The following is a 109,678-nucleotide window of genomic DNA, read 5'->3' as shown; positions in this document are numbered from 1 at the left end:
GTAGACAGTATCCACTTCAGCACTGCAATGTTGCTTTACTCATGACTTTAATGTTACAAATGCCTTTGTTGTTTTTATGCTTTGCTTTTTTGCATGTCATCATCCAATGTGTTTACCATGTCATGTGCATCTGTATGGACTAATGGCCGACAATGGACGGGTAAGTATGTATATAGCTGTGTTTGACTACACATCTTAGATTAGGAAGGAATGCATCTGGACCATATATGACAAAGACCGACTTTTTGTAGTTATCTGCATGCTTTTCTGTATACCAGCTGTTGTGTCTTATATCTGTGTTTTAATCTGTGTTCACCCTTGAAAAAAGAGTTGTCTGCCTTAAAGAGACTGCAAAAGACCTTCAAGCCTCTGTTATCTTGTCAATATTCATGTTTGATGTTACATCTCACCTCTCAGTTGACTGACAAACTAATAGATCCCAGAGACCTCAATGCTACACCGTTGGTGGAGACAGAACACTTTCATTCCACAGTGACAAGTGGTTATGATGAGCTTATACCAGATATAAGATAGTCCAGTAAATGCAAGGTCAATACTCTCACAAAGCTTAGCACGGGGATGCGGACTAGCAGAGAGACAGTCAAAGACAACACAGAGGTTGAGTATAATGCTGTCTGATATGAAGGGTACAAAAGTGCTGATTTGCAAATTGCGGCAATGGACTGAAATGACCCTGAAAGAGCAACACGAACTGTGCTGCAAAACAAGCATGGGGACTTCAGGGGACAAACGAATGAGGGGGGAGAGTGGAGTGTTGTGTTCCCTTCCCCCTCCAAAGCTGCAATGTCCATCTCTCAAAATGACTCTCATATACTGTACAGTACAGCACTGCAGATGTTACCCATTCACATGACTTGTTGTATATTAACAATGAATTGTTTTTTGATACAGGGATGTATCCAATTTAGATTTTTTGGCTTGTTATCCTAATCTGTTCAACACCCACTGGACCAAAAAGACCAACATTATAAACAGAATGAGTAATGCATGATGACTCTACTTGACATCACTGATAATTTGACTGACGGCCCCCCTTTTGAACAGCTTTGGCGCCATCTGCTGGTGTATCTGAGGGTTACATTATTTTAGGTACTAAATATTAATGAGGACCACACCATTTCTGTCCGTTGAAGACCGAGGGTGAATGCGGGTTTTATGTGCATGTCTCATTACCAGCAAAAACTGTAACTAGTTCTGGTTAAAAAGGACAGGAAGCCACTGATTGGTTGGGGGACCATGTGATGGGGTGTGTCCAGGGTGAATATCAGTGTTCAAATCCGTTGTCATCCACCAGACAGACACACCTCTCTCTCCATTGTCTGTGGATCTCACACACACACACACACATAACATTGTGGCAACTGACTATAAGGCTACAGCTCAGCTGAATGTCACCATGGTACTTTATAATGATCTCCACTGTTTATGGGGGGTGGAGGAGAGGTGTAGTGTATTTTATTGAGTCAGATGGCTGAGCGGTGAGGGAGTCGGGCTAGAAATCAGAGGGTTGCCGGATCGATTCCCCGCCGTGTCAAATGACGTTGTGACCTTGGGCAAGGCACTTCACCCTACTTGCCTCGGGGGGAATGTCCCTGTACTTACTGTAAATCGCTCTGGATTAGAGCGTCTGCTAAATGACTAAATGTAAATGTATTGTATTCTGTGCATTGTATACATTGTACATTGTGTTGTGTAACAGTTGTGTAACAATGGTGTTATGTGTAAATAACAATTTTGGGTTATTGTTATACTGCCATGTCACCTGGAACTGCACCCAATACTTTCACGCACTCTTGCATTTGTGCATATGGTTGAGGGACAATAATATCATTTGATTCATTTGATTTGATCCCTGGACAATGCAACAAGTATCTTGCAAAACATTCAAGAACATTTAAAACCTGTTTCTGCAACACGTAGCTATTTGAGCAAACAAACAAGTCCAGAAAAAAAGCTTAGGATCAGTTAACTGTATAACATTAAACAATACTACTGATAAAATACAGATACAGTTTCAAATACTTCTGCAGATAATGTTTCAAAGACTGCAACCCAAAATACTTACAGTAATATAATTTTTGAATGTGTAAGGTAAACATGCTATATGACTAACACCCTCACCAGACTGAATTGCAAAATAAACCTAAGCTCAAAACTATATTTGGTTGAAGTATTTCACAATAACTATATCCACATGTCCTAGACATTGAAATAAAAATCAATAGGCATTTTACTAACTTAAATTTGGACAAATCCAGTCCAATAAAACAAAGAGACGAGCTTGAAGGAAGGTTTGCAGGTTGTGTAAGTTCATTACCAGATGGCCTGAGATACATCATCCAAAAGCATTTTGAGGAAAAACAATAGGACCCATTGACTATGTAAAAGTGATCTTTAAAAAAAAACTTGTACAGGACAACATTCTAAGGACTGCTGAAAGCAACTGCTGTGATTGTGCTCCTGTGGGCTACAGGGTTAATAGATAAATCACCCCACACCAGTGCAACAGTACTTCACCTCCACTATTGCCATAACACTTTCCCAGTCACTCTAACACTCTACACAGTAAAGTGACACTGACACTGTGAAACTTTAATCTTTGGTATATCATCTGAACTGTATCAGCTGTTTACACTGTGTTTCTCATACCTGCGAACGTGTCACTTTTCAGTAAAAATAGCCGTTTTCTGGGCTGCATAAAATGTCACCTTTTTCAGCTCTTCAGAGTTTGCAGGTATGGTTTCTGTTCATTGTATTAGTTGTTGGCAAATCTATCCTTTTATAGCTTTATATAAGCCTACATTGATTTTCATGTTCATATTTTAGTTTATATTTTAACCCTGGTCAAATTTGCTCATATCCTTACGCTTGCCCACTTTCCAGTTTTTTAAACACATCAACTTTGAGGACAACATTTTCACTTTTATGCTTCAATGACTGACAAGCGCCATGATAACAATATAATCAGTGTTATTCATTTCACCTGTTAGTGGTCATGATGTTATAGCTGACTGGTGTTTACAGATGTCCACTAGAGTTATCTGTTTTCCCTTTGTCTAGGACCACACCTGTTCAGCCTACCTGCCAATGCACCTGTCTACGTGTTGGCCTGCCTGCCTGTCTGTTGCCTACCATACCTTACTGCTCTTCACTCACTCACTCACTCACTCACTCACTCACTCACTCACTCACTCTATTGGAATAAAGTCCTATAATTGTTGTTACAAAAATAGGTAGGTCTACTAGTATCTAATTCACATTTCTTACTAATCCAACCAGTCCAAGTTACTATTCTAAGAGTTACTTATAACAAAAAATATAAACTAGTATTAAAAACAGTGTTAGGGTACAAGTAGGCAACATTTTGAGGATTAAAGATTCATTAAAGTTGAAAACGGCTTGCCATATGCAATAGTTGGCTAACGTTTTAGAACAGCCCATCCGCGTGCACGTGTGCATCAACTGTATAAATTCGGAAGGTTTTTAATAAGCCAATTGCAAGTGCCAGCTGTGTTGGAAATACGCGGATTGGACCAGGGACCCTCGAATGATCCGCTTGGAATTTGGGTGAACTGTCCGTGCATGGTGCACGCAATGACACACTAATGCTGAAATGTTAGTGAGAGACCGTTCTCCAAGAATAGCGAGGTAAATCTTTTTGCTTATTTCTTGTATATTTGTGTGGATTTAGATTCAAAGGCGTTGTGAGAGGTGGTAATAATGTTTTGCATGTATAGCCCAAATTACAGCATCTGTATTTGTTGAAATGGTACAGTATTGGCATTTTTTCTTTTAGAACACGAATGTAGGCTTGATTATTCATCTATATAACGGATAGCTTAAAGCTAATTGTTCTGTCGGCTCTATTTTACCATTGGGCCTTTTTAAAATAAAAAAGTATTTAGTTAAAAAGATGCCATAAAAAATGTCGCGTCTCATTAATTGATGAATAGGCCTACCTTGCCCTTTGTTTGTGTTGCAAGAAGTCGGATAAAGTACAACAGACTGTGAGGACCATAAATGTCCGTGAAAAATCTCAGACTCTGTACTCACATCACGCCATTTCGTCTGATATAGGTGAGACGTGCAGCTGCATTTGAAATATCTTGACTGCGCCCTGCTGAGGACTGGTCTTAAGAGTGCACGTTACCTCAGACCTGATCCAATACCAGTAAGGATGGGTCTCGGGAAACATTTGAAAGACCCAGACCTCACAAACAATGGCAAGCAAGGAGGTGGTAATGTCTTCACGTGGGAGGAGATACAGAGGCATGCGAACAAGAATGATCAGTGGCTCGTCATTGACAGGAAAGTGTACAACATCACCAACTGGACCAAGAGGCATCCTGGCGGAATAAGAGTCATCAGTCACTATGCTGGGGAGGATGCCACAGTAAATATGCTTCTTGATTACATTTAGTCATTTAGCAGACGCTCTTATCCAGAGCGATTTACAGTAAGTACAGGGACATTCCCCCCCCCCCCCCCAGGCAAGTAGGGTGAAGTGCCTTGCCCAAGGACACAACGTAATTTGCCACGGCCGGGAATCGATCTGGCAACCTTCAGATTACTAGTCCGATTCCCTAACCGTTTAGCCATCTGACTCCTTCTTGATATTTGTAATGTTTTCATGCTTTATGTTGTGACCTGACATAGTTGTTGGCATATGAGGTTAAAAAACTAATCTTCCATAAAACTCTTGTCCTGTTTGCACCCTATGTAAAGATCAGTCTTTTTAGTCTGCAAATCTGTTTAGATGTCAAAGCTATAGTATTTTAAACCGGATTATCCTGTGTTTTAATATATCCCTGTTCTCTAGGAAGCATTCACAGCTTTTCATCCTGATCCAACCTTTGTGAGAAAATTTCTGAAGCCCTTGTTGGTTGGTGAACTGGCAGCATCTGAACCTTGTCATGATCACGACAAGAGTGTGAGTCAATGAAATACTGTAGATTCTGTACTTTATTAAACCTGTGAAATTGCCCATGATTTATATCTATAATTCTCTCTTTCTGTCATCTGTTTCTCTCCCTCCTTGCCCACTTCTTAACCCCAATCTTGTTTCCTTGATCCTCACTCAAACACTTTTTTCTTTCTTTTATTCTATGCAGGAAAATATTGTTCAGGACTTCCGTAATTTGCGTGACCATGCAGAAAAAGAAGGGCTGTTTCAAGCCAAGCCTCTTTTTTTCTGCCTTCATCTGGGGCACATTCTGTTACTGGAAGTCCTGGCTTTGCTGCTTCTGTGGACCTGCGAAACCAACTGGACTTCAACACTGCTTTGCTGTGTCATTCTGGCCACATCCCAGGTAATATGTCTCTATTATAGTCAGTGCCATAGATAACCACAAGCCATACTGTTAATTGATTATTTTCAGTCCCAAGATGGATGGTTGCAGCATGATTTTGCCCATCTGTCTGTCTTCAAGAAGCCCAGATGGACTAATTTACTTCACAAATTTACCATTGGTCACCTAATGGCCTTGGACAATAATGGATTTCTTGTATTTTCAGTCCCAAGCCGGATGGTTGCAGCATGATTTTGCCCACCTGTCTGTCTTCAAGAAATCCAGATGGAATCATTTACTTCAAAAATTTACTATTGGTCACTTAAAGGTATTGAACAATAACAAAGTTCTTCTATTTTATTAATGTCATGCATAAATATTTTTATAATTTATTATTCACCATTATCCATTAGCATTGGGTTCTCTAGCAGAGAAAATCTAGTGAACAAAACATTTGTGTTCAAAGGGAGCTTCTGCCTGCTGGTGGAACCATCGTCACTTCCAGCATCATGCCAAGCCCAATGTGATCCGTAAGGACCCTGACATCAACATGCTCCACATGTTTGTATTAGGAGACACACAGCCAGTGGAGGCAAGTATGAGTGATGTCATAGATTTAATAAATAGGATAAAATGTATCCCATAATACTTGGGCAGTAGAAAATGTGACCATCTGATTCTCCTTCCACTTTAGTATGGAATAAAGAAGCTCAAGTATTTGCCTTACAACCACCAACACAAATACTTCTTTTTGGGTAACCTTCTTATGTTGATGCTGTATGATTATATATATTTTAGTGTCAAAGATGATCAATTTTAAAATATCAACATTCAATTGTTTTCTCTTTCTCTTAGTTGGCCCCCCTCTGCTTATTCCAGTGTTTTTCCACATTCAGATTCTAAAAACCATGTTTTCGCATCGTCTCTGGGAGGTGAGATTTAATGTCAACTGCTGGGATCATCATTTTATCATAGTTAATAACTGATTTTCTATAAAAAATGTATGTCTCTCCTGCTCTTCTATCAAGGACATAGCCTGGTGGATAACCTTTCAAATTCGCTACTTCCTATGCTATGTTCCCTTCTTTGGTTTTCTTGGTTCAGTCCTTCTATTAAGCGTTGTCAGGTAAAGAATAATCTGAGATGTTCCTCAAAGAATATCTAATACAAAACCTTTCATATAAGAAATAATTGTGATGCAGTGATGGCCACATGCTTGATGTATGCAGGTTTCTGGAGAGCCACTGGTTTGTATGGGTGACACAGATGAGCCACATTCCAAAGGACATTGAATATGACAACCACCAAGACTGGCTGACCATGCAGGTACCATTGTCAGTGAACCCCACATCTGTCAGTCTAGGTACATAATGGTGCATGTACATAATGTGTGCATTTCTCTTTCTGGTGTAGTTGAATTCCACCTGCAATATTGAGCAGTCATTCTTCAATGACTGGTTCAGTGGGCACCTTAACTTTCAGGTTGAACACCAGTAAGTGACATTTTGGACACATTTCCACACCAATATCGACTTTGCTTAAAATTAACCTTATTATGATACAACTTGTCATGTGGAACAAACATGGTGCCCTAGGTCATATGTACATCAATTATGTCAGATAAATAATCTTTAACCCAGTTTTGTTTTGTTTGTCAGGGTATCTTATACTGTAGTTATATTTAGACACTATAGTGTGAATGGGGTACACATTTTGGATGTCATGTGTGGTGTCACTTTGTCTTTCTCTCTCAGCCTTTTCCCCACCATGCCACGTCACAACTTCCATCGGATTGCTCCAATGGTGCGTGCTTTGTGTAAGAAACATGGCCTTTCCTACGAGGTGAAGACATTGGGACAAGGTTTTGCAGATGTTGTGAGGTAACAGTTTTACTTATAACAAACAATACATATTACTGTAGATGCAGTATGCTTTAACAATACATGCACAATGCCTGTGTGTCCCTTGGACTCGAATAAAACAGAAGTAACCTTCTGCCCCTCCCAGATCACTGAAGAAGTCTGGGTGCCTGTGGCTTGATGCTTATCTACATAAATGATGAAGAAATAACCGTCTGACAGACTTGAGTTGGTCACCAAAAAGTGAATTTTGTCATTCACTTAATGCAGTTGCCATTCTTATGTAAATAAATGTGCTGTATTTTGTCCCAATATTGACAGGGTGTTGCTTTTGAATAGTGGTCAAATTGCAACCAATAACATAATCCACAGCATGTTATTTAGCAGAAAACGTGGAATTCCCTCTGTGAGTCTGTCTATGCTTCGCCTAACTTGTTGGTCTAATTGTGGGGTGGTTTTTGTTGTTGTCTCTAAGCTTGTTTTGGTGATCCAAGCTGTTTTTTGTGATTCGTTCTGTCTGTAAAAAGGGAGCTGATCTTTTAATGAAACTTAACACTACTCCCATATTAATCTTTGTTCCGACAAGAATAAAACTATTTGGACTGATTCCTTTTGCTGTTGGCTCATTATTGCCATTTCTTCCTGCCGAAATGCCTCCTCAGAAATGCATGTATGACTTGAAGTAAACACCACATTATTTATTTACTTTTCAGATGATTCTGCATTGACATTTACAATGGTATAATGCACCACATCACAAGTCTTGTTTGCTAATTTCAGTGCTCTAAATAAACTTTTTTACTCGGTAGCTGTCATGTGATGTCATGCGTGATATTGTTTACGTTCACTAGATGGCACCTATGCGCATGTACTCGCTTAGACCATTTTGGATTAGGCCTACATTAAAGAGATGTTCCCGCATGAATAAGATCCATTCGTTGTTGAACACAATTTGCCTGCAGCCTGGCTGACTTGAAGCAGCCAATGGCATTCTCAGCTTCAAGGCGGCCGGCTTCAGCCGGCTGTCGGCGCCGCTGGTGCTGCATGAAGTCGAACACACCTATAACTGAGTCCTGTTAGGTGACAAACGGCACAGTAGCACTGGTGCTTCCAAATTTTAAAAATGGCAAAAGATAAGAGCACCCACCCGAAGAAGTGGGTCCTAATTTGCGCCAAAGAGTGATTGACAGCTAATATCTAATATCTGCATGAAAGTTAAGAACGTAAACAGGCCCGTAAGACTCACGCCTTTCAGCCATTTGATTTGTCACGCTCTCACGCAACAATTTGTATTTCTCACGCATGTTTACAATTTCTCACACTGAGAAGTAAGGGAACTGGTCCCGCTTTGTACAATAACAGATGAGGCGCAGGTATACTTATTTATCTCAAGTTAAACAGAGTTTAATGCCAATCAGAAAACATCACCAGTACCAAAATGGTGGCATAATCGAGCCCCGGATTGTTACTGAATAAACGTTAAATGACATAATGTCGTTTTGAAGGGAGAACAATATGCTTAAGGGGTACCCCTTGAACATATGCGTGTTAAAAAGGGTCCCAATCAAATATTAACGGACTGTTATTGATAGAGACATTGCCCTTTGCTTGTGATGCAATAAATCGCGTGGTTAAGGAAGGGTACAACAGGTGAAGACCATTTCCATGAGCCACTTTTTAGACTATGCACTCACATCACACCATCATTTCATGGGACAGATGTAAGGCCTATTATTTCGCAATTTACGTTCCGGTATTAGCCTACAACTCTTTAAAATATTGTCAGTTTATTTTTCTAGAACATTTCAAAATCAGTGTGAAGGTGCACGCACTATATAATGATGAAGATGTAAAACCCTTGAACAATAATACACATATAAATGTACTGCTGTACAGGGGAAAATCTGATAAAGTAATCTGTGGAACCATCGAGATAATCGGGATATTACCTAGGATTGTTGGAAAGGGTGAAATCGGCCCAGATTTTCCTGTGGTGTCCCCCCCCAGCATTAGCCAATGTCTATATTGAGCTTCAGTACGGTGTACACCCTGTGGTTGATTCACAGTCCACTATAGCAATCCATCTTTCATGAATCACAATTTGTGACATATCTTAGTGTGCTGAACACTGCTCCTTTAAGCTGACTTCTTGGGTTGTGTCTACTGGACTTGGACAGAAAACATACCTGCCGGCCCAACTTCCTCTGCAGTGGTGGTCTTTATCCGTTGGCTAATGACATCCACCACTTTATTGATTGTGTTTATTGACGGCAGGGTAATTACAGGTCATCTGGCCTTTGCACCAGATTCATGCTGCTTCTTACTATTGTCAATACAACTGTTTACATGCTGTTGGAGGCAAATATCATATTTGCTAAAGAGTACAATCAATTCTAGGACAATGCCATGATTAACAGTAGCGTTTTCTAAGCTATAAGAAGCCTCTATTTTACCTCTACTGTAGCTAACTTTGATGACGTCCATTGACCTCATGTTTCCTCTTTGGCTCACTATGTAATGATGACATTTGGTTGCTGGTGTGGAAGGAAAAAATAACCAATCAGTGTCTTTCTCATTTGTATCAGCACACAGTGTTGGCAATAATCAGAAACCTCCATCCAGTCTTGTGGGTGGGGAGGCTGGAACACCTGGTCCTGGAACCCCAGGACCTGGAACACCTGGTCCTGGAACACCTGGTCCTGGAACCCCAGGACCTGGAACACCTGGTCCTGGAACACCTGGTCCTGGAACACCTGGTCCTGGAACCCCAGGACCTGGAACACCTGGTCCTGGAACACCTGGTCCTGGAACACCTGGTCCTGGAACCCCAGGACCTGGAACACCTGGTCCTGGAACACCTGGTCCTGGAACCCCAGGACCTGGAACACCTGGTCCACCTTTTCTGAGACCCCTTTTAGTGGTTACACAGAATAATAGTTGTACATAAAGTCTATGTCTGTCATCTTTACAATCACACTTCTACTAAGTTCCATTACCTGACCTTTCATGCCTAATTTTTCTGAAAGGTGGCCTAACCAAAGGTGCAAATGCCAAATAGACAGTACAGTTATCATTTTGTTTTTTTTCACAGTAAGCTAACTGTTTATGGTTGGGTCCATCTTTGCTGTTGAAAACCTTTGGTATTGGAAGTTTGGTTTTTGTTGAGGATAACCAAAAACATATTTATATCCTGCAAATGAAGGAAAGCAAAATAACCAAAACAATCAACACGTGTCTTGCTTGTGGGTCAAGGGTCTGCAGCTGAGCTGTTGTTGCCAAGCTGTTGTGATCTTAAGCTAACGTAATGCTAGTCATAATACTATGCCCGACCATGGTATAAAGATGCTTACGTAACTAACAGCATTGATAAAATATATGGTGGGCTATTACCAATAACAACTTTAGTGCGCTAATAACATGACTCTTGATTGGACGAATGTCATTCCACTTGGCTGCAGTGGACTCAGTTCTCTTTGTGAATAGTCACACACCACCTCCTGGTGGCTCCACTGGAACGAGCTGTGTAGGAAACAAGGCCTTTCCTACGAGGTCAAGACATTGGGAAGGGACTTTGTGGATGTTGTGAGGTAAGAGTTGACACTGATATATTATTACACATGTTCCTACGTGCACAATGCCTGTTGGTTCTTTGGACACACATAACTCTCACACATAACTGGCATTATGCTCTCTGCTCTGTTTTGCCTGTTTAGTGTGGTTCTTTCTTTCTGTTAAAAAGGAACTCATTATCAAGTTGACTGTTTGTGAAAAAAGTTTATACAAATATTTTGAAATGTTACCTGTTCTAACTATAATTTGAAAAAAGCACTGAAGTTACATGTCCTGCAGGAGGATTTTGGTCATCTCAGTTTAAACTGTTCCAAGAATTGCTGTTTAATAAAACAGGAAGACAGAAACTATTTTCAAAAAGCAAGCATAAGAACAGTATGCATCGGTATTTAGCAAGTATATTTATTTTTTATTACGACCATTCAAACTCGATCCCTTATTTGTATTTACACAACTATGTGAACTCATTTGACATATAACTGAAAAAGACATTGCATGTAACATTTATATTTTTCCAAAACTGGAGTAATCATTTATTCTCTGGTTTTGTCTTATAATTAATGAGTTTCAAACATTTATCACAAGGACAATACAGTCATATTGGTAATAAGATCTTACGGACAATTGCAATATACAGAAACTTTTATAGTATAGCCTACAGACAGTACATGCAAAGCACTGTTGTCACATTAGTGTGATTACACTGAAATATGCATATGTTTATCAAGGTTTACTAATACATGTGTATGACATATTTGTAATTACAAAGAACATTTAATTTTGTAGATGCTTTAATCGGATTATAAAAACAAACAAAAAAATGTTGATGCAATAAACAACATTATTCATGTGCGAAGGCATGGTTGCACTTCTAGAGTGACTGTACACATTCTGTAGCATTATGAAACTGATTCATTACATATCTTAAAGACTATTTCATAGAGTCTGGCACAGAGAATTAGATTGTTAGGCTGTTCAGGGTAAGTAAACAAGTTATCAAGTAAACAACTGTGATGAAGACATTATTGAGTGATCATACCCCTGCATACAGGCACACAAACATACACCAATGTATAAGTATATACACACAAACGCTCCCATGCACTAAAGAGTTCTCCAATTAAAAGGTTTCTCTTTCATACAGTGCACACCCCATATTGTACACATATCCAGATGCATTGTCAGACAAAATAACAAAAAGCCACTGAACAAGAAAAAAAAAAACTGAACAAGAAATTACATTTAGTCATTTAGCTGACGCTCTTATCCAAGAAATAAAAATACATATGGATTTGAAATATAAATAAATATACAATTAAAAATGCATATTACAACAAAGCCAGCATTATCTTTAGATTTTCAGGCTAAAAAGCTGCTGTTGCTGATGTACTACAAGGAGGAGGGCTGTTTCTGGATAGGCTGCACTGGTTGGATGGTGACCAGCTATGAAGGACGATGATTGGTTGAACGTGAGAGCAAGGATGTTCAGTCCTTGCTGGATGACCCAACCTTATTTTTTCTCTGTTTCATGATCTGTTCCAACTCTGTTTCTCCACCAGTCTTCTGTAAATGGAAATTCAATTTTGATCAGAATTCAATACTATTTAAATAACACGAGGAAAACACAACCTTTTCCCCCATTGATGCTGTCATGTTTTCAGCTGGGCGTGTGTGTGTGTGTGTATGACTCACCTCTAGCTGAGCTTTCTGCACAGTGACCTGGCTGTAGACACGAGGCCCCTCATCCCCACACACAGCCTTCAGCTCCTCCTTATTGAGAGAGAAGAGCTGAGCCCCTGTTAGGATGCCCAAGCACTCCACAGTCCTACAGAACAACAGACAAACACAGAGACAAATTGGAGATTCTTAAAACGACTCAAATAACAACACAGCCTGCATACAAACACACACCGACAGGCAGTGATGTGAGAACCAGAGTGACTCACGGTTTGGAAAACCCTTTGGAGTTGAGCCAGACGGTGACTTGCTGGGGATTGGAGTCAAAGGTTAGTGGCACGGTGCTGCTAGAGGGTCGCTCAACACGGAACTTACGGCCCGGAGGCTGAGTCTTGTCAGCGGTGATCATCTTCAGAAGCTCATCATTGACCTCATCCATGGGGTTATTCCAAGATGCTACAAAGGGATTCGGAGACGACAGATTGTTACCGAAGGCTGTGATAAGAGCCGGCTAGATGACAACCAAGGCTGTTCACAAGCACGCTTTTCTGTGCTGTGCTTGTCTTAGTTAACATGAACATAAAAACTCTTGGAATCGAATGTGTGATGTGCACTGATGAAATGAATGCCGAGGTGCTGCTCGTGTCACTCACAGTGGTTTGGGCGGGCCATGTCAAAGCTCTCCCCATGGCCCAGGGAACTGGAGGGATGTCCAGGCTAGGGACACACACAATCATACACACGCAGGTCAACATGTGCATGCATGCACACAGGAGTAAAAACTTAAGAAATAGGCAGGGAAGGAGAAAATGGACCGTGTGTGTGTAAAGGTATGTGAGTCTGTCTCTGGCTGTGTGGTCAGCGGATTACCTGGCTGTAGAGAGGCTCCGCCATGCCGTGTGGTTCCTCGAGCTTGACCACGTCCAGCATGTTGTACGGTACATATCCTGCCTGACCGCTGCGGTTTCTCAGCTTCCACCACTGCTTGTCATCCTCGATCACCTGCAAATGCCCCACATAACGCCCAGGTCAAGTCTTCATCGAAGGTAATCAGCAAACGTATTCTAGTGATCCCTTGGTACAGATTTATGTGCCTTCTGTGTGGAAATCATCAGAGTTATCCCTAAGCCCCGCCCCCCCTCTCCTCCAAGCCACCCCCCCTCCTCCTCCCCCCCCACCCTGGCCCTGCTTTACCTCTAGAACCTCGTCCTGCAGTACCGACAACTCATTGGCGTTGCGGGCCACAAAGTGATAGCGTATCTTGGCGTATTTTCGAGAGGAGGCCAGACCGTTGTAAGACCTATTTAAGGAAGGGAGGGTTATGTAAGGTTGGACATGACACACGTTTACGAATGCTAAGGGAGGACATTTGTTATCAGCAAGCAGTGGTTGAAATAAACAATGCCATTTCCACTCACCCATTGGATGAGCTGGACGACTGAGTCCCATAGAACTAACAGAGAAAAGACACAAAGGCAAATGTTAGAAACCATGACGACGCTACAGCCAATGAGAAACGAGTTGAGAAACGTGAAAGAACTAGAAGCCGTGTCTCCTGCCCCACACCTCCTCTGAGGGTTTCCTGTAGCTGGGACCGGTGGGGGACATGGGGGGTCCCAAACACTCTGTCTCCCACGGCGATGTCCTAAACATCTCTGCTGGGGGCTCCCAGCCATTCCGAAATTTAGGGTAGTAAGGAGGGGCACACTGTTCCCTGGGCCAGTCCGCCCTGCACAGAGACATAGACCATGTGACCTAGGCACATACCTTAACAGACAATGCATTGAGCATTCATACACAAAAGCCCTGAAGGTCCTGCATGTCCTTCTGGACGAGACCCAATTTATATCCACACAGTCACAAAACATTTGACAGTATGAAACCTGGGACCATGCGCTACCTGGGTCTGGTCCAGCCATCTCCGAGCAGCTCAAAGATGGTCATCTCTTTAGGGGAGAGGTGTCCCTTGAGGAAATCCACAGTGTCTCTGGAGAGGTGAGGGGAGATGATGGAGCGAGGCAGCTCAGGACTACCGCAGCTCTGGAGCACCTGCAGGTCACAAGCAAGCACAGCATTCAAGAGTTACGGAAGATACATCGGTTGGATATTCGAATGCCAGGACCGGTTTTTAGAATAGACAATGAACAGACGTTTCCTTGTTTCCTCTCTGGGAAACATCTGGGAGAGACCTACAACAGTAACAACAAGATACATAAGATACTAAAAAAATACCACAACAGAGGACATCAATGAAACTCAAACCCAGACTGTGTTGTGATCAAGTTTGAGTTACATAAACAAGCATTTAAGATTCCATCCCACTTCCTCCCATCCTTGCCGCCTGACTAAATGGCACCTTCTGGGGAACATTTCCAGTCTCAGTGTTCAGTGTTGTGGTGATGTGTTGAGTTGCTATCAGCCCATGGGCAGCCTGAGGTAGGCAATTTTCTATCATCAATATGTAAGTTTGGCTGCACCTGCAGTGGAGCTGAAAACCACATAGCTCCGGTCTGGTTAGTCCTGAAAGCATTGTGATGAGTGTGGGTGCGGTACATCATGCACAACAATAGAGGGGATGTAGGCTATATGACGTCTGATCGGTTCTCATTCTATCAACTTCTACTGATTGTTGAATGAGGGATTAAATCAATGTAAGTATTGCAGTACCATACGCACTTTGTAAACGGGTTGAGTCAACAAAATGATTCCCTTTTCACATTAGATTTTGGATTGCGTAACACAAACTTACCCTTTTGTTAAAAAAAAAAAACTGTTGACATAATTACTAGAATCGTCATTCATTCTCATGACTATAAATTGTCCTTTGAGGCCGCAGGACCCAGAATCTGCCTCAGTTTAATACATGGGCTGCTTGAGGTCAAACACTTTGGCTGCAATGCAACACGTATGGGCCTGGTGGTGACTCACCAGCTCCAGGGGACCAAAGAGAAAGTGAACCAGCTCAGATGCACTTGGATTCTGGATGTGCTTCTTCAGTTTGGCCTGCAGAGGGAGGAAATCCAAACTCAGTGTTAGAGCCAGTTCACAAGGCCCAACAGGTGAGTCAGGTAGCTGAGCGGTTAGGGAATCGGGCTATTAATCTGAAGGTTGCTAGTTCGATTCCCGGCCGTGCCAAATGACGTTGTGTCCTTGGTCAAGGCACTTCACCCTTCTTGCTTCAGGGGGGAATGTCCCTGTACTTACTGTAAGTCGCTCTGGATAAGAGCGTCTGCTAAATGACTAAATGTAATAGTCAAGCAGCTGCATTAGGAGGGAACTCACCAGCAGGTTGAAGGCCAGCTTCAGTTTCTGTAGGCTATCGATGAACTCGGCCTCAGAGGGGGGTTTAGCCCTCAGGGTCAGCATGCCCTCTGTCAACAAGGAGGTCAGAGCAACAGCAATCACCACACACAGCCTCCAGAGTTACACCTCCACACAGTCAGTCCAGTGGGACACAATCAACCCAGTGGGAAACAGTCAGTCCAGTGGGACACAGTCTTGCACGTTTTGCGGCAAACACAAACATCCAGAAGCCTTATTCATTCAACAATCAGCTGCATACATGCCAAGATGGAAAGGTGTTTAACCCTGGGCCTGAAAGAGGAGAGGTCAAACCGAGGCAGAAACAGACAGTGGACAATAACGACTGTATTGTTCCACCTCATAGAGAAGAAAGGGAGACAGACCTGCTGGTCCTTTCTTCTTATTCTTCTTACTCTTGTTGCGCTGGTTTAGCTGAGAGAACGCCTCTGCGGCTTTCTGCAGTCGCGCCACAAAGATCTCGATGTCGTCCAAGGCACTGTTGAGGATTTGCTGTTGAGGAGAGGGGCCGAACGAAAAACACAAATGGACAAGAAGCGGGAAAACCGAGAAAGAGAAAAAGAGACAGAGGTGATTTTTAAAATTAACCCTTCAGCTGAGCAGCACCGATTCTGGTGCACGGTAAACCAATTATGACAAATCGCCGAAAACATGACAAACTCACCACGTCCTTCTCAATGCGCTGAGCCAGCTTGTCATGTGACTCGGCGTCCTGCTGTGCTAAGCCTCGCCTCTCCACATCTGGGTACACAGAGCCAACCTCAGCGGTTAACAGGTACGTTACCATCGGTAACGTGCGCAAGTCATGTTAACAGAACCTGTACGTTGCAACATGTGTGCATGTGTGCCTGTATTTGGGGGTCTTTCGGCCAGCATGTGTGCGGGGGGTGGGCTCACCCTGCATGTTCATGGCAGCCACTCGCCCCTTCCCCCCAGGGGGCGGGCCCTTGGGGACCGAGGGGGGGATGATAGTTTCTCGATGCCGTTTCATTTTTTCCTGGTTCATCCTAAGGGGGGGGGGGGAGGGGGGTCAACTGTATACATGAGAGTGTGTTCACACGTACAGCAGGCAGATCACTGTGGGAATAACGGTACTCACCTCAATGTCTGTGGACGCATTTTCTTTCCGTGCTTGTTGTCACCCAGAGCACTGTCTATGTCTGCATGAACCATCTCAGCCTGGGACGACAGAAGAAGCATTTAACACCTTCAGACAACGAATGCCCTCCAGCGTGTCCATCTGCTCCAGGGACCCCCCAGCAAAGGGACTCACCTCGACCTCGTCGCAGTGGAAGAAGTGGATGTCAGGCCTGTGCTGCTCGCTGTCCTGACACAACAGCAGCAGCACGGAGGGATAGCGCGTCTGATTCAAGACGGTCTGACTGTGGTGAATGGTCGGGAGAGGGAAATTTTCCAACTCTTCCTAAAGAGGTAGAGAGAGGGGGCAGGAGAGCAATTTAGACAGAGAGGGTAGAACAAGGACATGAAAGATAGAGTAATTGTACCCTTAAAGGCTAAAGGTCTAAATGTAATGCATTGGTTATAAATATCTTTTTGCACTACAATTTTTACCCCTTTTCTCCATTCTCCAGTATTTAATGTATTTATTCTCTAAGTTGAACGGACATTGGGCACAAAGAGTTTCATTACTGATAAATGCTGTTTATGAGTATATGATAATAAACTTGAACTTGAACTTAAAACAAAGGCATTATCACAGTGTGCTGTTGGATATTATCACATTGCAATAAAACTCTATACAATCCACCCTCTAAACCTTTTGAATTGAGGTTGTATAGTGTATGGTGCAACGGCAACCTTGCGTTGGCCTTTGAACCTCTGGGGTCATCTGAACTAGCCGTTGTCATATATTTGAATAGATAACCATTACCGTGCAAGTTATTGACCATCTAGTCATTTACCAGTGAGCAAGTCAGATGGGAGGGTTTTCTGAACTATCAAGTGGAACACAGCACTGGGTTCTTTATTCAAGGTTAGTAGTTCACACAGACGAGATCAAGTCATAAAGAAGCAAGGCGTAGACAGCAGATTAAGCCTTACCTGCGTGTCACAGTCCAGCAAGCGGACAGCCTTGTCGCTGACCTGTAGCAACATCTCCTGGGTCCAAATCTTGTCTTTAGAGTCCAGGAGGGCCAGCTTTTTGATGGCATCATCCACTGTGGTGATGGATTCTGCCTTGTCCATCATGAAGGTGGAGAGATGCTGAGAGGGGAGAGAGATTTTTATTGTATGTTTTATTTTAATTCTAAATTCCCTTAGTATTGCTTGACTATGTACCTTAGTATAGTTAGTCCATACATTTAAGTCCTTAAGATTCCTTTATGTTTAATGTATGCACCTTTCTGCCAAAGTAAATTCATTGTCTGGGCAAACTTTCATGGCGATTAAAACCCTTTCTGATTCTGATTCTGAGATGCTGAGGGGCCTTGAACATGGAGGGAGATGTACTGGTTGACACTGCACTGGTAAAACCCAGTCCCAGGGAGGCATTGAAGGCACTTAATATACAAAAGGTGCTTGTGTATATGGCTGTGTCTCTGTGTGTATGCTCCCAGAACATTTCTGTTATCTATTATTACCTGATTAGTAACAACCCTTTCAATGAAGTCTGAACATCAAACGTGCACAGAACTAAGTTCAACCCTGCAGAGCAAAGACTTCTCTCCCCGACTCAAATCTCCCAGTCCTGGACTTCAACATATCCATGGTAGTCCGATCACCCGGTATCATGGCTTCTTTTATTTTGTTAACCACACCTTCTATCTGGAGATAATTAAACATTAACCTGACCACCAACCTTTGTGTTCATGGATCCACACTTGCATTAAACAAGTCCAAGACAGTCTAAACTTAAAATGTTAGGATATGTTATGTTAAGGATACATGAAAGAGATTCTAGCTACTATGAGTGTTTAAGTGAATCTAAGTGTTTCACTTGGATTCCGTACGTCATGACAGAGAGAACTTAAGAACCTTACCTCCACATGGTATTGGGACGTCTCCTGCATGATAACATTAGAGTTGGAGTATTTCTTACGCTGCTCTGTTTGGTCAAGAAGAGAGAAGTTTATGAGCAGCAGTTTAAACAAATGACATCCATGACATCATTTCCACATTCCAAAAAAAAGCTTGTACAATACTACAGATTCCCAGTCCGTCCTCCAGTGCTCAGGAGAACAGATATATGAGATTAACCTGGTATGACATTATATGAACAGAAGCAACAGCTAAGGACCATAAGGAAGTGATCCGAACTGCTCATGTGCGCATGTCCAAGGACAGACGTGTGTGTGTGCACGCACGCACGCACACACACATACACACACACACACACAGCTAAGTATACGAACACACTCAGAGAAGATAAAACACCATACTTCACTAGTCAAATGGGCATCCACTGTATCCCTAAGCCACTACAACTAATGGTCCTAAAACGGAGGTGCTGTTGGTACTTCAGAAAAGTTATTTGGGAGGTTTGGAGTGGTTTGTTAGATCTGTATCGCTAGATAGACTTCTACTGCCAACATTTTACAAATATATTTTTCAAACTGTCCAAATCAAACATGGACATTCCTCTTTCTTCAGTTGGTCCAACTTAAGAATCATCGATGTTATGTCAGATAAAACCTTCAGGAAACACAGGGGTATGACATCATGGCTAGGCTGAAGGCAGTGATCCAGTCAGTACACTCCCCACAAAATGACATAGGGATCAAAGGTCACTTTTTATGCACATTCACTTCCTCATGTACTTGCTGATTGGTGCGCCAGTGGGTCAAACGATCATTGTTTACTTTAATGGACTTTAAAATAAGGTGAAAGGTTTGATTATGAGCTTTGCTGGGTCAACAGGTAGGGTAGACAAGGAGAAACAGCAACCGAAACTATGGATTTCTTTAAGTTTCCATAGCAATGGTTTCCATAGCCCCTTCATGTTTTATGCTGTTCAATAAATCTGTTGCTAAAAGCATCTGATAAATGTATGAAATATAAATATATGCTGTTACACTCAAAGAAACATTCTCAAATGAGCAACAGCACCAGTAATGATTACCACCATCATAGTTGAATACTAAGCAATTGAGATACAAGAAATTGAGATAAATAAAAAAAAACTATTACAAAAATATACATGCATTAAAAAATGTACTTGGTTACACTTACATACTACTGTATGTGATTGTAGCTCCGCTCTTACCTTTCTCTCACTGCAACAGCTTATGCTGAGGTCATTGCTTTTCTGTAGCCCGAATGTTAGAAGCATGTGCCAGTGTTTGTGTGGCTCATTGACCTATTCTCCAGGTGAATGGTCTGCAGGTAACAATTACGGGTAAACGAGAACTTGTTCCGATCAATTCTACGGCCAGATCTCATATCACGGCTCTGGGTTCTCTCCCCATACCAACTGAATCAACATTTTTGTAGCACGCTCTACCTCTCTCTCTCTCTCTCTCTCTCTCTCTCTCTCTCTCTCTCTCTGCCTCTGGTAAATAGGGGACTTTACAAAATAGAAATGTAAAGTTATTAAAATAAAGCATTTTTCATAAAATGTAATACATTCTACTAATGCCTTATAAGATAACAAAAAGTTATTACAAATTTGAAAAAACCGGACCATGCCAGTTTTCTCATTTAGTTTTCACTCTAACATCTATGGACTCTAAAACTTGAAGAGATAAATTAAAAAAATACTGTAAGTTTGAAAGGATGCAAAATAGATTCCTTATCTAGACCTGAGAGCAACCTATTTTATTTGAGTGCCCAGAATGACACAGGAAACATGCAGGTACTTTCCTGTTTCCTCAATTTCCTCTCTCTCTCTCTCTCTCTCTCTTTCTCTCTCTCTCTCTCTCTCTCTCTCTCTCTCTCTCTCTCTCTCTCTCTCTCTCTCTCTCTCTCTCACCCTCTCTCTCTCTCTCTCTCTCTCTCTCTCTCTCTCTCTCTCTCTCTCTCTCTCTCTCTCTCTCTCTCTCTCCCTCTCTCTCTTTCTCTCTTTTGCTCTGCCATTCACCATCTCTCTTCCCCCCCTGCTCCCTTCCTCCCTGGCTCTCTAGTCCTGCTTGGCTCCCTGCAGGTGAAACACAAGCACAGGTGTCTTTGTGAAAGTCGAGCTCGCCCCATGTCTTATTAATGAATGACATTTATGCCAATCAATTCACAGCGCTGTGACAGCTTGCACTGAGAGCCACTTAGCAGGCAGATGGGCAGATCCACAGACGTCTTCTAAGGCTGAGGCCGATAACAAACATGGCTGGCTGGCAGAACATCAGTATCCGAATCGTTAGGAAGATTTTAAGTGGCCTGACAACAACTTCAAGTTTAACAATGCCCCCAGAGACTCTCAAAACACACAGACTAGGTCCTCTCTTCACTTTACTGTAAATAACCACTGTGTACTTTGTAGAAAATTTTCTAGGAATAAAAAAATTGAGTAAGTTCCAACAGTGATGCAATCTTGTCATTTATGTCTTCATATTTCCCACACTCAAGGAATCAGATCACACATGAGTGTTTAAACATTAACCGATTTTTGGCAAGCTAATGTTGCATGACTGTTCAGGCTCATTGTGTTGCCCAAAATTAAAACCTCTGCTGTTTGGCTTGGCAGTACAGCAATCAGCTGGACTGTACGGTATGCCTGAAAGAAGTGCAGCTGAATCCGTGTAGATTTTTATCCACCAAAATTCTGAGCTTAATATCAGCATTAGGGATCCAAACATTTCAGTTTGATCTCAAAGGTGTTTACTCCGGCCATATGATTAACAAAACAGATGGCATTATGTGACAAAAAAAAGATTACAAAGACAGAATGTATAAGGTAGAACAATGACAAAAGATTGCAAACTAAAAGATAATTTAGTAATAGAAAAACATAAGGCATTACTGGCTTGAACACACATTCAAACAAATAATAAGAAAGCATGATAAAACATAAACAAATACAGAGAGTAGGAACAGAGAGCAGCTATCATCAGCCAAGCCTCCTATAGACACACTGAGGTCCCAGCTAACTTTCAATTAGTTGTAGTACCTGATAAAGACATGCTCCCCCCTTGATACCAAGTGATTTAAGAAGGTCTGTTGGTCGTCCGAAGCCCAAGACAGCTTGGTTCCTATGAGGCCCCTATGTCTGCACCCCTTCATCCTCTATTCTGCCTCGATGCTCCCGATAACAGAGCAGGTGGGAGGAGGCCTGTTGTAGATTTGCATGACTTGTTTCCTGCCCTAAATCATGAGTGATTGGAAGATTTTTGCATGAGAGAGGAAAGTGATATAAGCATGGCAGAGATTGAGACGGAACTTTTCCTGTTTCACCTCTACCCTTTAGATTCAACAGTACTACTATATTTACATTTAGTCATTTAGCAGGCGCTCTTATCCAGAGCGACTTACAGTAAGTACAGGGACATTCCCCCCGAGGGAAGTAGGATGAAGTAACTTGCCCAAGAACGCAACGTCAATTTGCACGGCCGGGAATCGAACCGACAACCTTCTGATTAATAGCCCGATTCCCTAACCACTCAGCCACCGGACTACTGACACAGTATCAAAATAGCTTTACCGAGTGGCGTTCTACTGAAACAATACCCATATAGATTGACCAAGGAGAGAGTACTACTGACACAACGTCCTTATAGATTAAACAAGGCACTGATCACATATCTCTTTTTACCTCCACAGCGAGGTGAGCATGCTGTCCCTGGCTACCGCACAGTGAGACTGTCACAGTGACCATCTGCCACACAGGATAGCAGGAGCCAGGGAACATAGCTTCAGTTCCTCACTCATGCAGCAAGGCATATCAATACCAAATGAAAGCTGGATCACAGTGCGATATATTGTATAGATACTGTAGTGTACTGTTCATGCTTAACACAAGACACTATGATATATCACAATACTGGCAGAATAGTAACAGGGAAAATATTTATAATGAACACCATAACAATTAGGTTATTCTAATTTAAAATGGTTAGGCCAGATATACTTGTCATCCTTGATTTAGGCAAGTTTGTGATTTGTCCAGTACAAGGGCTCTTTATTCAGTCAAGCTGGAAGGTGGTGCTGGAGGTGACCAGTGAGCTCATGTCTGAAGCCTGGTAGGGAGGGGCAGGGGTGGGGCTGTTCCAGACTGACTGGTACAGACCATGCCCCTCGCTCTCCCCTTTTCAATGCCTCTTTCATTCACCTGCAAGACCAGGCTGTCCACACCCTGTTCCAACCACACACTAAAAACAGACACACCCATCCATAGCTGCTAATGTAATATTGTACATTTGGCAACACATGGACATGGGCAAACAGTCTCCACACAAAGCTGTAAAGTTTACAAGCATTGACATTGTTTCCATTATCTTTAATCCACTGGAGCCATATGGATCAATAGGGACCAGAAACGTAGTCTGGCTGACAATGTAGCACACATGCATATCTACAGCTGCACACACACACACACACACTAAAATCATCTGATTACATTTTTGACAAGCCCCTAGCATGTTTTCTCAACCTAGCCCCCTCTAGCCCCCCCCCCCCCCCCTCAACTGGATCAGGAGGCCCTCAGATCTCTAGTACCTTTCCCAGAGAGACCTGTCAAGCGTATCAGATACAGCAGTTGCCCCTGGACGGGGGTAGCTGCTGGATCGGGCGCTTCAGCAGGACCCCTGGAACCTTGGCCCCCTCTTATCAGCGTGGGAGGGTGGGGGTTGGGACGGAGGTGGTTGTCCAGTGAAGCCGTGATGGGGCCACGACACCACAGCGCCAGATAATCATAACAGAGAGAGAGCTGTATTTCCTTGCACAGTCATTTGCCTAGCAAATTGACGATTGTTATGATTTGCCTTGATTACAATATTGTGTGAGCTTGACTTTTTTCAATGAATGGTGTTGCTGCTTAAGAGTAGTACCAATATTATGTTAAGCAATACATCAGACTAATTTATACCAGGTATCTACAGTCCTGTGACTTATCATTTTTATGAAAGCACTATGAGACAATGGTACGCACAGTGTGCATAATGACAGATAGGCATACATGGGTATGAGGAAAACATGAAACATGAAAACAAGAAAAAGGGCCCGAGTCATACACACGGACTATGAAACAAATATCTCCTCCACACGTTTGTAGAACTTACCGTACAGGGCCTTGGCACTTATCTTGCTGTCCGATCGGGCCACTCCACTGCAATGAGAAGAAGAGGAGGCATGGTTATGCTGCCTTCCCTTCATATTCGCTTGGACTCCCCTAAATGTCAGTGTCTCACTGGACTGCAAACACTTCCAGTGCCTAAATCCTAAGCATGCACAGAGCTGAGTGTAAAATGGTAAATGTGTTCGACCGGACAGGGAAAGACTGGATGAGATTGGCCTGAGATTTGGAGCATATGGACAAGTCTGAGAGAGAGAGAGAGAGAGAGAGAGAGAGAGAGAGAGAGAGAGAGAGAGAGAGAGAGGGGGGGGGGGGGGGGGATAGAGAGAGGGAGAGAAAAAGAGAGGGAGAGAGAGAGAGAGAGAGAGAGAGAGAGAGGGGGGGGGGGGGGAGAGAGAGAGAGAAAGAGAGAGGGGGAGAGAGAGAGAGGGACAGAAAGAGAGAGGGATAGAGAGCATGTGGCTTGAAGCACAGGGGAGATAGAAAGACTGGAGCCAGGAACGCAGGCAAAGCAAACATTCACCAACAGAGCAGCTCTGTACATGGGGACCCTGACCCACACCTCCTCTCACACACGGTTAGCTATTTCTTCCCTGTTTCCCAGTGAGTAACCCAAGTGCAGTGAGTGCTGGTTTAGGACCCTGGGTAATTGATGAAAAGGTAAACGTGCAAGGGGTTAATGCAGTAAGGTGCACCACTTACTTGTCCTGCCTGGTCTGAGGTCCCAGGATACTCATGTTTTAAGACATGCACCTGTAAGAGAGGAATAACATGGAAGGAAGCGGGGTTAGAGAGGGAGGGCAGGGGGAGCGACACAGTCTCACAGCACAACAAGACATGATGCATTATTTATTTCAAACTACCTATAGACAGACGCCAGCAGTGACAAATCAGCCACTGTTTGTTTCACTTTTCCACCTTACCTAATTATGCATCTCCCCGTACTCTACACGGGCAAATAAGAAAAATAAAAAAAGGACAACAGACCAAGTATATTGGTTCTGTACCTTAAGGTAACAAAGATATTCTAGAAGTCGCTCGTCTGGTTCAGAGGAGAGTCAGGTGTTGGGCCTGTATTGTTGCCATTTAGGGGCCTGCGGAGGTACAATAGCAAACAGCAGGGTACCATGCACAGGGTAATAAGATCCAGTCTATTGAGGAAGATATGAGAATAGCTCCAATTAATTAAAATGTAAGCAGTTTTATACACAGTCTGGTTAACAATTTGGTAATTACTGCGCCTCACAAAAGACATTGTCTGTGACAAACTAAGGGGTAGTAGAGCAGGGCATCGGAATCAGAAACGCGCAGATTAAAAGTCAAGAAATTTCCCAGAGGAAACTCTTACCAGACCCTCAAGATATTCCCATTTTAGGTATGGTGTGTGCACTATGGCTCACTATGATGTGTTCAAGCCTTCTACACAAAAAGAAGGATTATGTAGTGAGAGAAAGAGAGAGCGAGAGAGAGAGAGAGTCTGTTTAAATGATGTTTAAAAGATCCCATGACAGTTGCTAGGATATGAACTGACATGAATGGTCAGTCCTGTCAGATATTGAATGATTGGTATCCTCTGTAGTTCTGGACAAAGTAAGTAGAGGGATTCCTGACAATGGGATCAAGAATATTGTATGAGAGTATATATATTTTATACATTTATACATATTTTATATATATATTTTTGAGCAATTAGATCTTGTGAATGCACACATTACATTTAATGACAAAACAATGTTTCTCATTAAATTAAGTTTCACTTCTAATAACCAAAACTGTAAAATTACAGTTTAGGTAGCTTAAGGTGAACTGATGATAATAACTCCAAGGATTATGCTTTATCTATCCAGATCCATAACTACATAGTTAAGGCAGCAGGCGTGTGTTGCTTAGGCGCCGCCTTAACTGAAAAGTGCTGCGGGAATCCCCGCATAAATGATATCTAAATGATATCTAAGTTATACATTATATCGATAAGAGGCACATAGCTCCACATGATCTTGTAGGACAGTCATTCAGATGACCAAGTCCCATCTGTGGTTCTAAAGCATGGACAGCAACAACATGCATTACAAGGTCAAAGGGGACAGGACAGTTGAATACAGCCAGGCGGCACAAATACGGCATTTCCTCTTTCGGTTCTTATCTCTCCAGCCATTTTCTCCGAACCATTGTTCTGGGCACACTTCCAGGTTTCAAGAGGAAGGTGCAACAAGAGCTGCAAAGGGTGTCATGTGTTGTCGCCCCAATGGTGGCAGTGTGTCCCCTGGACAGTTCTGAACAGGTTTGTTGACTATAAACATATAATTTGTCCTTCGTTCACTACCACACAATTGTCATGGTGAGATGATTAGTACTACCCTGGAGTTGCAAGTCGTTTGCTGAGGTGGATAACAACAGGTGGATAACAGACTCTCAACCTCATAAACATCTATGGTCACATTAATGTCTGTGGAATGCACCGTAAGCATACTTAATCACGCTGATATAAGAATGTAAGCAAACAAAATGTAGTGATAAGATAATGATTCCTATGCAACTTTGTTTTCTATGACCGGTATTCAATATAGACTTTGACCCTTAAACACAGTAATTTTACAATACAAGTTGTTAAATTAATGTATTTTTTGTCAAAATACTAGTCATAGTATAGCATCCAAAATGAAGTTAAGGTCATTTACAACCAACTAATCACACAAAATGTAAGGTAATTTACAAACAACTAATCACACACACTAATCACACCAATGGGGGAAGATTTCAAAAGATAGATCGAGTTAAAGAATCACTTAAATGGTTTTACATTATTAAAAGCACTGCTTGTATATATATTATGTATATTGTGTATATATAGTATAAGCATACAAATGTACAGTAACCAAAGAAAATGTACTAAAGTTCACACAAGTGTCAGCAAGATTGTTTTGAGCCCTTTATTATACCCTCTCTGAAGTAGCTGGATAAGCTGACAAGCCAGTTCTGAAGTCACCTCAAATGACACAAAGTTCAGTCTAAGACTGTAGGGCCTAAATGTTAATACCCAGCCCTGAAGTACTGCATGCTTATTAGAAGCACTGTAGAAATCATTTCATGTGTGTCCATTCTCAGGATTTCTTGGTGTTGTATTGACTTGGCATGTCTACATTTTCAATAAACATTCCCCTGATACCAGACCAACCTGCTCTCGTCTGAATTTCCAAAACATTATGACACACCAAACACACGTGGACCGTACACAAACCAAAGCTTTTCTTGTACTGTTATTAATACTAATAGTACAGTTTAACTTTAGACTGTAGATAGACAGAAGTATACTTTCAGACTGTAAAGGGTAAACCAAACAGACAAGCTTGCTGTGGTAAAGGCCATCTGAACGTAGTCCTGTTTTTATGAATACACATTTTGGAATAGATAAAATATGTTATTTGGTTCTGTATCACGTGTAAGCCTACCCCCATTCAGACTGCAATTGTGTATTTGTGTATATAGAATGGAAAGTAGCCTATGTTTGTGAATCAGGGCATAATGGCCTGATTGCCTTTACTCGATACTAGGTCACATTTCACTGGTTGGGTCAAAGTGTTATTGATTTACTTCTGGGTTGGTTGGCACACTTTTCACTGTCTGCTATATTTCTCTGGCATCATTCATGTTAGAATATTCTCACTAGCAGCAAATTAAATGTTAAGGTCTATGCTATAATTATGTTTAAATATACACAAATATTTTCTAAAATATGGTGATTTGTGATTAAAGTCATGTTATGCATTTGTACCATCCAGCACCATTAGGAGGTTGTTTGGCACACAATATGGGGTTGTTTGGCACAATGTTAAAATGCTATAGAAGCAACCAATAGAAACTATTTGAAGTTGTAAATAGTATATTTTAAGCTATTAATCATTTACTGAAATCTTGTATTCAATTAATTAGAAGGAATGTATATTTGAACCCTAACTCTATCCCTAATCCTCAGGATTAGGCAACAAGAATGAAGACCGGAATGTTGATAACAATGTTTTTATTAGACAACATTTAAAGGGACAGTAACCACAACAGGAACCTAACATTAGCCCTCCTAGTGGCCCCCTCCCCCATCACACCTATATACAGGTCTTACCACTTTTGTATTAAATTCCTATATCTTCAAAATCCCGGTGCCAACCAACCTCACTCAAATTTAACCCAACTTTGTGATAAAATGATGATGGCCAGCTACCATCCCTCATTACAGACTTTCACATTTTAAATGAAAATGTAACTGATTCCTATGTCTATTAACTACACATTTCCAATATCTTCATCTGACACAATTTTAATACATGTTAGTCCACAGACCACTGTTTAACTTTTGATACCATAAAAGTTAAATGTTTGTGATTTTCAGATGTTTTAACATAGTAGATGAGTGCAGGTCAAGAAAGCAAACATTTTGATGTTACAATTTTGTTTCTGTGACTTTTAAAAGAACCAGAAAAATGCTGTGTGCCAACCAACCCCTTTTGCCAGCCACTAACACAATATGTCAGTGATGTAATTCCCTAGATAAGACAGATATAAGACAGATATAAGACAACAATTTGTTGACATGTTGTCAAACATGATTGTCAAAATCAACTGCCCCACTTGGCACATGGATAATAGTTCATCCTTGTGATACGCAAATAACTAAGCATGAATTCAGATGGACGTAATCCTATATTGATGACCAGCCATTCAGCATTTACTGCACAACGCTGACCCAAATATACCTTGTGAAATGCGTGAAAATAAAAAAAAACATCAAAATAAAACACAACATCTACAACGTCGTTCAAAAGTATTCATTCTTACCCAGCGCCGAACTCTACACCGTTGTTTTCTTAGTTTGGTGCTGGCAAGGTTACAAAGGTTTTAAGTCCAACGAATTGACTGAACAATCAATCTTCCATCTCACGTATCACTGTATGTTATTACTGAACTTTGACGCAAAACCCCTTAAGTCAAAACAATCCAATTAAATTGGAGGCAAATAGTTTTCTAATTCATTCGTTGATCGATTCTCTTAATCGCGCGTTCGGGAGACAGCACAGGTGCGGGTATGTGACAGGTGACAGCATAGGCAACGTACACAGCCTGTAGAAAAGGGGAGAGGCAGAGGCAGTGAGAGAGTCTGCTCCTGCGACAATCTTCGAGTTTGTGAGGAATTAATCTTTTCAAAAGAGACCTTTTGCTGCTTTCCTTTTCCATTGTTTCTTGATACTGTTAATTAAGACTATTGAATGTCTGTTATACCAATAAATTGATCAATGACGGCAATAAGACATCTGACACAGAATATCATCCTTTTTTGTAAAATACACATAATATCTCGAAAAACATCCTATAAAACTTTTCTATCAGTTGTATTACTATGGGTGGCAACCATGAACTTTCAATTTACTAGCAATATTTTTAAGTCAACCTTAGTCCACTTTGTAAATCAAGGGAGAGGCTGTTTCAATAGGGGAATGACAAGAGCAAGAACACAGGCCTGGTTTTAATGTCCAAGACATTAGATAACATTGGCCCTTTTGCCAATGAGCTTCCTGCTCCTAGCCAAATTCACATAGACAAGGCATAGCCTACTATGGGCCATGACATGGGCCATCCCCAAACATGCACATTATTGAAAGGTATTGTTCAGTTTCGGGTTTAGACAGGTGTTGTCCTGTATCACCTAATCACATATCAGTCCATATACAAAAACAAACTGCAGCATGCATTTTTTTCATGCTTGCTCATACACTGACCTAACCTGTGCTAGTGATGCAAGTGTACTTACAGGGATAGCTTAAATACAAGCACAGTGGATTTTAATGTGTTTAGTCTGGTTACTTTGGAAACCTTGACTTTGGGGCTGATTATTAACTGCAGCTGTCACTGCTGAGAAATTAGTTGTTTAAAGAGGGCATTTTAGAGGGCAGCCGGGGAACATGAATAGTAAACAAAGAATAACTTCTGACACCATTTCACATCTGAAATGATATGCCCGTTATATCATAATTTTGGAGTTATGCTTACCAACAAGCCCTAGAGAAACATGGTTAAATGGTGTATTTTGAGAAGATACAAACTTTGAAACTTTCACACCACCAATTATAAAATTACTTTTACTTTATAGAAAGTAAATTAATGTACAATTTTACAATATCAAATCACAGTTCCTACCATTGAAAATGTCACCTTTTCTGCCCTCTACTGGAGAAATGTTATTTTATTGTTAGACAGGCATCTGCAGTCTGTACACAGAAAGTCACAAAACAAAGTTGTTCAAGTATAAAATATAAAGGACTTAATGTTTAATAGATCTTTCATGTTTACACTTAAACTACAGTACTAAGACATCCTCATTATCCTGTTACTTACAGCTCAAACCTTTGTATCTTTTAATGTCACATATTTAGTAATATCGTACTCCTATCCCGTTCATTAACCTGAATATCTTCACTGATTTTCAGTCAAACACTGTTGTGGAAAAAATGACCTTCCATTGGGAACCATAGTGACAATTGTCCTGGATGTGTCCATGGTACAGAGTTGCTGTTATGCACACACAGAGTTGTCCTGGAAACAGCTCCCTTATGTATAGGCACTGCAAAACACAAATCAACATGGTGACACGGGTTAATGTTATACGTTTTAAGTTTGAATTCACAGAACATATTCAACAAGTCTTCTCGTTCCTGCCTAATTTAATATTCTACTTTTCCATGAGCCATCAGATATTTTTAGCAGATTTTTCTCAGAAGGAAATTTTACAGGCATGACGGCATTGGTCCAGGTATACAGTAACCCTTTGATGAATGAAACCCAAATCAATTATTCAAACAAGCCCTGAAGAACCTGGGCTTATTCATTCATCAACAATGGAGGGCACAAAAGGGCTGTTCAATGCAGTCAGGCCAATCAGAACAAATGTAGACGAGACCAATTACTTGGACAACTCATGTCAATATATAATCTTTTTTTGTTACAATGTATGATGACATTCAAACAGTATTCAAACTAAAACCTATAAAAGTACAAGCACACTAGTCTTTTGACACCCAAGTACTCAAGACATCTGGACCATAAGATTGTAAATGTCCATATCACCTAAATAATGAATGTGGATCACTATTTACAATGAAATATGATAGGAAAGGATATGATAAAGGGTAGCTTTAGCTCTGGTATGAGATTCTAACCTGGTGAAGCGGGCCAATGTGATGAAAGCCAGGAGTCCACCTAGCCCATACATACTAAGCAGCAAAGCATTGACTATGACGTCAGCCCGCAGCACGTAGGTTTGCCAGATCAAGAAGTAAACAGACAGCATGACTGTAGGCACAGTCAAAACCATGTTTATCCCGACATAGCCCTCCCTCTCCTGTAGGTTGCCCCTCATACCTGGACGAAGACAATTGACAACAACAACAAAAATAGAAAGTGGAGATATTAAGTCATTTTCAAGGTAGTTGTAGGACAGTCTGTTCAGGGGTGTTAACTGTTTGAGATGTCATGGTTGCAGACAGGGGCGTGGACAGAATAATCTTTTTGGGTAGACCTGGAAAATATGGATAGGCATCTTTTTTTTTTTTTTACTTATTTACTTTGCGATGTGCACCCGGTGCATAATTTTTTCTGAGATATTTGCGTTTTTGGTTAGGCCTTAGAACAAATCGGGTGGGCCTGTGACTACCAGGCCTACCCATGGCTACGCCCCTGCTTGCAGATCAGACAGGTGACAAGACCCCAGTCCCTGGTTTACCAGAGTACAAGCGGAGCATCTCCAGACCAGCCATGAGGAAGAGAAGGCACACTTCTAGGGTGAGGTTGTCTCCAGGGTAGCTGAGGACACGGCCTGGAAAGAACAGGGACCAGTATATTGACAAAGGATAAGAAACTGGAGTCAAATAAGGTTGAAATTATTACACATATAGACCGTAGGTTCTCACTTTTATAGATGAGCATGCCCAGTGTCGACAGGAAGTAGAAGACATAGTAGACTCCTGTTAGGTACAGTATCAGCTGGAGAGGGGCAGATGAGAGCTACAGGGGCAGTTATTAAGGGATACCTGTTATGGTGTTTGACAGTGGCCAATGCTTTTGGTTTATAGTGTAGGTCTAGAAGCAAGTAAGAAAACTCTTTGCGTTGTAACTGTTCAGAATGCTTGAATCCCAAAGCATGCTGTAAAAGGATACCACAATAGCTGATTTGCCTGAAAAAGAAACACATAGACATTCACCATGGATTCACTACAAGGATAAGAGATGTTCTATTTTACTTAGCCTCCCTTTTCTTCCCATATTTTCGCACACAGACATACTGCAGACATACTACAGACATAGCTACATAGTACAGATTGATAAGAGTACTGTACTGTACAGTAGTCTGGATAGCAAGCTGTACTAACAGACGTCGAAGCTAGCGAGATAGGCTAACTAAACTGATTCAGAAGTTTTGTCAGTCATTTCGAATTTAACTATATAGCTAGATGGTTCTGTGGTCAAACTGTTTGTTAGGTAGCTATGAAGATAGTCAGCTCTATATCAATTTTTTATCCAAATGTACGTTCAACTAAACCCGTGTCTATGGCAACGCGTCCACCAACCTGGTCTGTTCATCGCCATCTTGATTGTCCTTCTTTGCCTCCTCTATGCACGGTAAATAAACCCGATATCAGATATCGCCACACAGTGGATTGGAATAAGAACTACAGACCGAAAGCTCAAGCGCACGATGCGAATGCGCGCAGGCAGGCAAACACACAGATGCATACACACACGCTCACTTTCATATTACATACCAGGCCACAACGCACTGCATATTATCAAAAGATAACATACTGAAGGAATGTGTTATGTCAAAAAAAAAGTGTTAACAGCAAAAGCTAGGAGGAAAGTTAGGCTACACAGCATAAGTCCACCGTTAGGTTGTCAGTCCTTTTGAGAATGTAAAACAAAAGAACAGAGAAACGGATAGCCACAGTTTTATAATTTTCCATTGTATTGCAATGTCAATTTACATATCTACATACAAAATACAAAATACCAAAATGAACCTCATGAACATGCCCAGCTGTTTCATTGTCACTTGCAGCCTCAATTTCTCTCTCTCTCTGTCTTTTGCCTGTGTCCTCGGAAACAATCTGCATAGTGTGGTAGAAATAACGGAGGCGTTGTTTGGGTTGAACAGAGGAAAAGAGGGGAAGACAGGGAAAGAGAGAGGCTCCAGCTGTGGGGGACAAGACAACAAAACAGCATCTCACACGCAGGGGGAGGGTCGGGGGGAGGGTCGGGGGGGGGTCAGAGGGGGCTGCACACAGTGGCTTTGTTTGAGGGGGGTGGGTTGTAGCTGATAAGGATGAGAGAAATGGATCATCCTTTCCTCCCATGGGAGATCTCTACAAACTTTCTGGAGAGGTGCATGAGGGTTAGAACATGAGGAATTCAATAGACACATGACCCTGTGTGTAAGTTAAATATGACTGAATGTGACACCACGCACAGTTCCGGGGAGTTAAATTATCTACATGTCCCTCCTATTGTTAGACTTATAGCCTACAATAAACACGACTGTCTGGATATCTATGGTCACATACAAAAGCAAAGTATACTGTAGTGTATCTAACTCTTCAATACAATCATAAATGGAATATGTTACAAACTGTTTTTACTGTACAAATTGTCTTGCACCTCGAAGCGTCAGGACTTGCTTCTCATGCTAGAAGGAAAAACGATTGAATTGTTGGTGACAAAGTATGACTTTACCAGTTACTGCCAAGTAATAACTTCCTCACACAGCTTCTCAAGAGGCCAACCATTTAATGAATGTAGATGGCACGTGGACCTAACGGCATTTTTTTTTTATACACATTTCTAGAGACAATTGATTTGGACCAGTGATTTCCCTCTTAAACAGCTGACGTGTTCACGGCGGGGTACATCTCCATCAGTGGAGGAGGTACACCTGTGCTGTCCCAACTCCTCTACTCCAAGTCCCCCGGAACACATTGTATGACTCAGTTGCGCGTACGTCCCATCAACAAGGGAGAGGCGACGAAGGGAGGGAATTGGTTAAGTCGTAGTCTTCCAACGAATTACTTCAGTAAAGAACCTGCGTTCAACTTCAAATATAATTAACCTCCAATACGAAATTGGATAATTAATTAATCAGAATAATGCTTGAATGATTTTCGTACGATGTATTTGACTAAGTGTCATGATGTCAACATAACCTACCTGTTGGGTTTCAGCTAGTAAAATTGTTTTTCTAAAACACCTAACATAGGAGGCGTTTTGTTTCAACACTATTGTAGAGGACGGGAATATTTAGCTCGAAATCGTGAAGCCTATTCATAGGACAAGTGGTCGCCGAGAAGGCTAGTGGATTTCCTTAAGACAATAATTGCACCTAAGTCCAGCCACGGAGCCATTTGAATCCGGGATGTATCTGTGAGAATTTCCCCGATACGAAACTATTTCGTTCGGACAAGGGGAGACGTTCATGGATTTTTTAAGTGGGACCCGCTAGGATGGACGTGGTTGATGAAACTGAAGCGTTACAGAGATTTTTTGAAGGTAAGGAAAGTTCGTATTTCTTATCACACATTTTTACTAGGCCAATTTTAAAACATTGGTAAAAGTGTGCGTTAAATACTGTTATGCGCCTGAATACACACCCTTCTCCCAGAGACTGTCAGTACATTTCAATGTTAGGAAAACGTTGTTTTCTAATGTTTTCTTATTATAGAAATTATTTCGATACGTTCTTCATTATTTACAAATCACGAAATAACGGTAGGCATACTAGTGGTTGTCAATTCTGTGAATGTTCAAAAGTAATTTTTACATTAATAATTGTTTATAAAAAAGTTCTCCCTATTTGCCTACAACCCCTTCATCTGCTCTCAATTGCATTTGAAAGTTGTCCTGCCATTCAAGAGTTGTAGAAGCCTGCGTTAGATTACTGTGATTTACTACTTTGGACCACAGGTGGTTAGCAGCATGGATAACTACTCCAGGATCTCGGTCCATTTCTCTGTGCATGATAAGTTTATTAAGGCATTTGACCTCTGGCCTTGATAGGACTACCACGCTATTGGTCTGTGTTTCAGTTACACTGGGGTCACAGAAAGTTGGGGGTCCCTGAAAGAATTTCTTAAATGCTGAGAAAAACAAAACGAGCGAAAGGAGAGAGGTTAACGGGTAACCTACATGGAGCAAAAGTGATGGTGACGAGTAGCAGAAGTTGGAAGATGGAGTGACTGAATAGTCTTGCATGAATAAGAGAGTGGAGGAAGAGAAAGGGGGCAGGGATAGGAATGCAAGTAAAGATAAATGGTGTGTTGTAAGGGCTATGTAGAGGTGCAAGGGAGAAAGAAAAAACCTGAGCCATTACAATTTTGTATTGTCCCTATACATCGGCAGTAGTGTCCATAGGTTTGACACCACTTGTGGTTGGACATCAATTGCGGTTGGTTACACAGTTGTCACCTTTGTGTGTGTGTGTGTGTGTGTATGTATGGGTGTGTATGTGTGTGTGAACAAGTGTTCAAGTGATGGATGTAGTGAATTGGACTGTGTTGACATACCAACAGTGATGGTCTTCTTCTCTGTTTCGTCTTAAACATCCTCCAGAAAACTGTTGCTCCACAGCCAAAGCTAGTTGTGATGGTGCACGCCTGAGCTGCCATTAAAATCGATTGTTGTGGAACAAAAAAAACAAGGCAGTGCCACTAACCTTTACTGATTTATATCACCAAATCATTCCCCTTTTCATTATTTAGTGCTTTGTTGTGACTTTGGATGTCAAGTGTTTAGGCAAAGTCAAGAGCACATAAAGGCTGACATTGCGCCCTGCGTGAAAAAAAAGACCTGTGGTGAGACTTAACCCTTTGGTATCGTATACACAAACTGTTGACTTGAATATACACAGCAGTCCATGCCTGTCAAGTGTTCTGTTCCACTCTGACAAGAATTTAGAGTGTTTACATTCTTCCTTTGGGAGTGAGAGAGATGTTCTTTCTTTGGCTTTATTTCAGCCACTCTGCCCGGACTACATCCACGTTCGGAGACTGGCAAATGAGACAGGAGCAGTTGGTTTAGGTACTGATGTGTGCTGTTTTTTGGCGATGGATGTATCGTCCACACTTTGATTTTGGCAGGTTTCCTTTGGTTCTTCATCAGTGTCTTGATGAGCTTGTTTGTGTTTGTCATGTGTCATCCCACCTTCATGTTTCCCATCATGGTGTCATGCTTCCTTCAAACCTACATGTATTATTTGTTTGGGACCTCGTACAAAAAAAAAGCTTACTAGAAAAGCTGACCTAGATGGTCACCTACATCCTACCATAGTGTCAGCTGGTGGGGATGGGACGCCTCACATGAACTCAGAGCTGCTCTCTTGGTTGAGAAAAACTGTACATCATCAGTCAAACACCTCTCGACAAGATCACTTAGCTTAAGGTACAGTTCAGAGAACATGTATTGGCTTACTTTTCCCTAAATCCAATGTTGTAAAATATTCTGAAAAACAATATAAGGCCTGAATTACAGAAACTCATTTAGGTTTTACATTTCGAGCAGCACCATTATGCGTTTTTCCTGGGACACAAATGCATGTAAAACAGTGTCATGTATTGCACTGGTTAACAGTAGTTGGCAAGGATTAGTGAAATATATGTACACTCACGCTAATGCACGGTGAACATTCTTGGCATACCCTTTAGTGGCCGTTAAAACACAAAGAGGTGAGACTGGTGTTTTTCTCTGGGTCTGGGTCTTTCCCCGTCCCTGGGCTCTCTCTCTCTCTGAGTCCATTAGAGTGACAGTGTGCAGACAGGGCGAGGGGGAGAGATAGCACAGACACGCTGGGTGGAGGAAGCCTGGGCAGCAGAGAGAAACACAGCAAGCCCTGGAAAACATGACCTCTCCCTTTCTCACTTGCGTCCTCACACACGCACACGCACACTCACACACACACTTGTTCATTCCCTCACTCACGCATGCACACAGACACATGCCTGCATAAACACACACCAGGCCACAATACACTGTCTGATTATCATTACAATAGTGGCGCGTATCTGTCATTAGCATTTTTTTGTTTGTTGAGAGTCCCTGCTTTAAGGATGGAGTTTCCTCTTATCAGCATCCATTTGCAGGCATTTGCATCGGTGTATTTCATTGTCACAATGTCATCTGACCACAGAGAGTTGAAAGTTTGTTGAAAGCTACATGTATGGATATTCATAATAGACAAACGTACATTAGGCAGCACCACAGTAGGACTGAATGACCTACACCACCCTTCAGAATGACCTACACCACCCTTCAGTAGATGTGGTTGGGGGACCCTACCCACACGATGAGTAACCCTAACCCTGAAACGTTGAATTACTAAACAGGGCATAAACCGATACATCATCTTCATCATAACATGTCAGCTTGATCACTGCTGACTGCAGACGGTACTTCGCTGATTTCATGTGGACTTTTACTGGCTCAAACACGTCATCTCATCCAACTGGATTGAGCCTTTTTTATGATAACAACAGATCTTCTGTGAGTTTCTGTAAACTCCCAGTTAAGTCCCACTGTACTCCCAGTGTGTGCTAGTGGATAGGAGATCTTTATTCCAGGCGGGGAGGGGGAGACGTTCTGATGAGGAGGGGGGAGTTTGGTTTAGACACATGATTTACAGCTGTAACAGTGTATTGCTGTTACGGGAATGCATTGTTTTTGACCAGCCAGGCTTACAACGCTGCTCACAACTTGTTTTATTTTTCATCGTTCCGCCCTGCTCCCATCAGCACCTCATAATCCCTCGCTCACAAACGTTGTTTGTTGTTCTGTATAAGGATGTTGGAATTTACACGGCAATGTCCTATATGGCAACTGATGTGTCTTATGTAAAGTTCTTGCTGCCCTTGTGCTGCGAAGCAGTCATTTGAGCAGTGGGTTGTAGGTTATTCAGGGATCTCGTGTAACCACGTCAAGATTAAGTAGGTCACATCAGAGTTTCCTTCACTAATAGTAGGGTACTCACTCTAGTTATTTTAGGTTTGAGTTGCTTGATATTGTTGCTCAGCCACTACTTTGTAGCTTACATACTGTGACAGCCAGCTGTTACACATACGTTTACTCTCAGTTGAAGTAATGTCAAAAACACATTTTTTCTCCTCTATAAATAATAATATTGGATGTTGATTTCTCCAAACCAGTGTTCTTCTTAGGGTAGGTCTTTACACATGTAGACCACAGGTGATGCCTACGTTTATTAATCCGTTATTCCGTCCCCTCCTCGTTCCCTTTCTTTCCCTCCTTCAACCTCCTTTTCTGGACTGCTCCCTCTCTCTCCCTCTTTCCCAACCTCTCCCCCGTGTCCCAGTCCCAGCCCCATCACTCCCTATAATCTCCTGAGCTAGGTCTCTCGGTGCGTCCAGTGCTGGTGGGCGACAAGGCTGTGTGTGGTAGCCTGGTACAGCCCTGTCTCATGACTGGGGAATAATCCCCATTACAACACACACACACAACTCCACACATGCACACACGCACACCTGCTTGCACATACACAAACACACCGATCCGTAACCCCTACCGGCAATTCTCAGGTCCAAAGAAGAAAAAGCATTACGGCCACTGTAGGGAAACATGTGAAAATTAGAGAGGGAATTGCTCTTCTCATCTTCTGGTTCAGGTACACCCACCTCCAGGACTTCAACATGCTGTGGCTACGTGCAGGTACTCTGTTCTGCTGTCAGCTGTCCTGTTCTTCTTCTTCCTAGATGTTTTTCTCCTCCGTAGTTAACGTTTGATTTCTCTATGTCATTTCAAAGGAATTCTTCACACACATTCAAAGGATCGTGAAACGTCTTAGCATACCTATCATTGTATCATTTTCTATATCATATGTTAAAGTTTGTAGTTATACAATTTGGAGGCATGGGATAACAAAGTAAGTCACGAATACCTTGACCTCATATTGACACTTAAATTCATTATTGTTGTAGTCTTAGTTTTTGCGTCTGTGTGTGGACCTGTCTGCTGCTAATGGGTCTCCATGTGTGAAAGGCTTTGTGTGCACCAAAGAGTTGCTAGAGGAAATAGATAGCATGCCAGTGTGTATGTAGTAACAACTGAGCAATTCAAATGGGATTCAAATAAACAGATTATCGGTTTGTTCTACTAAAACTTTGCGGTAGTGAGCCTTATTTTCTATTTTTCATAGTTTACGTATGTGTAGTAGTAATAGATGAATAGAGACCTAGAGTCACTGAGAATTGGGCCTTAAAGGTAGCTAGCTTACCCACAGTCTTCTAAGTAAAGTCGTTTTTATAAAGTAAATTAAATAGTGTAACATAAAAAAAAATCATTATTTTGGCATTGTCATGTTTTTTAGTTGCAACAACATTATTGTCATGCTGTGATTGTATGTGTCTGTGTTGGTGTACTGTATGTGTGGGTGCTTTTGTTCACACCTAAGTGCATGCTGGGTCATATTTACCATTTGATAATTATATGGACTTTGTCCCATCACACAAAGTCACAAAGTGGCACCGTGAGTGTGATTAATTATTAATACACCTTCATACACACACGCAAATGCACACTTGCCCTCACACACACACAAAATAAACAGTTGATTCCATATATTTTGGGCAGCATTGGTATGTACTGTATAGTCAAAAACAGATCCTCAATTGAAAATAAATATATATCCTATGCTGTTCTCCCATGCTTAGCAATGGCATTGTTAACTGGAACAAATGAAAGAATCATATTTGTGTGTGGGGGTGGGAAATGTACAAATATTGGATTTGTGAACAACAATGATACCCATTAGATATACTGATATGAGTCAAACCATGATTAAGGAGCGTTTTGTCATACACACCCCTCTGTTTGTGTTCATCTTAGGTTATTACACTGCAGACAACTCAGGCATTGAGATGGTGGCATAACACACACGCGCACTCTCAACCCCTCTGCCCCCCTCACCCCTCAGTCCCTAATCTCTCAAAAGAGCAGTCTGTATTGGAGTTGGCCTGACAATCATTGTACTGTTCCCTGACGGACACAGCTGGACAGAGCAAGACATAGGGAATAGGGATATTTACACATCCCAATACAAAGCAATTCAAACTCAGATAGCTGTTAAAGTTATTCACTTTCTACAATTACTGCAGTTTAATTCATAATTAAACAACAGTCTTTTTTGTTCATAAGTATGGTTTTTCTTCCTTGCAACCTGCTTCTGTTTCCTTCAGTCTCTTTATTTCTCCTTCTATCTCCCCCCCCCCCCTCCTCCTATTCTCTCTGTATCTCCTCCTCTTCTCTCTCTGTCTTTCTCCTTCTATCTCCCCCCGCCCCCCCCCCCCTTCCTCCTATTCTCTCTGTATCTCCTCCTCTTCTCTCTCTGTCTTTCTCCTTCGATCTCTTACTTCCCCTCTATCCTTATCAGTCCTGCCAACCTTAATTTACTGCCTATTTGGGTGGGGTGCCGGTGCACATCTGGACCTTATTTAAGGAGAAGCCATCCTTCTCCTCTCCTTTTTGGCTCTGGCATGTGTTCACAAACCTTGACTTGGCCAATGTTGTCTGCCTACTAGCACGTATAGTGACCCTTGGAGCCTAGAATTATTTTGGAGGACAGAGGCTCACAAGAAAGAGGACTTTTGGGAATAAGAGAGATTGTGGGCAAAGAAGGAAAATAAACATAAACTTGATTGATTGATAAGCCACTGATTGCTACTTTTTGTGAGAGCCTCAGCTGCATGATGTTATTGCATTCAAATAATTTCATACAGAAGTTTATATAATATATAGTTTAACTATATGATAGAAAAAGTTACATTGAAACATTTGAAGGTTGTCATCACTATGATGGACAAAGCTGCCTACCAGTTGACTTTCCAAGCAGGAACATTAAGGGAAATAACAGGCAGAGAGACGGCGGAAATCCAGACTGTAATTTCATGGCGATTTTCATTTGGAATTTCAAAACGTAGAGCAAAGTTACAGAGATGAGAGAGAAAAAGAGAGTTTTTCCAACACTAACACTGAAATTCTTGGCATTCCGAACTGAGTAGCTGCTTAATCTATCAAAGAGCAGGGAGAGGTTGGAGCCTGAGTCTGGGGGTAACTTGCCCACCCACTGTATACCTCTTCCTGACCTCCTACCTAACCCCCCCACACCCCACATCTCTCACACCCACTCTGGTAAACCCCCCTATCAGCAGTTTATTCTGCTTCATCCCTACGAAGAAAAAACATTCTATCATGCAGTATACCTTAAATGTCATTTTCTAGCTAATAGAAAAATGCACCCCTAGTTAACCGTTTATGTGAACGCGTCCTCCATGTTAGTATTTGTGGAGCTTACAGGGGTCATGTGTTGGGGATTGTGGGAGCTTTGCCTGAAAGGGGTGAAGTTGGCCCAGGGGTGGAGAGCACAGAGACAGGGGGATTACTGATTTCAAAGAAAAGACATAGAATCAGAGTTGCAGCCAAAATCATGAACAATGTAAAGATTCACATGTTAAACACAGTTTTATTGCAATAGTTGACAATGATGTCGATGATAATGACTCAGGTAGCTTTCTGTAAAGTCAAACTTTCCCAGTGAGGCATTGATTGCCAACGTTTACAAGAAGCCTGTGTCACAATGTTCATATTCAGGCTAGTTTTTTTCTTTGACTTTGTGTCCAATCGCATCATTAAGGATGATTTCTGGTTGAACCTTGAAAAAACGGACATTATCCAATATTGCCAGATAAAGTTATCCAACAGCAAACCAATAGAACATGTGTCTTTGTTGAAATAAGAGCAGCTGTTATCAAAGTCGAAACACTGAGCGTGGCTCCTACTTCCCCTCTACCCTCCTGGCCCCTTCTCTATCTCAGGTCATGATATTACCAGCTCTCTGGAGCCAGCTAACATCGACACCAGTATTCTGGAGGAGTACATCAGCAAGGAGGACGACAGCACTGACATGTGAGTAGTGCCTCGCTAAAACCACATACCATAACCTAATCAGAACATGTTACTTCACCCTTATCAAAGTGATGTGTGCCAGTAAGATTCTGCCTCTGTCTATGCCCAGCTGTTTTTCAGAGGTCCACAGCGCCCCAGTACCGAATTATTCATCCCCCCAGGCCGTAGTGTCCACATCTGGGGGGCTGCTGTGTGGCGTGAGCCCCCCCATCCCGTTGCGCCAGGGAGCCCCTCCGCCTGGACCCACTCCCTGTCAGACCCCCTACCCCCCTCCTCCACCCCTGGGCCTCCTTCGACACAACTACCCCTGCCTGGGCCAGCAGCAGGGCCACGTCAAGCCAGAGCACAGGGGCCACTACGCCCCCGGGTGAGCAGGGTGCAGGGATGAAGGGGGATTCCCAGAGGGGATGGGGAGGATCTGGGTATCTTATACACTGACTGATGTGGAGATATGGAGAAGAGTGGTGTGTGTGTGTGTGTGTTTGTGTGTGTGTTTGTGCGTGTGCGTGTGTGTGTGTGTTTGTGCGTGTGCGTGCGTGTGTGTGTGTGTGTGCGTGTGTTTGTGTGGATGTTCATCAGGTTATCCTGTATGGTACAAATATATTGGTAGGGACCTTATGTGATACAGTACAAGCATTTAATGAACCAATGATCATTTTTAAACAGGATTGGATAAGGCTCTTTAATGATGTGATAGTTATTCTTTGTCACACAACAAAGCATGATACACACCCAGGTCTGTGCTCAATCCGTGAAGCAATCAGAACTTGATTAAACACTGCCTGATCAAATAAACACTGGCTGAGTGAAGAGAGGGAGGTTAAAAGCAGCTACCAGAGTCAAGTTACAAGAAGCACAACCAGATACAAACTGTAAAGGACCATTACATTTGCTGAGTAAGAATACATACAAATATGAATGCATTTATATTCATCCACATGGAGAAGATAACAAGTAAGAAATAACTTTAAATTGTTTTATGTCTATTTTTGTCTTTATTTATTATAATTCTTAATGTAATAATAATGTATTAGTTTAGCAGGCACTTTTGTTTTGAGTGGCATGCAGCACAGGGGGGTTTTGAACCTGTGAACTCTTGATCTGCAGTCAAACACTCTAAATACTTCTACTCAGTGGTTAGAGAATCTTAGTATTAGTATTAATAATAATAGTAGTAGTTGCTTTAGCAGTGGTAGTAGTAATAATAGTAATATTGCTATGTGCAGCCAGAAAAGATGTACAGAATGTAACCAAAGCCACTGTGTTGTTGCAGAACACTACCTGAGTCTCCTCCAGACTCCAGCTCAGAGCCATATTCTCCCCAGCAGGTGAATGGTAAGTCACCCGGCCCGTCATGAACCCACAGCGAGAGAGCGCAAACGAGAAAGAGCGAGAGAGAGAGAGGGAGAGAGCTAGAGGACGAGAGAGAGAGAGCTATAGAGTAAGGGAGAGAGAGAGAGAGCAAGGGGGAGAGAGAGAGCATGACTAACTGTAATGAGTAATAACATCTGAGGTGGTTGGAACTTGCTGAAGAACTCTGTCTGACTGAAGAGTCAGACAGAGGTTAAGTTAGGGAGGCCGTAAATTGGAGGAAAGGGTGACAGGTATGATGTGGATGTACGTGACATGATCACTGAACTTTGAGGGAAGGGGGGGGTCGTTACAGCCTTTCAGATGCAGTATCCTCAAACAGGTACGTGTGCTCTTGACTTCATGATGTCCATCCATCTATTGTACTCTCTGCTTTGTAGAAATCAATAGATGTTACACATTGCTTTCCAATTGAAGAGGGAATGGTAGGAAAAGCAAGGTTAATATGTAAACCAATCAATACGTTTTGTACAGTGTACATAGGAAGTAGGACCAGTTATTTATTAAGCACAAGTTCCTTGAATGTTCCTGTGCGCTGATTCAAATTAGAAAAAGGTTTCAACAGCTGCGATAACCTCTCTATGTTTTCTACAAACGTTCACAAAAAGAGGTTTTGTGATCCTATGTCTCAGCAGTCCAATACAATTTGTACACACACTCACAATGTCCTGTCCCATTCACACCTGTGTTGGTTTTTCCCAGTAGTGAGCAAGGTGTGGAATATTGTTAACTGATTGGCCTTCATCCAGTTTCAAACAATGAAGAGTACCATTAGCTAAGGGTGGAGGAAACTGAACAGATTGTGTACAGTACTAGACATTTGATAGCATGGTGAATAGCTACTAGTTATAGAACATGTACAGTGTAAAACACGATGAAGCCATGAATCTATACCTTCCTCTCTTCCAGACACACACATGCTCAGGACCATGACGCCAGAAAACATGTGTCACATGACTCCCCCACCACCCCTCCCCCCCCACGGGCACTATCCCAGCATGCATCGGGACATGTACCTGAAGCCAGAGCCCATGATATCGCAGTACCCCATTGGCCCAGCCACGAGTGGGAGTGGAGACATGCAGCAGAGTCAGATGATTCACCAGCTACTGCAGCACACTCCAGGCCAGGAGTGAGTGATGGAGGGAGGGAGGGAGGATAGGGAGGGAGGGAGGGAGGGAGGGAGGGAGGGAGGGAGGGAGGGAGGGAGGGAGGGAGGGAGGGAGGGAGGGAGGGAGGGAGGAGGGAGGGAGGGAGGATAGGGAGGGAGGGAGGGAGGGTCCTTGGGAATGAGAAGTATAAATAAGGGAATGTCTTGATGAGACTTGTTTGCCTCTAAAGAAGTGTATGTGTGTGTGGGGGGGATGTAATCAAAAACCATATCATACAAAAATACTCAGATTCTTTCTGAATGACTGTATCAGTGTTTGTCTTCACTTGGATCCAAACATCTCCATGTAAATGTTTTTCTCCTGTTGTGTGTGTGTGTATACACACTCTTTTTAATTTCTATGTTCGACTGCGTGTTCGTGCGGTGTGTGTTCGCACGTGTGCAGTGGCATCCCAGCCCACCAGGCCAAGAAGAGGAAGCACTCAGACTCTCCCAACAGCACCCTCAATGCCCAAATCCTCACAGGTATCATCAAACAAGAACCAGGTAGGCAGGAATCTGTCTGTCTTGATCTCTCTTGGACGTGCCGTCTCAGCTCCCACTAACGCTCACACTCTCACTACCATGACCCGAGACTTTCATGAGTCATGAATTATGCGCATTCTCATTGGAATGAGGTCTTCTAACCCCATCTTTTCAATGAGTTTGTGATACTCTCTATCCCTTTTTGGTGCAGGCCTGATGCAGGATGCAGAAAACAGCTACCTTGATCCCAACTACCAGTGTATAAAATGGCAACCCCACCAGCAGAACAAGTGGACTCCTCTGTATGACTGCAACTGCAAAGAACTGTGGGTATTGTTGTTTCTAGATGAACGCAAATCCATTGATAATTCATATTGGGGTTTTTTTTTGGGGGGGGGGGGCGTCAGTTGTGGGAGAAAGCATTGTTAGAACTCTGAACACGGGCAGAGAGAAACGAGGGAGGGTAAAGATTTATAACGGGGTAGAGGGTATAGAATGATAAAGAGGCAGAAGAGAAGGAAGAGATGAGTTGTAGAGGTCCAGGAATTCCTGCGAGGTGAGCACTGCGGAGGAGTGACTGGTTTTCAGGGTTTCGGTTAAGAAAGAGGGTGAGGGGAGGGAGGCGGATGAGAACACCTACCTATGCACATTGCTATGCCGAACTGAGAAATATGAGTTGTAAGGTCAAAAGGATAGGAGAAATTCCGACAAGCTGCAAAACATCGTATTATAATTTTTCTCTTCGTTACCTAGCCTGGCTCTCACAGTCTAAATCAGAGAAACATTATGAACTAGTTGAAGAATCTTTGACGTATTTTTCCAGAGGATTTCATAAATTCGTCTTTCTGAGCTTTAATGTGGTCTGTGGATACACTTTGTCTGGGGCACAAGCTCCCTCTAGTGTTTCATAATGTAAATAAAGAACCCACTTTTGCTTTGGATTCACATTTACTGTCCAACCCCTATACCCCTTTCTCCCTGCCATGAAGCCCGATGCCCACCTATCGCGTCGATGCCGACAAGGGCTTTAACTTCTCCCTGGCGGATGATGCCTTTGTCTGCCAGAAGAAGAACCACTTCCAGGTCACAGTGTACATTGGCATGCTGGGGGACCCCAAGTACATCAAGACCAACGATGGCTTACAGCCAATCGACTGCTTCTTTCTCAAACTCAACGGAGTCAAGGTGAGGGTGGAGAAGTTGAGTGACACTGTCAACGATTGACTATAACAGACTAGCAGGGGTTGAGCTGACTGGAACCTGTCCTTCCTTCCAGCTGGAGGCCATGAACCAGTCCATCAACGTGGAGCAGTCCCAGTCTGACCGCAGCAAGAGGCCTTTCAAGCCTGTACTGTGAGTCAGAGTTGATGGGGTGTCAGTAATGTCACGTGTGTCACTGTACAAACACATATATGACATATGGGGGGTGTCTGGCTCGTGTTTTTTTTAGGGTGACTGTGCCACCAGAACAAGTAACCAAGGTTACGGTAGGACGGTTACACTTTAGTGAGACCACGGCCAATAACATGAGGAAGAAGGGCAAGCCCAACCCTGACCAGAGGTACGGTATGGTGGCCTGAAACACCCTTACGCTTAGTTCTGTTCACTGGTGGATATACAGTCGAACAGCAACAGCTTGAATGTGTTTTGTGTGTATATGTGTGTGCCTGCATGTGTGTGTGTGTGTGTGTGTCATCAGGTACTTCATGCTGGTGGTGGCACTGCAGGCTCAGTCCCACAGTCAGAGCTTCACGGTGGCAGCTCAGGTGTCCGAGAGGATCATCGTCAGGGTAACCTCTGTCAGTCTGGCCGTGTCTGTCTGACCGTCCTCCTCCAATGATTGCCTTTCTCATTGTGACATCATGTGTCTTCCATCTGTCATGGTCTATGTCTCTAAAAGGTCCTCTCTCGAGTTCATCCTGTGTTCATTTGTCACGATGCTTCATCTCTCCATCACTGTGTGTCATTACAATCCATTGTTTTGAATGTAAACTTTAATATACAAAAGTATTTTGGATATACAGCAATTCTTTTTTTGGGGAGATTCTTTATCTGGTCAGTTTAAAGAAATATGGCAAAATTGCATTTCACTTACTTGAATATGTGACAGAATCCAGACTCCCTTGACTGACTCTCAATTCACATTATAGTTTATAGGTTTTGCACCTGCCTAAAATACAGAATAACATTATTATTACTAATTATAGGTTACTTATGTAATTATTGGTTGTAAAAACTCTTATTTTTCAGATCTACCATGTCGGAATTAATTTGAAAGGCATCAATGATTACTTAATCCTTACTTCTGTGCTTTAGCACTAGATGAAATGCAAAACCACGTTCGCACATTTTGTAGCTCTATTTAGTTGCAATTCAATAATTTCAGAAAACTAAATCGAATACTTTTGGTTGCCTACTTCCATATTAATCTCACAAATGTATTCAAAACAGCCTACTTTCAGTTTTTGAATTCAATTAAAACATTTAAAAGTTTGGCTCAAGTTGAATGAACTGCAACCAAACTGTTCCTATGTTGTAGCTCTCCATTCAGTCACTGTCATCAATCTGAATGTCTCTCTGTGTCTGCACCCATCTCTCCCCTCCAGGCGTCTAACCCAGGCCAGTTTGAGAGTGACAGTGAGGTCCTATGGCAGCGTGGTCAGCTGCCAGACTCTGTCTACCACCACGGCCGGGTGGGCATCAATACTGACCGTCCAGATGAGGCTATGGTCATCCACGGCAACCTCAAAGTTATGGGTTCCCTGGTGCACCCTTCTGACCTCCGGGCCAAAGAGAACGTCCAGGAGGTGTGTGTGTGTGTGTGTGTTTATTCTCTGTTTTGTGTTGTCATGAATCATAGAGTTTGCATGTTTGTCATGTCTGACCAACATTTTCAGTATCGCATACAACCGCATATAGTTCAGTAATATGATCATTGATTCATTCATTTCCTGGCCTTTCATGACCCTTCCCCTACACCTGCATGCGTTGTGTGTCATCCTTTGTGTGTAGGTGGACACCACTGACAATTTGAAACGGATCTCTCAGATGAGGCTGGTTCATTATCATTACAAGCCAGAGTTTGCAGCCAGCGTCGGCATAGAGAACACTGCAGAGACTGGTAACTTAAAACGAGAACAGAGTTGTTACTGACAGCCAATCATAGGTTCCCATCTTACCATTCATGTGTGATCTGTCTTACGGAGATCCTTTCATCATTTGTTTCTCCATATCGAGGTGTTTCTATGTTTTCTGACTGTTGTGGATGTAGAAAACCTTCCTGGAGATCTTGTATGACCTATTTCCTGTCTCCAGGCGTGATAGCCCAGGAGGTTCAACAGATCCTCCCCGAGGCAGTGAAGGAGGGCGGGGACGTCGTCTTCGCCAACGGAGAGACTATCCCCAAGCTGCTGGTGGTCAACAAGGTAACATATCCCTCGTTGAGTGCCTGAACATGCAGCACATGCTGGGTGTGGGTCCTGACACCCAGGCCTCCTCTGTTCTAGGATCGTATCTTCATGGAGAACGTGGGGGCTGTGAAGGAGCTGTGTAAGCTCACAGACAACCTGGAGACCCGCATAGACGAGCTGGAGCGCTGGAGCCGCAAGCTGGCCAAGCTTCGCCGCCTGGACAGCATGAAGAGTACTGTGAGCGGAGGGACCGTCAGGTGAGAGGAGGAGGGGGATGGAAGGATGACGTGAAGGATGGAGGAGAGAGGGGGGCGGGTCGGGAAGACCCCGAGATTACACAGGGAGGCATACAAAAAATTACAAAAAGTTAATCACACAATTGATTTGATGTTATTGTCTTTGCAGCCAATCGGGAAGTCAGTTTAGCAGGACAGGAAGCGGCCCACTGAAGAAGAAGATGGTTAAACCAGACAGCAAGGTCTGGCTCTCAGCACTGTAACACCGCGGAGCACTCGGAATACAATGTAGCCTTGCTGTGTTGTATAGAGTGTGTTTGATCACTGTGTTTTTGGTGTGGTTGCAGAGCCCTTCTCCAGAGCAAGGTTGCATCAGCCACAGGTTCATGCAGGGCACCATCCTGGCCCTGGTTGTCGTGATGGCCTTCAGGTTAGAGTGTGTCAGGACGAGGGGGAAAAGCAACAAGAATCAGAAAACAGCATCTTGTTTGCTTTAAAAATGCATTGCTCATTCCGAAATGGCAGGTACATTATGGTTGATCCGTGGAAAGGAATCGCTAGAGATGCTATCTTTGTGTTTGTCCTCAGTGTCATTTCCATGTCCATACTGTACGTGTTGACCCTGCACCACAGAGGAGACGTCAATGAGAAAGACGGGTATATGCTCCTCTAAACATACACACAACTAGACTCTTCTGCTGTTTTCTATATTGTCTTTGTGATCTTCACTACTTTACGTCTTACGTCTACTTTACTTTTTCCTTTCTCTCTCTTTCTCTCCTTCTCCTTGTCTACTGTAGCGTTGTATCGTCCTGTTCTCTCTACATTTCCTGGATGCCTATCTTCACTGCTACTGTCACTCTCTGTCCCCCGGTCTGTCCGTGGTAGGCTTGCTCTAGGTTTTTCCGCGGTTCTCTTCGCGTTTTCAGTTTCATGATCTTTCAGTCTTTCTTATCTGTGATTGAAGGATTTGTTATTAAGGTGTTTCTGTGGCTCAAATAAGGTCATGACTTATCTCAGCATTGAAGAATTGGGCCACAGTTGTTAAATACTAATGCTCATCATGTGCATCACTGTCTGTCTGAAACGGTATGTTTTTCTCACTGAGTTCTCTGGTTCTCAGGTCCAGAGCTGCATTGGGATCCTCTCATGAGAGTTCTTACGAGTCCACAACCTTCAGTCCACAAGGTCTGAGGATATTTTAATGTCACATCATTTTTTGGCATGTTTGGATAACAAACCATGTTTGTAAGGGGATACAGTGTAATGCAGCTAGTAATTGAGCTACATATGTCCAAAAGAGCCCTGGCTCTCCATGTTTCTTGATGAGTATTTATCTCTGTACCTGTTCTGTCCAGACACAGTCCCTTCCCTGTCAGATCATGGGGCCTGCTGCCCACCCACAACTGCCACAAACAACCAATCAGCTACAGTTCTGTCCCCAAGTAACAACCAATCCACATCAGGTCAGTCACTCGTCTAATATGATGGTTAACTATTGTGAGACATCCATGATGCATTACTTACTTAGCTCTGCTCCAGATCTAAGCAGCATGATCCCCACAACCGGAACCATTAACAAGAAGGCCAAGTCCCGCCTGATGGATAAAGATGGTCGCAACAGGAACCGTCTGAGTCACACTTCGACTCCTCTGTACCTGGCCAAGGCTAAGAGACCCGCCCCCTCCGATCTGGGGGGAGCGGGGGCCACCAACCACCTGCCCCGGGGGCAGCAGCCCCCCCCACGCAGACAACGCAGCACACACACTGCGGGTGACTGGACATGCACAGACACCCACACATGTCACAGACGTGCCACCACACCCCCTGTAACATAGCAACACCATCCAGACATTTTCTAGCTTGATTATGGTCATCGCCATTGGGTCCTTTGTATATTTTACGTGGAAATGAATACTAATGCTCAAAATGCCATCGCACATTCTGCCACTTTCACAGGAGAGACCTTTACTCCTTCTCTTGATCTGCACATCTTGGAAAACGACCAACAGATAACTATGCAGGCCTGTCAGTCTCCTGGAAGATGCAGGTGTGGATTCGTTTCATGTTTATTTTATTTGTTGCACACCACTCTGTTACCTAATGTCTTAGTTCGGCTGTATGTTGTACATGTACATTCCTAAAAATGCAACGTTTGTTTTGTTTCCAGCTACATTATATCACTTCTTGGAAACAAGAACTCTTCTTTATCACAAATAACTCTTCACATGAGGTGAGTAGTATACATGGAATCTACTGCAGTAAAGGGGGCTGGATGCACACATGGAAACCTCAATCATCCTCATGTTCAGTTGCAATGAAAAGTCTCACACAATTAAAGAATGAATTTGATTGGCCCCTTACATCTGCAGGTCCAATGAAAATGTGTGGGTGCGTCAGTGTGGGTCCACTAAAGGCCGCTTGTGTCCTGACCACAGCGAAACAGAACTCTATGGTGGACAGAGCAAATCTTCCATGGTAAATTGAATTAGCTGCCAAAACACCCATTCAAATTATTACTGTAAACGTGTGCCAGGATGAGTAGAGCTAGATTGCTTTACTGATGCATAGACTGATGTATTTTCTCTCTTCAAAGGGGACAGACCACCTGTGGTCAGTGCCAGTGCTCACCTTCCAGGATGTCACCTATCACTTCCGTGTCTCTCAGTCTGTGAGTAAATCTCTCTCTTTTCACTTGAAAAGATTTCTCAAAAGGGTGAACTTTGAATGACCTTTCCTGTTTTGGCTTTACAGAGTGAAATGAGCTGTGTCACAGAGGGAGAGAGTGAAGCTGCCACGTCATATTCCGACTACCATTTTCTCATCCAGAGCAGCTGTGTATGAGATGGGAGCACGTGGAGCACAGTAGTGTGTTCTGTTCCTACTGACCAGGGCCCAAACACAACCCCTTTTCTCCTCTACAACTCCTCCCCACCCCTTCTCAGAAGGGGGGCAGAAAAAGTTGTTAAGGCTCTCTTGAACTTCATTTTTAAATAGGAACACAGATATATACAGCTCTTCATGAACATCTCTTTCTATAACTGGGTTCATTGTATCCCTGCTCTATGGGTCCTGTTCGTTTTATAGCACTGTCACTGAACATGGCTTGCTTGGATGCCAGTGGAAGTCATTGAAAATGACTGATGATCTATCTTACTGCTATTGTAAACAAATAATGTCCTGTGCCTTATAACTCACTGTAATGCTGATCCCATTATGTTTGCCACGTATAACACAAACTATTACTAGATTTTTTGTAAAGTTTTATTTGTTGGGATTTTTTATTAGAGTTAGGAATGAACACAGGTTAAGGAATACTGTAGCAATGTCCATTCTACATTATTACGATACATTATCCATACATTTAACTTTTGATCTCTACACTGTAACTATTCATTATTGACTGTAAACAGTCTCTTTGGATTCCCCGTTATATACACTGGAAATTGTCTCAGTTTCTATTGAAAGTTAATTATAGGTCATTGACTTACCTCAGTTTTGCACACAGTCCAGTGTATAATAGAGAACAGTATGTACCAGGCTGCTGTAATCTATGTCAAACTGATTTACTCGCTGTCTTCAACATTCATTATGGGGGCCACTCTTTGTGGGAGTGACCAACCGTATATAAATTGTAACACAAACAGACTTGTGTGACTGCCAAACCATAGAGCAGAGATTTCAAAGGCTACATCAGTGTAAAAATATCTAAAATGCAGCAGCCATTATAGGAGGCCGCCATTTCGAATACATTAAATCTTAGTAGTGAATCCACTTAAATTCAGACTCAGTGACTGGTCATATAAGACTGAATGTTTACTCAAATGACTGGAAATCATGTGTAAACACTGGATATAACACTGGATGCTCTCAGATGCTGCCCACTGAGTTGCTCATGTTTAACACTGACTATATTTCAAAAACACTGGAGATTTAGTTAATAAACTGTATCTTGTCCATATGTTACTTAACAAAAGCAAAAGTGTACTGTATGTGCACATCATAAACATGTCAAGTGTCCAGTCATTCCTTTCCAAAAGTCAGAAGTAAATCATCTCAAGGCCAAGGCAACACTTGGGCTTTAATTCTGTTCATCTAACTTGTGCAGGCATCTTAAGCTATGCACAAACTTCTGGCTCATACACTCTGGAATTTTAGCCTCTCTATTTGTTGCCTTGAATCCTTTAACTGTCCTTTTGGGCACCTCTATAAAGTACATGCAGACTGCACACTTTCCCAGCCACATGTATAACATTTTCACTGGAAAATACTGTATTTTTTGTCTCTACTTCATCTTATTTCCTTTTCTTTGCTATACACAGTCAGCTTCCATATGTTCCATCATTTGTAATAATTCAGTATTTTTACAAATTGCATTATTATGAAGTGATAGAGGAACATTTGTCATGAATTGAATTTATTTTATTATGATACCCCTTTTTGCATTCAGAATGCAAATTACTTACTTAAATGCTGTTATTTGAAATAGAGTAGAGAAGGTATTAGGAAAATATCAACCCAAAGTGAATATATCTAAAATGGCGATATATGAAACCACTGTATAATACTTTCAATATGAATTATAATTTTTTTCTTAACGTGTACTGTTTTAGCTTATTTATAATGCACCAGCCAGCATAGAGAAACCAGCTTAGCACTTCTAGTTTTGCACTGTATATATGAACTGCTTTTGTTCTCTCCAGGGGATCCAACTGGTTTTAAATACTCTGGTAGGAATGCATTACATTTGACTGTATAGCTTCATTTTGTAACAATCGATGCTCCTTATTATGTTGTTTACTTTATCACATAATTTTTACTGATACTATTGTTGTATAAATAATATGTTAACCTTGTTTTTGCAATGAAATTCTGTTCCAATCAAATGAACGAATAGGCTTTCACTTTTGTCTTTTAGAAACACATGCTTGCACACACACACACATGCACACACACACACACCTACACACACACAGACACATAATCACACACACACAGTCACACACACATTCTATATTTCATCAAACCATTGTTTGTTTAATCACACCAATCTGCATAAATAAAACATTTCAGAATACTAAATAGCCTATATGAATATTTCATCAATTCGCCACCATCCACACATACAGTTACCTCGATAAACTTACTAAAGCGTCCCCTTAACAAAAAAACCTTTATACTTTGATGGTGATCATAACATATATTTGGTTGCCTATTTGGTCTTGTTTATTTGTGAAGAGCATGTTGTCATAATATGGGTGCATGCATTGAATAAAAAGAGTGATTCAAATGAACTTGTTTATTTTAGTATATGAAACTTCTACTACTTCACCGGTTAAAAACATGAATTCAAAGGGAAACAATAGTATTACATGCATATACTGTGTGTGCTATAAATTATGGACCCCGAGATTAACGTAAATTTATAGTAACACGCTGTACACGTGAATTGCTTAATCGCTGCTTTATTCCACTCCACTAGATGGTAGCAAAGGATTTACTTTAGGACCTGAGAACGTCGCATGAACAACACGGAAGCGCAACACAAAGCTCATTTGTTTTGTATGAAAGCGGAGAATATGTGTCACATGCAGGGTAAACTGCGATTTTTTATAGTACAGCATTATGGCATTCACAGAACCATTTTGGTTATGAAAACAATTTTTTTTGCGGTTTTGCTCTGTTAGATATAAAATTGTCTTTTAATCAAGGTATATACGCACATTCCAAGAGTGCATTCAAAACCGGCGACGTATCCTTGTGCACCGCGGTACGGCCTCGACAACCTGAAGGAATAGACTCACAAATCAGTACGTGGCTTTTTCCTCTTGGTTCCGAAGCTGCAGGATCTCATCAAAATGGTAAGCAAGTCGCTGCGTATAATTTCATTCAAACATTCAAACACAAAACTTCTTATTGTGTTTTTGTATTTCATAACTTCTAGCGCTGTCTTTGATAAACTAGCGTAGGTAAACTAGGTATCGTAGGGCAATTCAGATGGGAGTTACCTTGTCTCAACACAGTACAGCTAGCCTCTAGCTCAGTCTTGCTAGCAAGCCCATGATGAACGAACTAAACCTTGCCCGGTCTGTATTTCTATCAATACTGTTTTTGGGTAACGTCATTTGCTAACTATTTCAAGTTGATCTTTAGCTAGCGGGATGGTTTGAAGTTGTGAGGTAACAATTCCACCGTGCCTTACTGAAACACTGTGTGGTTAGTTAGCTAACAAGTACTAGTCAACAAGCAGGTGTATGTAGCTATGCAAAGAGACCAAACTGTATCGTTTTATGTAGTAGGCCATGGCATGAGGTGTATATTGTGGCATGAAAGAGAATGGTAAGTATTATGCTTACTCAACTTTATTGCAATTACTCGCAGGAGCTCGAGGCAATGACCAGATACACCAGCCCGGTGAACCCGGCTGTGTTCCCCCACCTCACTGTGGTTCTGTTGGCTATTGGAATGTTCTTCACAGCTTGGTTCTTTGTGTATCCTTTTCAATCTTGAATCTTTGAAATGTTACGCTTAATTATACAATTCAGTTATGTTTTAATTTGAAGAAAGTAAATAATTAATACATATGTGTTATCATGTTTCGTGCTTTTACATTTCTGGATTTCATCTGTTAAAATGTGAGGTCCGTAAATTTGCGATTGAGAGTTTAATCATCGATAGATAAGATGTTGGTGACAGATTAAAAAAATGAATGTGGAAGATGCTTCTTATGTTGTTGGTAAATAGGCTAATGATGGTGCAGGACTCAAGGTTGGTAATGCGTTAGACTGGTGTGGTCTGGTCCCTAACGTTCCCCCAGATATGAGGTAACATCGACAAAATACACCAGGGATGTATACAAGGAGCTTCTGATCTCACTTGTGGCTTCACTCTTCATGGGCTTTGGTGTGCTGTTCTTGCTGCTCTGGGTCGGCATATATGTATGAGGGTAAGTGAGAACATGTTTTGTGTTTTCAGACCAGTGTCCATTTCAGACTTTGATCTGTCAAATGTCTGAAATACTTGTATATGCTTTATAGATCTACTGCAATGAAAGTAGTCAAGTCAAATGCACTTCAAATACTTTCATGTATTTGACGATGTTCTTATAGAGTAGCCTAATAACTAATTATGTCCTTTTTTATGTTTAGATTGTGATATGAACAGATGATACAGATGAACATTCCGGTGCTACAGATGTCGTGGGCTCCATAATACAAACCTGGTTTGGGCTTTATTTACTGCACTGACAATAGGTCTCAGATTGGATTCATTCACCAATAAAGATGAGTTTGTAAGAAAAGTCTTTGACCCATATGTTTTTGTATGAAGCAGTTTGAAATCTGGCTGGACTGGGAAAAGACACTGCTCAGATCACAATAAAAGCAAGTCTAAGATTGTTTTACACATGCAGCAAATGTTGCCTAGGGGGTGCTATTTTAGTTTTCCCAGGTTAATTGATAGCACTGAATACCTAAATGAATCAATGCATATTCATTTTAAATACATTATATAGAGAAGTAGGATTTCAACTAGCTGTCATATTTTCAACCAATCCTAATAGTTCTGTCACATTCAACCTTAACTATCTTGATTTCCAGGTTGCCAAGTATAAATTTACTGTTTGAATGTAATGCGGTACAAGACGCAATTTAGGGAAGGTACTTTGGCTTATTTTGAAACACTTGCAAGCTATTTTCAGATGGTGTTCCACTAGTGGAGCCTAAAACCCCAATCCCAGATTAATCTTGGTGAGTAAAAATAGAGTAGTCAGACACTTGTACACATCCACCTAGTGAACAGGGAAACCTTGACTTGGTGGGTTGAGCTATGTAACTACCAAAAACTGGAAACGCAGTGAGGGAACAGAGCAATAACATGGTAAAACCACCTGTATACAATTTGAGTGAATATCAATAAACAAACTCATTATGTAAACAGTTTATTTGGTCTCCAGCATACAAGGCCAACTGAACTTTGACTTTTTCTTTTTTTTAAGAATAAGAAACAACAATCCTTTTAATAGTATTCTATTCTAATTGCTAGTCTAATTTCAACTCTGTTAATATATCTGATAATGCATCGCTATGATACAATTAACTGAATAGAAAGACATCAAATGTATAAAAAGTTACATTCCATGGGAAGTAATAACTGCCTTTGAGGTGTCAGAATTACAGTAAGCACAAATGGCGTATTCCACAACTCAAAAAGGGAACATTTCCACTTTTGTTTCCCTTGTAAGATGACTTGATGAATTCAGATAAAGATCCTCTATCAAACAAACATTACTCATTGTAATGTAATATTGTAAAAAATAACAACAAAACGTGCAGTACAATTATGTATTGCATCATGGGCTGCATTTAGAATTTGACAAATCTATATTCTACATTCTGGCATCTAGCTGAGTACAGTAGTGTCCAATAGTGTTGATAACTTCCCCTTACTGTAAGAATATGTAGTGTGCCATAGAGAGTAACATTGTAGTGCAGTTTTTGATTGATGTCTATCTTGTTAACCCCTCATAGTGTTTCCTTTTTCCTCTTGGTTTAATCCTAGCCAACCTGTCCATGTGGCCTCATTAAGCAACACCACACCACAGGGACGGTTCTATCATCACCGCCTTCACTGGCGTGCTCGAGCAAAGGCATCACGTAGCCAGACAGAGTCCTCATATAACCTCGGGTCTCCCAGGTATTCTGCTGTACGCTTGTAGAAGTAGTAATACAACACGGCAGCTGCAAGAAAAAGAAAAAAAAACATTTAGACCGTAGGAATTAGAAAACGGAATCCACAACCATATTTGTTGTGATGAAGATGAAAATGGTGAAAGTAAGCTACTTTTTACCTAGTCTCTGAAAGATGAAGAGAACTTGCAGACCGCTGGTCCAAATGTATCGATTGGATTCCAGCCATCTCAGATTCTAACAATAACAAATTATCATTGATTATTATTATCATCACAATCTACCCACAACATTTCATGAATAACAGCACAATTTGTCCCATTCAGTTTTGCTACAGTCAAAAGGGGTCAGATGGCTGAGCGGTTAGGGAATCGCCTACAAACCAGAAGGTTGCCGGGTTGATTTCCGGCTGGCAAAATGACGTTGTGTCCTTTGGCAAGGCACTTCACCCTACTTGCCTCGGGGGGAATGTCCCTGTACTTAATGTAAGTCACTCTGGACAAGAGTGTCTGCTAAATGTAATGTAATGTGTGTCTGGCCTGTGTGTTCAGTGTGTGAGTGCGTACCACAATCCAGCAGTGAAAGCTGATGCTGAGGGTCAGGTACACAGCAGAGAGCAGCAGGAGGGCTCTGAAGCGCTCCAGGAGAAGAGACACCAAGCCCACCTGGAACACGTAGGTGTTGAACATCATCAGCAGGATGATGATCACATTGAACAGGATGGCTATGTCCTGGATGCTGGAATCACAGCAGAGAGATAGAGTACAAGTCAATGATGGGTCCAATCCCATTGTACATGAAACTTTTCATGCTATAATTTAAGAACACCGATAAAATGTTAAAGAGCATGACATAAGTTATAAAGAAAGGTACTAAGTAATTAGATATTTCTAAGATCTAAAATGCACATCATGAATTTAAGAACACATTTTTAATGACTTACATGCCACTATAACTTACATGAAAAGCACTAACTGGATGACAGGAGCTGCCCTCAGAAGTTCACTAAAGGAGTTGACAAAGAGATCATAAGCAAGCAGAACCAGCTGGATCAACAGCACCAACGAGTAGTTGTTGGTCTGGAGCATCTTAGGGGAAAAACTTCGTCCTCAGCCACTGGCACCAGCAAGGTCTTATGGGCTCTTCTTGTACTCTGGATAAACGCACTGCAATTCCCTGGTCACTTTAAATGACTGTTTATCAAAGTTAGTTAACTTGTTAGTTCCCAGTTGTACGTCCTTATCCAGAATTATATTTGAACGGTCCGTTTTCACACTTCAGGTACTTGATCAGGTCTAATTCATTTCAAAGTTTGAAATTGAACACTGCTTCTGCTATCTGCCTGGGAAATCGTGTCTGTTAGGGAACATAGGCTGTGTTTGTTCTCAAGGAGAGCATCTTATTCCTGGTGGCAGGCATCCTTTGCTGATAAAATGTGGGTCTTCGTTTGAGCAACGAGGGCAGAAGTCCTAAAGTCTCATTTCTCGAAAAGGGGCAACTCAGTCACATGATGTCTTTCCTCGTCTTTAGAAATATCCTGAGAGAAAAAGGTGGTTGAAACAAAATGGTTTTAGACCGTTAATAAGTGATGTAGACAGAATGCATAAATTAAAAGTATACTGCGTTCCATTTTGCAATTTATCAATAGTTAAATATGTCGCGGTCACCGTCTTGTCGTGTTGTTGTATGGTACAAATGCTCACAACTGGTAGCAAGTGTCTGGACAATCTGGAGGCTTTTAACTACACCGTACAATAAGCTAAAACTGTTACACATACAAGCATGGAGAGGTCAGCTAGGCAAAGGGGATTAACTTTAGAGATTAATTCAGTGAGTTTACCCAGCTAGTAGGTCACAAATTAGCTAACACTACTTAGCTACACTGATGCTAGCTAGCTAGAAAGTATATTAGAACAAAAGACAAATGAATGTCGCCTTCCCGTAAAACTGACACATTTTAAAATCCGACATGGGTGTTAGGCAAGGAAATATCGCCTGGCAAAATAAATAGAGCTAGCTCTATACTTGGCAGTACTCAATATGCTGGCGTAACACGTTGTCGTAACAACCGCTCCCACCACAGTAGCTCTAGCTAGTACCACAGTACTGTAGCTACTCAAAACAAGTAACAAATAAGTGCAGAGCTAGTCTAGTTGGCTGGCTAAGTAACGTTAGATAACAACAATCCGATTAGAGGTTTATTAAACAGCGCTGTTTTATACCTTGTAATATGTGTCAGCAAAAAAAAGCCCGCAGAGTGTACTTTGTTTTCATCCTGTCTTCTTTAGTCTTAATGTGCTTGTTGCTAGCTAACTAGCTAGCATGTTAATTGGCGTTGTTTTTCTGCATCCCATGGTAACAGATTTTACCGCGGTTGTTCTAATACAGGACACCTAGGAACATTTGACAATGAATTCGTGTCATAGTGTAGGATTGCATGATATTGAGGGTATACAATTAGATTCAGAAACATATATTATTAACTTATTATGTATGTTTTCTGCACAATGATTACAATTTGAATTTAACAGATTTTTTATTTTTTATGAATGAGCTTCTATTTTGAATAGTTCGGTAACACCACTTGCTCTTCATTGACATCTAGCGGGAGACTTTAGCTAGAAGTAGAGTAAATTATGGGGCGGTGAGTAAACTCAAAGGTGGGTTGACGGCTGGCTCTTTCTGTCGGTGAGTTTTTTCGACCTAAAATGTACAGGTATTTATCAAACCCAAACATATCCACCATCAACGTTATATTGTAATATAGTTCAAGCTTTTCTTAAGTATATATGTATATATTTTGCAATAACAGGTGAACTTTGTTTTGGGCTATTGCCATGCAATAATGTCATTGGTGGCCTGTTCTGCGTTTTAATAATACATTGTAGCCTACATTGCTTCATGCTATCGTATCGGGTTTCCTTAAGAACAAAACTGTGGTTACTCATTAACTTGGCCCCAAATTTACAGTGCATTTAAGAAATCATTGCTGTTTCAATAGATACAAACTATGTTTCAATAAAAGTTAAAATTTCTGACTGACACATTAAGATGTTTAAAATATTTATGGTTGAATGTGTTTGCATTTAAGGATGTTTTTACATAGATATAATATGTTCATACATATAATTCCTTTTGTATTGGTGTTATCTTTATATTTTACTATGAAATTCATACCACATTGATCCAGTCAAATGGTTGACAATCTATACCAAGCTGCATGGGACAACCGATGTTGCAAGATACATTTATTTTTTAGAAGTTCTTAACTCTGGGCTGTTGGCGGTATGAGAGCATTAGGCTCTGAGAACATGTTTATCTGAAGCATAGTGATGCCCTCCTCCTAAATTAGGTATTTGAGGTAGTGTTGGACAGTGAGGAGCCATTTTATCATCAGTCAGAACACCACAGCTGTCTACAATATGGCAGGTCTAGTTCTCACTATAATGTATGATGATACCATGTCAGGGGTGTTGTATAATCCAAATTATATATATTTTTAAATTATGTTAAAGTTCAAAAATCTTTTTTTTAGAACAAACTCAAATCACTTTGCTTGTAATGTGTCCTGGATTTTTTTACACCATAATCTCAGGCAGTTGTGGTGGTTCTGTCAATGCAAAACATCTCAAATGCTGCATTTGCATTCAACTTTGCGTGTCACCTCCACTGACTGCTCACAGGGATTCTGATCACATGACATGATCCTGGTCTCATATAATCCACATCCTGGTGCAGTAGCAGCATTAGGGAGTGATGATGTCAGAGAGCAAAGCAAATACCTGACCAAAAAAATACCACAACTGGATTTTTGTGAGAAATTCCCATGGATGTGAACTACAGACTGTTCGTCTAAATCACTGAGCATTTTCATTGAGCATCATTTTTTAGAATTTCAGTTTTGATGGCATAGAATTGAAAAATATAAAGCTCCTTTTATTGTTTCATTCAAAGTAAAACATAAATAAATAGAGAGGTTCTCACAGGTTACAAATCCAGTACCCTGTAATAGGACTGGATATCTGAACATGGCCGACACCTGTTGACCACCTCTTCATGCAATATAGCTGAGTATCTGTTCTCTATGTTTGTCAAGGGAGGTCCAGCGTTTCCAGCTACCTCACAGTACTACACACACATAAACAGAGTTGTCAAATAAACCTGATATGTAATTTGAATCTGTGTAAACTTGTTGAGGCAGAGAATATTAATACAGGTTGAAATACACCTTTACTGTAACATAGCTTTTTTTTTTTTTTTTTACTAGTTGACTTTTTGAAATGATTAATAAGATCAGTACAACATACTGGACAGAGAAAAACACCCTTTAATGATCAACTAAATATGTGCACAGTCCAAGTAAAAGATTCTTATACAGAAATTGCACTTTCTCTCTTTTTCTGCAGTGATGTCTAAGTGGCTGAAGAAAGAACAGGTGTTGGTGGGGAAGGGCAGTGGCGAGTCATCTCCATGCACCCCCAGGCAGAGAGGAGCCCTGGCTGGAAGTCCAAGGTCTGGCCAAGGCCGAGGACTTATTACATCACCCAGAGAGGGGCCGTTGGGACTGGTTCAACCACAAACCATGGGAGAAGCCAGGGAGCTGTTTGTTCTGTGTGATAAAGAAGGAAAAGGATTCATTACCAAGAGAGACATGCAGGTGATCAACAAGAAGTGGAATCTAATTATATAAATGCACCACTGAAAATGGATCCTAACTTTCTTAGTCTCTTTTCCTGGTTGTCAGACACTACAAGGGGAGATGCCGCTTTCACCTGATCAGCTGGAGTCGGTGTTCGAGAGTCTTGACAGAGAAAACAATGGTTTCCTCACTCCTGTCGAGTTTAGCATGGGCCTTGGTATGTACAGCTTATTGATGTCACAATAACCTGTTCACACTTTGAGACTTGAGGGAAATACCTTATCACCTCATTTCATTTTCAAGGAAATTGTACCTCTTCATTTTCTAGGTGAGTTGATGGGTGAAGAGAATGTTAAAGACAAATTCCACGAAGAGGAAGAAAAGGAGACCATGGAGGAGGAGGCAGGGGTGGAAGATGTGGATCCAGGGGGCCTCAGATTCACCCAGACGCTATCAGAGTTAGGAGCTGATAAACTATTCAAAGAGTATGTCTACTCTATGTCTAAGACTACTTTTATTGTTTTTATTTTTTTTATTGAGAAGACGTGAAATTCATGAATTCAAATGAATTCAAAATTTAGGATCATCACAGTAGTGTCTGTAGTCTATTATAATGAACTGGTGTTGTGCTGTGTGTCAGTCAGCAGGAGTTGAGCACTCTATGGTGTGACCTCCAGCGAGAGAGGCCAGACCTGCTGAACATTCTAGAAGATGTTCTGGTCCACACCCTGTCCCAACTGCAGGACTCTCTCAAGGAGAGGGACAGTCTGGAGCAGGCACTGCGCAGGTTCACCTCTCCTCTCGTCCTTCTCCAAATCACACATAGTTGCTTCATACCAATGTCTTTCCCTCAAATACAAATGTGTGTATGTATGTTTGGTTTTAGACGGGAGAGTGAACATGACATGGTTGTTAGATCAATGTATGAGGAGATGGAGAGTCAGGTCCGAGAGGAGAGAGAGAAACGGTTAGCCCAGGTACACAATGTTCTATTTTTCTTTTCATTCTTTAATTGAAAGAGCCATCTGAAGGGAATTAATAGGTAGTAATGGGTATGGATCAGATCTGTCTTTTCATGTATTGTAGATATGATGTTTACAGTAATTCCTGTCAACTCAAGGACAGTATTAGACAGTGGGACAGAAGACAACAGCTACAGGAGGAGCTGAAAGCCCGGGAGCTAGAGCTGGAGAGCACACTTGCCAAGATGAGAGAGGTGATAGAACTGGGACTGCAGTCCCACAACATAACTGTTGCTGTCTGTAGTAGATATTCATTGATGTACAATAAGTTATCTGTCTGTCTCTCTCTCTCTATGTCTATGTCTCTCTCTCTCTATGTCTCTCTATGTCTATGTCTCTCTCTCTCTATGTCTATGTCTCTCTCTCTCTATGTCTATGTCTCTCTCTCTCTATGTCTATGTCTCTCTCTCTCTATGTCTCTCTCTCTCTATGTCTCTCTCTCTCTATGTCTCTCTCTCTCTGTGTCTCATATTAATTCAACAGCTGGAGACGAGGGTCCAGCTGCTAAGCGGTGAGCATGGGGACATCAGGGTACACAATCAGCAGCTGCAGAACCTCAACCTGCAGCTACAGGAGCAGCTGGAGGCCAGTAGGGAACAGCTGCAGAGGGCCCTGGACCAGCTCAACTCCATCCAGGCCAACACTGCCCAGGAACACATAAGCAGACAAATGTACAAGTGACGCGACGGGGAGGAGGGAAGCTTAGCTAGTCAAAAACTATTGTTGGTGAAATGAGGGTCTGACTTGACTTGTCTTAATCCTCCAGAAATGTGATGAAAGTGTCCAAGAACATGCAGAAGGAGAAAGACAGCTTGACGAGACAACTGGAGCTACTGAGGTTAGTCTGGTGTGGTGGCGTCATGTGTGGAAGCTTGTATCGGTATCTACAGCAAAGTCAATCGGTCATAAAGACAGGGTGCATGTTTAAATGTGTCTGCTGTCTCTCCTCACAGAGATATGAACCAAAGGCTGCGGGATGAGAAAGATGCACATCAGTCCCAGAAGAGGGTTAGTCAAAGGCGATCTGTGCGATCTCCTCTCCCACTCCCGTTCCCTCAATACTTCTGTGGAGACACGAGGTCTTCCTGGACGCACTCCCTAAACCCATTCTAGCTCAACGCATCTCTCAAGATGAAATGGTTTTTATTGACCATTTTGAGGTTTGGTACCCTTCAGGTCATCCTCTGACCATTTCTTGTTGTTGATGATGGTTATTGTTTGGAAGGACGATGACGTTTATGACACTGTTTTTGGAGCATTAATTAAAATGGCAGTGTAAAGCAGCACTACAATACCATGTGGCTGTACTGAATACATGTAGTCGAGGAACTGAAGAATTTTGCAGAAACTGTAGGTCAATTTTGCTGTAATGTTTCAACAAAAGGGAAATACTATTTCCATGTGAATGGAATGCAGCGTTATTTATGGAGATTGAGTGTTTGAAGAATAATATTTTGAAAATGAGAATGTAAAATGTTGATGCTGACAAAATTAAGCTAAATTTGCAAGATCTCGCAAGCTTGATCTTTAGCGGATCAAGAAAAACGTGTTTGTTTATTATGAACAAGAAGTCTGAAAATACACAATACTATGCAATGTAGCAAGAGTGATACCTTGCCGACTGAGCTTGTTAGGGTTTGTTCTTAGCGAACCTAGTGATTTATCAGCATGTTTTTGAATACTAGTTTGGTGCTGAATAAACCTTATCAACTGTTAATGTCGCTTTTGTTTTACGCTCACCCTTCTCTCTTTCACACTGATACTGCACACACTCTCAGAAACAAAACGATTTGTAAACAAACAAAATGACTAATGTAAAACATTTTCTGTCTAATCTCCCATTAACGCTTGGATAGATTCCTAATATCAGAAAGCGCTTGCAGAAGAAAGGCTCAATAATAGGTAACTACTTACAAGAAGACAAGCCATTTAAAAGGTCTGTATAAAGGATGATCTGTTGAGTTTGAGAATATATTAAATGTGAAAGGTTGGTCCTATGGTAAATAACACATTTTCTGTCCCACTGATTCTAAAGACTGCTCAGTTCATCCAGTCAGTCGGACAAGGACACAGGTGACATGCCAAACACATCCAAGAGAAGACTACCAACTTGCGATATAACCAATAGCTGTCACAATGATGTGCAGACTGGTGAATTGCAGGTACATTCTTCAAAACTATGATGGGACACTCCAGACTCACTAAAGCCAATGAATGTCATGAATCGGATCTTGGTCTAAATTCTTTCATCAAACGTTCTTGTGTTTTGTGATGACAGTTCAAGGATGTAAACTCAATCATGTACCACACCAATGTTTATTTTGTTCCCATACAACCAGGCCAGAGTCACCTGCCCTCAGCGAGTATTTAAGGTGGTCTTCTTGGGTAACTCAGGAGTGGGAAAGAGCTCTTTCATCCAACATTACTGTACAGGACAATTCTCCAACACAATGAGAGCTACTGTTGGTAAGTAAGATAATGAGAGCAGCATAGTGTGTTCACTGTTGTAGATGGACATGATCTCATTCTGGGCTGTGCTGATCTCAGGGTTAGACTTCCAAATGAAGAGTGTGACTCTCGGTCCGTCCAGCATCGTCCTCCAGCTGTGGGACACCGCGGGACAGGAGAGGTTAGACAAACCCAATGCACCTCAGAAAGGGTCATGTGACATTTTTAGACTCTTGTCTAAAACCTTTGATGTTACACCGCCTGAGTCCTTCTGTCTTTTAGGTTCCGTAGCATCACCCAGCAGTATTACCGCAGGGCTGATGGAATCCTCGCCATGTATGACATAACTCACTTTCCCTCTTTTACGGCTGTCAGAGGGTGGCTGGACGAGGTGCAGGTTAGTGTCATGGTAGTCAGATTGAAATAGCTGATTGATGTATTCTGGTTGGTGTACTCTATAGGTATAATATATCCCTGTTGTTTATTCACTTTAAAGTGTATGTTTTTGTTTGGCACTTTCAAAGAAAACCTAATGAAAGGGTAAAAAAAAAGAATAAAGAAAATCTGAGTTAAGATAAAAATGCATAAAAACAACAACCCAATGTATTTTGGCATATTTTATAAACTTGAAAATGTTAGAGTGTTTTTCAAGTTTTGAAAAATGATATTTTGTCATTATACATTCAAAACAATTCTCCCCAATTCCCTCCTCTATAGGAGAAGAAGTCAGAGGGGGCTGTTGTGATGCTGCTGGGGAACAAACTGGACACAGCAGATGCTCAAAAGAGAGAGGTTAGCACCAGAGAAGGCCGGCGATTGGCGGAGGTGAGGGGGAACGCGATGAGTTTACGATTTCATTTAATCTGGAGGCCTATCCTGAAATACTGTGTATACACGACACTCCCTGTATCCTGTTCATCCTGTGCATGTGATGCCTCCTACAGCAGTATCAGGCAGTCTTCTATGAGTGTAGTGGCAGGAGTGGCTACAACATGGAGGAGCTTATGACCCAGCTGGCTGGGTAGGGCATCCATGCACCTCTATACAGATGCTTAGTGAATCAGCTACGTGGGAACATTCTTACATTCCTCCATGAGATGATATATACTGTTTGTTCCTTCAGGTTGTTGGCTACCCAGCAGGATCGACAGTGTCAGGACACGCTTCTGCTGATAGACCCCTCAACCAGCAGGGGGGGCTGCTGTCAATAAGAAACTCTAACTTTATTATTTTCATATGGACTTTTCATATTTATATAAATGCAGACACTACAGGTTAGGTTCATATCTTAATACCCACTTATTATCCATAGCCTATTAGGCTATGTAAGTACAGCAATGTTATCATATCTGCATATATAGGGGAGTCAGTTGGCTGAGCGGTTAGGGAGTCGGGCTAGTAATCAGAAGGTTGCCGGTTCGATTCCTGGCCGTGCAACAGCGCTGTGTCCTTGGGCAAGGCCCTTCACCCTACTTGCCCCGGGGGAATGTCTAGGGGCTTACTGTAAGTCGCTCTAGATAAGAGTGTCTACTAAATGTAAATATATCTGCATATACAATTGAGTTATTTCGGTGCCTTATTTGACCCTCGGCTGATTGTACAGCACTTTGTATAAAACAGTGTGTTTGTACAAATGTGCTATAGAAATAAATTTGACTTGACTTCAATCAGGTCTTAACTTTCACTTGTACTTTGATTGGCCTTAGTTTCTGGTGAAAAGCCAGTTAAAGTATGTACACTGAATGCCCTGCGGATGGCAGCAATGCACCAGATTTAGCTCGTGAGACTTGTCCCACTGCTAAAAGCAGAAAGCAGCCCAGGCTTGGGTCTCTGTGTCAGCAAAGAGTTCTCACTGTTGTCCATAACCTTCAGAGAGAGCAGCAGACCAAGCCCCGGGGTTCAACTGAGACTGGAACACTTACTCTGATAAGCTACGAGCTGTTAGGGGTCAGGGCCCACGCTGTGACTGCAGGTAAGAAGCTAATATTTTGGGACACGGGGGTTCAGAGGATTTTCCATGACACAAGAGTGGTTTCAAGTTATATTAAGAATATGACGTAGTGAAGTCACTTTGTTTTGATTAGTAACTTCAGTCATCATTGGAAGTCTTTGGGTTATATTTTTATATTCTCTTGAATAATTATTTTAATCTAATGTCAGACCAGGATCCCTGACCACTTGTGTAACTCTTGATGTGTGTTGGAAAATCCAATTGTTGACTGCCATGTTTTTCTCCGGCCCACCATCTATGCTAACTCAAAGATTTTGAAATTAACTGTCGGGAGGGACATAGAAAAACAATCAAACAAGCAGTATTTGACTAATCTTCAGTTGGGACAGGTGTCTGACAGTGTGTCTTCATTTAGTATAAGTGTTTTGGGATGCCAGGTTAAAGTTACTGAGACAGCAGACATATATATATCGCTGCTGGTTGGCATATGAGACAAGTTGTAAATGTATATATTCCCCTTACAACATGCAATTTATCAGGGCTCACTCCTTTGCACAATGACAACCTTTTGCATGCTTTCAAATACTTCAGATTATGTTTACGGTACGCTACTTAATGATCATGCTGTTAGATGTTTAAAATCAAATGATTTTTTTTTTCTTTCACATCTGTGTTCTTCATGTCCCATAAATATTTTGCTAAAATAACTTGAAGGCTCTGAGTGCATTCTTGGTTAAAACATGGTTTAATTTTCTCATAAAAATATATCACTTACAATGTAGATATTGTAACCCAAGAACCACCGTGACCAGATAATTAGACTATTTTAAATAGACTTACTGTCATGTCCAGGGTAGTCATGCAATCATAATCTTAACTCTACTGTGACTGAACTGGATATGGGTAGAAATGAAAGCATCACGTGTTAAGTCTCTAGAGTGGGCTTCAATGTAAACTCAGGTCTGTGAACTGTATACCCATATATGTGCCCATAGGCATATGTCTTGGGGCAGACTTAGGGTCCCTATCAGTGACCAGTCAGGGCAGAGGTCATGTTAGCATCTAGGGTGATAAAACATATTTGTCTCCACCATCATTCACACCAAACCTATGCCCTTGCATCTTTAATTTGTTCTGTGCAACCGGACCTTCTGTAAATCAGCATGATAACCTGTTTTTAATGACTGCTAATGAACATTCTCTTCCTTTTAGGATGGTGCTTGAGGAAAAAACTAACAGCTGTGGGACAATATGTCTAAAATATCTTCTGTTCACCTTTAACCTTCTTTTCTGGGTGAGTTCGCTTCTCTACACTCCTGCCTTATGCACAGCCTTGTTTCGTGTACTTTTAGTGGTACCAGGAACTGCATGTTCCTGTTATTGCAAACTTCTCTGTGTTTTACGATGCCTTTTCTTCGATCATCTGGTTTGAATTGAACTGAGAGATAGCACTGTGTTGTGTTAGCTGGCAGGTGGAGCTGTTATGGCAGTGGGAGTGTGGACCATGGTGGAGAAGAGTGACTATATCAGTCTACTCAGCTCCAGCTACTACTCCATTTCCGCCTACATCTTGATAGCTGCTGGGGCCATCGTTATAATGACAGGGATTATAGGGTGCTGTGCCACTCTGAAGGAGATGAAGAGTCTTCTGATAGTGGTAAGAGAGGACTCACATGACGTGTAAACTGTATGTACCCCAATACTCCCCACACAATGACACATGCACAATCACATGATGAAAATGAATACAATTTAACCATCGGAAATGCCAACAATTTAAAGTTATGTGTGTGTTTTTACATATGAACGTATGTGTTTACATGTACACAGTCTGGTTTGAGTTTATACGTATTAAAGGTTAAGCCTTTGGGGATTTTGGGATCCTTGTTGTTCAGAAGTCATTGCTGTGTTGGCTGGTACTCTTGTATACAGTACAGGTAATGCCCTCAGGTGAGCACACAGTAGTGTCAGACATAACAGAGTATACTGGCTTGGGTGTATCTTTAAGAGGTCAAATTTAGAAAGTGACTCACGCCAGAGGAATGAGCGGCATCACAGGCAGGCACTAGGACTTCTGGGTGGGATCGTGAGAGACAGAAAGAGAAATAGTGATATAAATACTCCAGGCTCTCTGTGATGAATTATCTATTTTAATATTCCTCATGCCCTTTTGGTGCACATCATTTCTGCATTTTTGTCATGGTAGATACATAATCACAACTCGAAATAGTGCTCAAAATATCACTATTCTTATTACAATGCTGCAACAATGTTTTTCTACGTCATTTGAGTATGACTACTTCACTGACACAAACAAACATACAGCTGCTTCTTGATACCTGCATGTTTTATTAAGATCTGCCTGTCACTCTCTCTTTCCTTTACAGTACCTTGTTTTGTTGCTCTGTATTTTCCTGTTGGAAATTACAGCTGGGGTGCTGGCATATATCAACTACCAGGAGGTAAGTAAATAAATAAATACAAAATCTCTAATATTCACTATAAAATGCTACATTCTGTCAAATATCACCTCACATCAACTATCACCCTACATCTCTAAATATAAATGTATATAAAGGCTATATACAATATGGATCCCTTTGATGTTTAGTACCTTAGCATGTACCTTGCATGCACAAGTAACGATGAAAAGATTCTTCACTCTCACACTTTAATTCATTGAGAATGTGACCCTACAATTCATATGTTCTCATTCCTTCTTGTATGTTTGCATGCTCTCCATTCTCTTTGAGTTCCCTTATTTTCATTATCTTTCTTTCTTCCCCCCTTTCTTACTCCAGTGTTTCCCTCTATGCCATCAGGTAAAATAGTCTGCTGTCACCTATTTCAACCTGGTGTCAAACTATTTCTCTGTCATATTTCTTTCTCTTTTTTCGTGTTCTGTCATTTGAAACTGTACTAAGAATGCTTATGATTGATGAGGGGTAGGCAGGGGAGGGGGTGGAGAGAGTGGGAGTGGAATATTTTTGTGTCTCATATATTCTGACCCTTTTGTAGTCATTGGACAGGTATGGTGGAATGGAAAAAAATAGCAACTTGACCATAAACAATATTTACAAGAGGGAAGGGAATGTTGCCTTTACTACCGGATGGGACATTCAGTGTCAGTATGCTTGTCAGTGTGTATGATGAGTCTTGTTAGCAGTGGTGGTAATCGGCCCTGTGCTTGTGTCTGCATAGTTGGATGAACAGCTGAAACAAAACCTGAAGGAAACAATGGTGATGAAATATCACCAGCCCGGTGAAGAGAGCATCACCCAAGCAGTAGACAAGCTTCAACAAGAGGTACAGAGTATTTCACACTGTAATGCTTTCAATTTTGAATGTTGAGACCTTAAAACTGCCTGCTTGGCATATGTAAATGCTAATGTTAATGTAAGTTTAGATATATTCTATCCTCTCTGTCCTATGTTTCTCAGTTCAAGTGTTGTGGCAGTAACAACTCTTCTGACTGGTCAGCCAGTGTGTGGATTCAGGCAGCACCGAATGACAGGCTGGTCCCTGACAGCTGCTGCAAAACCCCCAGTGACCACTGTGGTCGCAGGGACCATCCCAGCAATATTTATAATGTGGAGGTGAGTTGACCATTTGGGATCTGTCAGGTGACTGACTTTGAATGTCCTCTTTGACAATTGTGATTTTTGTAAACTTTTAGGGAGGTTGCATCACCAAGTTAGAGGAATTCATCCTGAGTCAATTGCAGATCCTTGGTGCAGTGGGTATAGGAATTGCTTTTCTTCAGGTAAAATTCCACGTATCGCTTTCACTGTTCTGCGTGTGTTGAAATGAGAGCACAATGAAATTATAGCTGTGGTGATGTGTCTCTCTCTGTCTTTCAGCTTATTGGGATGATGTTTACTTGCTGCCTTTATCGAAATCTAAAGGAGGAGCCATACTAAATCTGGAAGCATTCAGAAGTGAAAATATTTTTGCCAAATGTTTTAGATATTTGTGCTATTGCCAACAGATGGGTTAAGATCAGCAGTGCGTTCCCTGATTGAATTAATCTCAACCCCACCCTTAACTACATCATCAAATATTTTTATAAAATGATCAAACTAACCCTAGCTGGCTGCTGGATAGCCAGTGTTCTATTGTGAAATACAGTAGCATTGCATGTTTTCTTTTCCAAAATGTTTGCCCCAACTATCTAATGATATTTTAAGTATGACCTTATTAAAAATAGCTTAGTTTTTTTCTTGCTTGACGTCTTTTGTCAATTGTCACTAATGATTTATTGTGCAAACGCCTAGCCACAGTTTCAAGCATGCCTCCACCTCTACTGGAGCCGTTATATTAGCTCCATGACTGGAGCGCCTCAGCTTGAAGCAAAAGGTGGGATTGCATATCCGATTTGGCACCTGGCCCGTTCCGGCGATGTGTTTTATATTAAAATGTTCTGAACTCGAACCTGACTCTTTTTTTTTAACTCGGCTGCGTTTGAAACAAATCTGAAATGGGGAAAACTAGCACTTAACTTTTTATTGTTTTATTTTTTTCTTATGGACTACGAATTTCGTTTCTTACAACCTCCAGTAACTTAAAATCCACCAAAATAATGTAACTTTGTAACGACAAATATCAAAATCTTTATTAACTCTAATCCTATCCATAGACAGTATCCTAACCTTTTAAATACTTTTATTTTGAAAGGATTCTGAAATTTTTGGATAGTCATGCGACTTCCTGTTTAATTTCACCTCGGGGGCCTCGTTTGAACCCAGGTTTCCAAAGGGCTTGATAAAATATCAAAATGTCCTCAAAACCCACTTGTTTAATAGTAGGAAGTGCTGCAGCCCAAGGTAAGATTTGCTACGTAATAAACAAAATGATAAGCAATACCTTTCCTGTCACTGTCCTTTATACGCACATCCAGCAAAACTGCTGGGTGGGTGCTTGCTCCTAGCAACATAGCTTTACCCTGAAGTGCTTGCAACTAGATGTATACTGTATAGGCATTGTAGGCAATTGGCATGTATCATGAATTATGGTTCAGTCGGACTAAACAACTGCTATTACCTTTTGTCGTAGGTCTGATAAAAGCTGAACTGCTTGCCACTTTCAGCTGTTGTTTATAATTAAATACAGTGGTGCAGTTAAATGCTCCTGGATTAAGAGATCTTTGCATGTTTTATTCCTTTGATTACCATAGTTCTTTGTCTTTAGGTGTGTCAGCCCGTTCATTCCTTCAGTCATTCAGTCTTTGCAGCCCAGTTTTCAACATACAGACGGCTACACCGGGGGTGAGGACATGTCACAAAAATACTGCGTTCATTGAACAGCCGTTTTAATCCAAGTCGACGTAAATTTATAATAATGTAACAATTAAGTAGTTTCTTGTTGTCTTTGCTACAGGGGAAGCCCATTGACTTTGTTGGGATAGATGAAAGCACAGCTAGATGGGTGCAAGACTTCAGTGCTAAGTCATACGCAACACCAGCTAAACTAGAGTCAATAGATGGTGAGATTCTGTTTTGATAGGGACTAGTGCTTTAGGGAAGCGGATTTCCGGTATTGATCATATCAATTAGCGTTAAAATCAGTCAACATGGTTTTCGTATTTAGAAGTCAGTGTCCTGATGCCGTGTTTCAGGTGCCCGTTACCAAGCACTGCTGATCCCAGACTGCCCAGGGGCACTTAATGACCTGGCCCATAGTGGCTCTATGGCAAGGATCCTCACACACTTCACCTCTCAACAAAGTGAGTTTAAACACTGAACGTAACTGTAATTAGCCATTCTGTAAATCAATTTCAATTACAGTTTCATAACAATGGCTGGATTCAACTACATCATGAAACTGTCCAATTTATGTGACCTCCAGAGCCTGTGTGTGCAGTTGGACAGGGGGTGTCCTCTCTCTGCTGTGCCACAGAGGGTCAGAAGTGGATCTTCAGCGACTACAGTCTCACTGGGGTTTGTGTTTATGGAATGGGTTGGATCATTCACATTATGTATTTTCGTGTGATTTTGTTTTCTCTTTGTAAAATACAGCTGTTTTTCTAGATATTGTGCAGAACAACAAGGGTTATAATAATAATAACATCTTAAAGTGGGCCTTTCTGATTGGATTCTTTTATGAAACCACTGGAAAACAAACAAAAAGCGTGGAAGATATAATAAGGAATAATTGAGGGTACTGTTTCTCATATTTGAATTTGATAATGTTACCCATTATAACTCTTATTGTTCTGTATCCTTTCCACAGCCCTCTGTGTTTGAGCTAGTGCGTAGTCCAGACTTTGCTAACCTGCCACTTATAGTGGAGGACTTTGTCAAAGACAGTGGTGGATCATACACAGGTAAGATAAAGACACTAGTAGTTTGTTTTTAACTTTGATTATAAAGTTGAATTACTATGAATATTAAAGCTTGTCTTTTTTCCCCTCACAGCCAGTAAAGAAGATGCCATTCATGTAGTTATAGATCGACACCTGGTAACTGGTCAGAATATTCAGTCAACATCACTTTCTGTAAATAATCTTATTCTGCTCTGTAATTGCAAGTGAATTTTGTAGCTATATGTAAGGCAAGTTTTAACAGCTAAAAAGAGGGCAACGCCATTGTTACATTCCAGTCATGTGACAGACACCCATCCAGGAAGCTTCTAGGCAGGGTATATAGTGAGACAGACATCATTGTTAATGGTTGCAAGCAACCCATGGAGCAGATTTGGTCACCTTTCACAACCTTTAAATAGTTAATTATAAAACAAATTCAGCACTAAGAAAACAATGATTATAATTGCAGTTTCTCAGAAATGTTATGAATGATTCATAATCATATGCAGCAGCTGTATATTTTCTATTTGTCTTGTACATTTCTTAAATTTCCTCCACTCATAAATGTGTTGCAACTGGACGCATTTTGCACGCTGACCCACATCAGTGGCAGAAGATCTAGTACGCTCGAATCTGGTTGCATTAACTTTGTATCTTAAACCACATTTTAAAAATATTTTTGTCCGAGTAATTTTTACATCCTTTAAAGAAATGACTGTAGAGGAACATAACATCAAATTTTTTTTTTTACTTCGAGTTCTGTATTGCTTATTTATTTCCATTGTTTTTTTAAACAAATCCAAGAAGCACACTCACATTATACAGAGTACAGATCATGAACCTCTTCCATGCCACAGTATAAGAACAGCAATGTTGATTGATAATTAACTGGCCCAGCCTGTTTCTGATTCCAGAGTTCAGTTTCATCTTTTCAGTAAGGACTCCCAGCAGAGGTGCTGTGTATAACTCCAGACTCCTTATATTTTCTTCTTTGCTGATGGTTTAGTAAAAACGACTTGATAGTTGAGAAACAGTAGAACATCCACATGCTAGTGTTCAATCGACCAGGGATGTGGCCATGCTCTATGTCCATTTTGAGTAATTATCTTTTTTCTCATAAAAGGTCATAGAAATAGTCAAGTCCTTGTCCTAATTCCCACATGGAAATGCCTGTGCCTAGTTCTGTGGCCAATGCGATCCGTAGGTGGATAGACTGTAAAGAAATAGAAAAGCTATTTAAGTGCAGAAATCAAGTTGTTAATGTTGGGAGAAAATATGGACGGGAGTGTATATGCATGGGGTTTAAACATAGTCTTACCTTCAGTGTTGGGTAATAGACGATATGCTTAATTCCATTGCTCCTGGAATAAGTTATAAAAATTTTGTCACATTCAGTGGATATCAGAAATTGCTCGCTCTGCTTCATTCCAAATGGGAATGCTACTGTTTAATAAGAAATCCAGGAATGACCATCCTGACAACTTCTTATTCGAAATATAATGGAAGTGCACATACCTCTTGAAACTGAAGTAATGTTCTCCAGCCTGCTCATCCCAAAGGAGCCTTGGTTTCAGCTCTTTCAACATCTCAATGTACCTGCAGAAGCAGACAAAGGATCAAGAGTAAAATTCAGGTGAGACTTGCTCACAAGAAAAAAACGGCAAGGTACTACATAGTGAGGTACAAAGTGGTATTCACCTGCCCCCTAGGATAGGTTCTGCTCCTTGACTAGAGAAATCCAAGCCATACAAGTTGAGTCCGAGCAGAATCTTGTGTCTCCAATGGGAGCCTGGCGACAACTGGAACACACAATCTCTCATCCAGGGCAGTGGTGAACTTGGACCTGGACTAAGAGATGGAGCAAATCTTAATTTAGCTGCTATACGTTTCCAAAAACTGATATTTTGGACACTGCATGGTGTTCAGCAATAACATGTTTCTCTTACTGGCCCGAAGTTGAGTAGTCGTAAGTCATGAGGCTGAATCCATCCACTACAGGAGCCAACTGGTCAAACTCCGCCCTGCCAAACATGCCTGGCTGTCCTGAACTGATTACAGTGGTGAGATCAAATTACAGTGGTGAGATGAAGTTAGGTTATGTTAATCAGGCTGTGACATCAGTATCTGATGGGTGTGTACCTTGTCACTCCAGGTGGGATGACAAGCACACAGTCTAGTTTCTTAGCCTTCAAAGTCTCACATAAGTGTGTCACCAGGTGAACCAGCTCCCTGTAGGGGAAGATATTTATAGTATTAGATGTATACCTGTATGTTCTATAACTTATGAATAGAAGGAGATCAGAATTATGTTTCATACTTCCTCTTGTTTCCACCCAATTGACTCCATAATTCAAGTGTATAGCCATCGAAGCCTTCCGTCTTCAAAAACAAAGTAATTAGGATAACAAAATAGCATGAGCACATTTAAGTGACTAAACTGTAACATAACGGATGACTCATTCACTTGACATGTATCAACAAATGATGTTAGTTTGAGTCCCTCGTTACCTCTGCCACATCCACCATTTCACTTCCAAGCTCCTCAATTTCATCCTCGCTATCTAGCACACTCATGTAGTCCTCGTACGACCATCCATCAAACAACAGACGGGGAACTAGAGTGAGGGACAAGGAGAGCCTGAGCCAGAGGCTGAACATAGAGTAGACCACTGGTCACATGACCACTGGTGATCGTAAGAAATACATGAAATATCCAGAAAATCCACTTACCCATCTTGATTTTTCTATTAGACTTTTTCACTGCTTTGACCCAGCCTATGGGGTAATTGATGTAGAATATGGGGTAAATCCTGTTTTAGACTTTAATAGTTAGAAATACTGTAAAGCAAAACGTTGAACAACACAATATTCAATACCTGGGTCATGATCGTGAAGGCCAGTAATATGAAAGCTTTCTGGTCCCCGGCGACGAAGTTGTAACCAAACAGGAGAGACAGATGTAAGCTTAGGGCCAAACGTCTTTGCTAAGTCATACCCATGGGAGTTCCACTGGAGGGGAGAAATGTATAAGATACGGGGCAAACAAGTTATTTTCGTTTAAATGTTACTATGTTGTGCAATACGTTTAGACAACACACCTTGTGTGGTTATCCTCAATACAACAGTTTGGAATTCTGTTCATAACTGTCAACTGGATGGTAAAGGGTCAGGGAGTAGATATAATCAGATGTGATTACAGACTTACAGGGGTAATGAATCCAAGAACTGGTCCTTGGAATGAACGCTTAACCTGGGTACAGTATCTCTTCTCCTCCCTCACGATGTCTCTCCATTGTGCGTCTGAAACAACGAGGCCTCTCTCCAATACTGCATACTCAGCTGTTGATGTCTACAACATAAAATACCTATTGTTAACACAGCATTTATCATTATGAGTAAGTTGAAACACAACTTATGGACAAGTTGGTCATGAATATGAATGGCCTAATTTTCCATTGCTGTAACCAGGGTTTCCAGCCCTATTACAGAATTAAATGCAATCAACAATTTAGTGATTGTTGTGCTTAGTTTAATGTTTAGTACGACCTCACCTCTGGTTCCTGAGTTTTGGGGGGCTTCTTGGCATCCGTTTTTGACAGAGTGGCACTAACCATCAGAATCGATGCTGTAGTGTACAGAAGGATGTATGCAGCTTTCATTTCCACTATAGTCTGTGCAGTGAAACAATTCGAGTATAACTAACTGCAGCTAGCTAGCTAGCTACCAACCCACTTCAAAGCAATAATAACTTGACGCATGTGCGTATGGCAGGAATCACTTTTGACAATTCGCTGACACAACCACGCAAAATAAATATTTTCGCCTTTATAAGTTTAATGAAAGACGATATTTTAAATAACGCATGACACCAAAATTGCAATGGATAAATGCATTTACAAAATCCTCGGAGCAAGACACAGGTTGACTGTGTCACTCTTTTGACATCTGCTCGATGAGCTCCAAGAAGACACTTCCTACTTCAATGACATGCTTTAGCTGGCTTTTCCACAATAAGAGTCTGCACAGTAATAATTTAAGTACGCAACGCTGATAAGCACGTAGACTACCTGTCAGAAGACAGATCTCTCAGGTAACATATTTTCTTGCTTATGGGACAAGCAAAACCATGTGCTGTTAATCAGACTCTTTTAGCTAGCTATATAATTCAGAGACTACAGCTTATTAGCTAGCAAAACCAGCGTTGTTGTTGTCAAAGCATATGCTAGCTACTAGCTACAAACACAGTAGGTAGTAGCTAGCTAGCTATACACTAGCATTAACTAGCCTGCTGTGCCCAAGCACTTTATCAAGTTACTTCTACGTAAATTAATTAAGCCCCGGCCACACAGACATTATTATATTGCATTACATTGAACCGTCTAGCTAGCTAACACATCTCAGTTTTTAGCCTGCCATTCAAGGTAGAGCTAGCGTTACTTGGTATAGATGTGCAGTATCAGCAGTTGCTATTATTGTCAGATGTCAGAGATGGGTCTTATTATTTTTAGGAAGAAATGGAAGTTGAACGTTTCGTGACAAAGACCCTTGAGCTCCTGCAGGAGGAGAGAGAAGCTGAGATTGAGGAGACAAGGTAATACACCCCCCCCCCCCCCCCCCCCCTCTCTCTCTCTCTCTCTCTCTCTCTCTCTCTCTCTCTCTCTCTCTCTCTCTCTCTCTCTAATGAAACACAATTTGTTAAACCATGGTTTTATCTGAAGGCTATGGCAGGAGAGTGTCTCTCTGAAGGATCTTCAGATCAAAGGAGTGTGTCTGCTGAAACTTCACATAGGAAGTCAGTCAACGGGCCTATATGGACGGTCTCTTCTGGTGCTTGAGCCAAGGAAGCATGTTGGTAGCTCAGTTCTTCCCAGTAACAGCTTTGGGCCTGGTAAGAAAGTTGAAAAAGTGTTGTCAGACATGCTTTTATTCTTAAGATGTTAATATATTGATTGAACTGTATCAATGTGGTAATTCTGTTAATTATGAAACAAATGCTAGATGACTAAATTACTGACTTTAATTATACAGGGGACATTGTGGGTTTATATGACACGAGTGGTTGCAGTCCATCCTCACAAATTGGTACTGGGGTGGTGACACGCATCAGCCAGACATCTATTACAGTAGCTTTTGAAGATACCCAGGATGGTCTCAACATCGACATGGATGGTCTCTATAACCTCCTGAAGCTTGCAAATGATGTCACCTACAAACGCATGAAGAAGTGAGTAAACAGTGGACCATGAATGCGTATTAATGAATGGAATATGGCTGTGGTTTTGAAAACATTACAATGACCAAATTCTGCTTTGTTGGCAGGGCCCTAAATACACTCAATGGATACGGCGGTGGACCAGCATCTAGTTTGATAGGTGTTCTCTTTGGCTACTCAGAACCTTCCCAGCTACAATCCAGTAAGGCTGCCTTATCCACATACTCTGATATGCCTCGTATTTCAGTTATACTACATGTTGTTATTATTATTATTATCTCCATAGATCCAATGTAAACTTTGTGGAGAAAAAAAACTAGATCCTGAGTTGCGTTGGTTACTCTCGAAAAACCAACATTCTAAGTGTTTTGTGCAATGGTTTAGTTCATGTCTCTTCTTTGCGCAGGTGATGTAGCTTTCTTCAACCAAGGCCTAGATGATTCTCAGCGAGAGGCGGTGTCCTTTGCGTTGTCTCAGAGGGAAGTGGCTGTTATTCATGGGCCACCAGGGACTGGGAAAACAACCACAGTGCTAGAAGTCATCCTCCAAGCTGTAAAACAGGGACAGAAGGTATAGTGGGGCAGCTTCATAGGCGTTTTCTGTAAAGCTTGTCCTGAATCTAGAAATGTGTATCCTGATGAAATGCGTTACCTGTCGTTCAGTGCTGTGTTTGTGACTGGGGAGAAAAGGAATCCGTGGCTTTGATACATTGGGAGTCAGATGGCTGAGCAGTTAGGGAATCAGGCTACTAATCAGAAGGTTGTCGGTTCGGTTGCCAGTTCGATTCCTGGCTGTGCAAAACAAAAAAAATACGTTGTGTCCTTGAGCAAGGCACTTCACCCTACTTGCCTCGGGGGGAATGTCCCTGTACTTAATGTAAGTCGCTCTGGATAAGAGCGTCTGCTAAAATGAGTAATGTAAAATTTAAATGATTAACTTTGTTTTTAATTAGGTGCCCGTTGATTCTCATTCTGTATGGTTGCAGGTCCTGTGCTGTGCTTCCTCTAACGTTGCTGTGGATAACCTGGTAGAGCGCCTGGCTAAATGCAAGGCCAAGGTCCTGAGACTGGGCCATCCTGCCAGACTGCTGGAGTCCATACAGAAACACTCCCTGGATGCTGTCTTAGCCCAGAGCGACAACACTAACATCATAGCTGACATCCGCAAAGACATCGATAAAGCCTTTGTAAGTTTAGCGCTTGGACCAGCATGTGGTTTGCATAGCTGAATATTCCACACTCGCAATTGCTTGTTCTTCACTGTAGTCAATAACTTTTGTTACTAACTGTGTTCTCCTTCACTGTACCATGAAGATGGGAATGAAGAAGATGCGTGACAAAGGAGAACGTTTTAATCTGAAGCGAGAAGTTGGGGAGCTAAAGAAAGAGCTGAGAACCAGGGAAGCAACAGCCATCACTCAGATACTCAAGCGTGCCGATGTTGTTTTATCAACCAACACAGGTACGTGATCGCAGCCATTGCTGAGAATGTGGGTCTTAACATGGTAGCTCTAATCGCATGAACAGGAGTGATGTCAAAGTCATTCTGAAGTCACTTCCTGTGTTCCATTGCTGAGAATGTGGGTCTTAACATGGTAGCTCTAATCGCATGAACAGGAGTGATGTCAAAGTCATTCTGAAGTCACTTCCTGTGTTCCATTGCTGAGAATGTGGGTCTTAACATGGTAGCTCTAATCGCATGAACAGGAGTGATGTCAAAGTCATTCTGAAGTCACTTCCTGTGTTCCATTGCTGAGAATGTGGGTCTTAACATGGTAGCTCTAATCGCATGAACAGGAGTGATGTCAAAGTCATTCTGAAGTCACTTCCTGTGTTTCCAGGTGCCTCTGCTGATGGGCCTCTGAAGTACCTACCAGTGGATCACTTTGATTGGGTGGTGATCGACGAGTGTGCCCAGGCACTGGAGAGCAGCTGCTGGATCTCTCTGCTGAAAGCACGGAAGTGCGTTCTGGCTGGAGACTACAAGCAACTGCCGCCCACCATCAAGTCACATGCGTAAACAATACATTTTCCTCTGTTGGGACTTTTACCTTAATCAATGACATTTCAAATACATTTAGTCTGTTTTTGATCAAAACTGCTTTCCTTATCGTTGCCTCTTATAGAGCTGCAGCCAAAGGGTTGTCTGTCAGTCTTATGGAGAGGCTGATTCAGAAGTATGGGGACTCTGTTGTCCGGATGCTGACCGTGCAGTACCGCATGAACAGTGCCATCATGGAGTGGGCCTCAAAAGAGATGTACCAGGGGAAGCTAACTGCCCACTGTTCAGTTGAGAAACACTTGTTAAAGTAAGAACTTGCTCATTATGTACATTCAATTATGTAAATCCAGTAAGTACAATTTGATAACCTTTTCAGTAAAAAATAAAAGGTTTGTTTTCACTCCAAAAAAAAAAAATCGGATCCATAATTCAAGTTTCAGAAATTCAAATTTCAAAATTGAAGCTGCTCAATTTCAAATTATGAAATTCAGATCCACAGTTTTACACACAAATACAATCACATTTTGTGGGAAACACTGTATAATATTAACTAGCGTTAAATAAGACGTCAGTAATGTTGTTATCTGTCTTCTTCTCAGGGATCTTCCTGGCGTTCTCAGTAATGAAGAGACCAGCACCCCTCTTCTCCTGATTGACACGGCAGGCTGTGGCCTGAGTGAGATGGAGGTGGCCGATGAGCAATCGAAAGGCAATCAGGGTACGTTTTGCCTTCTACAACAACCCACCCCCCCTGCGCCAAACTACGCAATTATGACTCAACCGAGTAGAAATCTAGCCCAGAGACCTTTCGTATCACTTTGTCAATCCTCTACCAAACTCATCAGCATGAATCCCCAGGTGAGGTGGACATTGTTGACTTGCACATAAACGCCTTGACCACAGCTGGGTTGAAGGCCAGAGACATTGCTGTTATCGCCCCGTACAATTTACAGGTACGTCATTGTGGTGTTAACCTCAACTAAAACACCAATGTGGAGAAAGAGGATTTGAGAAAGAGGTTAACAGTTTGGTTGCTGTTTCTCTCCAGGTACACTTACTGCGTCAGAAGCTCTCTGCCAAACATCCTGAACTAGAGATCAAGTCTGTGGACGGCTTCCAGGGAAGAGAGAAAGAAGCTGTTGTACTTTCATTGGTGCGGTCTAACAGGAAAGGTAATCCGTTTTTCTTAAAGCCATATTTGCATATTGCTTAAGGCTTTCTGTGATGAATTGGTTTCAATGTGTTTATTCTATCTCAGGTGAAGTTGGATTTCTCGCTGAAGACAGAAGAATCAACGTGGCTGTGACCCGGGCCAGGCGTCACCTGACTGTGGTGTGTGATACGCAGACAGTACAGAACCATGGCTTCCTCAAGTCCCTGATTGACCACATGACTGAAGGTGGAGAGGTCCGGACAGCCTTCGAGTACCTCCAGGATATCGTGCCACAGAACTACACCCGTGACCACAAAGAGACCAAAACGAATGCTAATACTAATGGCTCCTCCTCTGCTAAACAGAAGGCCGGGGCTCACCCAGGGGGCAAGGTCGGGGGTCATCCAGGGGGCAAGGTAGAGATGGGACACAAGAACCCAACTGTCAGTAAAAGCAAGGGAGGAGAGGCCACCTCAGGATCTCACATCAAGGACGGTTCTTCCACACTCACAGAGGAAGAACAGACAAAGAACAAATACACCAAGATCAAGGATCAAATCGAGGGCTTTCTGAAGGAGCCAAACCTGCCGGAACTACGATTCCCATCTTCGCTCAACTCCCATGACAGACTCTTGGTCCACCAGATCTCTGAGGAGCTGGGGCTGAGGCACGAGAGCCAGGGAGAGGGCAGGGACAGATGCATCACTGTGTCCAGACCACCACCATCAGGACCGGGGCCTGAAAAGGGGGAGGTGGGGGACAGGCCCCCACACCCCACAGCGAAGGAAGTGGAAGAGATTGATCCAGAACCTAAAGCCGAATCTTCAAATAAACCCCTACTGGACCTAAAGACTCTCCATCTGGAACGCATGAGAAGGGAGCGAGAGAGAAGGGAGGAGAACATGGAACTGAAAAAGCAGCAAGATGCTGTCCGTACGATGCAAAGTCAGCCCACTAAGAAGGCAAAGTCCAAAGGTTTGTCAAATTTACACACACACACACACACAATATACATAATCAACCATGTTCCTTGGTGAACCACTTAAATGTGCTCCATGTTGATGCTATGTTGTAAACTGTTTTATTCCTTCACCATCAAGGGAAGAGCCGTACAAAAGCAGGTGCCTCTGACATTGCAGCTGCCGCTACTGTGGAAGACAACTTTGATGCGCTCATCAGTGCTGTGGTGAAGGCAGAGAGCGTGTGCAGTTTTGTCAAATGCAAAGCCTTGGTTCTTTTACTAGGACAGCTCTGCCAGTTTTGTAATAGACAGTACTGTCTTAGCCACCACATACCTGAGGTAAAACAACATCGATTTTTCTAGGTGGGAATATCTTAAATACCTACAACTGATCTCATTCATGATATATCTGGTGGTGATTGGTTGTATGTGTTATTCAGGTTCATGGCTGTGGGGACAAAGCCAAGTCCCATGCTAGGATGAGGATAAGCAAAGAGGGCGTGCTTTATGCTGGCAGTGGACAGAAGGACAAGTCAGTGGATCCTAACAAGAAGGCCTATCTGCACAGAAAACTGGATTCCAGACTTAAAGACATGGCAACTCAGAGGAAAACAAAACCAAAAGAGAAGGAATGAGTTTTTAATTCAAATGTCTAAATCACTTCAATGTTCAACAGTAATAATCACGCTTGAACCACAGTAAATAATTATTTCTTGCTGATTGAAATGAATCTTTCATTGTTCCACTGTCTCTGCGTTAACACAGTCATACTGAGCGTAAGTAACCGGCTCAGTGAGTTTTGGGCCATTGTACTCGAGAAATCGTCAGCGGACATATTCTCATTGGGATGCAACTTTTTCCGCTCTGACTCATGCCGGGTGACAGATAAGGGAACATCCTCTCAGTGAACCTGTCTTTGAAAGTATGTATTGAAGTTAGGTCTGCAGCGTTGAAGAACACCACTCTGCCTTTATCATAGTCCAGCTCCACAAGGATGCGTTGAGGCCTGTTCCTAACAGACAGCTGGGTCCGTGTCGAGGTCTGAGCCCAGTACTTGTCTCCATTGCACAAGCCTATCACCCAGAAGCCCTCTGATGGGCTCATAAAAACAGTGCTCTTGCGTTGGATGGACTCCCGAGCCACCCCTATGTACCAGTCACTGCTTAGCCCCACCTCTACAGTCCAGCTATGTTTACCAGAGTTAAACCCCTTAGCGGCCAGCACTGCAATTCGGTGAGTATGACGTTCTGGGTTGTCTGGAAGGACTAGTTTAGAGCAGTACTCCACACAGGTGAGTTCTTCAGAGAAGCTCAGATTGGACTGTGCTGTGTTAGGGTCCAAAGTGATTGGATCTGTGAAAATGAACGGATTTATTAGTGTTTATGGGTATTTTAGTTGTTTCTGTTCGATGGGAAGGACATTTTGTAAAAGATGTGAACTCACAACACTGCACAATATCTTTCATTTTTCTCCAAGTTTGAAACTTGAGGGATCCGATATGTCCAGCTACATCTATCAGAATATCTCTCAAGCTCTCTGGATTCCTCAAGGTGTATTTGCTCCTAAGAAATGGTGAAAAGAATCATCCAAAATTAGATTGATTAATTATATTGTTTAGATTGTAGAACTACAAAATCTTTGAATTTTTCATTCATTGGACTCTACTGCACACACCTGGTCTTAGTCTGCTTGTAGTCCTGTAGTTGGAATACGGGTACCAAATCAAAGTAAATTAAGATTTGTAAGTATTTTTCTAAACATTTTAAAGATCAAATGTTGAGCAAAAGACACACCTTTAGAAAAAGTAAGTCATTTTTTCTCCTAGTCTTCTCCAAATCAGCTATGATGCCTGATAGGTCTGCTATCTGCTCCTCAATGTTCTCCAGCTTCCCAGAAATCAGTGTGGTCTTCACTTCCTCCTCCTTTCTCAGCTTCACCAGCTTAGCCTTTTCCTCCGCCCATAGAAACTGGTGTAACTTTGCAAACTCTTCCTTGATCTGCTTCTCAGTTTGGTCTGCTTGAGTCTGCAGATTCAAAGTAGAATTAGATATTTTCTTTTGTTGTGATTGTTGCCATTTTTATACCTGATGAATAAAAAATACATACCTTAACGTACAGTTTGGTATGCCCCCAATCTTCTTTAGTCTTGATCAGTATTTTTAGATGTTTGTGAAAGGAATCAAGCTTTGCAGAGACCTCTTTCTGAAATATTAGTTTAAAAATGATATGATGATGATTTATGATGTTGATTCAAGCTATGGGCAGAGGCTTTTGCTGAAGGGATGCAAGTATCAAAACGTGTTGCTAAATTTCCACACCTGCTGGCCAGAATATGGCCTACTGCTTGTTTTCCTAACCACCAAAGTGAACCGTTTTTGACTTACCCTTTTATCCAGAGCAGACTCCTCCACAGGGAAACATTCATGAACTTTATGCTGCCTGGATGACCGACAAACCAAACAGATTAACTCGTCATCGTTGTGACAAAATAGCTTCAGTTCTTCTTTGTGAAGAAGGCAAAGTTCCACTGTGTTCTTGTATGTCCTTTGCTCCTGAAAAGATTCTGCGGCTATCTTTAGTGCTAAGTTGATAGGAGGCCTTTCTACCACTGACACAGTGCGACACACGGGGCATTCCCGAAATCCTTTCCGTGCCCATAGTTTCTGTAGACAAGCTTTGCAAGAGAAATGGCCACAACGTAGTTCAACTGGGACATTGAACACCTCACAGCACACTGGACAAAGAAGGTCCTCCTCAGAAAGTGAAGGTTCCAGGTAGTCTGCCATTAGTATGACCAGTCACTGTAGTCTCTCTTCTTTGACACAGGCTTTGCTCTTACTGATAATTAAGTAGGGTTTTGTTCATGCTGACATTCAAGTTGAACTGGTTCATAACCAATTTCTTGTCAGAGTATATTTTCCTCATCGTTTGGACCTGTCTGCAAGCTTTGTTTTCTCACAGCTGTGACGATACAATCGTTAACATTGAAGATTTAAATACTTATGAAAGTAATAAAAAAAGTACTTTACCTTTTTCTATAGTAGTATTTAGAAGGAAACAGCACGCACATGTTTTATCGATAAAATAGAATACAAATAAATTCAGCCTTTTATTTCAACAATCCATAGAAAATAAGCATTTACAGTACATATGAGTTTCACAATTTATATATTGACTACATAACTATTGGTATTTGGCTCATTTAAATTCTTAGGTGTTCTTTACAATGTGCTGCTGGCCACAAATTAAGATTTTGACTTATGTAAAAAAATAATAACCTGTGTACAAGGTGAAAGTCTACATTACCAACAGGACTTGGTTGACCTTGTATTTGTACAGCACAACTCTTCTAAGGCAAAGAATGGATTAACAAGCCGAGGTAGTTAAACCACTGAAAGGCAGCTTTTTCACCATTATAAATGTACTACACTAGATTATTTTATCAATTGTTTTAGGCAAAGCAGGGAAATATTAACATATTTTACTCTGAATATCAATATCAGAATATCAGACACGACATTGGCTCCAACAATATCTAGCATATTAGTTTTGGCAAACGAGTTCAACAATCATACTAAAGGTAGACAACAAAAGGAAAAAAGGTAAAAGCTATACTTAGCAGAACTTGATAAAGTGATGGTGATAATGCAGTACACAAATTGTGATTTAATGGATTTTATCATAAAGTTGCACTGTGTCGTTATTTTGATATAACTCGGGGAAGACCCTAAGCAGAATTGTATGTACAGTAAATCTACAGTTTGATTTCAAATCCCATAAAGTACAATGTGCTGAATGATAAATTCATGCTGAAAACTAGGATTAACACCACCTAGAAAACATGTTTGTACTTCTCACAGTATGAAATACATACTTCTCAATATATGAATGTTAAAATATGCCTTAACATTTACTTAAACATGTACAAAATATTGATATAAATAAATAAACAGTCATCATGTTTGTACAGTTTCACTTTGATCATCTGACAGTTGCTCTACATGCTTAAGGAAGCATGCAATAACAAGTGTTGAGTTATTGCTCTTTTTAGTATCACTTTCATTCCGAGAAGTTCTTTAAATTTCAACATCTTAAGTCAATCCGGCTGTTGTCCTCAAAACAGTAAACATTCATGAAGCTAACTAAAGTACCAGTTATATTTACACATAGCTACAAGAGCACCACCAGAGAAGTAGATTCATCAAATAAATATCTTTACAGAGTATTGTTCATGCAAATGATTGGTCAGGTAAGATCGTTTCCCAATAACATAAGGTTTCCCTTAACAATCTTTTGACTTCAATCACAACACATTTCGGTTACTGTTAAACACAAGGGGAACTTTTCTCCAGAAATAAATGCTGGACAGGAATTTCTATGAATAACACAATGTGTGTTGAACAATTCCTCATCACTAAGAATAAGGAAAAGAGCTGCTTAACCATGTTTTTTTATAAAGACATACTAGTATTTGTTTTCTTAAGATGAGTTAGTTTTACCTAAATACAATTTACAGTTTAAATCAAGACAATTGTAACAGATAAAGGTACTGTAAAGTATTAACATTGATCAGTATAAGCTGAGGTAACCAATTAAAAGCCTTAATGTTATCTTTTCTACCCGGATATGAAAATATGCTCCTACCAAACTACAAAAAAAGAATAAGTCTAAATACAGTATATAGTATCATTAGAATTAAACAGTGATATTAAAATCTGAATCAGCTGGTCATTTCTATACACTGATATCTGAATGCCATATGTTGTGGCCAGAGATTTAAACAAAAGTTGAACAATTGTCGTTGAACATAATTCTCTGCCACATATTTGCAATGTTATTTCAAACAATACCATGTCAAATAATCATGAGGTTATTCGAAGGTCTTCAAAGTTGGTTTCGAAGTTAACTTGTCAGTTTGCAGTTTTCCCTTATCTCGGCCAGGACAGACATAATGTCCGTACAGAACCAGTCATGACAGCAGTCTCCACAGTACCAGAGGTCCCCGTCCTGGGAGAGTCAGAGCTGGCGATCTGCTCAGCGTTCTGCCCCTCCAGAGGCAGCCTGCTGTCTGACTTACACCAGGAGTCCAGGGGTTGAGGAGGGGGATCCAGGAGAATCCTGTAGATCCCAAGCAGCTACATGTCTTAGACCCTCACACAAACCCAGGTTTCATAGAGGACCGACGGCATTTAGGACAGCCCTTAGTCCCATTGGTCTGCAGGCACCTTCGAAGATAAAACATGAACTAACGTCAAATGCTCTATTGAACTCTGACGTTTTTAGAACAGACAGTTATATGTGAGAACTACTACAAAGTATACAATCACTCTCCAGACGTCGGCATCTTTTAATACACAAATACACTGGAAAGAAAAAAAAAGATTTAAAAAGAAATACTCATAAACGGAAAGAGTTTCAAGGTACAGAGAAGAGCAAGAGCACCTACTTGAGGTGGAAGATGTGGGAGCACGGTAAAGCCTGCAGCTGTTGGTCCTTCTCCCCGATGGACTCGCCGCACATTCCACAGTACAGCTCCAGCTCCTCCACACACTGCAGGAACTTCACCACCTGCTCCCTGAGTTCCTCCTGCTGTTCCTTACTGCGGAAGATCCCCTCGCTGAGGCAGTGCACCCTCAACGAGCACAGCTGAGGGGAAGGCCATGCACAGGAAAGTCAGGAAAGTCTATTTGTATAGCACCTCAACACCACAAATTAAGATACAAGAACATTTTAAATAGCATAACAAACAACCATAAAGTTGAAAGTTAGAAACCACACAGTGACACTCAATAAAGGGGCACTGTTAATACTTAAAATTCAGACAAATGTATCTTGATGTTTTATAACTGAATGCACGTGTAGCCCATGTGTCAGGGTCATTTGAAGAAAGTATGAATTATCTGCGCAAACCTTGTTTCCTAAAGCCTCAGCTAACTCCTGTGTTCGCTGCAGAGACTCGAGGGCCTGGTGGAGGAAAACACACATTTTTCATCAGGAATGTATCTCACAAGACAGCTGTAACATTCTTGAGGGAAAGAAACGGGGAAGGAAAAGTTGGAAAGGTAATATCTACCCTGTCTAGTTCTTTCTGTTGAAGCCAACACTTTGCTACTCCCAAGTAGACTTGTGTTTGTCCAAGGCGATTTCCAATCTCTGTCATAATGCACATTGAGGATTCGTAGCGAGGCAGTGCTTTCTGGAGACACGAAAAAGATTTCAAAGGGAATATTCACTGTAACTTTAAAATACAATCAATGTAAGATGAACAGTTAACATCTTATGATACACGTTCCTAACTTAGCAATGGCACCTTACATCAACATCATTTCTGCAGCGGTGAATGTCAGCAAAGTTTAGTAAGCACAGTGCTTGAAGAGGACGATCTCCATGTTGCAGTGCGATCTTCATGGACTCCTGGAAACAAATTAGGTTGAGTTGTTCATACAACGTACAATATAGACACAAAATACACACACTTAAAAGACCACTGACACTAATCACCAAGCTCATCTTTTTTTCACATTGCTGTTGCATGGCTTCAGTAAATTCTAATTCTAACTGACCTTTAGAAATGGAGCAAGAAAATACATAAACCACTGTGAAATCCTCGCTGGTGTGGGCATAGGTAGTTGTTTAATGAAAATATCAACTTGGTCAAAAGCATGGACAATGTTTTGCCTCATCCCCTTCAGTATTTTCAAGGTCTCCAATCGCAGTGATGTATGATAATGTCTACTAGATACAGTATGCTTTTGCTACAGATGGAAATACTGTGACATTGTTGCCACTGATTTAACTCCAGGATTTTGTATGTGTACAATGGCATTCTAGGTATGACAGGATGAATGAATTGTGCGGCTAAATGTATTCTGCAGAAGTAATAAATCTGAAAAGTACCTCTCTGCCCTGCTAATACTAAGTCCTCACTAAGTCCTCCTGCAGTCCGAAGCAATGACATCAAGTTATTTTCTGAACAGTACATAATTAGAACAGAGTTAAGACCAAAGCCATTCTCTTCATTAACACCATAAACCACCACCTAACAGAGCATATTTTTGTCAGGGTCTAAGGTCCAGTACAACAGATCAACTGCCAGCTGCACCTGTCAGTATCACAGTGGTCTATCTCCAGCCTAAATATCCCACTCTGGGATCCATACACTTCAAGGTGGTTGGTGTCAGAACCATCTTGATATGATGATTACAATACTTTTCACACTAACAAACCTAAGTTCCGGGCTTGTCTGTAGGACACTAATAGACAATACCTCACAGCATTCCATGGCATCTGGCAGGCGATCCAGTTTCCTGTAGGCCACTGACATATGGTACTGGCTCATGGCACGGTACTTAAGGCTCCAGCCCTTGCCATAGTCGTTGACCAGCTCCGCCGCTTTGCAGGGGAAAAAGAGGGCTTTCTCATAGTCCTGCCAGGATATGGGGAGAATAGTTTAGTGAGGCCTAATTCATCTCCTGTAACAAACATATAAAAAACTGAAACGTCCTTATGTATTGTATATCGCATCAATATTGGTGTATTAGTATCAGCTTTAGGGTATTGTCATGCTTGAGCATTCCTACTTTGGGTGTAGACGTGAACAACTTAGCTTGCCTGTGCTGTATGAACGGAAGATTCTAGACTGTAGTAACAAAGAAGCTACCAGAGTGTTTGTTGACTGAAAGCTTTTCTATTTTTTGTTTCACGAAAGAACTCGACATGCGAGTGCATTCTTTGAACACCACCTCATCACAAACTCATTGAAACCAATCCTCCCTGGGAAGCCAGAGGATTACTCTTACAAATCTCTAGTGTCAAGGGTACCTCGTGTGTCTGCGACAAGCCTGCCTTTCTCTGTCATTCTATGTTGTAGACACATAGTATAGATACAACCCTGGACTTAAGTCATGTCCAGTCAATCTCTGGATACAGTGGGCATGTAAAACAGAACAGCTTTAAATGAAACGCAATGAAAAAGTACATTTATTAAATTAAATTTGATTCTTTCAATCTAACCATGAGCTAAAACAATTGACTGTTATCTGTCATGCAATGTGTGTTTTCAGTTTAAGACAATTTCATGGAAGCAGTTTAAATCCTGCAGGCTTATTGAACTAATAATCTCAAGCTGGGTTCCTGAAACCATACCTTGAGCTGGACGTAGAAGTTTCCGAGACTGCAACACACTCTGCACTCCAGCATCTTGTCATCGTTATTGTGTGCGTAACGAAGGGCTTTCTCATAGCTTTCCAGGGCTTTCTGGAAAACACTGAGGCCCAGGAAGGCATTGCCCATGCTCAGACACACCTGGCCATTGAGCTGTAAACTCACTGTGGTGCCCTGCATGTTCAAGCAGGTTTTGCAATAAGAGACCGTTTTCTGGAAATCACATAACTTCTCATTGCTTCGTGCCAGGTTGAGGTAGCCCTCGGTCAGGAAGTCTGGGTCCTCCATCTCTCTGGCTGTATCAATCTGGGCCAAAGCATACTGAAGAAGGGAAGGCAGTGTGAAGGGGAGGAGCAGGACAGAAACACAAGGCCTTGGTAGTGGCTAAAACACATTGAAATGGTGTATTTAATTGAAAACTTTATTTATAGGTTGAGGATTTAAACCTAGCTTAGTCATCATATAGACACGTTTTTCCCTCCATTGACACAGGGTTTTTGAGTCGCATGGATGGAAGATGGTGGTTCTCTAGTTTCTGGGGCTTGGTAAGTTGTTAATGAAGTTTTCACTACGCTGTGGGTGAGTAAGGAGGTTTATGTCAACAAGGAGCGCTGCATTGAAGCTCTGGTTGCAAGGCACTCACTTTGTCTTGCATCCCACGGAAGCCACAAATTAACCAACCAGTAGTCATCAAGATTCAATCAAGAAGACCCTAAAAAAACATGTTCCACAGTCCTATTCCCTAGTTACTTGGCCAAAGTTGAAAAGCTGTAATGGTTGCAACAGGAGACCTACAAAAACGTACTTAATATTTGTCCCTGACACATTTGATGACACATTAAATTAATGAGAGCCCTAGCACCCCCTCATCAGATTCCTTATATGTTAACTTCCCTCCACACTTAAAGTGTTTTCCTATTGTCTCCAACTCTGTCATGATTTACTTCACATAGATTAAAGCAGTTTATCATTTTCTAAATAATTTTCCCCACCCATCAACAGAACCAACATCATCCATTAGAAATAATAGCTTCCCTGAACAAACGTCATTACCTAATTTGTATAGGTACAAGATCACTGGGCAGTATTCAGACAGGATGTTAGTAGGCTTACCTTGAGCATCTCTTTATACTTTCCCATCTCAGAGTGGGCAGTAATCAGACATCCCAAAACCCGAAACTTCCCTCCAGGATCCGAGGTCTTTTCCAGCACCTTGGTCCAGACGTGGAGGGCTTTGTCTGTGTGGTTGGACTGATACAACTTAAGGCCCTTTTCTATCTGCTGCTTGGTTTGGTCCTGGCCCATCTCTGCTGCAAGGTGCCTCATAAAAATATTCATCCGCTGAGGTGTTTTTACGCTTTCAGTGGGAGAGCAAGAGTGTATATCCTTGCCATGCACAGGTTAAGTCTCAAAAGATCCTGTAAAGACGATCCTCTGAGAGTTCCGTGCCAAAGAGGCTTCCTAAGATCCAGACCTTTCAGCTCCGGTTGTGCTGGGACAGAAAGGAAACTGGATCCACCATATTAAAGGGCCAACAAACCAAGACCTTCATTGCCCATCCATATCTTTAGTGAAATCTTTTGAGGACAACAAACCTCCCTCAATCCAAAGATTCCAATTCACCATTTAGATGTTTACAAGTTCTCCCTTGAAATTCTGGTATGAAAAACGCCAAAAGGTACACCTCTCCCTTCGAAGTGCTGGCAGTGGTATCCCAAAATATCTACTCCCTCCACACCCCAGCGAAGGAATTCTCAGTGCCCCTGCGTCCACCCCCCCCCCCCCTCTCGGAGCTGGCGCTAGAGCAGATGGCCTTGTCACTCTGGACCATGTGTCCCTGTAGGAATCCTGCTATACCCTTTGAAAAGTCCTGAGGTCACTGCAGCTCTTACACATCTACCCTCACACAAATGCACAAGACAAACACCAAACCCTGGAGTCAAATGCAAAACTCTTCAGAAGGTGATTTTTTTTTTTTTTTTGTACATACTACAAAATCCAAAATAATCTGAACTAAGTCTGTCACAAGGGTCGGTGTGCCCTGAGAAGGTCCCATAAACAAGAGTTATTTCACAACATTGGCAATCTGCGAGTCCATCACTGCTTGTAGTGGCTGACTATTCTAGTGGGCTGGCACACATGTGCCGCCCACAACCCCCACCCCTCACCTTAGCGTCAGCATCTGATGCTCAGAATAGTTCACAAAGTTAGACATGTTACTGGGATTAAGTTTCACCTCCACAGCCTCCTGAAAAACATCAATGGGATCGCAGCACTGGCCTCCCTAGTGGGGCGCGCTCTCTCCCCTCGTACCCCTTTAACCTCTACTGGGATACAAATAGGTGCTTTTTTATCGCCTTGCCATTCCCAAGATGGGACACCTTTCCCAGGTTATAGGTCATGTCTATGTCACTGCATAACCCCTTGTTTTTATGCGAAGCGTCATCTGGGAACAATACTAATTTGGTATTAATGTGGAGTTAATATTAAACATGGTCAACATCCAAAATTATACAGACAGGCTTTACACTAAGTTGTAATGAAGCACGCAAAACAATTTTAAACTAAGATACTGCTGGTAGTCCTTCGTGTGTGAATGATAACACCCAGCATCACCAAATATTCAAACTGTACAATAATACTGAGTTATTTCATGCACAAGTACAGCACGAAATGTATAGATACAAAAGCAGCAAAACAACCTAAAGCATGACAATGTACAATAACTGGTTTCACACGAGTTGCACTCAATCACAACACAGCTTTTCGGTAAGACAACCGAAACTCACTGCTGTGAGAACTTACCAGAACAAACACGGGTGAAGCAATAATAACACAGGTGAAGATTGGATCTTCTGGATCTTCCACAGTAAGGATGCTGTGTATTGTAGACAATGGTTGAAATATATGATTGGTTGTCAAACTAAAACTGTCCCATGCATAATCCAAAACCAAACCACCCACCTGTGACTTGTTCAGGAAAAGGAACTACAGCTTAATAAAACATTTACAGGCACAAATCAACAAGTCTCACAATGTGGTCAAAATGAGTCCATCCCCAATCCTTCCAATTCCATCGTCTCAAATGATTTCAAACAGTGAGTCGGCGTCCGGGGGAAAGAGTTTAGGCCAACACAAACTGCCAGTTGGTCAGGAGGATTTTAATGCCACTGATAACAGAGACTACAGAGGTGGCAGGGTTGAACTTCAATGTGGCGGCATCGCCTTTTTTACACTTGTCCCTGAAAACGTAGATGCAGCCGTTACAGCTGGCCACCTTCCAGAGGGAAGGCACACAGCTCCACATCTCTGGGAAGCGCAGACGGGTGAAACTATCCAGCAGGGGGTTGTAGCAGACCAGGGAATCACCCTCGGCCACGATGAAGATCACGTCCATGTGGGTGGCGGCGTGCATGCAGCCCGCGAAAGGGAGCACGTAGGGTTTGATCCGGCACTTCTGACTGGCCGTGTCGAAGCACTGGATGAGGCGGGACGGCTTGGTGAAGAAGTCCATGTCGTTCTCCTCCCCCCCCAGCAGGTAGATGGTACCTCCCAGGTTGACTCCGGCAGCCCCCGACACAGCAGTGTCCAGCTGGCTGGTCTCTGTCCACATGTTGTCTTTGACAGTGTAGAAGATGACGGCGTTGGACAGGGTGTCCTGCAGGGTCTTGCCCCCCAGGGAGTAAACGGCGTCTTCGCTCAGGACAGACACCATGGTGTGATGGAGGCGGTCTCTGGGCAGAGGGGCGCAGCGCTCCCAGTCCATGGTGTGCATGTTACACTTCCACATGCGGCGAGGGATGGAACCTCCCACCACGTAGAGGTCTCCTCCGTGCTTACAGGCCGCGGTGATCTGGTGGCACAAGCTGTTCTGACCACTCACGCTGACGGTGTCGTCCTCGTCGCAGTGGAGCGACACGGCCAGGGAGTGTGTCCGAGCTTCCTCCTTCCCGATCAGGTAGATGTGGACCTTCTCACCGATTTCCTGCGGAGACCCAAAAATACTTTTTTTTCCCCTGCCCATTTGTGCTGCAGAAACTGTGTGCGTGAATCACAGGTGTCATTGCGTCATTCGAAAGTAGCGTTGACGTACTGCTGTTTAAAGTGGCGTTTCTGTAAGGATGTCGTAGCGTTCAAATGTCACGGGACCTGAGTTTGAAATCCGGTGTGGGGAAGAACAGTCGGAAGCATTACAAACGGGTGTCGCAACTACCGCGTAACAAATCTAATCACAAACATACCTTAAGGTTATCCTGGAGTAGACCGGAAAACTCCTCTCTCTCTACCTTGTTGTGGTTTATCCAAGAATCAATGGCCACTGTTGGATTCTGGGAGCTCAGAACACCATCTGCAGTGAAGAAGCGTTGAGAAAATACTCTGAGAAAAGATGCCACTGCTTATAATCACTTCACCGCACAATCATTCCTATTCATACACATAAAATGACTGTGTTTAAACAAACAGCCAAGAAAAGCCCTACCTTTGACAATATCCAGTAGCAGGCCAAGGGGCAGATTGAGGAATTCGTCCGTCTGATGCAGCTGAACCAGGTGAATTTTAGCACAGTGTTTAGCAGCTGTGTACAGTTCCTGATCGCTGTGTCTGTCTGCCAGCCACATCACCTGAGAGGAAGGAAAAGTAACAAAACACAATTAACTTGGTGACGTTACATGACGACTGTCAGTCCTTTGTATTCAGAGCTCGGGTGGCGTGTACACATTAATGGCCTTCGGTATTAACATTTGCTCTGCTGGTCCATATCATGTAAACATCGCTGGCACCCACCTGGAGACAGCTCTTGACCTCCACGGTGCGTGACAGGAAGCGGGAGCATTCTTCAAAGAGAGCGGTCAGCTGGTACATGTCTGCCATCTCGTAGGTGTCCTGCAGGTCCTCAACCATCAGTTTGATGGTACCATGGTAGATGTAGTCCACCAGCAACTGAAAGACCTTTGCGCTCACGTCCTTTAGTTCTATACAGCGGTTATGTGACTCTTTCAGGTTAGAGGTAAACATGGATCGGAAGAAGCTGCTCTGTGCTGAGAGCACCAGGCGGTGCAGGTTGAACTCCTTTCCATCAACGTTGATGGTGACATCGGCAAACAGGCCATCCTCCAGGCAGAGGTCCATAATGCTCTTCACCACGCGGCTGGAGTGGGAGCGGTCAGTGAAAGTGTATCCCAGGAAATAGTTTTCTTCTCCTTCAGAGCCACGTGCACCGAGCCCCCCCTCTTCATTGGACTCCATTTCATCTGTTAGTTAACTGTCTGGAAAGCAAAATACATGTGAATCATGAGAACTTTGTGATACACAAAGAGTGCAATCGATTTGTTGTTGTAAGAACTGTAAGATAATTCCGTTGAACAAGGTTATGAAACTGTTTACCTAAAATGTTACAGTACTGTTAACGCTAACCTATCAATACAACAAGGTTGCTATCGGGCAGAGAAAAGCTATTTTGAGGCGGCTGGTTTGTGCGCCTCTTGCATAGACAGTTTGTGACCATGTGAAACTACATGAGTTTTGTAAACAAAACTACTGAAGAAATTACCTTTCAACTATATTTTCATGCGGACGGTCACGTCAGACTGTTCTCCGGAAGTAAACAAACGTTTTCATTGGCTAACAGTCAGAGGATATACAATCTTGAATTTGTGCTACTGCCACCGAGTGGTTAAGGTACACTACTGCATATTGTAGTCGAAAGAGGTAAGCAGCAAATAGAAAAAAGGATCCTCTTGGCAGTAAGAGTACCGATACACACAAATCAGCCAACTGGCCCGTATACTTTTTCCAAGTTGGAAAATGGTATGGTATTTCAGCTTTCACTCTGTCTGACCTTTTTCAGCAGTAGTTTAGGTGAACCTCGAGATAGAAGTAATTCTCCACAGATATAAGTATAAGAATAGAATGGCAACAAAACTGCAGTTTGGAATCGTCATCCATATGCTTTTGGGGCTGTGGATTTATGAACTCTTCACAGGCAAGTTAAATTATACTGTTATAAAGTTGAATTACCTGAATTCCATGCTATGAGACCGAAGTGGAAATACAGTGCTTGCATGTGATACTTTACATTCATTATGCATGTTGATTGGTATCCGTACTGTCTGTTCTCTTAAATGAATACCAAGTCCATAATGTGTGAATACCAAAGTCCAAATACATCTTTCACAGAGGAAGCAGCTGCTCAGCATGGTGGGCTTGCTTCTCAGGGATTTAGATCAACCATTGAGGACACAAACCTGATGTTTGAGGTACTACATATTAAAACATTCAAAAAAATATATTCAAAGACAAAGCAAATTTAATATAACTACACCCAAGCACTGATTAACTGATCTTTCCCTGAATATGCAGCTTTTGTTAGGTGGATTGGAGATTGACCAGGATAACAACATCAGGTTGCTTGACCAGGAGATGGCATCTATGAGACAAGGACGAGCATTCCTGGCCTTGGTGAATGACAACATACCCAAAACCCTGCTTTCTATGGAACAGTTGCTGGACACACTTGAAGGTCAGAAGAAGCCACTTTCTACAGCCAGCTTCCAGAGCCTGGTCATGGGAATGATCTACACAGCTCATCAGACCAAGCAGCAGGAGAGGGAAGATAAGCAGCAAGCTTGGGGCAGTGTGCTTTTTCGCCTTGCTAATGTTACAGTCAATGCTCTACGCAGACAGGATCATTCATAGATTCATTTGCTTTCATTTATGGGCTGTAAGACAGTTAAACAACTTTGATAATACTCAAAATAGTTTTTGGATCCCTCTCTAGTCAAATGAATAATGAAAACTATATATGTTTTGTAATTAGTAGATGAGAGTAGCATGATTAATACAAAACGACACTAGATAGGTACCACATTCAAGCAAGCATAAAGATGTTTATTGAAATATATAAAATTGTAAAAAGACACATACATGGGTCATAAAAAATTTCAGAAAAATAAGTACTTTCATACCAAAAAGCAATAAACAAAAACGTACATACAACAGTTATAGAGGCTTGAGTGACCCATCATGACTGTTTTAACATGGTCTAGTTATTCATCTTGTTTACCATTTAGATCACTTCTTTTTGCCTTTCTGTGTCTTGCTATTCTCCAATGGTTTGGACTTGGTCTTGGCTCCTGGTGACTCCAGGGACGCCAGTTTTTTCTTCAGCTTTGCATCCTCAGCTGCTCCTCTCCTGTCTCTGGTGGAGCGCTGCAGACGAGTCCTGGGCTGGCCTCTGAAGCGTCCTCCATCACCTCCCGCCTGCTCCTCTGGATCTTTCTGCTCCCTGCCAAGCATGTTGTCAGAAGTCCACATCAGGATGTTGACTCCTGCAATTGAACAAACACAACTTTATTACATTAACATTATTTCAAAATCTGCATGGGACGGGTATTAATCAAGCTCTCTGTTCACTCATTTCTACAATTAGAACTCACCCATTCCAGATCCTAAAACATCTCCCATCGGATTGAACTTATTGACCTAGACAAAACAGATTTCAATGTGATTGTCTTTTCACGAACCTCCAAAAACAATGAGTGACCCTTCCAAAACGACTTACAGATATGATGCCCGGAGCACTGGCATCATGCAGCTGACACACAAGCTGTGCAGAGTTGGCATCATAGATATCAATGGTCCTCATGTCACCAGTACACACATTATCATCAGGATACCGACCAGCCACTATGAGGTCATACATAGGGTGCCAGGTGGCCTGATGACCAAAAGACAATGTAAAGACACAAGTCAAGGAAAAATGCATCAAATGCCTAGTTCTGTTGTTATATGTAGACATGAGGGATAATACAGAATTATCCATAGACATATATAAACACTGTTTATATATATATCTATGGAATGATCACCCACCTTAATAGGTGTGAGGTGTTGAAACTGCCTGTGTGGGTGTTGAATGATATGCTGAGGGCTTGACCAGTCAGCGGAGGAATACACTCTGATTTGGTCATACTGGTCTGTGGTTAGCAGCTTGGAGCAATCCAACGGGTTGAAATAGGCTGTGTTCCAGGAACAAAAACATCAATTAGGGAGCACATTTCCCCCCCCCCCCAAATAGTTCAAACAGAGCCCTTTGACAGTAGTTACACATTGTTTGTTTTAAAAGAACAGGTACGTCCAACCACAAACAATAACTGATGCAGTTAAAAATTACCTGAGTTGACAGCTTTGTCATGAGGCATATTATGGAGGAAGCTGCTCTTATCTTTGATGTTACGCAGATCCCAAAGCTTGACTGTGTGGTCGACAGATGCTGTTGCCAACAACCAATCACACCGAAGGTTCAATTCAGCATGTGTCACTTTTGCCTTGTGCAACTTCTCACTGAAGATCTGTTGGAGAAAATACAAAATAAATATGAATGATATGCAATGTAAGCTAACTGCTGTTGTGTTACAATAAATAAATAAAATATGATATACTATTAGCATATGTTACAGTATAGAAAGATGTGTGAACATTGTTAGCTGAATAATATATTTTTTAATGATGCTGGAAGAAACATCCAAGTTTAAACCCAAACCTTATGGCCATCTATGGCCAACAGTTGGACATTTCCCATATTGTCCCCTGTCACAAGCATCTGTCTGCTCACTGACACATCCACACAGCAGTACCAACAACTGGAGAGAAAAAAATAACCATACATGAGTATAACAGAAAGTAAAATGTGCAAATCATACTAAAAAAAAGGAACAAGCAATGTTTATACTACATCAGAAAAGTCTATAATTTCATGGAACATTGGATTACATGCTATACTGCCACATTCATTCCCTCAGCATGCAAACTCACCAAAGAGTATGGTGGCTGTGACCACAGTCTGAGGTTCTGGACAGAGTGGTGGTCTGATGCCCCTCAAAGCTCTGCACAGCCAGTGAGCCGTCTCCAGAGACAGTGTAGATTTTTGCCAGGTCGGTCGGACAAAACTTGATCCCACCGATGAAATCCCCGGCTCCTTTCTGCGAATAAATTTACAAATGCAATGCAACAAATAGGTAATATTAACTGTACTGTTATTATTGGGTCCAGTATACACAAATATAGATACTTGGAAATTATTCTCACCCCTTGAATGAAGCTCATCTTGTTGACCCTATTGTAGTCCCACAATACTATGTCTCCACCTTTGGATCCAATGGCCAGTGAGGTGGTATGGTTTGGATGCCATTCTATGCAAGTGATGCGGCGGTTAAATAGAGATGTAGTGCGATGGAGTTTATATGTGGCAAGAGAGCGAAGAAAAGGTTGCTGGAGACACTGGAGTAACAAAACAAAGTTACAGCTAAGCATTTGGGCTGTGTCAGTGTGTTTTGGGGATCTAATGCAAAAACACTTGCTTTGAAAATGCCCACACCTGTCTCATTTGTGAATGAAAACTTTGGCCCAGACTACATTTATAGATAAAATGCAAGATACTTTTGCGTCCATTTCTGTTATGAATTCGAGTGAATATCCGAGGCTGGTTGGCACCTGAAAAGGACAGACATTAGTTATAAATGCATTAAACAATTCATACGATGTTTAAGGCAACATTTGACCAGACAGACATGTTTTGAATGATGTGCTCCCTTCCATCGTATCCTGCGACTTTTTGGAGGTCGTTCTCCCAGAAGTTTTCCCATTCTGTTTTTTTGACTTGGCTGCATCAACGACTGCCTTGGCCTTTGCCATTTGACCTGTGAATCACAAGGTACTACTGACAAACTTTTCTGCACTTTGATTTTACATTAGCTCGCTAGTTAGCTAGCGGTATTATACAACAAAATAATCTTAGTCTAGACAACAAACGACAGTTACATCCACTTACCGTATTGGACGCGTATTAGTTAGCAAGTGTTGGATTTCAGTCTCACGTTCCGTTTTTTATTATGTCTGGCTGGTTATAATAGCTACATTTCCACGTGCATGAATACACATATCTTGAAATGCATGAAACACAAATCCACCTCCGTAGACAAAAATGGTCCACGTGACAAATGTTTTGTAACGTTCTGTTAGGCTACAGCTTGACAGTAGGTGTCAGCATCGCCCTCTGTACGCAGATGTAGCTTTTATTTTGAAAGGTGTGGTTGGACCGGAACAGGAAAAACTATATCGAGTCGATGGCGCTTTCTTTGTTCTGATTGGTCCATTTGAAAAATCCGTTGTCCTCGAGACCGGAGGGAAAGTTCGAACTTGGAACTGAGGAGAAGGATCTCAGAAAAGAAGAGTTGAAATAATAACAAACAACAACAATTCACCATGATAAGACCTACGTGAGTACTCATTCAAAAAAGACAATTGTAGATGTACTCTATTTGTAATTAACTGATACATTTGTTAAATTAGCTTACTAAGTAAATGGCTACCTGATGGCTCGAGTGGAGAGAAGTACCTCGGTCGTTAGCTCCAGCTATCTACTAGTACTGTACTCCAGCTGGATTATTTAGCCACCTGTGTAGCTAGCTAACAGTGTTGTTACGTCTTGTTATTTTAAGTAAGGGCAAAACCCCACGTAGACCTGCTCCCAAAAAGCCACCCAGCAACCAGAAAGACCCGGTTGGGGTGAGTATCTAACAGTATAGTAACCAACGTTAGGGTACCGAAGCTTTATATAGTATACTGTACTGTAGGTAGCTACTGTAGGTAAGCTACGTAGCTTTATCTTAGTTATTATCTTTGATTCTCGTCAGGTGTACTGCCGTGTACGACCCCTGGGTGTAGAAGATGAGGAATGTTGTATCGAAGTAATCAGCAACACCACCATTCAATTGCATGCCCCTGATGGGCTGAAAGCCAACAGGAATGGGGAGTTTAAAGAGGTAATTGTGAAATACAACCACAATCAGTCTTTCAGCACTGTCCAAAGTACTTATTTGACAACATCAAATTTCCTTTACAGACACAGTATTCTTTCAAGAAGGTGTTTGGAATTAGCACATCCCAGATGGAATTGTTTGAGGACGTTGCCAAACCTCTTGTGGATGACCTCATTCATAGTAAAAACGGTGAGAAGACAGGAGAGGCAGGTTTTGTTTGATATTCCAAGGTTAACCCACGAGTAAGCAGAAAGATTTTCTCATCTCTGTGTTTTGTCATGCTAAATTGTATATTTTTTTTCCGTATTGGCAGGCCTATTGTTTACTTACGGTGTCACAGGAAGTGGGAAGACTTTTACAATGACTGGTTCTCCAGGGCAGGGGGGTCTTCTCCCCCGGTCTCTTGACATGATCTTCAACAGCATAGGCCCATACCAGGCCAAGAGATTTGTAAGACACACATTTTGGCTTGATTTTAGCCTTGCATCTAATTTTTATCGACCAGTTGTTATCTCGGTTGTAAGTAACAGTCTGATTGTGTGTGTCAAGGTTTTCAAGACGGATGACAAGAATGGTATGGAGGTCCAGACTCAGGTTGACGCTCTGCTTGAAAGGCAAAGGAGAGAAAACCAGTCATCTGTTCCCAAAACCCCTTCCTCCAAGTACGTTTCAGTCCCAGTTTCAATTATTTCAAAGAAATAAATTATAATATGCTAAGCTAGTATTAAAGGGATAGTTCACCCCAAAATCAAAAATACATATTTTTCCTTTTATCATTTATCCACCCAGATTGACATTATAACATTAGCTAGAAGTGAGCAAGATACGTTTTAAATGTCTTCCTCGTAGTCTGACATTGCTAGCTTGTGGAGCTTTCATGATTGTCTTTGTTATAATGTTTGTAGACAAAGGCTGGATCCGGAGTTTGCCGACATGATCAATCCAGAGGAGGCCTGCAAAGCTGAAGGTGTTGATGAGGACAGCAGCTACAGTGTGTTTGTGTCCTACATTGAGATCTACAATAACTACATCTACGATCTTCTGGAGGAAGCACCATTTGAGCCAATCAGACCAAAGTAAGCTCAAGAAAATCAAACCAAGTTACAAATGCAAGAATTTCCTAATGTGTTCACTGTTCATTAATGGATAATATATTATGAACTGATTCCCAACAGTTTGTACCTCATCCTCTTAATGTATCACAATCTGGTTTTATTTGAACTGAGAAGCCACTGCTCATGCAGGATAGCCTACTGACTGACATTCTGTGGTACTTTGTATGGAGTCATTGTAGAGTAGGTTGCAGATCAAATGTTTGTGTTCCTTTGCTAGGTGGAATGGTGGAGGCACTCCTCTGAGGCAGAACACTGAGTTCATGTGCGTGGCCAGTGAGAGTAGCTTAAATAAGCACATGTCTTACAGTTGCATTTGGCTGTTGTATAGTTAACAAGTTCGGTTAGATGCTTACATGTGCTTTTTATTGGCACAGCTATTTAATACTTTGTTTGCATTGTCATGGTTATCTAATAGCATTTTGTGTCTGGAATGCATTCACCCAACACTAACAGAAATGGTCCTTGCTGTAATTGTATGCTCTCTTTTTTGTTGTTATTGTTGCACTTTATTTCACTACTCACTCGTGTATTATGTGGCTGTAGACCTCCGCAATCCAAAATCCTCAGAGAGGATCAGAACCACAACATGTATGTGGCCGGATGCACAGAGGTTGAGGTGAAGTCCACAGAGGAAGCATTTGAGGTTTTCTGGAGAGGTAAGCCTTGTTAAAAAGCTACAAATCAACCAGTACTTCAGACTTTATCTCTCTCGTTGCCCATCAGTTTCAGTTTGCCAAACACTTTTAAACGTGTTTGTTGCAGGCCAAAAGAAAAGGAGGATTGCCAACACTCAGCTAAACAGAGAATCCAGTCGTTCCCACAGTGTGTTCATCATCAAACTAGCACAGGCCCCCCTGGATGCAGACGGAGATAACATCCTGCAGGTCAGACGACTCTATGACACATCACTAACAACCTCAAGGGTACTGCACTTCAATGGGTGGAAAAACTCCCAAGTTTGTTTATGAGATGTGTAAAGTTGTACATGTTTGTCTGTTGGCTGTTAGGATAAGAGCCAGGTGAATGTGAGTCAGCTGTGTCTGGTGGACCTGGCAGGCAGCGAGCGCACCAGCAGGACTCGGGCCGAGGGCAGCCGCCTGAGAGAAGCAGGTCTGGGAGCTCCACACTCTCACCTCTGTAAGGTCACGTTCCGCCTGGAGCTGAGGCTTTAACAACAATCTGTGTTTGCAGGTAACATCAACCAGTCCCTGATGACTCTGAGGACTTGTATAGAGGTTCTTAGGGAGAACCAGATGTGTGGCACAAATAAGGTGGGTTTTTAATCATTGTTTTATTTTGTTGTTCTTGCCCTTTTGTACCTTTTTGGCCAGTACAAATGTGCAAAGAAAGAAAAAGGGCAAAGACCATTCTCCGCCTTTTTACAGATGGTTCCCTATAGAGATTCAAAAGTGACACACCTGTTCAAGAACTACTTTGATGGAGAGGGAAAAGTCCGGATGGTGGTCTGTGTCAATCCCAAAGCGGATGACTATGAGGAAACCATGGTATGTCTGCTTATTTTGGTTTTTAATGCCAGTGTAAATCCAAACCATTCACCATCAGTCGAAGTTCCATGAGAAACGCTCGCTCCGGTGTACTCATGAAAGCGTTTTTCTGTGTGTGCAGCTGGTGATGCGGTTCGCCGAGATGACCCAGGAAGTGGAGGTGGCGCGGCCGGTGGACAGACCCATCTGTGGCTTTGCTGCCGGGCGGCGGCAGAAGAACCAGGCCTTCAAGGACGAGCTCTCCAGGCGTCTGGAAGAGAGAGGCGGCCCTTTAGACGGAGGTGACTGTCTCGTCTGCGCCACAACAGAGACAAACCCAGAGCCTTTATGCAACATCAATGATCAGGGGGTTCATTGGGGCTGGCACCAGCAATTTAATAATCATACATTCTCCTTTCATACAAGCTGTCCTCTTATTGTGTACTCGTATTGTGTTTGTTCTATACTTTGGTACCAGTTTATGGCAGTCATTTGAGATGCATGTATCCTCTGTCATCTTTGACTTCCTGTTGTCGTTCCCTGCAGCCCCCTCTGTGATGAACGAGCTGCTGCAGAGCTTCCCCCCGCTGCCCGCCTGCGAGCTACTGGACCCTCACGATGACGTCACCCTGCCCAGGATCATCCAGGTGCTGGAACAGAGGCAGCGGATCCGGCACAGGATGACCGAGGAGTACCACAAAGCCGGTGAGACTGAGCGTCCCAGTTCAACCCTCACCTCTTAAGCTGCTGCCCTGGGTTGGATTCAGTGGGTCATACCTTTTTTTAACCCTGCTCTGTTCCAGCCAAAATGATGAAGTCCATGCTGCAGGAGTTGGACAGCAACCTCATCACCAAAGAGAACTTCATCCATGATCAGAGGGGCAAACTGGGAGAGAAGGACAAAATCATCCAGAACCAGAAGGCTGAGATGGAGCGTCTGGAGAAGAAGGCCAAGATGCTGGAGTACAAGGTAAAGACATCCCCCCCAGTTAGTCAACCTCTGGACTGCTATAGTGTACTGCAACTGACATGTCTGTAATGCTCCTGTGTGTGTGTGTGTGTGTGCGTGTCCAGATCGACATCCTTCAGAAGACCACCAACATCTACGAGGAAGACAAGCGCTCCCTGCAGCATGAGCTGGAGAGCCGGGAGCAGAAGTTCCTGAGGGAGCTGTCTGAGAAGAAGCGCATGGAGGCCCGCATGCAGGGCATGGTGTCAGACACCAAGCAGAAATGGGAGAAAGAATGCGTGAGTACTGTAGCCCTTCTATGAACTGTACAGACACACGCACGCACAACCTTCACTGACCCCGCGTGAGGGTGTGTGGGTCTTAACGCCATGGTCTGCTGTGTGCAACAGGAGAGGCGTGTGAACGCCAAGCAGCTGGAGATGCAGAACAAGCTGTGGGTGAAGGACGAGAAACTGAAGCAGCTCAAGGCCATCGTGACTGAGAGCAAGTCTGAGAGGCCTGAGGCGCCCCAGCGCCCGTCCCGGGAGAGGGACCGACTTCCTGCCAAGAGATCTGCGTCGCCCTCCCCTGTTCCTGTACGTTACGCCGACATGCGCTTCTAGAGCCCTGCCTGCCAGCTGTCCTACTCCTTCACTAACCTACTGACCCGCTTCTTAGGACCGGATAACTTCCAGCGTGATGTTTTTGTTGTTGTATTTCTATCCTGTTGAACCAGTGTCTAAAACTGAATGCTGCTACCTCTAATATTGACTAATGCCTCCATAGAAAATGTACCTCATTGCTCCCATAGCTGGTCTTGTGGTTAATGTTTGTGTACATGCTGCGATGTGTGACTAACTGGGTGTTGTGTGCAGTCTCTGTACTCTGCTCCTCAGCCGTGCCCCCCCAGCCAGGCCCCTGTGTACTTCCCCTCCCAGTTCAGGCCAGGGCCCTCCTCCCCCACTCCTAGCGCTAGCTCCCTGTCTGTAGCCTCCTGCATCTCCGACTGGGAGCTGAGGGCCTCCCAGGACAGCTGCAGGCAGGATAGCCACTCCCCCTTTGCCCCAGACCCAGCCTATCAGACTAGAGGTCTAGACCAGGTCCAGGCCGCCAGCCTGGACAGGAGAAGAGGCAGGTGTTGGGTCAGGGAGGCAGAGACCCGCCCCCAGCCATGTGACCTAGACGTAGGCGAGGAAGCGCACAGGGTCAGTGAAGCTTTAGGTGGTAAAGATGTGCGAGGAATCACACAAATATCTCAGTTGACCTAAGGTCTTGTATTGTTCTCGCGGGGTTTTCAAATGTGGGTTTGAATGGCTGTAGGGGAAAATGCTTTAAAACATATTTCCCCTCGTGTATGTTTTTGTTTTTTTTGCACTTTAGACATAAATAAATGGATTTTCTTACTAACAACACAATCCTCTTTAATAACACCTGACTGATCATAGGTTGTATCTTATCTGTTTCGAACGGGCCCTTTTACTTGGATCTGATCACCAGCCACACAGACCACCCTCTGACTTGTCGCTGACTCCTCCTCCTTCTGAGCAGACTGCAGCTCCGGTGCGGCCGCTGCACAGGCGCTCGCACTCTGCTGGAGGGGAGAGGTGGGTGGACCACAAGCCCTCCTCCAACGTGGAGCTGGACACGGTCATGCAGCCCATCCTCCACAACGCCATCAAGGTGTCCACCCCCAGCGAGAAGGCCTTGTCCAAGTGTGACAAGTATGTGCTGACTCACCAGGAAGTGGCTTCCGATGGAGAGATCCAGACCAAGCTGATCAAGGTACCCCCCACAGACTCGCTTGACTCACACAGCGCACCGATAGTCTTTTCTGGAGGGTGCAATGAGGGTGTCTGATTTTTGGGGGGGTTATTTCTTTTCATTCAGGGCGAGGTGTTCAAAACCAGAGGCGGTGGACAAGCAGTCCAGTTCACTGACATTGAAACTCTGAAACAGGAGCTCCCATCTGGCCCCAGGTAGGTGTTTAGCTAAGTTGGTGATCACTACACACTCTGGGGGGCAGGGAAGTCCTCCCCAACCAGGCTTGGTTCCCCTCTTCAAATTGCAAAAAAATTGTTTTATATATGACTGAGTTTTTAGTTAAATGTGGGTGTGAATGTAGGACAGGGTCCTCTCCACTCCCACCCCCCAATATGTGCAGGAAAACACAATGTCTGAGAGGAGGGTCAAAGCAGCAAACCACACATCAGGGGCATCAGGTCACATGGTCTGTGCATCAGGTCACATGGTCTGTGCATCAGGTCACATGGTCTGTGCATCAGGTCACATGGTCTATGCATCAGGTCACATGGTCTATGCATCAGGTCACATGGTCTGTGCATCAGGTCACATGGTCTGTGCATCAGGTCACATGGTCTATGCATCAGGTCACATGGTCTGTGCATCAGGTCACATGGTCTATGCATCAGGTCACATGGTCTGTGCATCAGGTCTCCCCGGATGTGTTCACCATTGCCCACTCTGTTATCATCCACCCTTAAACGGAGGACTGTTTGTGTCTCCCTGCAGTCGCAAGAGGAGGTCATCTGAGGGCAAACCTGCCCAGGAGAATGAGCATGTGGAGGGAGACTGGACAGACGTGGAGACCAGGGTGAGAGCACGACCAGCATGGGTGTACATGTGGGGGTTAAGACCTTAGGTTAACTTTGCTATTCTCACACTGTCCTCTCCCTCTCTCCTCCCGCAGTGCTCTGTCGCTCTGGAGATGAGAGCTGGGTCGAACATGGGGCCAGGATACCAACACCACGGGTATCCTAAGTGAGTTCTACCTTGTTACTACACGCAAAAAAAGTGTTTTGAGAAGTCGATGTTTGATTGGGTTTTTTTCTAATAAATTATTTTGTATTGCAGACGCAGGAAGCCGTAACAGCCTGGTCATGGTTCTGCAACACACTCCATGCCCGACTGCCCACGTGCAATACCACACATTTAACTTTGAAATATTGCTGCAGTATCACTATTTAAACAATTTTCTATGCTTTTATATAATAATGTATATATTGTTCACTGAGACTATTTTGTCACATGTTTTATAGTTTGGTGTGCTCACAAAAAGTGTTAATGTATCATGATTCAGCCAAAGACTTGTTAAGTTGTATTGCCCAGTGACCAACAAAATGTTTTGCATTTGTATACTTAGGGTTGGCAACCAAACGTGGTTGCATGGCACATAAGTAGAGTTGAAGGGGAGGTCAATAAGATGACCCCTTTGTTTGTTATTATTCTCCTTGTGTCAAAATTCATGTTCAGGTTAACTTTTTGAATCAGCAGGTGTTTCATTTTTACATTTTCTCTGTTCATGTGTGAAGATTTAATCTTAGGAGCTGAGCTGCACAGCCTTTACTGTACTCTACTGTAGGAATTCAATAAATTCCTTTTGTATCACCAGTTTTAGTTGTCATTATACATTTGCTCAATTAACTTTGAACATTAGGTGGCAGCAATGTGCCATAATTGGTATCAACAGGGTTCCCCAGGGTCTTAAAAAGTCTACAATTCTGAACCTTTTTAAGGCCTTAAAACGTCTTAGAAACTGACAGATTTTCATCCGAGGTCTTAAATTTAATTTAGTCAGGTGTAGACTTTTCTTTAATAGAAAAATTTATTTCCGCAACACTGTTACTTATTAAACAGAAATGTACAGCTTACCGTCTATTAGGGGTGGGAATCTTTTGGTACCTCATGATTTGATTCAATTCAAAAGACTGAATCGCGATTCATATCTGAATCGATTTTTTACCCCACCCCTAGTACTTAGTGCTGAATTAAATTTAATTTGGTTACTAATGTGATTGCTTTATCTGTAAATTGAATTCATGCTTTTTCAATTTTTTTCAGAATTTCTTTGATTTTAATATTTTTTTGGGTAATGCGTTGTGTAGGTCTTAAATTTCGATCTTTATGGTCTTAAAATGTCTTAAAAAGATCTTCAATTGGACTTACTGAAACCTGCAGGAACCCTGTATCAACTAATATTCTAATGTTGAACGAGGAACACAGTTTGAAGCTCAGAGGACCAGATCAACATTTGATCATCCTGACAAATGATGGGCTTTTCAACAACCCACTGTGTTGCAGTATCCAGTGCAGCATCACCAGCTCAGAAGTGGAGCCCTACACCCCTCTTTATCATCACAACTCCCCTCAGCCATTGTAGCACCACGACTCAAGGCCATCCAATCAGTGATCA

At 42.1% G+C, this 109,678-nt stretch overlaps 17 protein-coding genes across 32 annotated transcripts; 9 read left to right on the top strand and 8 right to left on the bottom strand.

Annotated features, from left to right (window-relative positions):
• The first annotated feature begins 3,522 nt into the window (after positions 1 to 3,522).
• fads2 (fatty acid desaturase 2) lies at positions 3,523 to 7,775 on the top strand. Of its 2 annotated transcripts, XM_047034831.1 has the most exons (14): positions 3,535 to 3,669; positions 4,099 to 4,414; positions 4,841 to 4,951; positions 5,133 to 5,154; positions 5,227 to 5,330; positions 5,536 to 5,637; positions 5,776 to 5,901; positions 6,004 to 6,064; positions 6,165 to 6,241; positions 6,338 to 6,435; positions 6,539 to 6,635; positions 6,723 to 6,802; positions 7,064 to 7,189; positions 7,317 to 7,775. In XM_047034831.1, the coding sequence occupies exons 2-14, from the start codon at positions 4,199 to 4,201 to the stop codon at positions 7,366 to 7,368; spliced, it is 1,272 nt and encodes a 423-aa protein (XP_046890787.1). In that variant the 5' UTR covers positions 3,535 to 3,669; positions 4,099 to 4,198; the 3' UTR covers positions 7,369 to 7,775. The 2 variants fall into 2 exon arrangements, with proteins under 2 accessions (XP_046890786.1, XP_046890787.1); XM_047034830.1 differs by having other exon boundaries at positions 3,523 to 3,669; positions 5,133 to 5,330.
• A 3,349-nt stretch (positions 7,776 to 11,124) lies between these two features.
• eps8l2 (EPS8 like 2) lies at positions 11,125 to 29,044 on the bottom strand. 4 transcript variants are annotated; one of them, XM_047034250.1, is made up of 22 exons: positions 28,743 to 29,044; positions 24,920 to 25,063; positions 24,615 to 24,665; positions 23,899 to 23,945; positions 18,736 to 18,800; positions 17,798 to 17,959; positions 17,010 to 17,159; positions 16,836 to 16,915; positions 16,634 to 16,743; positions 16,401 to 16,477; positions 16,102 to 16,228; positions 15,698 to 15,786; positions 15,344 to 15,418; positions 14,316 to 14,464; positions 13,982 to 14,144; positions 13,834 to 13,868; positions 13,610 to 13,715; positions 13,286 to 13,417; positions 13,069 to 13,132; positions 12,685 to 12,871; positions 12,431 to 12,563; positions 11,125 to 12,301 (listed from the first exon to the last, which is right to left on the bottom strand). In XM_047034250.1, the coding sequence occupies exons 3-22, from the start codon at positions 24,647 to 24,649 to the stop codon at positions 12,224 to 12,226; spliced, it is 2,064 nt and encodes a 687-aa protein (XP_046890206.1). In that variant the 5' UTR covers positions 24,650 to 24,665; positions 24,920 to 25,063; positions 28,743 to 29,044; the 3' UTR covers positions 11,125 to 12,223. The 4 variants fall into 4 exon arrangements, with proteins under 4 accessions (XP_046890206.1, XP_046890207.1, XP_046890205.1 ...); XM_047034251.1 differs by having other exon boundaries at positions 24,920 to 25,006; XM_047034249.1 differs by lacking the exon at positions 24,920 to 25,063 and having other exon boundaries at positions 28,743 to 29,043.
• A 900-nt stretch (positions 29,045 to 29,944) lies between these two features.
• Positions 29,945 to 32,562, bottom strand: tmem216 (transmembrane protein 216). Its single transcript, XM_047034214.1, has 6 exons — positions 32,525 to 32,562; positions 32,115 to 32,131; positions 31,868 to 31,961; positions 31,681 to 31,773; positions 31,118 to 31,319; positions 29,945 to 30,522 (listed from the first exon to the last, which is right to left on the bottom strand). The coding sequence occupies exons 1-6, from the start codon at positions 32,541 to 32,543 to the stop codon at positions 30,510 to 30,512; spliced, it is 438 nt and encodes a 145-aa protein (XP_046890170.1). The 5' UTR covers positions 32,544 to 32,562; the 3' UTR covers positions 29,945 to 30,509.
• Positions 32,563 to 33,985: 1,423 nt separating this feature from the next.
• myrf (myelin regulatory factor) lies at positions 33,986 to 53,817 on the top strand. Of its 5 annotated transcripts, none has more exons than XM_047034961.1 (26): positions 33,986 to 34,493; positions 41,819 to 41,909; positions 42,019 to 42,276; positions 43,183 to 43,244; positions 44,190 to 44,412; positions 44,837 to 44,916; positions 45,128 to 45,242; positions 45,906 to 46,101; positions 46,193 to 46,269; positions 46,367 to 46,477; positions 46,616 to 46,715; positions 47,523 to 47,723; positions 47,929 to 48,037; positions 48,232 to 48,341; positions 48,423 to 48,583; positions 48,732 to 48,804; positions 48,910 to 48,992; positions 49,151 to 49,219; positions 49,686 to 49,750; positions 49,921 to 50,028; positions 50,105 to 50,335; positions 50,522 to 50,612; positions 50,733 to 50,795; positions 50,935 to 51,040; positions 51,159 to 51,233; positions 51,317 to 53,817. In XM_047034961.1, exons 1-26 carry the CDS (start codon positions 34,448 to 34,450, stop codon positions 51,404 to 51,406), a joined length of 2,994 nt encoding a protein of 997 aa, XP_046890917.1. In that variant the 5' UTR covers positions 33,986 to 34,447; the 3' UTR covers positions 51,407 to 53,817. The 5 variants fall into 5 exon arrangements, with proteins under 5 accessions (XP_046890917.1, XP_046890916.1, XP_046890915.1 ...); XM_047034960.1 differs by having other exon boundaries at positions 44,837 to 44,937; positions 46,616 to 46,706; XM_047034959.1 differs by having other exon boundaries at positions 44,837 to 44,937.
• A 499-nt stretch (positions 53,818 to 54,316) lies between these two features.
• On the top strand, positions 54,317 to 55,862 carry tmem258 (transmembrane protein 258). Its single transcript, XM_047034843.1, has 4 exons — positions 54,317 to 54,423; positions 54,944 to 55,053; positions 55,380 to 55,508; positions 55,711 to 55,862. Exons 1-3 carry the CDS (start codon positions 54,421 to 54,423, stop codon positions 55,504 to 55,506), a joined length of 240 nt encoding a protein of 79 aa, XP_046890799.1. The 5' UTR covers positions 54,317 to 54,420; the 3' UTR covers positions 55,507 to 55,508; positions 55,711 to 55,862.
• A 1,235-nt stretch (positions 55,863 to 57,097) lies between these two features.
• Positions 57,098 to 59,581, bottom strand: tmem138 (transmembrane protein 138). The gene is made up of 5 exons (XM_047034842.1): positions 59,472 to 59,581; positions 58,210 to 58,786; positions 57,816 to 57,987; positions 57,411 to 57,486; positions 57,098 to 57,300 (listed from the first exon to the last, which is right to left on the bottom strand). Exons 2-5 carry the CDS (start codon positions 58,335 to 58,337, stop codon positions 57,188 to 57,190), a joined length of 489 nt encoding a protein of 162 aa, XP_046890798.1. The 5' UTR covers positions 58,338 to 58,786; positions 59,472 to 59,581; the 3' UTR covers positions 57,098 to 57,187.
• A 297-nt stretch (positions 59,582 to 59,878) lies between these two features.
• On the top strand, positions 59,879 to 66,794 carry cracr2b (calcium release activated channel regulator 2B). Of its 3 annotated transcripts, XM_047033872.1 has the most exons (18): positions 59,879 to 59,937; positions 61,656 to 61,906; positions 61,994 to 62,105; positions 62,217 to 62,373; positions 62,529 to 62,675; positions 62,775 to 62,865; positions 63,009 to 63,104; positions 63,394 to 63,581; positions 63,677 to 63,748; positions 63,864 to 63,918; positions 64,767 to 64,846; positions 64,946 to 65,072; positions 65,250 to 65,376; positions 65,458 to 65,539; positions 65,641 to 65,755; positions 66,076 to 66,183; positions 66,303 to 66,379; positions 66,482 to 66,794. In XM_047033872.1, the coding sequence occupies exons 2-18, from the start codon at positions 61,658 to 61,660 to the stop codon at positions 66,567 to 66,569; spliced, it is 1,971 nt and encodes a 656-aa protein (XP_046889828.1). In that variant the 5' UTR covers positions 59,879 to 59,937; positions 61,656 to 61,657; the 3' UTR covers positions 66,570 to 66,794. The 3 variants fall into 3 exon arrangements, with proteins under 3 accessions (XP_046889828.1, XP_046889826.1, XP_046889827.1); XM_047033870.1 differs by having other exon boundaries at positions 66,076 to 66,379; positions 66,482 to 66,572; XM_047033871.1 differs by having other exon boundaries at positions 59,888 to 59,965; positions 66,076 to 66,379; positions 66,482 to 66,572.
• A 38-nt stretch (positions 66,795 to 66,832) lies between these two features.
• Positions 66,833 to 71,740, top strand: cd151 (CD151 molecule). Of its 2 annotated transcripts, XM_047033874.1 has the most exons (9): positions 66,833 to 67,330; positions 68,522 to 68,603; positions 68,775 to 68,966; positions 69,697 to 69,771; positions 70,111 to 70,131; positions 70,511 to 70,615; positions 70,750 to 70,905; positions 70,986 to 71,072; positions 71,170 to 71,740. In XM_047033874.1, the coding sequence occupies exons 2-9, from the start codon at positions 68,523 to 68,525 to the stop codon at positions 71,227 to 71,229; spliced, it is 777 nt and encodes a 258-aa protein (XP_046889830.1). In that variant the 5' UTR covers positions 66,833 to 67,330; position 68,522; the 3' UTR covers positions 71,230 to 71,740. The 2 variants fall into 2 exon arrangements, with proteins under 2 accessions (XP_046889830.1, XP_046889831.1); XM_047033875.1 differs by lacking the exon at positions 70,111 to 70,131.
• Positions 71,741 to 71,834: 94 nt separating this feature from the next.
• gatd1 (glutamine amidotransferase class 1 domain containing 1) lies at positions 71,835 to 74,284 on the top strand. Its single transcript, XM_047033876.1, has 7 exons — positions 71,835 to 72,132; positions 72,497 to 72,573; positions 72,686 to 72,791; positions 72,924 to 73,031; positions 73,154 to 73,245; positions 73,538 to 73,631; positions 73,723 to 74,284. Exons 1-7 carry the CDS (start codon positions 72,084 to 72,086, stop codon positions 73,836 to 73,838), a joined length of 642 nt encoding a protein of 213 aa, XP_046889832.1. The 5' UTR covers positions 71,835 to 72,083; the 3' UTR covers positions 73,839 to 74,284.
• Positions 74,285 to 74,353: 69 nt separating this feature from the next.
• Positions 74,354 to 77,616, bottom strand: chid1 (chitinase domain containing 1). Its single transcript, XM_047033873.1, has 12 exons — positions 77,162 to 77,616; positions 76,816 to 76,959; positions 76,487 to 76,619; positions 76,341 to 76,385; positions 76,119 to 76,225; positions 75,928 to 75,989; positions 75,750 to 75,839; positions 75,557 to 75,658; positions 75,309 to 75,458; positions 75,126 to 75,206; positions 74,929 to 74,971; positions 74,354 to 74,823 (listed from the first exon to the last, which is right to left on the bottom strand). Exons 1-12 carry the CDS (start codon positions 77,267 to 77,269, stop codon positions 74,725 to 74,727), a joined length of 1,164 nt encoding a protein of 387 aa, XP_046889829.1. The 5' UTR covers positions 77,270 to 77,616; the 3' UTR covers positions 74,354 to 74,724.
• Positions 77,617 to 77,626: 10 nt separating this feature from the next.
• Positions 77,627 to 83,659, top strand: ighmbp2 (immunoglobulin mu DNA binding protein 2). 2 transcript variants are annotated; one of them, XM_047033858.1, is made up of 16 exons: positions 77,627 to 77,700; positions 78,119 to 78,201; positions 78,329 to 78,498; positions 78,639 to 78,834; positions 78,930 to 79,024; positions 79,229 to 79,392; positions 79,808 to 80,008; positions 80,136 to 80,283; positions 80,663 to 80,837; positions 80,948 to 81,130; positions 81,423 to 81,541; positions 81,682 to 81,776; positions 81,872 to 81,995; positions 82,082 to 82,951; positions 83,077 to 83,276; positions 83,378 to 83,659. In XM_047033858.1, the coding sequence occupies exons 2-16, from the start codon at positions 78,125 to 78,127 to the stop codon at positions 83,570 to 83,572; spliced, it is 3,012 nt and encodes a 1,003-aa protein (XP_046889814.1). In that variant the 5' UTR covers positions 77,627 to 77,700; positions 78,119 to 78,124; the 3' UTR covers positions 83,573 to 83,659. The 2 variants fall into 2 exon arrangements, with proteins under 2 accessions (XP_046889814.1, XP_046889815.1); XM_047033859.1 differs by having other exon boundaries at positions 77,632 to 77,700; positions 78,123 to 78,201.
• LOC124476618 (zinc-binding protein A33-like) lies at positions 83,561 to 85,725 on the bottom strand. Its single transcript, XM_047033867.1, has 6 exons — positions 85,322 to 85,725; positions 85,044 to 85,139; positions 84,731 to 84,961; positions 84,612 to 84,634; positions 84,381 to 84,499; positions 83,561 to 84,289 (listed from the first exon to the last, which is right to left on the bottom strand). The coding sequence occupies exons 1-6, from the start codon at positions 85,721 to 85,723 to the stop codon at positions 83,727 to 83,729; spliced, it is 1,434 nt and encodes a 477-aa protein (XP_046889823.1). The 5' UTR covers positions 85,724 to 85,725; the 3' UTR covers positions 83,561 to 83,726.
• Positions 85,726 to 88,070: 2,345 nt separating this feature from the next.
• On the bottom strand, positions 88,071 to 92,438 carry rapsn (receptor-associated protein of the synapse, 43kD). Its single transcript, XM_047033868.1, has 8 exons — positions 92,214 to 92,438; positions 91,083 to 91,421; positions 90,205 to 90,363; positions 89,253 to 89,351; positions 89,011 to 89,133; positions 88,848 to 88,901; positions 88,384 to 88,583; positions 88,071 to 88,162 (listed from the first exon to the last, which is right to left on the bottom strand). The coding sequence occupies exons 1-8, from the start codon at positions 92,436 to 92,438 to the stop codon at positions 88,090 to 88,092; spliced, it is 1,272 nt and encodes a 423-aa protein (XP_046889824.1). The 3' UTR covers positions 88,071 to 88,089.
• kbtbd4 (kelch repeat and BTB (POZ) domain containing 4) lies at positions 91,750 to 96,710 on the bottom strand. Its single transcript, XM_047033862.1, has 5 exons — positions 96,652 to 96,710; positions 95,886 to 96,367; positions 95,581 to 95,722; positions 95,342 to 95,448; positions 91,750 to 95,085 (listed from the first exon to the last, which is right to left on the bottom strand). The coding sequence occupies exons 2-5, from the start codon at positions 96,345 to 96,347 to the stop codon at positions 94,225 to 94,227; spliced, it is 1,572 nt and encodes a 523-aa protein (XP_046889818.1). The 5' UTR covers positions 96,348 to 96,367; positions 96,652 to 96,710; the 3' UTR covers positions 91,750 to 94,224.
• Positions 96,617 to 98,012, top strand: LOC124476620 (protein FAM180A). Its single transcript, XM_047033869.1, has 3 exons — positions 96,617 to 97,083; positions 97,278 to 97,357; positions 97,461 to 98,012. The coding sequence occupies exons 1-3, from the start codon at positions 97,011 to 97,013 to the stop codon at positions 97,794 to 97,796; spliced, it is 489 nt and encodes a 162-aa protein (XP_046889825.1). The 5' UTR covers positions 96,617 to 97,010; the 3' UTR covers positions 97,797 to 98,012.
• Positions 97,968 to 101,118, bottom strand: ddb2 (damage-specific DNA binding protein 2). 3 transcript variants are annotated; one of them, XM_047033863.1, is made up of 11 exons: positions 100,930 to 101,118; positions 100,670 to 100,798; positions 100,477 to 100,592; positions 100,188 to 100,379; positions 99,915 to 100,081; positions 99,643 to 99,742; positions 99,274 to 99,451; positions 98,973 to 99,118; positions 98,662 to 98,817; positions 98,537 to 98,582; positions 97,968 to 98,428 (listed from the first exon to the last, which is right to left on the bottom strand). In XM_047033863.1, the coding sequence occupies exons 2-11, from the start codon at positions 100,791 to 100,793 to the stop codon at positions 98,172 to 98,174; spliced, it is 1,482 nt and encodes a 493-aa protein (XP_046889819.1). In that variant the 5' UTR covers positions 100,794 to 100,798; positions 100,930 to 101,118; the 3' UTR covers positions 97,968 to 98,171. The 3 variants fall into 3 exon arrangements, with proteins under 3 accessions (XP_046889819.1, XP_046889821.1, XP_046889822.1); XM_047033865.1 differs by having other exon boundaries at positions 100,477 to 100,798; positions 100,930 to 101,117; XM_047033866.1 differs by having other exon boundaries at positions 100,188 to 100,291; positions 100,477 to 100,798; positions 100,930 to 101,117.
• A 130-nt stretch (positions 101,119 to 101,248) lies between these two features.
• kif23 (kinesin family member 23) lies at positions 101,249 to 108,876 on the top strand. 2 transcript variants are annotated; one of them, XM_047033860.1, is made up of 23 exons: positions 101,249 to 101,377; positions 101,600 to 101,666; positions 101,795 to 101,923; positions 102,004 to 102,109; positions 102,234 to 102,370; positions 102,470 to 102,582; positions 102,826 to 102,996; positions 103,253 to 103,297; positions 103,579 to 103,691; positions 103,798 to 103,919; positions 104,043 to 104,145; positions 104,227 to 104,306; positions 104,421 to 104,540; positions 104,662 to 104,821; positions 105,066 to 105,224; positions 105,323 to 105,489; positions 105,594 to 105,767; positions 105,879 to 106,064; positions 107,017 to 107,250; positions 107,356 to 107,444; positions 107,998 to 108,079; positions 108,176 to 108,246; positions 108,340 to 108,876. In XM_047033860.1, exons 1-23 carry the CDS (start codon positions 101,364 to 101,366, stop codon positions 108,353 to 108,355), a joined length of 2,658 nt encoding a protein of 885 aa, XP_046889816.1. In that variant the 5' UTR covers positions 101,249 to 101,363; the 3' UTR covers positions 108,356 to 108,876. The 2 variants fall into 2 exon arrangements, with proteins under 2 accessions (XP_046889816.1, XP_046889817.1); XM_047033861.1 differs by lacking the exon at positions 103,253 to 103,297 and having other exon boundaries at positions 101,250 to 101,377.
• Positions 108,877 to 109,678: the final 802 nt, after the last annotated feature.

Source organism: Hypomesus transpacificus, chromosome 14 (assembly GCF_021917145.1).
Source record: "Hypomesus transpacificus isolate Combined female chromosome 14, fHypTra1, whole genome shotgun sequence".
Classification (NCBI taxonomy): Eukaryota; Metazoa; Chordata; class Actinopteri; order Osmeriformes; family Osmeridae; genus Hypomesus; species Hypomesus transpacificus.
The sequence above is the reverse complement of the archived record's forward strand: the minus strand, read 5'-3'. Positions and strand labels throughout refer to the sequence as shown.

Excerpts from the sequence above, each read along its gene's own strand:
- fads2 (XM_047034830.1), top strand. The coding sequence starts at position 4,199 with ATGGGTCTCGGGAAACATTTGAAAGACCCAGACCTCACAAACAATGGC. Across the intron at positions 5,902-6,003 it reads GAGACACACAGCCAGTGGAG|TATGGAATAAAGAAGCTCAA; the intron begins GCAAGTATGAGT and ends CTTCCACTTTAG. Across the intron at positions 6,636-6,722 it reads AAGACTGGCTGACCATGCAG|TTGAATTCCACCTGCAATAT; the intron begins GTACCATTGTCA and ends TTTCTGGTGTAG.
- eps8l2 (XM_047034250.1), bottom strand. The coding sequence starts at position 24,649 with ATGAGTATCCTGGGACCTCAGACCAGGCAGGACAA. Across the intron at positions 17,960-18,735 it reads CGTCCCAATACCATGTGGAG|CATCTCTCCACCTTCATGAT; the intron begins GTAAGGTTCTTA and ends CTCCCCTCTCAG. Across the intron at positions 16,916-17,009 it reads TCCACTGCGACGAGGTCGAG|GCTGAGATGGTTCATGCAGA; the intron begins GTGAGTCCCTTT and ends CTGTCGTCCCAG.
- tmem216 (XM_047034214.1), bottom strand. Across the intron at positions 31,774-31,867 it reads GGGCATGCTCATCTATAAAA|GCCGTGTCCTCAGCTACCCT; the intron begins GTGAGAACCTAC and ends TGTTCTTTCCAG. Across the intron at positions 31,320-31,680 it reads GATGCTCCGCTTGTACTCTG|GTATGAGGGGCAACCTACAG; the intron begins GTAAACCAGGGA and ends GTCTTCGTCCAG.
- myrf (XM_047034959.1), top strand. The coding sequence starts at position 34,448 with ATGGACGTGGTTGATGAAACTGAAGCGTTACAGAGATTTTTTGAAG. Across the intron at positions 44,938-45,127 it reads TATCATCAAACAAGAACCAG|GCCTGATGCAGGATGCAGAA; the intron begins GTAGGCAGGAAT and ends TTTTTGGTGCAG. Across the intron at positions 48,342-48,422 it reads AGCTGCTGGTGGTCAACAAG|GATCGTATCTTCATGGAGAA; the intron begins GTAACATATCCC and ends CCTCTGTTCTAG.
- tmem258 (XM_047034843.1), top strand. Across the intron at positions 55,054-55,379 it reads TTCACAGCTTGGTTCTTTGT|ATATGAGGTAACATCGACAA; the intron begins GTATCCTTTTCA and ends ACGTTCCCCCAG.
- tmem138 (XM_047034842.1), bottom strand. The coding sequence starts at position 58,337 with ATGCTCCAGACCAACAACTACTCGTTGGTGCTGTTGATCCAGCTGGTT. Across the intron at positions 57,487-57,815 it reads GCTTTCACTGCTGGATTGTG|AATCTGAGATGGCTGGAATC; the intron begins GTACGCACTCAC and ends TGTTATTGTTAG. Across the intron at positions 57,301-57,410 it reads CTTCATCTTTCAGAGACTAG|CTGCCGTGTTGTATTACTAC; the intron begins GTAAAAAGTAGC and ends TTTTTCTTGCAG.
- cracr2b (XM_047033870.1), top strand. The coding sequence starts at position 61,658 with ATGTCTAAGTGGCTGAAGAAAGAACAGGTGTTGGTGGGGAAGGGCAGT. Across the intron at positions 63,582-63,676 it reads GAACACATAAGCAGACAAAT|AAATGTGATGAAAGTGTCCA; the intron begins GTACAAGTGACG and ends TTAATCCTCCAG. Across the intron at positions 65,756-66,075 it reads GGTGGCTGGACGAGGTGCAG|GAGAAGAAGTCAGAGGGGGC; the intron begins GTTAGTGTCATG and ends CCTCCTCTATAG.
- cd151 (XM_047033874.1), top strand. The coding sequence starts at position 68,523 with ATGGTGCTTGAGGAAAAAACTAACAGCTGTGGGACAATATGTCTAAAA. Across the intron at positions 70,132-70,510 it reads GTTTCCCTCTATGCCATCAG|TTGGATGAACAGCTGAAACA; the intron begins GTAAAATAGTCT and ends GTGTCTGCATAG. Across the intron at positions 71,073-71,169 it reads TAGGAATTGCTTTTCTTCAG|CTTATTGGGATGATGTTTAC; the intron begins GTAAAATTCCAC and ends TCTGTCTTTCAG.
- gatd1 (XM_047033876.1), top strand. The coding sequence starts at position 72,084 with ATGTCCTCAAAACCCACTTGTTTAATAGTAGGAAGTGCTGCAGCCCAA. Across the intron at positions 72,133-72,496 it reads AGGAAGTGCTGCAGCCCAAG|GTGTGTCAGCCCGTTCATTC; the intron begins GTAAGATTTGCT and ends CTTTGTCTTTAG. Across the intron at positions 73,632-73,722 it reads CAGTGGTGGATCATACACAG|CCAGTAAAGAAGATGCCATT; the intron begins GTAAGATAAAGA and ends TTCCCCTCACAG.
- chid1 (XM_047033873.1), bottom strand. The coding sequence starts at position 77,269 with ATGAAAGCTGCATACATCCTTCTGTACACTACAGCATCGATTCTGATG. Across the intron at positions 76,386-76,486 it reads CCTTCACGATCATGACCCAG|GCTGGGTCAAAGCAGTGAAA; the intron begins GTATTGAATATT and ends ATTACCCCATAG. Across the intron at positions 75,840-75,927 it reads TTGGGTGGAAACAAGAGGAA|GGAGCTGGTTCACCTGGTGA; the intron begins GTATGAAACATA and ends CTTCCCCTACAG.
- ighmbp2 (XM_047033858.1), top strand. The coding sequence starts at position 78,125 with ATGGAAGTTGAACGTTTCGTGACAAAGACCCTTGAGCTCCTGCAGGAG. Across the intron at positions 79,025-79,228 it reads ACCTTCCCAGCTACAATCCA|GTGATGTAGCTTTCTTCAAC; the intron begins GTAAGGCTGCCT and ends TTCTTTGCGCAG. Across the intron at positions 79,393-79,807 it reads CTGTAAAACAGGGACAGAAG|GTCCTGTGCTGTGCTTCCTC; the intron begins GTATAGTGGGGC and ends GTATGGTTGCAG.
- LOC124476618 (XM_047033867.1), bottom strand. The coding sequence starts at position 85,723 with ATGGCAGACTACCTGGAACCTTCACTTTCTGAGGAGGACCTTCTTTGT. Across the intron at positions 85,140-85,321 it reads AGTCTGCTCTGGATAAAAGG|AAAGAGGTCTCTGCAAAGCT; the intron begins GTAAGTCAAAAA and ends CTAATATTTCAG. Across the intron at positions 84,962-85,043 it reads ATACCAAACTGTACGTTAAG|ACTCAAGCAGACCAAACTGA; the intron begins GTATGTATTTTT and ends TTGAATCTGCAG.
- rapsn (XM_047033868.1), bottom strand. The coding sequence starts at position 92,438 with ATGAATATTTTTATGAGGCACCTTGCAGCAGAGATGGGCCAGGACCAA. Across the intron at positions 89,352-90,204 it reads ATGCCATGGAATGCTGTGAG|GAGTCCATGAAGATCGCACT; the intron begins GTATTGTCTATT and ends ATTTGTTTCCAG. Across the intron at positions 88,163-88,383 it reads TCCCACATCTTCCACCTCAA|GTGCCTGCAGACCAATGGGA; the intron begins GTAGGTGCTCTT and ends TTATCTTCGAAG.
- kbtbd4 (XM_047033862.1), bottom strand. The coding sequence starts at position 96,347 with ATGGAGTCCAATGAAGAGGGGGGGCTCGGTGCACGTGGCTCTGAAGGA. Across the intron at positions 95,723-95,885 it reads AGGTCAAGAGCTGTCTCCAG|GTGATGTGGCTGGCAGACAG; the intron begins GTGGGTGCCAGC and ends CCTTCCTCTCAG. Across the intron at positions 95,086-95,341 it reads TACTCCAGGATAACCTTAAG|GAAATCGGTGAGAAGGTCCA; the intron begins GTATGTTTGTGA and ends GGGTCTCCGCAG.
- LOC124476620 (XM_047033869.1), top strand. The coding sequence starts at position 97,011 with ATGGCAACAAAACTGCAGTTTGGAATCGTCATCCATATGCTTTTGGGG. Across the intron at positions 97,084-97,277 it reads GATTTATGAACTCTTCACAG|AGGAAGCAGCTGCTCAGCAT; the intron begins GCAAGTTAAATT and ends CATCTTTCACAG. Across the intron at positions 97,358-97,460 it reads ACACAAACCTGATGTTTGAG|CTTTTGTTAGGTGGATTGGA; the intron begins GTACTACATATT and ends CTGAATATGCAG.
- ddb2 (XM_047033863.1), bottom strand. The coding sequence starts at position 100,793 with ATGGCAAAGGCCAAGGCAGTCGTTGATGCAGCCAAGTCAAAAAAACAG. Across the intron at positions 99,452-99,642 it reads TGGCCATAGATGGCCATAAG|ATCTTCAGTGAGAAGTTGCA; the intron begins GTTTGGGTTTAA and ends TTTCTCCAACAG. Across the intron at positions 98,818-98,972 it reads AACACCTCACACCTATTAAG|GCCACCTGGCACCCTATGTA; the intron begins GTGGGTGATCAT and ends TTTGGTCATCAG.
- kif23 (XM_047033860.1), top strand. Across the intron at positions 102,371-102,469 it reads CATACCAGGCCAAGAGATTT|GTTTTCAAGACGGATGACAA; the intron begins GTAAGACACACA and ends GTGTGTGTCAAG. Across the intron at positions 103,298-103,578 it reads AGGCAGAACACTGAGTTCAT|ACCTCCGCAATCCAAAATCC; the intron begins GTGCGTGGCCAG and ends ATGTGGCTGTAG.